This window comes from Poecilia mexicana, unplaced genomic scaffold (genome assembly GCF_051168715.1).
Source record: "Poecilia mexicana isolate PSO_F unplaced genomic scaffold, ASM5116871v1 scaffold_12, whole genome shotgun sequence".
Lineage (NCBI taxonomy): Eukaryota > Metazoa > Chordata > Actinopteri > Cyprinodontiformes > Poeciliidae > Poecilia > Poecilia mexicana.
The window spans coordinates 14212724-14346057 of record NW_028263381.1 but is presented as its reverse complement, the minus strand read 5'-3'; the positions used below and the strand labels follow the sequence as shown (position 1 = coordinate 14346057).

Here is a 133334-nt window from a genome sequence, read left to right as displayed (position 1 = left end):
TTGTTCTTGTAAAATGTGCTATTTAAGTATCTAAACATTCTAACGGACAATGCATTTATCTTATTTTCAAGTATATTATGTGTGTTTATTGTCGTTAGTGTCACAGACTAACGGGGTTCGGTTGGTTCGGGCTTTTTACTTCCGAAGCCTGACGAAGCTCAACAAGCCTCATAGCTTGACGTAGCGCAGCTCTGGTGTCAGAGATCTGGCTCAGCTGTTCAGGTTCAAAGTTGCTGCTTTTAGAAAAATATGACCGTGTTGCTTCATGTCTCCGTGTTATTTCGTTTTATTACCTTTGCATGTTTCTTGTGAAGAGCTCAGATAGGACGGTGTTTACAGCAGTATGTACAGGCGGATCAGTTGCTCGGCTGTCTGGCTCTGGTCTGCTCTCTCGTTCCCATAAACTCTTTAAGGCTGAATATAGAAGTGATTCCATGGAAATAACTCAGGGAGGCTCCTTTATTTACCATCCGTGTCCCCGGTAGTTTTAGGCTGACCCGGAGTGAAGTGAAGGCTGCAAACTTTGCTGTGCGGCGTTAGCTGGTAGCGACAGATATTTACAAGCCATCTTCTTAATTCAGAATCGCTTGGAAATTAACGAAAACTTAAAAGCCCATTATATTAGGAAGACAACAATGTTAATAGAATTGTTTATTTGCATCTGAAATACGACTTGGTCTTTTCTACCAGTCATGGTAACTCAAAGCGGAAAAAAGTGAGCCGCATTAGCTCCTGGAGATGTGACGTCAACGCCTTAGGTGCAAAGAGCCCATTTCTCAGCTTCTTTTGTGGGTGATCTACAGCCAGAAATCTCCTCCCAGCTTTTCCCACTGCCCTCACTCTCTGTTGCCCCGGCATCATGGTTTTCTGTTTTTAGACTCAGATTTCCTCTGAGATCTGAACTCTTGGGCCCCAAACGGTACATTTGCACATCTTTATACAGTGTACAAGCTGGACAGTACAGCCCGAATACAAGAACATATTGTTTTAAAAAAAAAAATGTTTTGTTATGCATTGTTTGGAGTTCTGCACTGTTTGTGGTTCTGTATGGTTTGTGGGAGCACAATAGGCAACAGCAGCAATCTGCAATACCCAAAGAAAACAATGACGCATCTGCTGACAATAATAGACAGGTAGAGTAGTGACATAAAAATCCATTTATCCTACCAGTATTAAATGTCCACGATCCGAACACTCATAGCAACCCGATGAGCACGGCGCCAGCGCTCATCTGACCTGAGAGCCAACTCAACCAACGGACCAAACAAACACACACAGATTGGCGTGCACACCCGGTGCCTATATACGCTTAATGAGCCCGACAAGGCTGTGAACGGAAGTGACGGTGGGGAACGGGGCCGAGATGTGTTCAAAGGCCCAAACCACGGTGGGAATTTACAACCACTAGATGTAAACTACGTCTTCCAATAAAACCACCCGGTTACATAGACAGAGTTTCATCTACAAAATTCCATAAGGATACAAAACGCTAATGACTGATGGGACAAACATTTATTCAAAGAATGCGATAGGGAATGAGTAAAACTGAGGCATTTTAAATGGTATTTATATGTTTATTCACATACTGTAAAAACAGGGTGAAGCACTTAAAAACTGTAGTTTAAGCAGAAAAAAACATAAATCACTCACATGAATCATCGATGAGTAATGGTGTCATTTTGTTTTAACTGCACCGTCACTCATCAGTGGTTCAAGTGACTGACTTCCCCAGGTGTGCGATGACTGGAGGCTCCTCAACAAAAGTTTGGTGAGCTGGATTTATATTTTACATACGCAGCATGCAAACAGGAGGTCTCTGAGAGAGAAAAATAGGATTTATAACCAAAGAGTTTAATAATATTATAGGTATTATAGTCTTGTTATAAAGAAACAAGTACGAAGAAAGTTTAATTAAAAGTTGAGATGCAACCGGATTAAAAAACCTCAACTTATGAAGAAAACTTTGCACGATATTATTTCTCTGCAGCTCCCTTGGTTAAATTTTTTTTTAAATATTTTTACATTAAATTTTTCTCATGTTAAAAAATGATCTTCTGGTTAGGATGTATGGTGGATCTGAAGCAAACAACAAAAACAGAAGCAAGAAATTATCTTTGTTGTACTGAACTATAACTTCATATGCATTACCTTTTGTTATTAATATGAATTATCATTTTTATTTTTAGCTTTCATAAAAGCTTCTTTTAGTTTCATGCAAAATCTGAAAAAAACAAAAAAACATCAGTGATGGTAATATCCATTCTATTATACTTTCTATTATTTTTTAAATGCATAAAGGTAATGGTGAATTTAAAATGCCTGTAACTGCATTTTTTATCTTATAAAAGTCCCTCTTTGTGCTTAAATTGTTTTGGCTGTATTCCATGTAAATATCTCTCTGAATATTACCCAGATGTGTTTATATGGAAATCAGCTCTGCTACATTCACCAGCGCCCCCCGTGCAGCTGCTGCTCACCCTCTTAATTTAAACACCTTAGCACTCATCGCTTTTTGACTTGATGATATTAGCAAATTTAAAATAGACCGTCCAATAATAGCTAAACTGTATTTCTGAACACCAACCCTGACAAATCTAACCGGGCCTGTTTGCAGGATTGGTTCTCCGGGTTTGTTTTGCATGAAAACCTTGCTTTCTGGATCCATTTTTCTTCTTATCACAGAACCGGGATGAAAACGCAAAAATATCATGATACCAGCTCGTTTAATCATGTCTTTCATCTGGCTTGAAAGATTACAAAATAAAGGCTCGCCTCCAGTATTTTATATTCTTTTCACAGGACATTTTCATACCTGAGTCGTTACTTCCTCCACAAGCCAACTCTTATATATTCTGCTTACATAATCAGCGATTGAGCTTCACAAAGATCGCAATTTCTAGACTGAGTTTATTAACTTGGTGAGGAGAGAACATGCAGACCTGCTAAGTCAAACGGAGGTGGGATTTGCCAGAGAGGAACAGTGCTGTGATTATCAAGTCTCCACATTAATGAGAAATTCCCGAGGGTTTAGAGCTCCCCACTGTACAAGAGTTAAAAAACAGAGAAGAGCTCAAAAAGTCCAACGCGGTGGCCCATTCATTAACGCTGCATTACCTTGGCCAAAGCTATGAGCAGTGGCGCAGCTACACATTATTCAGGTGGATGCGAAAACATAAATCAGAGCCCCCCCAACCCCCTCTCTCCCAAAGGAAGGTTGAAGGAGTGTGGAAAACATACGGTCGCTCAGCCTTTAAATCTTGGTCCAAATGTGTATTTTTGACCAATTGTAACAGATTACCTTTATTATTTTAGGTTCATAAGGGTAGCAGACCCACGTCAGCTCAAAACATGCAACAAGTTGACCTTTTTCTGAGCTGTTTTCCATGTGACTGGTTTAATTTAATATGCTGGGTCTCCTCCTTTCCTTTTTTTAAGATAAATGTTACACTAACAGGGAGAAAACATTTCCAATTAATGATCATTTTGCCTAGAAGAACACAATGTCTGGTCAATGAACGGGTAAATGAAAAGTTAATTGTATGTAAATATGATGCATCGGGTGCAAAACTTCGCTGTTATTAGCAACACATCATTGTCGGGACGTTAATATCAAGTCAATGAGTCATTATACCAGAGGAAAATGTTTCACATATATTTTTAAATATAGGAGCTACATGAGTTGAATAGATAAACTGGTTGCTTACAGTAGTTTATTACATTTGCATTGGGTCTCAGTCTAAAAGTAGTTTTCAATTCTCCCCTCATTTGTCTTCTAATCCATCAAGCCCTGTGACAGGCATGTGGCATTTTTTAGATTTAAATGTTATTTGAGTCTGACTCACAAAGTGGCTAACATTTTCTTTATCATGATTATTTTGTGACTAACAATGAATGTTGTTCATTATCAGTGATGACACAAGTGTGGATTCGCAGAGAGACAGACAAACAATGACTGAAACTCAGAACCAAGCAGCCACTGTCACATGTAACTATCAGAACTGGTGTCCAACAACGGAAAGAAAACAATGACCTTCAGACAACGACCCCTAAAGGTCACATCTGAACCCATTCAGATGATATGCTTAATGAGATCTTCTGCCAATTAGGCATAATTATTCCTCACCATTCATTCAAGTTTTCTAGGTCTGATGCCTCTGTTAGATGTAAGGTAAAGTAAGGTAATTTTATTTATGCAACACATTTTCAGCAACAAGGCACTTCTAAGTGAATTAGAAGGAAATACAAACAAAACAACAAAACCAAAAGAAAGACACTTAAGGTAAAAGCATAAATGCTAAATGTTGGTTCTCCATGTTTGATTCTTGTTGATTCTTGTTCTGGGTTGTTAAGTAGAGTTTTATCACCTGAAACTAGTTATTTATTTATAGTGATAGAGGAAGCACACAAACAGCTTCTCATATTTGAAATCATTATGTTTATCATCACTCGAGTACGAGGAACCTTGTAAAATTGCACTTTTTTTGGGACTCATCTCCATATGTGGCGACCTGCAGCTCAGGAATGTGAGCACATCGCACATTTCTCATAGCTCACTGCCAGCACAACGGCTCTCAGCTGAGACGTGTTACTTGAGACTGAGGGAGACATTTAAAGTTTCTGTGTGAAGTGTGTTAGGACATGTAGCAGCTTTGGGGGAGGGAATGTTCTTTGACTATACCATGTAGGGAGATAAGACCTGGACTGGAGAATGAATTTTCTTTGCTGTTTCTGTGAGTCTATGGGGGAGGAGGTATGAAGAGAACATTCCTGAACTGAGTTTCAGAGACACAAGGAGCTGTTGTAGTGTTTGTCTCTCCCAATTGCAATTGGTAATACATTACATAGAATTGGACGGTGTTTTCTCATTGTTTTATTGACCTCAATAAACACATAACCTGTTTTCAGACAGTCATCCAATGCCTAGCAAAGAAATCCAATAAGAAAACACCACTCAGATTCAGACAGGTGAGACCATTCCTCCAAAATACAACTCAAACACTCAGCATAAGAAGAGTGATTTGGGTATCAGCTAATAGAGATGCTAGGCTAGCATATTCAGCTTAAATCAGAAGTACGACTGTGTAGCTGTGGTAAAAGTGAAACAAAACAGCAGTTTATTACTTCCAGGTATGCCCTATATATTGCATGTGGACTTGTGGGTGTAAACAGTCCACAAATGTGTCCAGGAGAAGAAAATTAGCAGGAGAACCTGTTTCAAGCAAGTCAGCTCTAAAGATTCTGCTGTCTTCAAGCACGTCCCGTCTCTGTCAACTGCCTGCTTCCTCGGCAGCTGACCATGCAGATTATTCTCCATCATGTTTCATATCACTGAAGGTTATTATGGAAAACCACAAGAGTCAAAAACTAGTTTCTTTTTTCTGGAGCAAGAGTGGCTGCTGCAAACTTGCGCGCAACCTTTCTCAAACCTTCAACCTCAACTTTGAAGATAAAATTTTAATCTGCATTATCTGGTTTCAGTTTATTGTGTTATGTGTTCTGAGGTACAAAACTATTCTTTCTTATATTTTGCATTTAAATATAACTTCAGTCATACTTTGTATACATAAAAACTTCATTTTAGAGCAACTAGTCAGTGGTTTCTAAAACAAAAAATGTATTACATCCTCCAGAGGCCATAAAAGGAAATATCGATTAAACTTTAGGTCTACATTTTGATATCAAGTAGTCAAATGTCTTTAATAATTGAAAAAGAGGTCATCCTTTGGCCATTGCATTCAAATTGATTTTTATTTCACACTGGAAACAGTTGCTACATCATTTCATTGACATGATGACCTCATAATTATGATGCTTTTGTGCAAGATTTTCTGCAGTATTTATTAATTTCTCCAGCCACAGCTTCTCCGGTTCCAGATGAAAATAATAAGAAACCAGATTAACTAAAAGTAAGTCACAGGATTTTCTTCTGGACCCCTGAGGATAAAAATAGTGATTTTTCATTTACAAACTTGAAAATATCAATACCAGCAGCAGACAACATAATTACTAAAACATATTGTCCTGTACCTTTTATTTTCTCAAAGTTCAGTTATTTTTTTAAAATTAGAAATAACAACAGTGCATTGTGTGTGTGTTTTGTGTGTATTGAGTTTGGGTTCCTTGTCCAAATTAGTCACATAATCACAGAATATTTACCCATTGTTTTATGAGTTTATCTGACATTTTCTGCAAGTTGTTCAATGTGTCCCATAAAATTAGAACAAATTAAAGATTGCAATAAGTGATGTGAATTATTATTTAGATTGTTTAGCCTCAGCCTATGATAAAAAGGTCATTTTCTAATTGTTTACCGAAGGGGTTTTAATATCTGTGACTGTCGTTTGGAGCTCAAAAACACTCAGAAGTGAATAATTGTGTAATTTAAAACCTTTTACAGATGGACACTCTGTCAATAGCAGAATTATTTATTCTCACCAGGCAACAATCCTCTAAAAGGGAGGTATTTACAAAACCTTTTTGTTTTTTATGTAGATATAAAAGCTGTCCGTTGCACCTTCAATTACAGGAGTGAAAAAAGAACAAAGTTATGTAACGATTGTGGGAAGTTTTTTGCAGTGGAACGGATGTACAGTACATAACAGCATGTTTTATTGAGCTTGAACACAACTAAATTTGTACCTTTGCAGATGTGTAAAAGAAAAATAATTAGACATGTGATCATCACACATGAATCTGGTCATTTTACTTTTCTCATTTCTTATTCTTGTAGTTTTGGTTTGCAGAGTTTCAAGAACAGAAACTATTGCAGAACAGAGTTTATTTAATGATGAAAATAAAAGGAAAACTTACAGGAGGAATCACAGGTCATGGAGTAAAGCAGAGGTTCCCAAACTGTGGGGCGCGCCCCCTTGAGGGGGCGCCGTGTCATTGCAGGGGGGGGGCGCGGGAAGCCGTCTGGATGAAAAAACAAAACAAAACATGAACACTGTATGCGCTGGGTTTTTACCTTAGAATGGCCAACTCTCTGTTATTCCTATGTCAATTTGATACAGTAGAGGCTTCCACACTTCCCATATTTGTGTCCTCTGTCACTTTTATCAGCAATTAAAACTGTTTAATCCGTTGTTAACATGTTGTAACCTTTTTTTCCGAGCCGCCTTTAAACGCAACATGAGCGCTACGATGCTCGCGCTGGGTTTACACCTGTGAAGGAGACCTGCTGCTGCTGTGTGGAGCTACGTAGGTTTGTGTTAGAATCACGGCAGCAAACCAGCAAAACGCAAAGAACTTTTCACAGTTTTTCCCTCCAAACTAACCGACTGAGTTGAGTAAAGCTGTTGGATGCAGGTAATGTTAGCTAAAAGATGACTAGCTAACATCAATACAGAACCTTAAGCTTAACAAGTACCTTGTAGGCTACCGATGTTGGTGTCTATTTTCAGCTACATACATTCATTTTGCCCCCCAAAAAAGTCGATCCCCTCCCACCCACCCCCTGTCACACGCATCGTTTCAACCAGACAGCCATTTGTAATCCATAGGGGGGGCACAGAAAATGTTTGGAAACCACTGGGGGGGCGCAGAAGAAAAAGTTTGGGAACCACTGGAGTAAAGGGACATGAACAGGCAGATGAACAGGGATAGCAGGAGGACCCAGTGGATGCAGTAAATGAGGGGAAAAGAACAACTCAAAACCTAAATGCACAAAAAAAAAAAAACAAGCTAAAAGAATAAATATAGAAAGTGAACATAAAAGAATTAAATAAGATTGCTATGCTCGACTCAGAGGAGCGAACAGAATATGGGCAAGACCTGCAAAAATGGATAAAAGATCAAAGCACCCAATGATCGTAGCTTGGTTGTTTTTGCACCAAAGTGCCATCTGCCACTTTCCATTTTATACCAACCATTTGGCAGTTTCTGTCCAATCTTTTTAATTTTGAATTTATTCACAAATCAGACATGAAATAGGTTTTTTTCTTTCAAAAATTGGATGTATGAAAGGCTCTCTGGGGAGGCTATTTAACTGCAGCTAATTTTAAAATAATGGTTCCTCTTATGGTTGAGGACGGTCAAATTAAAAACCATTGGAAAAACAGTAATATAAGATCTTCAGAAACTAATAATGTTTTAAAAATAAATTGTGAGGCTTGAGCATTTTTGAACTATTTAACTTCTAACAGAAATATAAACTGATAGTTTAATGTTCTGTTTTCAAGTATAATGGAAGATGATTGGGAGTTGAAATCGGTACGAACTGATGATCCTGGATTCATGTGTTTTCAGCTACGCAGCAGAACCAGAAACATTTAACACACTGACAAACAAAACCACTCATTTTTAGAAAAACAAATAAACAACTATAATTATAAAAAGTGAAAAACACATCATCTTTAAAGAACATTATGGTTCGCACTTTGTGAAAGATATTTACATTTTAAAAGTTGTACATCTGCAAGATTTTATTTTTAAGGTTTTATGTTTTTTATTTATTTTGTGTAATTAAAAAAAAATTATAGGGGTTTATGGTTATTTCTAGGTTATAGCAAGCTGTCATGTGATTTCAGACCAGAGTCAAAATATCCACTGGAGAATCAACAAATTTTGTTTTAAAGCTGAAGAACAAGCAGCTCATTGATACAGAGCTGTAAAAAATCTGCCTGCTTACATTAGCATGTAATTTTAAAACGACACAATAAATCTTCCCTGCACATTCCTGTGAGCAGATAAATAATCCTGCTTCACACCGAACTGCCTCTCTGACCTGACCACTAACTAATCAAACGTCATCACCAAGTCCAACCCAGACATCAATCTTTGTTGGTTTCTCTGCCGTCTAATTGGCTCCCCATCATTTCCACAGACATCTCAGATATATCTCCTCTCCCTCTGTGCTCCGCATGCCTCCCACCTTCTTTCTCTCCATTTAAAACAGCAGCAGCTTCAGCTGCCTCACTGAGGAAAAGCACACTGTCAAGGTCCATTGGTACCAGTCCTCACTTCTCTTCGAACAGAGGAATATCAGACCAGGTAAGTTAGGCTCTATCATTGAAAAGCATTGCTTTGGCTCATTTTATGTAACAAGAGGGACTAACTGTGCATTGATTTATTTATAAGTAATTTTTTTTTTTTTTGCTAAAAGCACTGCAAGAAATGATTAGCTTTAAGATGAAGGATTTGTATTGATGTATTGTAGGAGTGCAATGACAATGGTGTGCTTCAGATTCTGGTGTTTTTCAAGTGATAGATTAAAATCAATCAGTTTCAAAAGAGAAAACTTACATATCTGTTTTAAAAACTTAAGTCTTATTTCTTTAAAAAAAAAAGGGGGAAATGTTATGCATTTGGAGTTCTGTTTTGCTGTTACATTTTGAATTTCTGTGATTTTATGTGCAAAATTCAGATAATTTCCCCCTCCCCAAGCACTGAAAAACATAATTTTAAATTTGTTGCTATAAACCAAGACAACAAATATTGTCTTGAGAAAACAAGAGGAAAAGACTGAGGACAATAACAGTTTCCTATGAAAATATTATTCTGCAGAAAGGTTGGCAACAAAGCATGAGGAGGTCACATTGCTACACTGGATTCCCTCTGGCAGGTTTCTGCAGCACCGGTCTGAAGCATCCTTTGGGGCACAGATAAATGGGCAGGGCTGATTATGTGATGATGTGGAGCGCAGCAGATAGGATGCGAGTGCGACTGCCTTTCAGGAGAGAAGCATCAAATCATTTGTTGAATTTAAATTAAGTTTAACTTTGCCGCTAACTCGTACTGGACATACGTCAGGAAAATGCCACCTTATTTCTGCTCGACCTTATGCTTGGAAACAACAGAACTGGAGGAAAAAAGCTGCCTGTGTTCATGTCCTCGATGCTTTCAAGAGCCATCAGAACCGTGACAGGTTTTTTAAAAATGTTTTGCTCACCCTATAGAGTACCAAGAAAAATACACTGACAGTTTTTAAAATCCAGAGGACAACAGCTGACAACAACTTTTCTTTGACCTTTTTTTGAAACACCATTTCAGAGATCATTGTCAGGCAGGCAAAAATAAACAGTTTTACTTAAAAGCTATGAAGGATTGGAACTTGCTGGGGTGAGTAACAGGATATGTTGACCAAGAGCTTCCTACTTGAGAGATACGTTGGGAGAGTTTGATTACTGAACAAAAAGCAGGTGGTTAATTGGAAACGACGTGCAGCGGTGAGGGATGGGAAGAGACTGAAGATAAACTGAGAAAACAGGAAATATGTCCGATAGGGAACAAGTGATAAGAAAATAGGAAATAACACAAAACAATCAGCATACTTTAAATTAGCCTTAACATTTTTTTTCTTCGCCAGTGGAGACTTGTGTAGTGAGCGCCTAACTTATTGGATTCATTAAAATAAAGGTACCTGGTATTTCCAGGTATTTCTTGAGCTTTCTCCACGAGATCCCTGTAAAATTCTTCTGCTTATTATTCTGAGTCCTTGGTTACAAATTGTGTGAGGAACATTTGGTACTGGCTAGTTTATGGTGAAATTATTCTATTTCCCTTCCTGGATAAAGTCTCCAAATGGGCTAACTGGAACATTCAGATAAAAGTATCTGAAACTAGTAATACCTAGCAACAACAAACCAGCTAATGTCATTTTACTGAGATACTGGAATTGGTCACTTGGATTTTTGCAGTCTCTGTCTTGCTGAATACTTGTTCCTGGTGACATTCCACTCATTTGTAGAATTTAATAGATCAGTTTTTCTTATTTATTTGTATTTGTAGATTGCTTGGGATGCTTGTCTATTTAAATACATTTACATGTTTAGTTTAAATTCAGGCTTTGGACAGTATTTTTATTGCATGACATTTTGGAGCATAAAAAAGTTCTCAGAGTAACACAGATATCGTTAAAATCGTCAACAGCACTCAAAGCAAAAGACAAAACCTCACATCACATTGTAATTGAAATCCCTGTTCAATACATTCATTGATAGAATAACTGGCTGTGAAAAGTAAGAGGGCTTTGCTTCAACTGTTGCAAAGATTAATTCCCCAGTCTGCACCACAGCTAATTAGCAGAGGACAGATGTGAAAAGACAGCAGGACCATAAAGTCTCACTATCAGGGCTGCAGGTGATAATAATTCAGTGGACAAAAACTGTAGTATGCAGACTGATGAGTAATCTGGCAAAAAAAAGATCATTATTTTATTTTTTAATTTGTTTTGATTTGAAAAAAAACAAAAAAACAATACAAATGCCATAAAACTGAAAATGCCATTTTATACTTTTCTATTTACTCCCAATAATGCATAAAAACAGAAAAGCCTTTTTCTCAGATAGATCAATTTCTGCTTCTCACAGATCAGAATCCCTTCTCTTTAAACCCCCTCAAGCTCTGATTTCTCTGATCTTTTGAGCTGAAGGAGCAGCGTCCTCTCTTCTAGAAGTTACCAAAGGATGAATGCCTGTAGCTCCTGAACTCTGAAAGCTCCCACATTGCTGTGCTCAGGCACAAAGGCCAGTTCCTGTCAACAATGCACAACTGCTTGTCATCCTTAGATTATATATTCCTCAGAAGAAGAGTGCTCTCTTTTAATTTAGAGGTCCAGCAAGGTCGAACTTAGAGATGACTTCCTGACTTTGACAAAGTAACTCCAGAGTTTGCTTTGTCAGGTATAAAAAGCTAAATCTCAGAAATTGCATCAGCCAGTATTTGTTCAAGTGGTTTTAAGATTTATTTAGAGATATAATTCTGGTGGCTCCTGTGAGTAAAGCACATTTCAGTTTCAGTTTTGAAAGCTGCCAGGGCTTGGCACGCTCAGAGACCCACAAAACTGAAATTGCATATGAGATTTATTTTCTGCATTTATTCTGCCTTTTGTTTATGGGACACTTCCAACACTACCCCTGCTTACAGGGGAGCTCCTATCTTACTTTCAAGACTAATGCTCATAGACTTAAACTGCTACTGTTCTAACTTCCTTGCAGCATCAAGCTGTGCTGTAACGCTGACGTTAGCCTCACATGAATGAATGATATTTCTGTTTCAACTATGCTATTTTTTTATGTTCCTTTCAGTGCAACATTTTGTTTTTTGCTGAAAAGTCTGTTTGAGCCACAATTAACCCAAAAGTATTAACACCCATGTCATTTGTAGCATTAGGATGATTTTGATTCAACTGAGTGTTCTTCTGATAGGAAATGAGACAGGAATCTCAGATAATACAATAAAACAATGTAAAAGTAGAGATGTTGAAAACATAATTTTATTAAGAAAAGAAAAATAAGTGTTGCTTTAACATTCAAAATCTTCTCATAATTACTGACACGTTTTTTTTCATGTGATTTTAGGACATTTTGACTTGGGCAATTAGCTTTGAGGTTGGAAGGCCTCTTTGCCATCATCCTAATCTTTAATCTGCTCTTTTAGACTCTCTATCAGATTCAAATTCAACATTTGACAGGCTAAAATAATACCGCTTCCTGTCAGAAGAAACATTTTGGCAAAAGTTAACTTTACATCTTAATTTGCCCGGTGTACAAAGCTCTTGTCTTTGAGGGAAAATGCTGTGACTCCGTCTGCATAAAGTTGCTAAAGTTTGGAATAAAAATTTCTTTCAGCTGCCAGTTACCAGCCTGAATTGAATATTTATTATCAGCAGGGAGAGCTCCACTCGGTTCAGGGTCATCAAAGACCTTCATTATGTCAAACGTTTTTCAAAAGGTTAAAGCCAGTGGTGAAGTCATTTGAATGCATTCATGCACAGCCTCGTGTGACAGTCACCACAAGATGAGGGCACAACCCCGAACTTCCTGCGGTTTGTCAGCGGAAGATTTCCAGAGCTCATTAATTAAAATGTTAATGACGATGTGATGAAGGTAAACTGATACAGCTCTATTACAACTTGCCTGGAGGATCTCCAGGCCTGATATGGGGAGTTTTTTGTTTTTAAATTTCTGAAAAACACTTCTGGTGGCACTGGGATGCATGTGTCCAGTTCTGCCTCACAGCTGGGGAGCAGAAATTGATGGAATTTCATTATTTCTGTCAGGCTTCAAAGGAATAATGCCTAAGGCTCGAAATAATATTTTAAAGATGTATTGGTGTTTAAATATTTTAATACATGTGTCCTAATTGAATTTTCAGTTAATTTATTCTTGATCAGCTGAGATGATGATGGGCAGCAGGGGGAAGTCATGTTTGAACGAGTTCACCTAGAAGGAAAACTTAAAAACGATGCATCGCAGCCATGCTTAGTTATTGTGCGTATGCTAAACAGGCCAAACAGAGCAAGTTGATTAATAATGACATTTTTCTCCTGCTCTCGGCATGTAAATTAGGACCTAATGTGTCTTATGGTGTTTCTAAAATACATTTCATTGGTGGATGGAAGTACTCGCTCTCTGCATTTATAATGAGATTCCTTCACAGCCATCTGCATCATTATACCTTCCTCTTTACCTCTGAACGAGTGAATGTGTTGCTGCTTGTAAAAGCATGCTTTTTCTACCAGGAGTCTTCCATTTATTAAATGTCATGATCTTTTTCCCCTCCCTGTTTATATTTTTCAAGTACCTGATAGTCTGACCTTTTAGAGGTGTTGGTGATGTTTGACTATGAACCTGCCCTCGATTTTGTTGCAGTGCACACATGGAGGCTAACCGCAGTAGTCCAACAGGAAGCACGCCACCTTCCTCATCTGCAGAGCAACCTGAGGGGCGCATTTATGAGGTAGCAGTGCAGAGCAACTCCACCAACCACAGCTCCCAGTTTGCAGATGTGGCCCTGCTGCAGACGTTCAAGCCTCTCATCATCCCTTGTTATGTGCTCGTGGTTGTCGTGGGCGTCGTCGGGAACTACCTGCTTCTCTACGTCATCTGCCGAACCCGCAAGATGCACAACGTCACCAACTTCTTCATCGGGAACCTGGCCTTCTCGGACATGCTCATGTGTGTGACGTGCGTCCCCTTCACTCTCGCCTACGCCTTCAATCCACACGGTTGGGTCTTCGGCCGCTCCATGTGCTACTTGGTCTTTCTCATCCAACCCGTCACTGTGTACGTCTCCGTCTTCACGCTCACAGCCATCGCTGTGGACAGGTGGGTGGAAATGCCTGCAGGCAATCACAACTTTGTGGCCACCACCGTGGCCACAGAAATGTTCATTTTTTTCTTATATTACTTAGATTTATTTGCAGTGTTGTGCTCTCTTGTTTTAAATATGCATGTCTTACAAAAGTATTCATGCCACTTGAAACATTTCCACAGTTTTTCATGCTACAACCACAAACTTCAGTGTATCCAATTAGGAATTTTGTCATATAAAGCAGTGGATGATTATGATGTTTTTACTGTTTTTATTTAACTGTTTTTTTTTTTTTTTTTACCAGGAAGTTCTTTGGCATAACAACTCTTTTCTGAGACAAACCAAACCAAGAGGCTCACCAGTGTAGAGCATTCAAAACAAAACAGTTTGAATTTGAAGTTGTAATGTATATTGCTAATTAGGTGCAGTATAAGAAAAAAGCTTTCTTTTTTTTTTTTTACCAACTTCTGAGCAAAGTTTGGGGACCCTGAGGAAGAGTTGGTGTGATGGATGGGTATTATATCCACTTATGACTGGAAACATGGGAGTAGGTTTGCCCAAGGCAACTTTATAAAAAAATATGTCAGTGTTGTTTGTTTTACTGAAGGCCATAGGAACAAAGTATGAAGTTCACAGTGGTGCATCTTGAAGGCAGCGTTTGTAAAGCGCTGTGAAATATTGTATCCAGGCAACGGAGAACTGAGGAACCTGCATTCCTGTTTGTCTCCATAACCCAACACATTCAGGGAAGTTGTGTGTAGAAACTTTTTTTTCAGCTTCTGACAGGATTTGTGTCAATATCTATCCATATGCTCAAGTATTTGTTAGCATTTCAGCATTGTTTTTTCCATGCCACGCTTTCAGATTTAGAGTGTAAAAACCAATAGTCATCTGGTTGACAGATTCTGTTTAATTTTCTTATTTACATTTTTAGATGATCTACAGCTCAATAAAGCCCAGGAAAGTACATAGAAATGTGTGGTGTATTGGTTTTACAAGGTATAAATCACTAAGAAAAATTTGGCACAAACAAAAATAAAATACACTTTTCTAAATAAGAGTGGATTACAATATTAACCTGGGAATTCACAAGCCAATGAATGCAATCATGTTGTATTCTTTGAAAATTAGGTAAATGAAGGGAGGTATTGATTTGCATGTACAAAAGAATTAATCTGCTCTCCTTGATCAATGATAACGTCTTTATTTGGCAAGCAGTTGCTCAATAAGTGAATTTTCCTAATCAGTAAGCTTTTCATAAGAGCCAACATGGTGTGAAATATATAGCTAGATTAGTAAAATTCTTGAAAATGTCATTATTCTTAATTGAACATGCAAAAGAATAAAATCAAATAAGCAAGTGTGAGCTTCAAATAAATACTTTTTATTTGGTTTTCTAAATATCAAGCCTTCCTTTATCTTTAGATTGGATCACTTTTTGTTCTTTGACACACCTGAGCTCGGTGCTAAAATGCATTCTTTGCCTGTCTTTGCCACTTCGACCTTACAGGTCACAGACAGCTCAGCACAAAGCTAGCTGTCTGATTGAAAAGCACGTCAGCATTCCTCATTAGATGCACAGAAACAGCTTTAGGCCTAATTAAGCCATTTAGGATTTCTCCACTATCTGATTGCTGGTACTTGAACTTTCAGTTTAATCATACATCCGGAGACGTCACAGTGGCATTAACTCATCAATCTGGTCCTGATGAGCCATCCATTAATTCTGTTAAGGTTTATAAAGCACCACTCTCTCCCTCCGTTGCAGATATTATGCCACGGTTCATCCGCTGAAGAAGCGAACCACTGTGGCCACTTGTGCCTACGTCCTCATCGGGATCTGGCTGCTGTCCTGCGGCCTGGTGGCTCCGGCGGTGACTCACACCTACCATGTCGAGTTCAAAGAAGAAGGCTTCACCATCTGCGAGGAGTTCTGGTTGGGCCAGGAGAAGGAAAGACGGGCCTACGCCTATAGCACGCTGCTGATCACATACGTCCTCCCCCTTTCGGCAGTCTTTGTCTCCTACCTCTGCATCACCGTCAAGCTGAAAAAGTGCATCGTCCCCGGAAACAGGTCGCAAGACCAGGTGTGCGTTCACCAGGCCCGAAAGAGGAAGATCTTCCGCCTCGTCGCTCTGCTGGTGTCTGCCTTTGCCGTTTGCTGGCTTCCCATCCACGTGTTCAACGTTCTGAGAGACATTGACATCCACCTGATAAACAAGCGATACTTCCTACTCATCCAGCTGCTGTGCCACCTCTGCGCCATGAGCTCCTCCTGCTGCAACCCCTTCCTCTACGCGTGGCTTCATGATCGCTTCCGCTCGGAGCTGAGGAAGATGATGAAGTGCAACCGTCGCATCGGAGTCCCCGCCAGCCACTGCGCAGCTGGAGTGGTTTTGTAACCTGCTTATTTGTATTTTGTGCAGATGGGAACTTGACCAACGCTATCCATCAACATGAAGTATAGGTGCAACTCAGCCATTGTCAAGCAGTAAATAATCTCCTATGCACAAGCCAAAATCAAGCAATTCGCTGCTGTTCCATCCGTCTGACACGCTTCAGAAAACTGCCTCTAAAAACTCAGTAAAGCATTAAAAAAAGACCTTAAAAACAGTGGAAAAGATGTGATCGTGTCACTAATCTTCAAGATTTGTATATATTTGATGAAACTTAAGTTATTTACTTGAAAGCAATCATTTTTATTGTTCATATAAAAACAGTAAGAAGGATTCACTTGTTGATGAAACAAACTGTGTTTTAAATTCAGGTGTACTATGGTTGTGGTGGAACTCAATTAAAATGTTTTATTGAGTTAATTTCAGGGTCTCTAATGAATGAATCGCATTTTAATTGAAAACTATATACTGAGAAAATAAGCAACATTTTCAATTCAAAACCCCTTTTTGTTGTAAAGTATTGAATAAATAGGCATATGAGATCAAAAATAAAGATATTTATTGTTTTTAGTCTATTATTCAACCATCTGATAGTTGCAAAGTCTCCATTTAGCTTTCAAGTGTTTCAGTGTCTCGTTTATGTAACAACTTTGATGTGTTAAAGTCACGTCCTCAAACCTAATACGAATAATTTATGTGCAAAATTGAAGAAATCTTGACTGTTTTGTACAATGTCAAGAGTTTACAGAGGAATTGTAATGACTAAATGGATTCTGATTTATAATTTTGTTTATTAAAGATGATGCTCTTCAAGCTCACAGTCCTTCAATATCTGATGCATAAATTGCAAATGCAGGCAGAAAGCTCAGTATTTGCAAACGTATTGTTTGCAGGAAGGGACTACCTGGAAAAACGTGAGACGCTGAATGTCACCGTTAAACGAGAGGATCACGACCGAGACAAGATTGAAATTGAGGAAAAAAAAGGTTTAGGTGGAAAGGAAATGAAAGGAAAATTAAACTATCAATTCAATTCACTTTTTAGAAACGGTCACTACATGTGACCATTTTTATTTGATTGGTTCTAGTGAGGCTCTCGCGTCAGATTGGATCTTCGCTTCCTTCTTGAAGCAGTGTGAGGTTAAACTTATGAGGCTGCGCCCTGAGGCTTTCATCGTCTTTATGCCAGCAGCAGACGAATGCAAACCTACATCGAAGTCATCGTCTTATTTGTGATCATTTGAAATTGCCTGTATATAAAACAATCTGATGATCAGTATTGTGTTGTGCTGCGTATGCTCTGTTCCTCATGGCTTTGAAGTTGGTATGAATGTCATATTTATCTGTACCAGAGGCTATTAGCTGTCAAACTGGCCTAACTACCCACTTTTACTACTATGTTTCTTGCAGAGCTACTATGTCATGTTATTGACATGCTTCTGTATGAACTTATCTGTCTCAGTGATGATTATTTATAGATACATGGAGGAAAATGACTGTTGCATGCATTGATTTTTTTTTTCTTCGTTAATAAGGGATTGAATTGGTTTTAAGTAAGACAATACAGCAAACCACACTCAGTTTGGTTTAGATAAATAAATTAAAGCTGATATAATGGGCCAAGCCAGTTCCGCAATATAAATCTACCATAATTTCCGTACTATAAGCCGCAAATTTTTTTCTTAAGAGTTAAAAACTCACACTCACTTCCTCCGTTTCTCTTAGTTGCTGGACTCAGCATCACTTTCGTCTCAAGACAAATTCACTTGTGGCAGTCCAGCTTTTTAAAACTCCTTGGTTAAAAGCTGATAAGGCTCTTCGTGATCAATTACTTTTCCTCGTCAGCTATTGAATTATTATTATTATTTTTTTTTTACAAGCAATGTACGGAAAAAAAGCATTTACAGTACATATTTGTGTGTAAATCTTTCTACTCTTGCGGCTTAAAGAAAAGTATGGCCTACAAAGTATGACCTTTTTTTGTGGGTGCGGATTATATTCTGGTGCGTTTATTAGTCCAGAAATTATGGTAATTGAAAATCTCCCAGAAGCTTCAAGATTTAAAAAAAGGTTTGTGCAGAGAAACATTGTTACTATCATCCTTGCTGCGTAATGGATGAGACCAGTTTCTTCAAACAGGAGGCGTCCTAAAGCTGGTATTTTTAACTTTGTTTTTTTGTATGTCAAATAGTTTTCAATAAGGGTTTTCAGGTCTTATTTTCTGTGATATTTCACTTTCTTACATTCCATTTATGGTCTAATTTATTTCTATTTTGCTACATGTGTGGTTGGTGGTCACCTACAGCTGCTATTTCAAATCAGATTCATTTTAAAAGTATTCACTGAGAAAATGTTGATGTTCTTCTCAATACTAATGTTTCATTGTCTGTAAATGTACTTTTCTTTCTTCTTCTTATTTGTTACTCATTCATTCTGTTTGATCAAACAATGTGTTTGCTGATGTTTTGCATGTTAAATACATGTAAATAAATGAAATGAAAGTCTAAATTAAAATGCTTAAAATCAAAAAAAAAAAAAAAAAAAAATCTGAAACAACCCTGGCTTCAGATTGGTGTGAGTGGACTGTGGTGAAAGTGGAAAATCAATTGGAGTAACGGGTCAATTTGCAGATGCATGGCTAAATTTGCTAATTAGATGCAGAGAAGGCTAAAATGTCTGCATGTGAATTAGACCTGCTCAGAACAGGGAAATGTGATAATTTATTGATCCCGTAAATCTTGTCAGCGTTATCTGGGGCTTGCTAACGGGCTTCCTGCAGATGGATGAGGTTCAGTCTGAAGCAGTAACCCCAATGCTCTCGGTGAAATAAAAGATTACCATTTGCTATTCTGTTTGATAAAATGAAACAAAGCCTGCAGGGAAAAAAAAAAAAGATCTTTGCAAGATTTACCTGCAAAAATGATGTTTGTTTCTTTTAGTGTAATCCCACGAAGAACAACATCAAACTTTAAACCTTAAAATGACTAAATTCATGAAGGACACAGTGGGTATCTTCCAGATAAACAAAATCATAAAATAACACTCTTTATTAACTTCTTCTAGATCTCATTTGGATATCCTAACATGGATTAAGCCCTGGTGTCTGAGAAACATTAATAAAAGTGTTGCTGCAATCTGGTGTCCCTCCAAGCCCTGTTATAATATGACACATCCATTAGTGAGGAGGACGTAAATGGAATTTAGCCATAATTTTATATTATAATGACATTTTTCAGATGACATGTCAATATGCATCAAGATGTGAGACTCTGAGGACACTGTTGCTAACAATCATTACTTATTTTTGCTTTTCAGACTCGGACTAAAGTCTGTTTGCCTCAGATCCGTAAGCTTGTTTTCGAAAATAATTTATAAACATCTTTATCGTGTCACTGTGAGCTCGGTTTCTCTTCAGGTCAACTCAGACTGTTAGCGCTAATTGTAATTCATAAAGCTTCATGCATCATAAACAAAGACGATGTGTTTCTCCACATTATTGTTATAATTCTAAATCTAGATGGTGTAGCATTTCCTATTATTATAAACCTCTTCTACTACCAATTAGTGTTACACTTTTAAATTAATATGTTTTTTTCTGGAACAATTAGGAATTCTTCTTAGAACGTGTGTGGAAATATTTCTGTCTTTGATAAAGTTGGTTGAGGGTTTGTGCCAGTCTGTTGCCAGTAGATTATACAGGATTAGACCTGATGAAAAACTAATTTCTCTCTCTTTCCCCTGAGAGAGAAAAAACCCCCACTTACCTATGATGGTGTTCTTTTTTCAGTGTCTCTGAGCTCAAATCTTATCTCTTTAAACACCACCATTATGAAAGCTTTATTAGCACTTCAGTTCTCTTGTGATTTTATCATCAACTTTCAGTAAAATGTAGGAAGTTTGTCTACTTGGTGCAATGATGCACTAAAAAGAAGCATGATGTCTTCTTTTGGGTGCTTTTATAGGTAGAAGTTATAAAACATTTGCAGATGGAACTGAATTTTTATAGAAACTGCAAAAAAAATCTCTGTCTTACATTCAGTCAAAAATAATAATTTTCTATTTTAAACTCTCCAGGAAATAACTTGTTAATTTTCAGAGACATGTTCAGAGATCTGATGAAGCTGAAATGTAAGTGTTTGACCATAAGGATCTTTGTTACATTTGGAGGAAGAATGAGGTTTAAATGCTGGCGGACTTCACACCACAGATTCAATTCAATTCAAAAGTGCTTTATTATTCCTAAAGGGAGATGAAATGTTGTTGTAACTCATATTATCCAAGCTTCAAGATGAAGTTATTGAAATTAAATTGCGACCAAAATATTTCAGCACCAACCCATTGTCACATATAAAAAAAACAGACTTAAACTAAACTTCAAAATTGAACCTATTAAACCCGAAAACCATTCAGAATTCATTTCAGTCGCAGGAAAAGGTGAGACTAGTTATTTGTAACTACTAACATTCAATTCTAGTGAAAATATTTCCTGGGTGTGAAGAAATAATTTTCATTTTAAGTTGCAGGAGGAAATGAACAGGCCTTTCTGTATCATTTAATATTTTTGCTGATTATAGTTACTGAAAATTTATTTGAAAAATGACTAATTAAATTAAAATATGCTGTCAAATTTAAAACTTACCATGATGAAAGAACAATATCTGGAAATACTGAAGCGACTCATCAAACATTAGGAAAGAAGTTCAAACTCGAGCTCCAATGGGTTTCCAAAGTGGAAACTGATTATTTGTTAGTTATTGTGGTCGTCCAAAAAGTTACAGAGTTGCTTACGGACAATAAAGTCAATATTTTGGAGTGGCCATCACAAAGTTCTGATCCCAGTCTGATAGAAAAACTGGGGTCAGAGTTGAAAAGGTTGAGTTGGAGGACACCAGAAATGTTTGACCCAGAATGCGAAGTAAAAGAAAAGCATTTCCACTAAATTTTAAAGAAATGTACGCAGACTTCTGAATTCAAAGAAATTTAAAGAAAAACAGTAAAACAGCAAACAATGAACTCTGTAACGCTGCTTTTCCTCCATTATTCTTGAACACTCATCCTTCACCTTGAAATGTCCCCATTCAGGCTGATATAGTCCAGCTTTCCCTCATCGCTTTGGACTTCATTATTACTTGAGGTTGTCAGGAATTAATGTGCTGATTATTAACTCAATCCTCTGTGGTTTTATATGCCTCAGTTTGGCTTTGAGCAGTAGGAGTTTCTAAAGAAATGTTCAATATCCTGTGGCAGATGAAGAGAAAATGAAATAATTACTCCCAAATGCACTAAAGAACTGTGCGCTTGTAAAATCAGATTTTTGTGGGTCACCCTGAAGGCATCTTAAGATCACAGCCAATAAATAAAAGAAGCTTTAGATTCCCTGAAAAGAACCTAGTTTTTGTATGAGAGTTCAAAAATAACTTTCCAAAACATGATTCTGAAAGCAAATTGCAAGCAAATTATTATAGAACCAGAGGTTATGTTTGGGGCTCATCTTGTTCTTTCTTCTTGTCCAACATAAAAGATCAGGTTTCTTTAGAGTCAGGAACCGCAGAACGTCCACAATGCCAGAATCCTCCGACTCCAAGGCTCTGCTGCTTCAAACCCAGCTCTGTTATTTTACGAAGCGCAGAGTTGGAACTCGCTTCAAACTGAGGAAAACTGTGACTGATGGTATTCAAATCACTACCCTGCTTCATTTAGACTGAATCAGCTGAATGGTTTGGTTCCCTCAGCGGAGTTATGAAACGGTGCAGAAAGACAAATGAATTCAGATGGAGGAAACGGCACTCTGCCAGACTTGTCAATTTTTGTTGTGGTTGCTGTGAATTTAAATTTAGCGAACGCAAAAAGAATACGTCCTCCTTCTTCCTTCTCCTGACATTTCTGTGTATCGCTAAATAATTATTCTGATTCATATTTCAGTTTCCAGGAAGGTCCTGATGAGGGACATATGGACTTTATGAGAAGATTTCAACTGTGTTGTTTGACTTGATTTTTGTGTATTTGCAGCTAAATGTTATTTTACATACATTATACTGCAATATTAACAACAGTCACAGCCTCAAACACTGTAAATATGCCCTCTAATCAGTGTGCAATACGGTATCAATCATTTTAAATTCGCAATTCTTATAAATTCTTGAGAGGAAAAGCTTGCTTAAGTTAAAACTCTTACTGTGTTGCATAATAATTGTAGGAAATATACATTTTATGGAGTAAAATTCTTGTGCAGACAAATCATAAGTCGCCCGGATAGTAAAAAGTATAAATTAAGGCTCACATATACGTGAAAGTTTCTTTTCAACTATTAATTTGTGCAATAAATTGCTTCATTGTTGCAACAATAAAATAATGTTAAGCAACATAAATTTTAAGTAAAATAGTCAAAAAAAAAACTATCTCAGACTCTGCAACAAGCAGGAAAACGGCATGTTCAGTAGTAATGAATCAGAATTGCAAAAACAGTTTTTCTAAAATCTTTTAACAATTAAATATCCTTCAAAAAAAAAAAAACAAACAAACAAAAGGTTAACTCTTAATTAAACAAGTATAAGTTAGCTAGGAGTTCCCACTGCCAGAGGAGGACACCGCCTTCTGCATCAGGGCAAAGGCTCGAGCTTCTTGTGGAGTGCGGATGTACGAATCGATCTCGCTGTCGGAGATTTCCTCGTCGCCAGTAACGTTCTGCACAGGCGGCGGCTCCACTCTCCTCCTCTTGGCATGAACCACACAGGGAGGAGCAAACAGGACCCTTACACCCCAGTTTGGTTCTGGGTCTTCAGTCTGGTGAGAGTCGTCTCCCTCTTGGTTTTCCGTTCTGTCAGTGGGACAGAGTTGCAGCGCAGAGGAAGCGTCTGCAGTCTGATCCCTGCTCTCAGAGCGTTGGGACGGCGTCACCTCCTCTGTTGGAGAGTTCAAAGCGCTGGCCTGAGGGCAATCGGCTTGCATCGCCGTCTCATGGGTTCTCAGAGCCCGAGTAAGCAGTGTGTGCCGGTGCTCTAGAATATCCCCCACCAGCCGAACAACGTTGTCCTGAGTCACCTTTTCCCTGACCCAGGGAAGTTCCCGTCCGAGCTTACATAGCACTTCCTTCAGCTCTGTTATTCTCATTACAGCTGGTTTGCGCTTTTGCACTTTGGCCAGGTGACAGAATTTGTCGAGGGAGAGCTTGAGGCGATGTTTGTTGGGGTTCAAAGACTGCCAGGCCAAATACGTTGCCGCCATCATGATGGGTAGGGGCCGTCGTCCGGTCACGATCCAGGAATCTCCTGCCAACTCCACCAACGCCACGGCTCGTTTGGTCAACACCTTGGAGTCCTCCGCCAGCTCTTCAGTAACGTGTTGTGCACTTATTTTGTATCTGTCAAACAAAAAATATACATTTAATCAGATTTGATTGAAAAGTTTTGTGAATTGTATCTAAAGGTGCAGTATTCTGTGTTTTTCCAACCACATGGTGTCATTTTGTAGCACAATAAAGTAACGTTGTCACCGTCAGTTGTTATAAAAATGCTGCATACATCAAACATGGCTCAAAAGAAATTTGACTTCGCAATTTAACGCCTTGAAATTGGGCCTCTGTCTCGTTAAGAAGTTCCTGCTCTTTCCAACACATTGCTTTCAGCATGTCATCACATCAACTGTCCTCTATTAAGCGTTTACAAACGTTCGCCGGAGCGTTGGACTGAGAAATAGTTCAGAAAATAAGCTCAGCACCAAGTGTTTGCTCATTTCTGCTGCTGCTACTTTGAAGCAGAAGTGAAGTTTACTAGTCCTTATGCACAATGGTTAAGGACTGTCCAACAGACTAAAAAAAAACATATGGAAACGTAAATGCACATCAAAAAGATGGAAAAGCTCATTGTATGTTGCTGCTAATGTCTTTATACAGCAGTTAATGGTTGAGATGCAGGAAAACAACATAGAAAGGACACCAGGTGTGTCATTTCTTTGCATGACGATGGTCGATAGGTCAGAGCACACGAGTATGAAGCCATCCTCCTCCCCCACACCACACTTAGGACCCCGATTTACTGATGATCCACTCGACGGTCTCATTGAAAGTTTTATGCATGCTCATTCATAGAGCTCTTGCAGTGACTCCTGTACAATTATTTCAAATAACCAAACATAAAAGGAGCTTCCACACACACTTACTCCTGAACATGAGCTTCTATGACATCTGCGATACTGACAAAAGGAGCCTGGATGTTCAGGATCTTGATCATTTCCTGGTAAACGCCTCCCACCAGCGTCGGGTCGGCGTCCAGGAGGCTGCTGATGGTTCCCAAAGTGACCGGCCAGTCCCGCTGTCTGCAGCTCACGTACACGCAGCAGCCAGCAAGCACCTCCTTCCTCTGGAGGGTCACGTTGATGAAGCTCTCCTGCTGGTAGGCCTGCCTGAAATACGTCAATGCCAGATCCTCTATTTCACTGTTGAGCCGGAGAATCCGACACATTTCTTTCACGCGCTCCAGACCTTAATGTAGATGTAACAAAAGGACAAAAAAAAAAAAGAGTAGCTTTGTATGAATATTCCAGACACAATATTTTTTCTTCTTTTAAATGTGATATTTTCCTGCAGTGATCTTAAGCTAGAGTTGAACAGGATTTCTGAAAGTCTTTAAAAAAATTCTGGCTTGTTTCTTTTTATTATTATTATTATTATTATTATTATTATTATTATTATTTATTTTTTTTAATTTTGTTTTGCTGACCAGTGAACATTCAGGTAGTGGTTCATTTAAGATAGAAAAATTATTCGCAAATCATGGCAGAATCAATTGCAGTACAGCGATAGCAAAAGATTGCTTAGATGCAGGTTTTTGCATTTTGTTTTATATTTAAAACACTATGGATGCAGGTTTTACAAAAAATAATAGGTCTAGCTGGTTGGAGTGACTTCTACTGCCCTCTGTTCTCACATTTGATGTGTATTTTCAGCTAAAGCTAAGGGGTAAGAGAGGTTAAGAGGTATAGGGATTAAAGAAAAGGGTCTAAAAAGGATGACAATAACATATTTTCCCAATAAGCACAGGTATAAATAAATGCAAGACATAAACTAGTCAAGTAGTTTATTTTTCTTGAGAATATAACACAGTGTGTCATCTTGTTCAAAGAAAATCTGTCTTAAATTGTATCTTTGGTAGCTTTATTAGAACCAGCTTGTGTCAAAAGCACAAGTTTTTTTTTTTTTTTTTTTTGCAGCTAACAGACATACATAAAAAATTAATCTGATCTAATAAGTAGCTTTTAAAGCAACTTTTAGAAGAGAACCTGCTTTTTGCTTTTTTCACCGAGGTTTTCATCATTCTTTAGGTCTTACTGAGAAAACTGGATTAAAAGAAGGACTAACAAGCCTCAGGCCTAAAAACTATCCCAACAACACTTCATGTTGAAAAGAAAATGGAAAAAAAAAATACATCTTGCAAAAAGATGACAGCACATCAGAGGTGAATCATTCTTCAGTCTATCAACTTTGTGCTGGAAAAAAAAAGGTTTGAAAAGCCTTCAGAAAGTCTAAAAAAGTCCTGCACAGGTCACTTTAAAAGATTAAAAGAAGGTCTGGCTCCTTTGGGGGAAAATCATCTTGTAGCGGCTGAAGGCTTTTACGCAGTAAGAAGTGTACACACATAACGAGCACAAGCTGCTTTGGGACAGAAGAGCTCACCTTTTATCAGATTGAGGCAGGGCTTTTTTGTCACTGCTGTGGTCCTGCTGTAGCTGACATCTATAGAGAAATAAAAAAAAAAATACACGTCAACAATAAATTGAACCAAATGACCTGGATTTTACCTGGTAATCCATTGAAAATTCACCCATTTACATGTTTGATCATGCTTCTTTTAGTCAACATCAACTTCTAACGCTGGAACAAACTTCTTACTTTGTTCCAGGCTGATATGTGGAACCGATTTCCCTCACGTTTTAGCAGCATGAAAGCTGAATATATCAACTCAGACATGAAGCCTGAAGAGTATTCCCTCTCCTGACACCTTCTACGTAAATTTGATAAAAAGCAAGTCAGGTGCTCCAACACCTGACTTGCTTTGAGGTACTATTTAGTTAATCTTTCACGGTGTGTTTCTGTTTTCACTTCTCATAGATTAAGCATTCAAGTCATGAAGAGTATAGAATGCATTTTACAGATCTGTGTCTCTCAAGGCAAGGTAAGTTAAATGTTTTATCTGGCACATACATTTCAGAAACAAATGCAATTCAATATTGGTTTCATAGCAGGAAGAAAAAAAGCAGGAAATTATGTTTATGACAGCAAACATAAATATTATCACACAAAAAGCAATTTAATGTAAATTTCATGAGATGGAGAAAATAAATTAAAAAATGCTTGACTTTTAAAGACAATGAATTAAGGGAAAGGACTTGAAAGATTTTTATTTAAGCCAAACTGTATTTTAACTTTTTATTTAAACATGGTGGCACTTCTAATTTTCTTTCTTTCTTTTTATTTTTGATATACTGAATTTAGTAAGCACTTTGGTCACCAATATTGTGGTTGTGTTAATAATATAGTTACCTGATCAATGGCTAATCTTTCTTAGTGATAATCTGCGGACTATAATCTGAGTAAATGCACATATAGATGAAACTAGGGTTGTTTATTGACATTTCCTATGAACGAGGGGGTGTTGGTGTCCTGTTCCTACCTGTACCCCCCACCGGGTCATCGGCCAGGGTCCCCTCAGACACCACCGAGCCGCAGTCCACGCACACCAGCTGGGCTTGGCAGTAGAGATCATCGTCCACTATGTTGGAGGAGCCGCAGCCGGGACACTTCAAACCCGCTGCGAACATTTTCCAATCATAAACATCCACTTGTTTAACCTGGACTACACTTTATGACAACAACAGGAAGCGCGCTAGCGGTGTACTATCAACAAACGTAATCGGTGGGAAGCTTAGATGTCTCCGGGTAGAAATAACCGAACTAACAACAGTTCCGTTTGTGAAATTACACTTGAAGGGGCGTTCATGGATAATCCGATTGCGCTTCAGTAAGCATATTATGCAACCTTAGTTTTCCCTCTGCAATAAACAATGAAATGTGATAGCAAGAAACGCTGTAATAACAAAAGACCTAAGCTGTGAATATTAAAAATATAAGAGTGAGGTAAAAAGTTAGCATTCTGAATTCATTACATAAATATGAGCTGCGCTCCAAATTAATTGTAATTAGCGTTGGTGATTTAGAAAATACATAGACAACCTTATGTTAATATTCAATTTTACGTATGCCAATTTCTATTTTCCATTGATGTTCTGCGGATTACTGTAATAAAAATACCTCTAAGGGCATTTGTTTTTCTTCTTTAAGCTAAACTATCAAACCAAGATTTTTTTTTTTTTAATAAAAAAGTACAAGCTTCTTTTAGACCTTAAACCTGTATTTAATCACGGAGGTTTCCCAACCATTTTTTCTTTTTGCAAAAAAGGGGACAAATTGTATTTAAAACCATTTCACAAATGTTCACTAATTTGTGACATGCAGCCAGAAGATGATTTATTAAATGCAATATAACCACTGTGCATGTAATGTAAATGAGTTGTTCAAGTCCAGTACATGTTGGTATATTCCGTGTTGTTTTCCTTATTCGTGTCATTTCATAACACTAACATACTACTGAATGAATGAAACAAGAAATAGATTTATACATTTTTAATTTTATTTTGCAAATATACAAAAACAGCTCACCCAGTTCCAAAGACAGTGTATATTTTTCAGTGTTTAACATTCAAAGATAAAGTGCTCTTGGTTTGCAGAATGCAAAGAAAAAAAAGAGAAGAAAATATAATTACAGCACATAAGGCTCTTTTGGACCAGGCAGGGGAAAAAATGTTTTCATTTAACCAGGCAGTATAGCAAGTCTTTTAAGCTTGAACTTTAAGCAATGAACATATATGAATGCCCTTTTACACTTGACTGAAAGACAGAATTTTCTTGTATAAAAAAGATTTAATTGAAACTGCTACAGTCATCACAGTAATATTTCATCTCTTCTCTTTGATTTCTCTTGATATATTGACCTTAAGGTTTATCCTACTACAAAAGAGCCAGTAGTATTCAGTGATGAACACATCGTGGGAAGCCAGGTTTCTCATGTAGTCGTGAAATGAATAAAGTCAGACATCAGGGATCTGATCTGATTCAGTATCAGCTATAAATCCACTTAGGCAGGCTTCTTTAAAGAGCTCATGGACATGAGGATACCTGGACTCTCTTCAATGACTCGCACCAGCAAGTTGTCAATGTACTGCTCCAGCTCTGATATCTTTTTATCTCTCTCAGAGAGCTGGCTCTCCTGTTTCAACAACAGAGCGATCAGTTCCTCTCGAGTCAGCTGGGAGTACGGACCTGATCTCCCTGTGCCAACCTGTGGGAGGGACGTGAAGTAAAAAGACAACGATAATCTTTGATCATGAAAACATCACAGCAATCTCTAGATTTGCATTAAACTAAAATTGAAAAATAAAAATATAATACCTACATTTGTTTTGTGCTGAACTCCATTACAGTCTAATCCTGTGGCTTTGTTATCATTTCCAACTTTACCAACTGAGTCAGACTGCTGCTCCAGAGGATTAAGGGGTTTTACAGGCTGAAGTCTGCAATGACAAAAGGGTTGAGAATGAAACATGTAAAGAGAATGGCAAGATGAAGCAAAATGTAGTAAAAGCAAGGGAATTTGAATGTATAACTTCTTTAAAAAGAAAAAAAAAAATCACAAATCTCAATGAAAGCTAGCTGTTTGATAAAAAAAAAAAGTAACTGAAACCCTTTTTTTGCATGTTATTTGTAGGAACGCTCAAACTCCCTCAGATTGCGTCGCATCTAAATGATTCCTAAATCTTTCAAGCATATTCTTAATTAAAGATCTGGACATTGCACCGTTCCAACATATGGAGAGGTCATGGTTCTGCTGGAAGGTAAAACACCGCCTCACTCAAGTCTTTCTGTTGCCTCCCACAGATTTTCATACACTCTTCATTTTTTAATGATTAAGTGATCAATGATCCCTGAGATGCGCAAAGCTTACAATACTGTTTAACATCCCGATCATGCTTTAAACCTCTCCACAGCTTTATCCCTAACCCTGTCCCGTCTGCTGTAATCCTTGTTCTTTTTATGATGCAGTTTGTTTGCTAATGTTACTTTCTCAGAGGCTCTACTTCAAAATGCTGCAATTCTAAGTGCTCGTCTATCACATAAAATCCCAATGATGGTTCCAATGTGACAAAGTGTGAACAATGATATTCTGCAAGGTACTGCAGACATACCAAAGATTAAATTGGACAAACTAATGCTGAGGACTAAAGCGTCTTACCTGCGTGAAATTACCGGAGGCCCCTCCTCTCTTGCACCAGCCGTGGTCACAACCTTCTTGGACTCTTTGTTTGGACTCTCTTGGACCTGTACATGACTTTTGACCTCTTGTTGTGTGTTGCATGCCTTGTTTGGAGCAGTCGCTCCACTGTCATCTAAAACATCAGTTTCGTCGTGGTTTCGACTGATGGTGGAGCTTGAAGGAGTGTCATTTGGATCAGGAGGTAGAGGAGCTCGAGCTACTTTTGAGGATTTGACTTTAGCAGAATCTTTGTCAGCAGCTTGAGGCCAAACTACTGGATCAGTTTTAACAAAGGTTGTTGCATCCTTACGAACCGTGAGCTCATTTTCCTCCTCCTCCTCGTCCTCAAACGGGTTTAAACCACAAACGGCGCCGTCTTTAATCTCCCCCGCAGCTCTGTGAAGCTCATCTTCTGCAGCGCACGGTATGGATGGAGCAGGACGTTTATTGTGTTTGCCTGTCGCTTCTTTGGCAGAATCGTGCTCCGTCGTGCTCTGGGTGTTTCTCAAATCTTTGGAAGATCTGTTTAGAGGAGCGATCATCTGCACCGAGCGCTGGGGAGCAACGCTGACAGTTTTGACATCTTTGTCTTTACTCTGCTTGTTAATTTGTGGCAGATGTTGTGTCGCCGTCTCCTCCTCCTTCTGTTTCTGTCTCTCCTGCTGATTCCTTCCCGGAGGCTTAGGAGCCGCTCTTTTTTCCCGCTGAATGTTAGTTGGGTCCTTTTCGCTGGTGGAAGCTGCCCCGCTTTCCGCTGATGACTGACATCTGAAAATGACAGACACACAAGGTGTGGGCAAAAGTCGGCTGTCAATTAATCAGACTTTTCACAGTGAAGCAAAAATACTGAGTCAAGAAAACGCATTCGAACACAAATGTTTCCAATCTTATTCAGTGTCATCTTTAACAGACTGCAAATAGTCTGTGTTTTTTTAGAGTTTAATACACATGGACATTATTTAAATTGGTCATCCAATTCAGCTGCACATCTTTGGATTAAACCACAAACGGTGTACAAGAAAGAAATGTTTCATGATATTTCTAGTCTGACCACTGTATGGTATTTTATTGTGGCTATTAATTTTGTTAATCTTGTTTTTATACATTTTTTTAACACTTCTGGAACTCTAAATGTGAACTTGTATATCCAATATTGCTGCTACCCCTAAATTTCCACTCTTTAGGGTAATAAAGGCCATTTCTATTTGATTCTTCTTTCGGCTAAATAGACTCTCAAAAACATTTAGATCCCTTGACCATCTCACGCACAGTCCAACGTCGATTATCAATATTTCATGTGATAAGCAAACACAAAGTAGCGATGGAGATCAAATGGAAGGAAAATAATGATCTGGCTTTTATGGAAGAGTAGCAAGAAGAACAACATCGCTCAAAGACTGTCATAAGAAGTCCTATTGAAAGTTTCCAACATAGTAAATATGGCAAGCATCGGAAAATTACGCTATGAAACCATTACATCTTTCCTGTAGTGAATCAAAAAGGGAATGATTTTGTTTAGCACAGACAGAGAAGATGTTCAGAGTTGATGAGAGGATGATTGAAAGAAAAGCACAGGGCAATCCTGGAAGAAAATCTTAGCATAGCAGCCAGAAAAGACACAGACTCACCCACCCTAGAAATATATCTAGAGCTAAAGTAAGAGTTTAGATTGAAGTGTTTTCATGTGTTGGAATGGCCTAGTCAAAGTTAAGACCTAAATCCCATTTAGAATGTGAGATTTGAAAACTAACGTTTACAGATGCTTTCCATCCAATAAGAGTTTCAGCTGCTAAAAAAAAAAAAGATTAATCTGTTGATTGACAAAGCAATCAGATTAAATTGTAGTTAAATATTGGCTTGGATAGGTGTCAATGCAAATGCCAACTAAACTTTGGAGGTCTTGAGCTTTTTAAAAATTTCCTTCCACTTCCCTTAAACCAACAAAAAATAAAATGCATATTTCACAATATCCCAAATAGACACAGATATTTGTCACTGCAACGTGATGAAATGTTAAAACTCTCAAGAAGGACAAATACTCCAGCAGTGAACTGTAAACAGCTTCTTCACATAATACTTGATACAATGAGGCAACACTGTGAAATGCTCTTTGTCCTTCAGCCCAGGCTGCTCTCTCCTTCAAACCAACACATGAGCTCAAAGCCATGCAATTTTTATGCAGGCATCAGCCGGCTGTTGCATTTAGAAGAGAAGTGTTGAGACGATCGGTCACAGAGCTCCAACAGACTGAGAAACAGGACATGGGAAACGCTCAGATGAACATTGTCATCAAGTATTCACTGCCTCTTTTATTGTTCTGCTGACGCTAAGGCAGGCTAATGTCAGCTACGTCTTAATCCATCAACCACAATGTAACCATTTAAATAATTAATACTTACTCCAATACATTTAAAACTACTTTTATCAATCGATTTTAAGTTTTGTTCACCGTTTCCAAATATTTAATCCTACTGTCCTTTAAAATCAATCTTTCAAATTTACATTGGTTGATGCAAATTCCTGAAATGTTTTTTAAATATCTCCTTTAACCCTTTCAAGTAAGCTGGTCTCTCTTCCTGTTGTCCCATGATCCTACACAAGTTTTCCCCTTAAATTGAGTCCAATCCTTAGTGTTTACGTTACAATCTTAATCAAAACTTCACTGTAAAGTTACAGCAAATATGTAATCTGCAAAAGCAAGAGGGCTGCAAAAAGGAGGAGGTGAGCGAGAAGCGAGTAAGGACATCTGGATGTAGCGTTAGAAGAACACAAGACAGAAAAGAAGACGGACACAGACAGGAAAAGGAGGACACATTTCAGACAATGAGAGAGAACTATAGTCTAGAAATCCTCTTATTCTGCTTTCTATGAGTTCCCACATCCGGAAAAAGGTGAAATCAAGCTCTATAAATTTCACGACTGAGCAGGAATCCTAGTTGCCAAACTGGCAAATTATTTTGTGTCGGCATTGATGTCGCTCAAAAACGAAACACAAATAAAAAGCGATGATTTTCCCTTCGCTGAATTAAATTTAGGAGTCCAGTGATAGCAACTAGTGTGAGCCGCTGTGTGTGGAGTTTGCATGTTGTTGCCCACCATCCATAAAGCAACATGTTGGACTAATTGGTCACAGCGTCCGCCTCACCGACCACTGGAGACAGAAGTATCTTTTGAATTTAAGCATGCTTTTACATTTCTGTTTTTAGTGGTGCATCATAATATTATTCTAATTTTAAACGTCATTTTTATTAACTTTAAGTGGAAAATTACTACAACAGAAATAAACCCTTTCAGATGTGAGTGTAATTAATCTATGTATATTTTTCACAGTGATAACTTTTCTGAAATAAATTGACTTTTCAATAATATTCCAATTTATTGAATTGGTCTGTGCTTTGATCCATTTACTTCAGCTTGGGATGCAGATATTTTGACAGACTGAATGAATTACAGATTATTTAGTTTTTCTGGTTCAGGAAACTTTAAATCCAGTTACTGTCACACGCCGCTTGCTGCAATAAATCCAGTCATCCTGCATTTTTGTTTGTTGTTCTCAAGACTTTCAAGAACAAGGACTCAAAAGTTGCTGATAGCTCGAAGAAAATATATCCCAGACGTCCGCCAGGAGCGGAAAGGTTACATGTAGACTGATACAGTTTCAATTTTGTATGTGGAATCCTTGCGAGCAAAATTTATGAGCAAGACATGCTGACAAAGTCAAGATGGAGGTGAAGGTGGAGCGCTTCTCTGACGTGTGGATGCAGGAACATGTTCCTGAATTCAACATCTCTCCAGGAAAAGTAGTGAGTAAAAATACAATTGATTGGTTCAGTTGGCAGATATTACAGTGGAGAAACGCCTAAAGCGGACCAGTGAATACAAGCTGCAAGTTTTCATTTGTCATCCACACAGCAGGTTATTTTTGTAGCTGTGCATGTTACCCAAACTTCATCCTGCTGCAAGCGAAGTCATCATTTACAGATGCTTAACAGGACAAGAGCAAAAAAAATTAGAACCATTGTTTTGTTTCCTTCGCGGAGGATCCCATGAAATATTTTCCCTCTGAGGATTATTAAAGTAGAAAATGATAAACTGCTGAGCCTTTCCTAGAAATGGTTCACTCTGCAAATTTAAACAGAATACTGCTAAATCGCATCCTTCATATTGATGCCATATGCAGAATTGATTATTCTTAAAGGAATAAGTAAAAGGGAAACATCCACATACAATGGATGAGGTGAGGGACATATTTTTAAAGATTTAAGGTGAGAAAAGATTTGTCATTTGACCTGATTTTGCTGAATCATCAGTGAAAGTTGAATATTGATCCACCAACCTTTGATCATCAGGTTTTGCTTTAGACGATTTGGGAGTTTCCTCAGGTGGAGTGAAGTTTTCATCAAAAGGATTAGTGGAAGTGATTTCTACAGGAACTCTCAGTTTGAGTTTTGTTCCAACACCTTTCTCTTCTTCTTTTATTTTGTTTTCCTTCTTTTCTTTTGCCAACTTCTCCTGCTTCCTCATTTCCTCCTCCCTTCTTTCCTTGTTATTCCTCTCCTCCCTCCTGATTCTCTCCTCTTCAAGCCTCATTTTCTCCAGTTCCTCTTCTCTTTGTTTCTCTGCTTTTATTCTCTCTTCTGCTCTTTTTCTTTTTTCCTCCTCCTCTTGCATTTTTGTTTGCTCTTCTTTCATTCTCTCTTCTTCTTTTCTCTTTGCTTCTCTCATTTCGTCTTCCAACCTTTGTTTCTCAGCCTTCTCCTCTTCCTCTCTTCTTATTTTCTCTTTCTGGGTCCGTTCTTCTTCAACCTTTCTTCTCTCCTCTTCCTCTTGTCTCAGCTTTTCTTTAGCCAGCTTCTCCAGTTCTTCTTGCCTTCTTTTACACTCCTCTTCCTCCTTTTTTTTCTTCCTCTCTTCCTCCTCTCTTCTGATTTTCTCTTTCTGGATCCTATCCTCCTCCTCCCTTCTTGCTTGCTCTTCTTCGGCCTTTCTTCTTTCCTCTTCCTCTTGTCTCAGTTTTTCTTTAGCCAACCTCTCTTCTTCCTCCTCTTGTTTCCTCCTCTCCTCTTCCTCTCTTCTTGTTTTCTCTTTCTGGATCCGTTCTTCCTCCTCCTCCCTTCTTGCTCGCTCTTCTTCAACCTTTCTTCTCTCCTCTTCCTCTTGTCTCAGCTTTTCTTTAGCCAGCTTCTCCAGTTCTTCTTGCCTTCTTTTACACTCCTCTTCCTCCTCTTTTTTCTTCCTCTCTTCCTCCTCTCTTCTGATTTTCTCTTTCTGGATCCTATCCTCTTCCTCCTCCCTTCTTGCTCGCTCTTCTTCGGCCTTTCTTCTTTCCTCTTCCTCTTGTCTCAGTTTTTCTTTAGCCAACTTCTCTTCTTCCTCCTCTTGTTTCCTCCTCTCCTCTTCCTCCCTTTGCATCTTTTCTTGCTCTTCTCTTGCTCTCCTTTCCTGTTCCTCTAGTTCTTTCCTCTTAGCTAACATTTCTTCATGTTCTTTCCTTCTCATCTCTTCCATCTTAATCCTTTCCTCTTCCTCTTTTCTGAACTTCTCTTCAGCCTCAATCCTTTCTTCCTCTCTTCTCTTCTCTGCCATTAGCCTAGCTTCCTCCTTTTCTCGACGAGCCTCCTCTTCCTCCTCTATTCTCATCTTTTCCTTCCTAAGCGTCTCTTCTTCCTCCCTCCGCTTCTTTTCGTCTTGCTCCCTTTTCCTTCTCTCCTCTTCAGCTCTCTCTTGTTCCCTTCTGACTTTCTCTTCTTCCTCCTTCAGTCTCCTTTTTGCTTCAGCTAATTTATGCTCCTCTTCCTGCCTCCTCTCTCGGGCCCTTTTCTCTTCCTCGATTATTTCTTCTTCCTCTCTGCGCCTCTTTTCTTGTTCCTCTAGTCTCCTTTTTTCTTCTGCCAGTTTTTGTCGCTCTTCCTCCTCTTTCCTGACCTTTTCCTCTTCTTGTCTCAACTTTTCTTCAGCCAACCTCTCCAGCTCCTTTTGTTGTTTCCTGATGGCCTCCTCTTCCTCTTCTCTCATATCCTTTTCCAACTTGGTCTTTTCTTCTTCTTCTTTTCTTAAATCCTTAATATTTTCATCTTCCTCCTCCTCCTCCTCTTCTTCTTCCATCCAGGGTGAATACTCCCTCACTGCTTTAAGCGAATCCACAGATGGAGACGGGTTTTCCAGGACATCCTCCATTGATCCACGTCCTGAACTTGACAGGCTGAAGCTGGATCCGGAGCGAGACGTCCGAGGCGGCGGCTCCTCGCAGTAAACATGGCTGCCGTTGATGCACAAATTGCTCTGCTCCTGTTTTTGTTGGCCAGAGGACGAGTCTTTGCTGTCAGAGCTGCTGGAGTGCTTATGCATCTTGAACTTGAACTTCTTTTTGCCTGAAAACACACAAGGAAAATTAACATGCATGCAGAAAGTTAATGGAGGCATTATATGAAAAAGTGCTGACCCTCGGAGGAGTCCACGTTCAGCCCAGACGACTGGCTCCCGCTCAGCGAGGAGTTCTTCGCAGGCAGGACGGACATGGACTGAGACAAGTTCTTCTGCAGGTTGGATTTCGGCGAAAACAAAGACATCCTTTTGCTTTGCTTCGATTTTCCTCTCTCTCCGCCTCCATTAGCATCCTCTTCTTCGCTGTCCGTCAGAACCTGAGTGGGCGAAGGCACCACACCTGATGAGGAGTCCAGCTCCTTTTTCTTTCCACGGACTTTATCCTTAAGCTTTCCCAGCCGGGAGCGGGACTTCCCTGCAGCGGAGAGGTCGAACATGCTGGCGGTCATGTTGTTTCTCATGAACTGGACGTCCAGAAGGACCTCTCCGCGGTCTTTGTCCGGCTTACCGGTTTTGTCCAGCAACTTAAACCACCTGGAAATGAAATGCACAAAATTTGGAATCCATCTTTAAGTTGTTGTTTTATGCACAGATTATTCTGAAGAAATAAATAAAGAGATAAAAAAATGTCTATTCAAATTCCTGACTACAGCTGCAAAAGTATTGAAACCAACTCAAATTTTTCATGTTTTAACCACAAACCTCAGGGGGTTTAATGGGATTTTATGTGGCAGACCAGCACAAACCAGTGTGTACTTGCAAAGTGAAAGACAAATAATTTGTGGTCTCAAACTTTCGTTTATTTTTTAAACACAAATGAAGATTTGGAAATTGAGGTGCTGATTTCAATCAATAAAACCAAGGAGAATTATTAAATAGAGGGGAATAAATTTAACATTTTGAAACTTTTTCTTCTTAATAATAAAAAGGGTTTGCAGCTTTAAGCTTAAATCACTTCCTGTTTGAGACACAAACATCCCTTCATGCTCCAGACATTTAAATCCACTGAAAATTAACAAGCTCTTGAATTAGTCCTGTTCTCAAACCAACCAGATTAGAATTTGCTTCCCTCATAATTTACAAGCAACAAATCTCCTGTTAATCCCATTTTTACCTTTTGAACAATTGGTGTAAAACAAAAAGAAGTAAAACGGCATTACAAGGAAATTCTAAATAAACGGATTTGTGTCAATTGAAAGGTTCCCCAGCTTCATGAAACAATTGATGTTTGGAGGTCGGCAGCACAATTTTTACAAAGAAAACCAGAAGAGCCCAGTCAGCATTAAATAAATGCCTATCGGGCAAAAAGCTGAGGTCAGCTCACCACTGAGAAAACGGCTTCGGCTGAAATCTGGACTCCAAAGGAAATGAGGAAATCAGGAAGGGGCATTGTGAGTGTAAGCAGAAATATGCTGAGCTGTAGCTTCAGGCTTTTCTTTGTTTTAAGAACACGACTGTCTGGGCATGTTTTCATACTTTTGAGTTTATATGTGACACAATATTTACTCCCTGAATTTACAGGCTTCCCAGGAGGCAGCAGACATAAAAAACCTCAGAGGATTGCTCTCCTCTCATTGTCCTGCACAAGTTATGTTGCTTAGATTCACTGCTCTCCTCCTTCCTCAGGAATGCTTCAGATGTGTGGCGCAAACAAAATTAAGGAGGGAAGCCGCCTTTTCCTGGAATTTGATACACGGTTCAGTCACTGCTGTCACAGCCGTCCCCTCCACCCCGGCTCCTGCTCACTGATGGGAAAACTAGAAATTATCTGCAAATTTCAGGCCTTGATATTGTAAATAATCTGTGCATCCAGCTTGATTTATTCAAAGAACATCCTTCAGATATGAATTGCTAAATAGATATTGGATTTATCATGTGGAGGTGAGAGGGAAGAAGATAAATAGATAAAAAAATAAATAAAAATCTACCCACGCCTAAGAGATTTGAGCTCTCATTGTATTTGTAAAAATTTGCAAGTTGTTCTGTTTAATAAGCTCAGCCTTCAGGAGTGGATTTATTAAGCAGCTTTGGGCTCCACCAAGCACCAGCACAGCCAGGAAAAGGCTTGAATAATCAACGCCTAGACCGCAGAAGAAGACCTTCGAAGAGAATCGGCGCACGCTCCGCGACATCTCCAACCTTGGTGGCATCTCCATGTTCAACACTCGGCTGAATGTGAATTCGGCAAACAAATTTCCAAACGGGGTCTCGTGAAATTTTACACAAGGTCTGCAAACATGGTGCAGATTTACATTTTGGACCGAATTTTTAAATAAGTAAACATTTCCTCTAATAATTTTCCATCTTTGCTAAACCTTTATTATCCTTGATTCATCAACTGAATACAGTCATATTCAATAAATCAGAATATGAAGTCCACCGAGGCTTGATTGATTAAAAAGTACCTTTAGAAGATCATTTTTAAGCAGGCAATAAATATACTTTTTATTAAGGTCACATTTGTGTATTGAAATGGTTTTTATTGGTCTGATATTATAATTTTTAATGTGTTTTTTATTAACTGTAAGCAGAAAATCACAATTAACAGAAATAAAGGTTTGAAGACAACAGCTACATTTAGTCACACCTTCATTCCTTTGCTTATTTCTGCCACTTACACCAATGATATTATTTTCAGAGAAGAATCTGGACACATCGGTGAATTGAGAAGTAAAATTTTTGACAGCTATTTTCCCCTTAAACCAGGGAGACGTACCTGTGGCATATTCTGCTCTAAACAACCTTCAGCCATGGAAAAATATTCAAGATATTCCATCGAGATCATCCCTGACTTCAAGGACGGGAGAGTAACTCTTAATCATAGTAATCAATATTTACTTCAGGATTTTTGGATGTTTTTAAATCAAGCCTAAAAATGTATTGTGGGCATTTTACCGTTTGTTTAGTATTGTACAACAATAGAGCATCACGGGTCACAAAGTCAGACACAGACTACAAATCAGCCAAAAAGAGAAGAAGCAAGTTCCTCAAGTGAAATCAGAGGGGAAGTTGCAAAAGCATTTGGGTGGAGCCCAACACACTCTGCATGAGGTGGAATTAAACTGGTGTTTGCTCTACAGATGGTTTTAAAGCTCTCTGAGCTGGTGCAAAGTTTGCTACTTTCCTGGACAGATGGTACCAGAGGAGGATAACAGATGACTTAACATTTTTTTTTTCCTTTTTCTTGCAGATATCCATCATACTTTCTCTGGACACATCCTTCCTGGGGCGCTGATAACACAACGGCCCTGAGTGACTCAAGAATTTCTTATCACAGAGCACAGCTGGGAGCCGGAGAACAGCTGAATAAGTAACAATGTAGCAATGATAAAGTCCAAGGACTAAAACTGTCCGAGTCATGTTCCTGGATCAGAAAGGCCAAAAAGGAAGATGAGAAGAGTTTTAATGGTGCGTTTAGAATCGTTCTTTCAAAAGGGGCTTATAAAACAACTTTATTTAAAATAAATAAATAAGTTGTGAACAAGTACAGCAAGTTTTACTGCCGTTATTCAGATTCACAGAGGGTCTAAATTATCCTGAAGGAACCGTCAGCAAGATCACGGCCTAAATCTGGCTGGAGGATTGACCACAAGCTGACTGGTTTCCTGGCAGAGTCTTGGCTTTCAAACAGTCCATAAATGTTCAATGTGGCTGATGTTCAGGATATCCCAAAAGCTCCACGTTAGCCTGATTTATCCATTAGAAAACCAGGCCTAAAGTGCCGTGCTGTTTGCTGCCGAGTTGAAATGAAAATTTTGAGCTAATACTTTATTTCGCCAAGGCTTTGCAATGCACCAATACCACAGATAATGAGATAAACACTCGAAGTAATGATGACGACTCCTTTGACAACATATGATCTGTAGTCTGGCTGTACAGGCACAGCCATCGTCTAGCTGGAAGACCAATTTGTGCCCAAGCCTCTAGTTCCTGGCTTCAATTTTTAGTTTAAGCATACCACAGGATACTCCAAAACTGTTTTAATGTACCTGCTGCTCACAGTCGCTGTACTTTAATCAATGACTGCAGATTGTTCTAATACCTAAAAAAAGCTGAAATTTGATGATGTGCCACTTTCACCAAGACAGACAGTCTCACATTTTACAGAAGCCACAGATGGAGAATGATGAAACAGGATAAAAATTAGGTTGATTCGACCTGCTTCATGTTTTATTTTATGACTTCCTGGTGCTCTTATAAAAAAAAAAAACAGGAATGGAGGGACAAGTTGTACGAAGCGTTGACAATTCTTTCCCTGCCATCCTGACCTAATCTTTACCAAACTTTAAAACTTTATTCTAAATTAATAATCATAGTTCATGAGCCATGCTGTGGTGAAACAAGGCCTTCCTATTTCACATTTAAACCTCAGCGGTTCAGCTGTGAAAAACTGGCCTTGCTTGACTTTCACTGTTGCCGTCAATGTTTGTTTTCTCATTGATAAAATGGTCAGGAATGCGAGGCCAAAGCTGGAGGGAGTCACTGAGCTCACAGAAAGATCAACACAGATGAGCCGTGTCTGAATTCACTGCAAAAGAAACGCGCAGAGATCCTCGAGTGTTAAAGACGACCGCTGAGTTTCATATGGCTAGTTACAAATGGAGAGAACAAAGCAGATGATTTTTTTTTTTACATATCTTAGTGTGCTAATAAATCCACGGCACCTGAGATTAAACTTTTAAAACAACTAGCAAGGTCTTGTCGGCTATTATCATCTAGTTTAGAGGGGAAAAACATGATTCTTTAAAATCAGGTTGGTTTTACTGAACTGGGTTATGTTGCCGTTTGCGTTTCCATAGCAAGGCTGAAAAAGCACACGGTGGACGCGGAGAAACCTCCAATCTAATGGGAAGCAGAATAGAAAAAAAGAGAACTATTGTTCATAGGAGCGTTTGTGACCTCTGCTCACTGATTTGAGGCTTTGCTATAAAGCTAACGGTGCGTGAAAAATCGTGAAGGTCGTAGAGACTGTTTGGTCGACTTAATCCATCATGAAGGGGCCTGTTGTAGAGGCAAAAACTTGATCATTTTAATAATTAGATAAGAGGTAGAAATCAATTTGTGCCCAATAAAAAGGTTCCTTCTTTATTTAATTCAATTAACATTTGGTGTATAGAAAAATGTTCAAGTTCAATAAAATATCTGAACTCTGGATATTCTTCTCCTACAAAGTTTATATTGTCTTTCCTTCTGTATAGAGGGAAATGAATAAGCTCAGTCAATGAAAATTAATCTCTGAACCAACTGCATTCATTTGCTTGAGTAAGTAATGCTGCTTGGCATCCGCCAAGGCTGCAACCAGGGAAACAAATCCTCTAAGCTGCAACGTTGCAAGTGGGCAACAATCGGAAACCAAACCCACGTAAATGGGCCTGTGCAGTGATGCATGGCCGAGTGTGTGCGATCTCAAAGGGCTGGAAGGTGCAGAGATCACGGATTCGTCAGAAGTAAACACACAGGACAACTTTTTCCACAAATGCTGCTGCTGCTGGTTTGGTCGTCTGCAATTTAAAAATCGAGACTTTACAAAGGGATTATGGGAGTTTGGAGCTCTGAGACCACAAAGGTTCAGCATGACTGACAGCAGAACCAAAGAAAAAACACACACACACATTAAGTTATGTCTCTGTGGCGCAGGTGGAAGGCAATTACTTTTACCTGCCAATATTTAGTAATAAGGAAATGCAAACTCACTAAAACTTTCTGCTCAATGTTTATTCAGGAAAACCAGAAGGCCAGTAGTTAAATCTGTTTGCATAACAACTTTAAACTATTGAGTTGTACTTTGCACTTTTATATTTCTTTTTAATCCGGCGTTAGCATTTCTAATTTAAATTCAGTGTGATTTTTTTTCTTTCCACAGTGAACTTACTCTGTCTTGTTGCGGGTTTTGTCCTCACTGAGCTGCAGCAGGTTGATGACAGCCTGGCCCAGCAGCTTGTCAGGTCCCACCAGAGCGCGGTGCAGGACCTGGACGTGCAGCGTGCTGCGGTCCTTCCCTCCACCTCCTCCTCCTGCCTGAAGCAGCAGCGGCGGCAGGTCAAAGGAGGCTTCCTCTTTCCACACCGGAGCCACGCTTTTCTCCGCCACCGACGTCTGGTACTTGTCCTTGCCCACTTGCATAACCGCATACGCGTCATTGGTGCCGCTTTTCCCCTTTATCCTGAGGCCTCTGGCTTGGAGCACCGTTACCTGGACGCTTGTGGGACTCCACTGCTGATCCGCTAAAGACATGCTGACAACACCTGCTGCTGGCGCCGTTACAGAGAGAAACACCAAAACAAAACGCAGCGGGGCCAACACGCCACCTGGCTCGCCGCGAAACTGAGGAGGAGGACGGAAAAGTTAGTTGAAGAGCCCAGCGGGACTTCAGGAACCAGCTGATTGGGCGTGGTCACATCAAGAGGGGGGGCCTCGGTTTGGAGAAGCCACGCCCACTTCAAACTAACAGGTGGCTGGATCAATGAGCCTCACTATGAATGAGCCACACCTGTCAGTGCGGTCAGAATCAATACATTAGAGGTTCCGTTCCTTTGAGGCTCGTTTATCAGATTAGAAGTACCCTTAGAAAACAACAATCTTTAAGCAGGTTTAGTTAAACCCACATTTGAACCAAGATAATATAATGGTGTGGACTTTTTCAAGCTCTATGGTAAAAAAAACAACAACAACAAAAAACATTTTGTTGCTCTGCTCCATCAACGCTGAGCACACTGCAGCAGGATATGAAACTTTCCACTTTGATTATTTTGGGACTATTCAAAATTAAGATAAAACGAGAAATCTTCTTATGAAACTTGCTCTTGTTTGTGGCTCACATTTTAATTGTTTTAATCAAAACTCTTGGATCTTGGATCTCAGTGAGACAAGCTGTATAAATAAAGGGGGGGCAGGGGGGGAAATGATACTGTAATTTTAAATGCCGTGTTTCCATTAGCTGTAAGAGAAAAATCCACATTATTAACAAAATGAAGGGGTATGGATTTGAAGGAAGTGTCTCATTTAGTAAAAGTTATTGAAATTTATTAAATAATAACAATTCAATGATGATTTTGATTATTCAGTTGACATATATGCACTTAATATATAATAAAAGTCAAAACTGTAAGAATATGCTACCTACTTGATACCATCTCTGAATGTTCAACCTGTCAAACAATGACATGTAGATGCACATTCTTTTTTCTTTTTTTTTTTCTTAGCATTTTTACATATATTCTGTGTTTTTGCCTCTTGCCCAATAAGGCGAGTGCAGAACCCTGAGTCCTAATGAGCAGCGAGGTTTCACCTGTGTCTCCATGTTTTTCATTTTGGACCTCCACGCTCGTTACAGAACTGATTTTCTGCTTCTTCTTTTGCATCCACCAGGCCTCCTGATCCTCAAAATGTCATACCTAGAAAATGTGTTAAATTCAGATGAAGATTTGCTGTTTTTGTACAAACAGTGACTCCTGCTGTCAGAGGAGGCAAATAAGATAAAAACACGTTTATTGAAATTTGATAATTCAGTTCAGTTTTTATATATGTAGTGGTCACAGCTCAAGGCACTTTACAAAAAAAATATTAAAAAATTAGTCTAATCATACAGACAAATTTAAAGTCAAGTACATAATTTCCTTACAATACAATGAGACTCGGTTAAAATAAACCAGAAATGTCCAGTGAAATAATAAGCCAACAGCTGTCAAACTAACAATGTGTTTCACCTTCATTAAAGATTAAAGCTGCAGACAAACATAGAGCCTTGAGCCAATTAGTAAACTGACTTACAAATGCTGGCAGCTCTGTAGTCTCAGTTATGTAACGTCTGCAGTCACTGCATCTGTAAGGTTCTGCAAAATTAGGATTTTACTGGATCACAGAACGTGATTTCATAATAAATCAACAGAGAGATTTGGGAACCAAACAGACTTACTCTGTGTTTGGTTCCCAAACACAGAGTAACTTTAAAGTTTAAAGTTCAAACTTTAAAGTTTGAACTTTAAAGTTAGCAACTCTTCCAATTTTCTGACCTGGAACCAATTTTATGTGAACAACTTAAAGACACAATCTTAATTGTTTGTTAAAGAGTCTTACCACCATGTGTTGTATTACTAAACAAAAGACAATAGCCTGTAATTATGCTAGTTTTCTTCTTTGTCTCCTGTCTGGATATCAGCTTTCCGGATGGTTTTGGTATTCATGGTCACCCAGAAGTATTTTGCTGTAAAGCTGCTGCTGTTCTTCTTTAAAAGTATCCTTCACTTTGGTTCGTTTCAGTCCGGCATCCCTGGGTGAGCATATATGAATAGAAAATGCACTGTCACTCAGAAAATCAATGTTAACGCTAATGTTTCCCACTGACCCTGAAGGGAGCAATTAGAGTTTGAGCCTCTGATTTAGCTCCGGGGTTTAATACTGTCAAAGATGAAATCCCCAGTAATGTGTTTCATGAACCAAGGCCGGTGTTCTGGACTATTATTACTGTCCCCATAAAAATGTGAAATGAAAATGATAAATAAACTAAATGACATTTAAATAAAACAATGACTCACCATATGAGGTCCACCAGCCCTCCCTGGGCAGCTATGGCAGCTTTTACTCGATTGGCGAACTGCATGGCATCCTCTCCTTCCTACAAATTAATTTTTAAAAGAAATGAAAATAAAAAAGACATCCTCTTTTCTTAATGTAACTTTACATACTTTGAATAATGTATACAGTCATATTAAAGGTGATGTCTTCCTGTCTTTATGTGCTGAGACATATTGGGTTTTTAGTTTATACAAGTCATTTTAAGCTCGGGAAAAATGCAAATGGGAAGAGATATCTTTGATTTTATTGCCTATTCAAATGGGCTTATTTTGATTATTCATTATGCCATTAAAATAACTGTTTGAGGTACCATATTTTCAGCACTATAAGGCTCACCGGATTATAAGGTGCACCTTCACTGAATGGCCTATTTTAAAACTTTTTTCATATATAAGGCGGACCACATTATAAGGCGCATAGAATAGGTTACAGCAGAGGCTGGAGTTACGTTATGCATCCACTAGATGGAGCTGCACTAAAGGGAATGTCAACAAAACAGTCCGACATCAGTCGGTGAGGAGAGCCTTCCACGACTGGGCCGGGGCGTGGCCGGACAATGGTCACCCTTCTCCGTTCGCGCACAGCATGTTGGTGGAGACAACCTGATTATAGACGTCGGTAGGTAGATAAATCAGTCAAACTTTATTAATAGATTACAAACCAGCTTCTGACAGCTACCCCAGCATGCACCGCGCACTTCTTCTTCTACGGGCGAAAATGAAGTCGGCGGCTGCTTACCGTAGTTGCTAGACCTGTTGTGACTCAATATTGGTCCATATATAAGGCGCACTGTCGGCTTTTGAGGAAATTGAAGGTTTATAGGTGCGCCTTATAGTGCGAAAAATACAGTATTTTAAATACCTCACCTTCCTGTTCATCGGTGGCAAGTACCAAACGCTGCAGACGATGGCCCAGCTGCTCATCATCCTCAGAAGATATCCCACCAAACCAAATTTACTGCTGTTCCAAAAAGCATCTCCAAAGCGAGGATCATACTGAAAAAAATTAAAAAATAAATCTTGTCTCAGTGGCTGCTATGAGCAACATGAGCGCAGCAGAGAGCGCAAACACCCAGCGCTACCTTAATGGCAGCAGGATAGACGGTGCAGCCGATTTCGAAGCTCCCCTTCCTAAACATCATCACTGATGTGTTGTTGACACAAGTACCTGCAAATGAAATAATGTGAGGATTTTAAAACAAATGTTTGCAAATGTAGCAAAATATATTTGTTGTTTGTCTTTAAGACATTTTTTGCAGCTTGACTGAAGGAACTTTTTAAATTACTCTGAAACATTTCCGTATGTGCTCTACTACTTTATCATAGGTACATCCTGACAGTACAGTTAGATCTTGTTTTTGCTTTCAGATGACAGATTTGGCATCTGGTCAGACTAATTTCTGCTATTGTAGATAATCTGTTTAAAACGTGTTTTTGTTGAGCTTTTTTTTTTTTTTTGCCTAATGGACATTTTCTCCTGTTTCGTCAATTCCCCTTAAACCTGAAAAAAATTACATTATTACACTTATTATTTTTGAGATTAAAGTCAGAACTGTTTTATTTTATTTTTTTCCAGTGGCCCTAATCCTCTTCCGTAGAATTGTGCTGAAATTAATTTAATATTTCATACAGTCAAACTCCTCTGATTCTGTATCTAGTTATGTAGGATTTCCATACTCACCTTCAGGGAAGATGAGGACAGGATGTTTGTTTTCATCTGCAACATGATCCCTGAGCCTGAAATAACACCAAAATAACTGAATTAGAGGACTTTTTTTAGTGTTATGCTACTCATTTTTAAGTTTTTTTTTAACTGTATTTATTTATTTTCACTTATACATAACAATTTTGAACTATTTTCACTGTAGTAGAAGTGGGCAGCTTATATTATTGAATTGAAAATCATTTGGTGAGTCACAAGTTCATATATACTTCTCTCCTTTTAAAAGTGAATAAGGCCATGAACTCAGAGACTAAAAAATAAATAGGTACAATTATTTAAATGAACCAAATCAGTTTTAAGACATTCTTTCTTACACAACGCTGTAATGTCTGTAATGCTACCTTTTGGCCACTAGGCGTCTGTCTTTCACTTCAGCTCGCTCAAACCACATATGAGGAGAGGACTTCACCATGGCTCTCTGGATCAATCCCAGCAAGCCTCCGTGTAGCTGCCCAACCTGTGAGAAGATTTCACTTTGAATTTACTTCATCCCCGAGCCTTTAAAAATACTCTACTTATAACTGACACACTAAAAATAAAACACACACACTTAAAATTTCATACCAAAGAGTAGCAATGGTCATTGGCCAGGACGATCCCATCTATTGGTGTCGTGTGATTGGCCACGCAGATGCCGTCATTCTTTGGTTTGTTTTCCCTGCAGATACACAAGGCACAGACAGAAGTTATCTTGCTGAAAATTTGAGTCCAGCTAGGAAATCACTTTAAATAAACTCTACTGATTCTGATTAAGCAGTGTGGTCAGCAGATATCCTGCTAGATGGAAAGAAAAAGAAAGCGATCAAAAAATGTTTTGCCATGAAAGTAGACATGCCTACGTTGAATGTAGATCTTCCTCCCACTGCAAATGTGGCATTACCATTGTTGACTCTGTACAGCAGTATTGCTCTGCAGTGTTTTCAGTAAGGCAGATTTGTTTCAGAACATTAATTATCCCATACCTGTTGTGATAGGTGATGATTCCAGTCAGAGATCTAACACAGAGGCGATATCCCATCAGATGCACTTTGTCACTAAGGTAGGTTCTCAACCTAGGGTCACACACAATGATCAGTTTAGATGGAACCAGACACATGGCTAAGATTGTCAGGTTTGTAACTTAGCATCTATCAACGTAAACCTCACTTATATTCATGTTTGAGGCATTAGTAGAACTCACTTTGTGCAGGGTATTAATCCCACCACGGTACTTAAAACAACAAACAGAAAAATACCTGTGACGGCCACAGTTACTCTGCAAAACACAGAATAAAATGGTTATTTAAGACAGCTAAAAAATGTATCCTAAACCTACTTCTTTGCCTCTCTGACCTGAAAGGCAGCAGTACACCATAGCGGATTAAAACTCCCAGAATCCACAGGGCTAAAAGTTTTAGATTTATGTAGCGGAAGTTATGGTTGCTCCTGGTGAGTAAGTTCCAGTTTTCCAACTTCTGGGCCGAGAAGCGCTTGGTCACGTCATCGTCTATGATGTTCTCCAAGGCTTTCCGACAGAAGACGAAAACATCAGCCAGTTCAAGCCGCGGATCCAGACTCAGACAACCAGCACTACATCGTAGATCTTGAATTTCCTGCTTCAAAGTTGAATCTGGGACTTTGACTATGATACCTTAGCAGAAAAATATGATTGTAAAGCTTTATAGAGAAAGATGAGTCAGTACATAATTGGTTTGTGACTGAAATGACAATGCTTTACCACTGGTGTAGTGTTTGTAGAGTTGATTATTCTTCTCTTTTGCCTTTAGCTCCATTTGTAATGTTGTCCACTAAATAAAGACAAATAAACAGACAAAAGCCTCTCCAGGTCAGTAGACAGGAATCATAGTTGGATATTTAAGGAGAAAATGTGCAGCAGAACGTAATGGTGTGATCAAAGCAATGACATCAGACAGCAAGTTTTCTCTGGAGCTCCACAGAAGATTGGGAGCACATGTGCTCTGCAGATGATAAACTCTGTTATGGGCCAATTTTAGCTTCAAACTCTCACTAGCCAGCTTGTCAATTGGAAAAGTGGGTCATAAATTTGAGGGAGGAAAGTTCTGCATCAGATATAAGAGGGAGAAATATACAGAGTCACTGTGGAGTTGTGGAACAAACACAAATGAATAGATGTAATACTTATATTAAATATAACTATCTGGAATTTAAAATGTCCTAAACATTATGCATAAAAATGGGAAGTACAGCATTTTGTAAGACTTAAGGACATTACTGGCCAGAAAATGACATGTATTACATACAGAAAAGTTTCATTCTGAGGTCTGGTTTCAAAAAGTGCCAATTTAAGAAACTCCAGCCACCAGAATCGTGTAAGCGAACGGCTGGATAGGAACAAAAATGTTCCCATTCAAGTGGCTCCATGTAGAATGACTCAAAATATCCAAATCAACTCGTGGTGTCTCCCAATCTCCCAAGATTAACAGAATGTGTGTAGCTTCCACATGTGTAGGTAAACCACTGGGACTAAGCTTGTTCAAGAAACTGCATTGGATGAACAACTTCTCAGGGATCTGAGATTGATACAATATCAACACCAACTCAGATGGTGGTCCTGAGGCTACAAGCTTTTCTCTCAGTGGGGAGGGTGTTAAGATAAGTCTTTTTAAATACAATTCTGTCACTCAAAAAGAGCCTTTAAAACCTCCGTGGAAAAAACAACCAATGATACCAAGTCATCTAGGCACACGGAGTAGAACTGCACATTGCTGCAAAGTGTTATTTTAGAACAGATAATATAAAATTTCATGTCACTTGGGCATGATAATTTGTTTTTAACTTTTTCCTTTTTTCTTGATTTTACTTTTGTCTGTTCAAAATAAATAAATAAATAAATAAATAAAACAGAGTTTTTTCATAAATTTTTCAGCTCAAATGCAACACAGTAAACAGGAGGAGGAGTGAGGAATCTTAGCAGGAAAAATGGGTACATTTTGTGAAAGCAATTAAATGTAGAACATGAATTTTTCTTCTTTACTCAATATTTGGGGGATTAGAATTGGATTTTTGGCTGAGTGATAAGAACTCAATTCATCTGCTGTCAAAGTGATCAAAAATAGCTCTAAAGGAGTCAGAGGTGAGATTACTGAAGTAGTTGGACATGATTGTTTTCCCAAATAATTTTGTGCACCTCTTATCAACTCAAAACTTTTTAAAAATTAAATAAATAAGTCCAAAGTAATTCTTTTTTTTTTTTCTCTTTCATTCGTGCAAGAGGAATAATTGGTAAAAATGATGATGCAGTGGACCACCTATTTGTGGTTCATTATTTGCTGATTTTTTTTTTGTTTTTTGTGGAACATAACTGCAATTTATTTGTGGAAATTTGCCTATTTGGGAAAATATTCCAAAGAAAAGTTAGCTTGTAGCTAGGCTACTTTCCTTGGCACTGATTGGCTGAGACCACTAGCTTTTATAATAGTGCAAAGACAGTTTCAACCTTGGTACTAATGCATATTAAGGTATAGTTAGTGGTATAATTAGTGTTCAGGCCATTAAAATATAGACTGCTATAAGCACTGATAGAGGAGGTCTCAAGTATTTATGGTTTTTATGTGACACTTAAAAAAAGTCAAAATGAAGAATCTTTATTCCAGTAAAGTCAAACCAGAGACACTTCAAACTCACCTCAAATATACTGAGAAGTATCTTGATGTAGTATTTATGGATCCCGAAAGGAACTCCAAATACAGCCGGCACAATTAGGAAGCCAAACACCAGAGTCAGCCACACATCGGTGAATAGGCCAAGATATTTGGAGAGCAGGTCAACAGGCAACGTCAACCAAGACATGATTTTAGTGTAGAAGGAGACATTAAGTGTGAAGAGATGGAAACCTCCAGTGTTACGAAAAGACCTGCTGCTCTGTTTAAACCCACGATGACTGGGTCAGACGTCAGGATTTAACAATGTAGATCTGATTAAAAAAAGAGAGAAAATTAAGATAAGAAACACACAAAAACAAACTTTATGAGCTCAAGCTCTTGTTTCTAGATGAGTAATAAATTAAATTGTCTGGGAATTTTTCTTTTTGTATCTTTCTGGGCAATTCAACCTTTTTATAATAAGCTCACAGCAACACAAAGTAACCCACAATTGTCTCCTACCGTCTGTCGGATATTAATTTGGACCTGAGAGGATGACAGATGATTAGTCGGTGCTCCATCTACGAGAACAAGGGACTCTGTGCTGTTTGCTTTTCAGACAAGCAGCAACAAGTCGCTGCAGAAACACTTGGCAACAGGTGGCCAATGAGAGCTGCAGTCACTGCGCTGTGGACTGGGAATAAACCTTAAATCTGATTATGGTGGATTTGCTGTGCACTGCAGCAAAGCTTTTTGTTAGGGCAGAAAAATTAGAAAATTACCTACATTTTTGTTTTTAATCTTTTTTTGATTAAAAGAAATTTTATGATTATTTTGTAGAAGAATTTTTTTGTTGAAAAATATTAAAATGATAAAATCAAAGTGTCAGGGATGAGAATAAAGTCAAAAGATTTTTTTTCACATGGTTTGTGGCCTTAAATTTCCATTTTCTTTGCATTTTTAAAAATACTTCTGTTAGTGGTACATCTCTGGCAAATTCATGTTGTGATATTTAGCAAATTAAAATCATTTGGATAGTTCTCTGACCCAAAACAATAAAAGATTGGTCTGATTTAAATTCAGTGAGAACAAAAAAGTGGATCTGTCTTTCTATAAGGATTTATAAGGCTATTTACACAGTTTAAACTGTTTGACACTTCTTTTTCTAGCCACATTATGGTTCAAACTTCAAAGGTTTACAATATTTATGATTAGTACGTTCAGCTTCTGTTTAAAAATGGTGTAATTTCAATATCAAATAAAAATAAAATGCAAATTATACGTCCCATAAACACACATTTTCCAATTGAAATATCTTTATTTTTAAATATTCTGCTACAAATTGCAGTAGTTTTGCCATGCATAGTTTCACACAGTTAAGACACATAAAAACCACAAAGTTGGATTTCCCTATTCAAATATATCTCAAGATCAACAAACATGCATATTCTCTCATGTTCATTCTTGAACAGGCAAAGCTGTACCAGCTTTATTTATTAAACTAAATCAGGTTTTGTAAACGTTCTTTGGCTTTTTGCATAAGAAGCTCACCTTGCTTCCTTACATTTACTGATAATAAAGTAGTAACACAGGTTTCAGAGACTGGAATGTGTTTAGGGAGGAGAATGGACGACATTTATGTTTCAGCTCACTTTGAGGTATATAATGCTGACAAACGTTGCACCAAAAGGGAACATTTTGGCTTTTGAAATAAGAAAACTTACAAAGTCCCCAAAATTAAACATTTTTATGACACCTAAAAAAAAACATCTCTTATTAACTAATCTGCTGACTTCCTCAGTGACAGATTAGTGACGACGTTCTGATCACACACTTCATTGCTATTCATGCAAGTAATAACCAAACAGAGAAATAATCAAAAGCTTATTCTGGTACTAATGATGTTTTTCTTACAGGATTGCAGCTAAATGAATGTCGTCTGCACACTAGAAATTGCACATGTATGTCACAGAAAAGTCAGTGCTACGTTACACATACTTACCAAACAAATATCGGTTTGTCTTAAGCTGATTTTTCTGTAGTCGGTATCGACGTTAAACATCAACAATACACAAAACGCGCACGCAGACATGACGAGATGACATGGAATGTTTCTATATTGCTTTTTGCGTTTGTGCTTCATATAACCTCTGCATTGAAAACAGATTTCGTTGCGCTTTGTGTCGCTTTGCTTCGCACTGCTGTATTAATTACTCTTAATTGCTACAGTCAGTAATAAGAGGCTGTTGGTGTTTGCAGAAAATATCTCAAACATCACATCCGCCATTACCCATCGGGTCGGCAAACACGTAGAAATGTTGCAGTTATTAAAAGAAATCGTGTTTTAAAAATGTACTCTGGAAAAGTCACGAGTGCAGCCGTCGGTTTTGTTTATGCTCGGAGGAACAGCAGCAGTGTGTTATTAACAGTGAGGCTCCCGGCTGGACTCGTCAGCCGCTCAGGCGAGGCAGTTTTGGGGCAAGGTTGATATGTTTTTGCCGTTTTCACAGTTCAGAGAAATTCGGTTTTCTTCGCCAGACTTTCTCCGCACTCCTCCAGCTGAGGATCCACGTCCGATGCAACGTCGCAGCCGAACTCATCGGGACATCATTCGAACAAATTCTGGGAGTTAAGGAGAAAAGGATTTATTGTTAGCACAGCTTAATGCGAAGCTTTAATTTTGTTTTAAATAAATAAGACTAATAGTACCAGAATTTCAAAACTTCACTATTTGTCGAATTATTATTTTTTTTTACCTTCCATGTTGAACGTAAATAGCAATCTGATTATTTCATTCATTTAATTATTTAAACTATTTTATGGCTTTAATTTCAACACTTTGAAGGCTTGCAGTAGCTTGATGTAACCTCTTAAGTTAATTATTACACTTAACATTTCACCTTCAAAGTCCACATGTCCATCTCCGTTTAGGTCAATGTCACGTAGAATTTCCTCCAGATCTCTGTGTCCAACCTGGTAAAGTCGAGAGGGAAGAGTCAACTTCTGTGGCACACACTCAGACTAAATTTGCACGTGAAAAGAGACGGGCAGAAATCAGTCGGACACTGATTGATGGAGAGACGCTGAGAGGAGGGCAGTCTCTCGGAGCGGCTCCGTACCTGCTGTCCCAACAGTTTTTTCATTGCTTCTCGGAGTTCGGCTGTGCTGATCTGGCCGTCACCATTGGTGTCAAACTGAAAATAAGGAAATAGATTGTTAAAATAAGCAGCTGGTGTAACTTCTTGGGTGTAGTTTTTTTTTCTTTTTGTAGCCTTTCTTCTGTTTTTTTTATATATTTTAAGTGTGAACCAAGATGAGACCCTTTAATGCAAATATAATGCGTTTCATAAAGAGTAGGAACTTCCTCTGCTACAAATATGAAAGCAACTTGGTTTTACTCTTTTCATTTTACAAGATGACACGAATATTTTTCAGCAATTTATGCACACAGATGTTATGTCAATTAGTCCTGAGTTAAGTGTCAAACAGCAGTGGCATCTTCCTCACCTCCTTGAAGGCGTCTCTCAGCTCCTTTACTCCGATCATGTCGGCTGTTTCAGCCAGAAGTTTGGGCCCCATAAGTTCAACAAAGTCCTCAAAGTCAACATGTCCTCCCACTGTAGGAAAACAAGAGTTAACCTCAAATCCACGTCACATGCAAAAAAAATAAAATAAAATAAAATAAAATAATCCACAAAGCTACGACGTAAAGCAGAAGATAAGCCAGTGTTGGACTTTACGTCAGGAGGAAATATAACGAGACAAAACAGTTACGGTTCATGTTGATCTGCTGGCTCAGTTCTATCAGCTCCATCTCTGTTGGCATGTATCCCATCGTCCGCATGCAGTTCCCCAGGTCTTTGCAGCCAATGAATCCGTCTTTATCTTTGTCAAACTCCTTGAATGCTTCACGCAACTCTGGGGACAAAAAAATACATCATAAAATTACATGAAAATATTTCAGAAATTGCTCACTTGGATTGTTTATTCTGCTATAAATAAAGCTTTGTTCACAATTATCGACAACTCTGGTAAACGTGTGTAGAAAAGCCTTTTAAAAAGTCTTTAAATAATGTGCATTATTAGTTTTGCTGTGGTTCTCATGGCTGTCATGTAGTGGGAAAATAAACTTGAATTGTCCAGAATTTGAAGTTGAAGTCAGTATCTAAAAATCCATACGTGACTGGTATGTTTTCTAATCTTTCCCATTTATGGAGAGTCCCAAACAGAAACAGACCATTGCTTCACATTTATAAGAAATTCTTGGGCAAGCTGATAAGTTTATGTGGTAAAATATACCTAAATTTACATTTATTATTCATGAATTATTAGGATTTTTCTTTTTATTACTTTTCTTGGTTAAGACGGAAAGTACTAAAATAAGAAACTGGATTCCTCCAAAATGTAAGATGCGAGATTGTAGCACAGCAGTAAAAAGCGGCAGCTTTATTTTAAAGCACATCTTTAAACTTGATTGACGCCGTCGTCTGACATACCATCCAGCTCTTCTGGCCTCAGCTCTCGGTCCTGTAAAGAAATCACAACGCAAGGTTATCACCCAAACTGTGGCTGACATGTTTAAGCTCTTGCCAACTTTCCTCATTCCTCACACAATATGACACTGTAAAAAAATAAATAAATAAATAAATAATAAAAAAAAAACAAAAACAGGGACTTTTGGACGTGTGCCAGTATTTTTCGGTTTTGCTTCCAACTGGACAGGAGGAGCTCATCCGTAAGATCACAAAGAGATGAAAACACGCTGAGAGTCTCTTGGCAGTCGGGTAAAATTTGGCATGTGGAACAAAAGAAATTAGACAAACATCAGAAATATGGAATTTGTAACATTTCATTTTCACTGTGTGAGGAATAAATGTTTTGTTTTTCAGCTGGTATAATGTATACGTACAGTGGCTCTCATAAGTGTACACTCCTGTTAAAATGCCTGTTTTTTCTTCTTTTTTTTGTTAAAGCAGCTTTTTAATCTTTTTCATTAGGAATCTGTCAGCATCTTAAATCGTAACTAATAGTTGGCCTCTTCATCTTACAAATGTTCTCTAAATCTATTAGACTGTAATATAATAATTTAACAGTCTATCTCCTGTACAAATCCCTCTTCAGGTCAGATTCTGTCAGATTGGATCTTGGATTCTGGTTAGATCATTCAAAACTTTAGTTTCTATTGATGCTGATGCTAACTTGGATTAATTATAAGCTTTCTAAGCAGAGAGATGATCGTTTCTGGTTAAAATTGACTGGTAGTTAGACTTGTTCATAAATTAATTCACAAAAAAAATATGTTAACTTCTATTGATAGTTGTTGAATTTGATTTTGTGCAACTTTCTCATTTGCTCTAAGTTCATTTAGCCTAGCTTGTCCATTTGTTAGCGCTGTCACACGAGTGACAAGTGTGAAGAAGATTAAAAACCCTGCCCTTTTAACAAGAGTATGTAAGCTTTTGAGAGCCTCTGAGTTCTACGCAAAATATATTTATTTTATTGACTCACTCAGAATGCTATCTGACAATTTGTTCACTAAAATCCTAAAAAAAACTAAACATATTTTTCTGCATTTCTGCAGGAACATGAAAAGAAATAATGACCAGAAAAGGTGTATTTCAATTATTACCATAGCCCCTCCTTGTATTTTTCCATTTTTTACTCAAGTATCCAGCTTGTTATACTCAAATACACACCACGCAGACACACACACTGTTCTGTCTTGTTTCCAACAACCAAGAACACTCCGTCCATGTGAGACTTTCAAGTCCCCCAAGCGCCATCCTCTGAGCAACACCACATTTGTCAAATGCTTATGACAGTGTATTGTGATCATGAAATCTTCTGCTGGTGGTTATTGTGCATAAGCTGCATTTTGTGCTAATCTCCTTTGGATTGCATGCACTTTATATGTTCTGGACTTACGTACAGCCAGCCGGCTCTCAGCGAAGCCCTTGCGTAGAAAGATGCATGCAGGCCCCAGCACGTTGTGCATGTTGGCTCCGTTCTGGGCCAGGGCTACTAGTGGCTCAAGATGGCCCCCCCCAGATCCCCCCTCCTCACTGGACTGCACTGCTTTGTAGTTCTTCTTCTTGTCCTGGAGCAGCATCCAGGGTGAGGGGCCAGAAATGGGAGCAGAGGTAAAGACAGGGGTAGAGACTGTGACTCATTTTGTTGAGGTGTGGTGTCAACAAGGAGTCGGGTGGAAGTGGAACGGGGTGACGGGTTCAAAGGGCGTGCAGGTGGGAGTGGGGGGGTGAGGGGGTGACTGTGGACTGACACATGGGTGTCAAATCAGGAAAGTGTGATATGATGGATGAAAGAACCCAGTCAAACAAAACAGGGTGTAACATATTATGACAAGGCAACTGATGCCATAAATGAATCTGACTTGTACATTACCATCCTGCTTTTGGGTTAAAACTGTTGTCTCGTGCTTTTAAAACATTTGAGGTATTGTATGTTCATAGTTGTGAACTGCAACGATGAAAAATGCCTCTAACAGGATTGAAAAAATGTCAATTTTATCTTTTGAATGTTGGACCAAGCTCTTTGTAGATGCTTTATTTCAAAATGTCTGCACTGAATTCAGCTTCTTGGAAACGTATTTATACGTTTGAGCTTTTTGTCAGCTCAGCTGGATTCGACAGGTAACGTCTAAATAGAAATTTTAATGGCTTGCCACCGATTCTGACTTTGACTGGGCCACTCTCACGCATAAACATGCTTTGATCTAAGCCATTTCATCAAGGCATTATTGTCTAAAATCTCACATTAACATATTAATGTGAGATAATATGTTCAATTTGCAATTTAATCTTCTTGTCTTGTTTCCTTTTTGTAAACCAATCCTGTTTGTCCTAAACGATGAAGTAAAATTTCACTTAGCCATGAAATTATAATTACCAATTAGTCAATCAACCAGCGGGCAGAGGTTGTTCTCTCAGCGGCCGTCTCAATTAGTGTGAGAGCTGCAGGCTAATTAATAACAATCACTGCCTCTCAGAGTGGAAGATTCCTGTAGATTAAATCAAAAACGCTCCTACCATCATTATACTGGAGCATAAAGGCAACATTTCACATCTTTTATTAAATTCAGAACATTAAATGTGGGGGTTCTGCTATAAAAGCCACAAAAGAGGATCGACGAGAAACTGTAAAAGCAACCGACTCAACATCTTAGAGAATAACCGAGCATCCATTTATCCACTCCTTAAACTCTCTCTGACATGAGCTCACAACCACAGGCAGATGAAACATTCCTTCACTTGTATGACATCCTACAAACAACCTTCACACTCCATCTGCCACCATGCCAGTCCTAATGCCAATTTGTGCATTCCTACAGTTCTCGCCACAGGAACGGATGCCCACTGGGTAATCTGAGCAAGCGATGCATGGAGCAGGGCTACATTCTGCCAGAAAAGTACCATGAAGCCTCGTGCCAGTTATATAATCTAACAAGAAGAGTAAAAAAAAACAAAAAAAAAAAAACACACTCATCTACACATACACACATTAGAGAAGAAAGTGAGGAGAAACTCTGCAGCGCTCCTCGAACAGATGGCATCAACAGTTGCTTGTCATATTGTGCTTTCTCAAGGATGTGCAGCTGCAGATATGAAGGCGGTCGCTGCTATGATGAGAGTGCATTCAAGCATAAGGATGACACAACCAGAGCAGCAAGTAATGAGATGAATTTGTTAGGTTTGATGGTTTTTTTTGGGCGGGGGGGGGGACACTGTGATTCAATTCTGGTCATAGATTTTTATCTGACAGACTCTGATAGTAATAAGAAGCTGCTTTCAACACAAGAGGAATTTAAGACTTTTTAGGTCTGATGACATGATCCTAATCATGAAAAAGATCTCAAGCGCTAAGCAACGCTGCAGGACAAATACTCCGAAACAACCCTGTGTCAACTATCCTGACTAAAAGTCACGGCGTTAACAAGCTGTGACGCTAATTCTACACCAATCCCCTGTTTGATTTGACTTTACAGCTACAGCTGGGGACTAAAGTATCGAAATGAACAGAGGGATCAGTCAGGAGGGGACTGAGTCAAATATTACAGCCACTGATCCAGTTGGTGACACACCATTACACAAACATGCACTGAGGGTCAGGGGGAGTCAAGGGAGACGACCACAGGGTGAAAAACCTCAGAGCGAAGCTTACCTTCTTGGTGAAATTTTTTAGTGACTTTACAGAGTTTCCCATTGCAAAAAGAAAACAACAACAAAAAAAAGGCAACCAAATCTCCCTGTCCTTTATGTTTTACCTCTAACTGTGCTACTGTGTCTGTTTGTGAGTGCACTTGTCTGCATGCATGTTTGGATGGGTGTCAAGGCATGCATTGGAGTAGAAGGATCAGAAAGGGGAAAAAGGTTCAGTGGGTTACTGACTGACATAAAGGGACATTTGGGGAAAGACAGAGGAAATACGAGGAGAAGGACAAAGGAGGACCTGCTGGACGGTACGAGGAGACGGAGGCTGAGACAAAATAAAGGACAGGTTAGGAGAACAAAGATTATCAGGGAGAGGAAGCATGCATGTGATCTGTGGAAGATGCGAGTGCCTGAAGTGGAAAAGCAGGATTGCTTATTCATTCCATCCTCTCCTCTCCTACAGTGTCTTCCTCCCTCCCCTCTACCCTCGCTGTCTCTCGTTGTGTGTCCGTCAGTCTTGCTCTTTTTTCCCCGCACACCCCCCCATCCGCGTCCCAAACTCCTGCTAACTCCACACTTTTACACCATCTTTGTACAAATGTGCCTGACAAAGTTCTTTCGGACAAGCATATTACCTTCTTCTGACCAAGAGGCTAAAGACACTAATCCAAACACACACACACACCAACACACACTTGATTAAACACACTTGGATGTGGGGCTACGAAGCTAAAAATAAAACTCCCTCTCTCTGTGTGTGTCTCTTTTCTCCACCCCTTTTCCGACTCTACCCCCAGCATCCATCCCCGACTACACGGAGGCAACACAAAGTCATGATAAGCTTCAGGGCTCGGATTCAGATCAAAGCCAAAATGGTAAAGAAATTACACACGGATGCCGAATTACCCTGACGGAGAGAGGAGCGGAGCAGCACGTGCAAACGCAAACACACACAGACAGGGAAAGAAATGCTCGCCGGCAGTTTGTCTTTCACACATTCACACACACGCACGCACACACACACACACACACACACACACACACACGCACACACACACACACACACACACCCACACACACACACACACACACACACACGCACACATTTGCCACAGAGGAGAAATGTTGAATATATAGAGCATCTCTAAAACCAGCAGTTGAAAGGAGTAAATATAAAAACAGAATATTTATTCCAATGCAACTTTGAATAGAAAAATAAATTACAGTTTTGATGACAAAATTGACATTGTTGTTTTAGTTGCCAGAATGTCTTTAACTTACACAGCATAACTTATGTATTATGAGCCAAAAATAATTTCCTTTTATTCAGTGATTAGGATGCAAGACTTTCTTGAAAGGTTTAAAGTTTTTCAGGCTCCAGAAGGTCTTTCAAAGGTTTTGTTTCTACTGTGGCGTCTATTTCAGTTCCTTCACGTAAACCTTTAAATTATTTTAGGGATTTAGTCCTCATTTGACTCATTTGATCCCCCCTCACACACACACACACACGCACACACACACACACATCACACACACATATTTTAGTATTTAATTTTGATGGTTTGTCTGTAAAAAATTCCTGCTCCCAGAATATTGTTATGTTGCACAGGAAATGTGTTATTGACTGCTTCATGTCTGTGAATTTGGATAATTTGCACACAAGATGGCAGCATATCGCCAGAAGCAAGAGGTGGGGTTATCTATAGAGGAAGGTTTGATCAGTCTGCCAGACACCTGCTTGCTTTCCATTTTCTTGCTGTGTTTGGCAGCAGCAGAAATACTTCTGTTAAGCATGTTCTACATACTTCTTCCAAGAGAAAACATTTCCTTCTCTCTCTTCAAGTAAATGGGAATTTCAAGCATCTTTAATCTTTTTTCTCAGGTCTTCCTACAATTTTGAGAAGTCTGATTTCACTCCGTTCATTGAGTCAAGGAGAAAAAGGTTCAAGCCTAATTCTTCTACAGCTTGTCAAAAGGTTTTGTTAAATATAAATATTACCAGCTGTACCTGAGGCCTTCTTCTTCTTCTTCTTCTGCTCTTCTGAGTAAATAGTGTGTAAACCAGCACAATATCGCCCCCTGGGACGCTTCAGTGAAAAACTACAGATCTGAGTGGAGCATGCCTGGTTTTGCTGCGCTAAAAATAGTATAAGTATGGACACAACAAAGACGGACAACAGAGATGGAGACATCTCTTTATCAGCATCATGCTGAATAACAGTATAATGATGTTCAAAAAGGCCTTTTTTATTAGTAAAAAGAAAGGGGACAAGTTTAATGACACATTTGGAGAAACCTCAGGAAAATCTGTCTTAAGTTCAGCCAAAAGCTCAGTAACTTTGAAATTAGGTTTAAATTATAATTCTGTCAGCATTGCTATGTGTGTGCATCTGTAAAGAGTAATACCAATGCTGATTCTTTTTCAGGTGATGTCCTAAGAATCACCACATCTTTATTAATTATTTTAATAATCATTAACAACTTTCTTTAAATGCTTCTGAGTATTTATTGACAAGCCTAATTCCTATCAAATAGCAAATATCTGCCTTACAAAGATCCCTGTTCTCTTTATTTCTGCTTGAAACATAAAACGGACCCCTGTCTGCTTGTATATGTAATTAGAAGTTGTGGATTACTGTTGAAATGCTCAACTTAAAAAAAAGTAATAAAAGTGATACGTTTTACAGGAGATGTTTTGAGTGACAAACTGTGGCAAAGTAAAACATTTAGTTAGATTATGCTGCTGCTTAAAGGTTGATTTGACTTTGAACATCTCTGCAGGGTTCACCCATTAATGCATTGTATTTCATGCACTCACTATGTGATTTCAAGTTTCACATGTGAGTTGAAATTATGACTAGATTGAGTTTTGAATTAACTTTTAGATTTAAAGAAAATCATGCTCCTATGTAATTTTATTTTTCACTGATCTTAAATCAGCTCTCTAGTTTCAAACTTGTTGACTTATTTTAGAAGGTCCAAACTCCTCTTCTGCCTTCTGCTGTGCCACATGCAGTAAAAGCATCCTCTCTTTATAAAGCCGTCCCCCACAGTCTCAACTCTGCAGGTAACGCCAGCGTCAGCCACTGCAGCCGCCTAATATTCTCTCCTCCTGCTCGACCTTGTCTGTTCGCTCCTGTTCTAATAAACACATTCACGCCGGAGTCATTTCAGATCTAAGCTCCCATTCAGCGTCCTCTTTGTTGCTCTGCAGATGATTCATCCAGCCTCTCACCGGAGGCTCATTGTGAACTTCAGAACACATCAGACGTCAGATACAGGAGCCGTCAGCTCTTATAATGTCACACCACAGCGTGCACGGGCTTCATTTCCATCTCTCTCTCTCTCTTTATTTCTTTTTTGTGGGGTTTTTTTCCTTCTCCTTGGTGGATTTTCCTCACTCACTAACTCAGAAAATCATTATTGCTATCTTACATAACTGTTTGGACACAGCATGGTAGCAGCGTCCTGCAAAAAGCAGTGATTCTAGGATCTAACTTAGAAGCTGCTTGTAATAGACTTCATTAAATGTTCCAGGCGCATCAGAAAGTAAACAATAGGTCACTCACTATAAGAAGAAATATTTGAAATCTTGTTCTGCCAAAATATTTGCCAGTCTGCCTTCAAACCTAGATGATCTTGAGTTAATTAATACGGTTCACTGTGATGTTATCCCACTCCTTTCGGTAATAACAGATTCAAGTCCTCTGGGGGGAAAAAAAATTCTACAAGGTTTGGAAGTGAGCTCATGGGAACTTTTCACCATGTTACATTTTTGAGGTCAAACGCTGGTGTTGGTCAAGAAGGCTTGACTGATAGTCTCCACTTCAATTCATCCCAAAGGGGTTTTGTTGAAATGGGGTCAGGACTCTGTGGAGGCCAGTCAAATTCTTGTGCACCAAACTGGCTAATCAATGGTTTTATGGACCTTGTTTTGTGTAACGAGGTCTTGTTGAAATATTAAGACATAAAGCCCAAACTGTTCCAACAAGGCTGCTATGCTGCAGCATTAGGAGTTCCCTTACAGTGGAACCAAGGGGTCAAGTTCATAAAAAACCCACAAAATCATTCCCAGACATCAAAATTTACCCCTGACAAAGAGGGAAGATTTGCCACTCCACGTTTCTACTCTTCCCACTGGTTTAGTGCTTCACATCTGACTTTTGACTCTTTGTGCTGCATCTGGTGATGTAAGGTTTGGATGCAGCTGCAAACCCATTCCATGAAACTATCTACACAATGTTGTTGAGCTGCATGATGTTTTAAGTCCTTCAGCCACTGACTCTGCTGAAAGTTGCCTTTCGTCTAATCTTGGATTTTATCTACCACTTGGTTGATTTTCTTGTAATAACCAGTAGCACCTCATTTGAATGTGGAGTACTTAAAAAAGAGGACATTTATGACTGCACCACCCTGGAAAAGCAACCCATTCTTTTACAAATGTTTGTAGAGGCAGTCTGCATGCCCAGGTGTTAGATTTTACACACTTGTGGTCATGGAAGTGACACCGAAATTCAATTGGATGGATGAAGAAATTCTTAAGGCAAATATAGTTATGGCTTTGATTTAGGTCTGAACTCTGACTGAGCTATTGTAGCATGTGAATTTTTCTTAATCTAAACCATCCATTGTATTTCTGCTTGTATATTTGAGGTCATTGTCCTACTGGAAGATGAACCCCCATTGTAGTCCTAATTTAACTTGCTAGGTGGTTGATTAAAAAGCAGAAAATCTCAATAAAATTCATTTTATTGCATGGTACTGGCTGGCTGTTAAATTTGTGTTATAAAGGAGAAAGAAAAAAAATATTTTGTACCTTACATTGTGTATTTTAGGTCTATTTGTCCTCCTAGGAAGGCAATTACATTTCTCTGTGCATCTAGGAGCTGAGACGAAATAATGTGACCATGAGATTCCTTCTCTCTGTGCATTTCCGTCGTCAGAAACAGCATTTGAAGAAAAAAAAACACATTTGCGTCACATCCTCATGCTTGGGCTGAGACGTCACACTTTCATCCAAATGATCCACTAAAGTCACATTTGACCAAAACATCAGACTTCATCCTAGATGTGGTTTTCATCTAGTGTGTCTCTATTTCTGTCCTCGTTTTTTTTCGTAAATCTATGTCTTTTTTTGTTTCTTATTTTAGATTCAGATTGCCACAAACATTCATTAATTAAACAAAGCAGAAGTTCAGACTGTATATTGTGTGTGCTTGGGATCTGATCCTAATTTTGTGGATTTCACCGAAGGGTAAATTTTCTGCCTCCATCTTTGGCAGCACAGATATAAAAATACCCAACTGTGTCTAAAAATAGCCCGTTACACTCCAGACAAACTGAGAACATATGCAATGGTGAGATTAAGCCTCTCGCTCTCTCTTTTAATTTCCATCCTCTGTGTGGTAAAGATGGATTTTTATTTCTTTTAGTGGATTCTTTGACGTCATCAAGGTCAGGGTGACCCAAGCGACCGAGGAAAAAAATGATGGAAAGGATGCTTTGGAAGGAGCGAAAAAATAGAAGAGGTTAAAAAAAATAAAAAATAAAAAATAACGCCATCCCTTGGAAATGCAGAAGGACTAACTGTAGAAGTGAGGAATTGAGAAAATACTCTTTAGTCTGACTTCTTTCATTGTGGGCAGGCATATATTTCTACCTGGTTTATCCAATTTTCGTGTTTTCTTCAGTTCCTTCTACCATGAAGCGTTTCTGAGTTCACTCGTGGGACACAGAGGACGGCGAGTCTCTCTGTTGCACTCCGAAATATATTCTGCAAGCTTTATCTTATAGGTGCTTGCACCCTCTGCTGGATAACACATGCTTTCTTCCGCATTTTTATTTTACACAACTCTGACTCCTTGACAGCATGCAAGGTTTCCAAAGATCTAAGCATTTATATATAAAAGATTTTCAGGAGAACAAACAGATTGTTACCTCAATAATTTAAAAAATCTGAAGCTTTTTTATATGTTTTATCTGCTTTGAATACAGAATCTGGCATTAAAAAGAAGGACATTGCTAGTTTATTATAGTCTGGAAATACCTTCACTGTCCTGTAATGGTGATTGTTTCTGCACATATATGTAGGACAGGAGCTTGGAGCAACATCACAGCTGATGCTTAAAGGATTTGTTTGAATTACTAATCAGCTCTGTCAATTATCAAGTTGACTCAATTTCTTCAAGTAAGACAAGTAAGAAACTCTGGCAGAACATGATTCCTGTTTGGGATGGAATAGAGACCTTCATGTTACATGAATTATGAGACAGTTTGCAGAATTTGATTAGCTGGAAAGATAGATATTTGTCCTACCTTTCCAAAAGTAATTTCACTAAACGCTACAGTTCCGTTCTCTGTACATCGGGATGGAGTTCTCTATGTCTGAGTTCAATTCTGCCATTCATTACTGCAGCCCATAATCTTCTCTTTGTGTTTTTTCTCCTTGTAAGTTCTCCTTATTTCATTAATTTGCTCTATGTTAGATCCGTTCAAATCTGAAACATGATAGCTTTGGCTAGATGAGACAGCAATTTAGCTGTACACCAAAACATCATGTAGTTCTGGTTTGAATAAAGGACAAATATCTCAAACAAAAAAAATCTCATGGTCATTATTCATTGCAGTGATAGTGTGAGCTTTTGCTTCTCCTCCAAAAGAACATTGTTACCAGGACTTTAAAAAACTAAAATTGTATAAGGTATAGGTTATTTTACATGCAAATTAGCTAAAATATTTCACCCCATTGCACTTAAAATGCTACAATGACCCCTTCATGACTGCATCTTAAGGTGTGGATTGTAAACTTGTTTCTGGGGAGCCACAGGAAAGGTACTTGATTCACTAATCTGCTGTGTAAGCTTAAGTGTTTCCCCTCTTTTTTTATTTTTTTTATTTTGGTAATACCCAAAAGAAAACACTGCTGTCCTCCAGTCTCATAATCAGGTCTTGATGGGCTATTTTTAGCTTCTTGTACTTCCTGCAAGTGAGTTCTGCTGAGATTGCATGGAGATCTGGATGTTGCATAACAAAATGTGAAATGAAAGAGTTTGCAGAGTTTGACATCTCACCCCGGATTTTGAGTGATGCTGCTGCATCTCTGCAAGGAGAAAGCATCTTATTGTTTTTCAGTTTTATTCCCATATGAGCGTCATTCTCAGAGTCCTTCACATAATTCATGCTGATTGTGTTTGATGCCTCACAATGCAATGAGTGCACAAAGCAAATAATCTGCTCTTTTAATCCTGAGGTTAAAATCTGCTTTAACACTTTAAAGGAATAGTTAAAAATTTATAGGAAGTTAATATCTTACCTAAAGTAGATGATTCTCTTTGTGTCTGGATTTAGCATTTACTTAGAATCTGATTACTGGTGAGCTAAGTGGTGCTGCGCTTACAATGGTCTTTCTTTTTCAAACAACTTACATGTTTTATAAATCTCTGGTAGTGAAATAAACTTTGGCTTTGACAGTAAATAATTTTCACTTATTTCAAACTTTCAGTATGTATTTATCTTGATCTCTGAGATCATGTTTCATCTTGTAAGATTGAGGATTTTATTGTGGAATGTAACTCAATTACTTATAAAATATTTTCCAAAGCATATCTGAGATATGCAAAAAAAAAAAAAAAAGAAAATGCAGATTGCAGGAAATTGAAATACCTATGCGTAATGGTACTTGACATATTAGCTGGCGTTTGCAAATCCAAGTGTGGTATTTATTTCACTTTATGCTGATTGGCTGCTGTAGGTATTTGTTTCTGCAGTATAGTGTTTGTATTAATGAATATTAAGATACATCACACTATTCATAGCTTGCTGTGATCCATAACCTCAATACTTCAGATCCACTGCAGTATAAATAACTGCAATATCAATAACTGATGCAAAATTGGCAATGGATTCATGACATGTTAATTGTACATACCACTAGGATGGCGTTGTTTCAAAATGGTGGAAGTCTTAGACGCTTTCGCACTACAAGTTGGCTTCAAATTAATCTGGAAGTCAAGAAATGTATATGTTTCTTCTACTGCAGGTTGATAAGCAAGTCCATCCACTGATGCATCTGGATAAATCCAGAAACATCAGTGACGTTTCTGGAATCACTGGGTGTTTCGGGTCTTTCAGCATCACACACCCTCTTCCAGGAGTCCCAGCCGGGGATGTTCAGTCCTCAGCTTGTGTCCAGATGGCACAAGCTGGGGACTGTGCCTAGTTGGCTGCAACTAGCTACATTGTTGCAGCCATCTTGTCTCCTGCCTGCAATTGGATGCTAATGAGCATGCTAATGAGACATGACCCAATCTCAAATGTTACAAAGAGCTAGGAAATGTAGACTTTATGAATCTTTTAAATTGTTGACAGTAGCTTACCGCAGACACTCTACATTGAATCATTTCATGAGGCAACATTTCTCCTTGCTACCAAAAATCAAAGTTTTTCAGTCGCGCTTCATTTAGCACACCAATTAAAGACTCACACACTGATTTATAGACGTGATCAAATAAATGCCCAATTAGCTCTTCTTTCCTCAGACATCAGCAGTTTTGGAGGCCTTATGTAGCACACTGTGGCATGGATTTTTCCTCTGAGGAACCACCTAAGACTGATTGAAGCTTTGGCCTGGATTTAGAGGAGTTATTTCGGGAACACATCAGCGCATGGGGAGGTAATTGTCTCCTCTCAAGCTTTTTATCATCGGCCAAAAAAAGACAGATTTTAATGAGGCAAGAAAAAGATTGGGAAGGATATTAGAGGCGAGGGAGGAGATTAGGGTGGGACTGGAAGGGGAGAGACTGGAAAACTCACTGTACAGCTGCATGATCTTTCAGAGCAACAAGGGAAATATCTCGGTATGGTATGTTTTATGAATGTGCAGATGAATTGCTTTTATCCCTTATTGTTTTTCTGCTCTGGTCTATGCAAACATTTTCCACAGAGCAGGTAAGGTGACCCCTGCTCGCTGCTCAGGTGACAGTCTTGATGAAAGGCGCTGCATTCATATTGGAGGATATGAAAAAGGAACGGACACCAGACACGTGTTGCACCCAGATTCACATTCATTTTTAATCCGCCTCGACCCGCTGGCTGAACCTTTACTGGTTCCAGCTTCATCTGCGTCTCACCTGAGAGCCTTTTACCCTCTGCAGAGCAATCAACACTTTCACTACCCTTCCCTTCTGGGCTGCAGGGAACTTCAGTGGGACGTTGGATTCGTCCAAATATAGCAAAACGTTAATGTTACTACTTGTATTACTACTTTTTTCCTTGCAGAATTATTTTTTAAATATTAGCATAACACCTTGAGCTGTTCCTGAAAGTGTTTTTGCGTAAATCTAAGATGATCTGTGAAGCTTAGGGATGATGCGATAATCATTGTTTTTATTACTTATTTACTTACCAGGTCAGATTGGATAGATTGAGAGCATATCTGAATTTCTAAGCGTGTTTTGGAGAGCCAAAGTCTTATGTTGTCTCCTCAAGTAAACATGAAATGTTTTACTATTTTTTCTAAAACAGAAGGAAAAGCACAACCTTGTTAAGTTTATGTTTTAAATGATGAGCCTTACATAAACTTTAAAGCTTAGACAAGTTCTCTTGGGGCGCCAAAGTCCATAATGGATTGGCCATGACTGTCAGGAACAGTGGGATTACATTGCACTCATTCTGACAGGAGACCATCTTTCTTCTGCATGGAGTGATCCCTATTTCCATGAATTAAATGTCATCTAAAACGGCCAATTAAAAATTTATGTCTTTTTGTTAATTCTGAGTCTATTTCCCCCTAAAACCTGGTCCTTCAAGTTGTTCTTCAGGTTCCAACTAATAAAATTTGTACTATTCCTTGAACAAACTCCAACACATCCGTGTGTTTTCTGTGAGATGGACTTTAGAGCAAACTTTGAAGTAATTAAAGATTTTATTTACCTGCCCAAACACCGACTTCACTATGGGATGAAGGCTGGAGTCGCACTCTGACGCCGAGCCCAGTCTTTTGGCTTTGCGGCGGGATGTCGGTCGGACAGGCGCGTCCGAACTGAGAGTGGAAGTGGATCCACTCACGGCTCTTTCGCTCTGTTCGAAGAGAAAATCCGCCTCGTCGGGGGGTTTTGGAAGAGAAGGAGTCGGCGAGGTCCTCCTGTCCTGCCGGGAGTCGTCGTGGTGGACGAGGCGCTCTGCGGGAGGCGAATCGCGGTGCTGATGATGCTGATGGTGATGCGGTTTGGATCTGGAGGACTTGCTGCGCTCTTTCTGGTGAAGCCGGCTCGCCCTGTGCCTCGCATCCTCCTCCTGAGCGTAATCATCCTCCAGGTGGCTCGGCTGCCGCTGAGAGTAACTCCTCTGCACCCGGTGATGCTCAACTAAATGCCGAGACTCAGCGTGTCGCGGCTGGCAGAGAGGTCTCCGCGCACTCGTCTCACACTCATCCGACCAGGGCGCATCCTCGCTGCTTCCAGCTCTGGAAGGGCGGTGATGCTGATGATGGTGAGTGCGGTGGTGGACCCGGTGAGCGGCGGCGGGTTCAGGGTGCGCAGCCCTGCGGCTGAGCCCCGACGACCGCAGCAGAGAGGTGGTCGACTCGCTTTTGGGAAGAGAGGAGCTCATCTTTCCCTCTCTCCTTCCGAATGAGCGACGCGCGGCTGGAGAGGGATGCGAGTGGAGAAAATGAAAAGGCGACGGTCCGCAGTGTCCTTGCAGGTGCTCAGCCGCATCCAAAAGGTCTCTCTTTATCCCAGAGTCACACACCGGACGGCCCCTGAAGGCGCACCTGATCGGGGGGCGGCGGGGGCGCAGCTCAGTGTGAAGTGTCGCCTGATGTGGCAGCAGGCGCTCAGCCAGGAGCTCCGCAGGGAGCTCCACCAAGTTTGGACTGCAGCAGCAGCGTGTTGAGCTGCGGCGTGGCCCACAAAAGTTCATTAAGACCCACGTCACAAGCCTACAGATAATTTTCACGCACAACGAGCTGCTGAGATAACTTGTTTCCCCTTTTTTGTGCTTGATTAGATGGTGATGGAGGGAGGGCGCATGCTGAACTCCAGGAGATTGATGGAAAATGTCACACTAGAGGGCACACAGACGCCAAAGTGGTCACAGTGACATTAATTCCAGTGAGCAGAGGTGACTCCTGAGGGCGAGTTGTTTCTTTTGGGCCTTTGTTTTATGTTTTTACTTAAGTTGAAAAGTGCTTTTTGGAACATTTCAAATTTGCTGAGGTTTCTTTGGTCTAAAGATGAAGATGTTGAATCTAAAGGCTCCAATAAACCTATACATAAGGCCATATAGTCTTTTCATTGCAAATTGTTTATGTCCATCATATTTAAGACTGCCTTAAAAAAAATCAAACTTTCAGTATCATGTCTTTAAAGCCCAAATTTGAATTAAAGTATTTAAGATTCTGCCAAAGGGCTTTCAGTTATCTTGAAAGACACGCTGCACTTTGATCAAGAAATCAGATAGAGCTGTCGCAGCACATTCCTCTAGTTTATCTCATCTGTTACTGTCTAAACATCGGTCTAAACTTCACCTATTTACAAATCCTAAAAGATTAAACTCCCCAATCAGCTTTCCAGAAACACCATATTGTCAAAAACAGAATAGGGAATTTTGACAAACAGCCAAGAAAGAATATAAACACAACTCAAACAAATACATCTGGGTCTACATCTGTACACCCACGGTCATAATTCTCTCAGCAGAAGGTAGATAACGACGTTAATGCGTTCAGCCAATTAGACAGAATTGTTTTTCTCAGAGTAAGTGGAGAAAATGAGCAGATTTTGCGCGTCTCTCTCAGGGGAGTTTGTGTTCTCTGACATCTGTGTCTCTTCTGCTCCAGGGACAGACAGAGTATCCCTAACCCTAACCCTCTTCAGCAGTGGCCTGCTTCAACTACGCTGCTGTTTTCATTCATCTCGAACATTATCATCAAGTGTTTTGATCTTACGGCTTAATCTTTATGACTATTTTTAATAATAATAATAATAATAATAATAATAATAATAATAATAATAATAATAATAATAATAATAATAATAAGTATGTCCACAGAAATGCTGTTCAAATTAATCCCCTCCATTTTTTCCTCTTCTTATTATGTTATATGTACCTCTCCATGTTGGTCTGGCACTTGCCTTTTGGAGACACTGGGCTGCAGCAGGAACATTCAAGCCTCGAGGTGCAAAATTGCCCATTTATTGTCCTCAGAGACAGAGAGACAACAGGAGAAGGTGGACAGCAAAAATACAAACAAAAACACGTTCAAAAGAAAAATGTACAATGGTTCAAAAGTGGAAAGCCAAAATTTAATTTTGGTTCATTGCCACACTCAAGGGTCAGATTATCAAAATTTTAAATGCTGCAGTGCACACAGCTGTGGCTCTGTATTCACAAACAGCAAATAATGGTAAATAATTGCAACCTATTTTAGGCACCCACCTATTGCGGATATCTTCAAAATTCTCAACCTATCTGTTTAATAGCATTTGCGGTTTTTCTATGTATTTTTATTTGCTGCTATTTGGACTTGATCCAGCTGCAAATATCCAGTCAAGAACAACACAGAGAGAAAAAAGAAAAAAATCTAAATGTTTCTAAAAATGATCTGGTATCCAAAATAATTTTATGTATGACTTTAAGTTCTAGTCACATCTGCTGTGTACTCCACTCACTCGCTTTGCACAATTTAATGTCACTGAAACATTTAACAGGATTAATGATTAATGACAGAGTGGACTGGGTCCCCCGATGAAGAATCGGCTTTCTCAGGTGAGTCGTTGCTCTCTCGGATGAGCAGCTGGTTCTGCAGGATGTGACATCACTGGAACAGTTGAAGCAGGAGCGCTCAGTAGCTGAATGAGATTAATTATCAAGTTAGAAACTGATACCTTGAGACAGTGAAAGGGTAATATAATAACAGAGCATAACAAATTGATCACACAGTGTGTTTATTCCTTTAAAGTTCCTCTGTGGCTTTTAGTTCCGTGGTTTTGATAAATTGATCATCGATTATTGCTGCGGAATCTTCCCTTCATTTATCAATTTCAACAAACACAAAGAGAGGGACTTTCAGTGGATCTAAAATGAATTTACATGTGATTAAAAGAATAACATGTATGACAAATTTGTAATGAGAGACTAAAAATGTTAATAGTTTGTTTAGTGTGAGGATTTTTGTCCAATTTGGAAAAACTAAGAATATTTCCCACCATAATATCTGACCAACAAGTGTTTAGTTTTTATTTACATGAACAAGCTTATTCCACTTTTAAAGCACTCTTCTTGTCTTGGTTACCACTCTATCAGCTTTTATGTTACCAATTACATTCATGAATTTACAAATTACCTCTTTAGCTTTTGTTTTTGTTGCATCTTATGAATACAAAGTACTTGCACAAGTTTTAATGTTGTGGTCAAAGACACCTTGACAGAGCTTCGGCTTCAGCAGTGTTCAAGCTGAGTTGCAGCGTCATGACTTTATTCATTCAGTCCGTCTTTAAGCCTTATTTCTTCTAAAATACCCAATTTTATTCCCAGGTCAGCTGTCTGAAATGCAGCCGCTCAGGTTATTTCATCCACCTTCCCTCTCAGTCAGCCTGAATGTTTGTTTATTTCCTGGTCTGTCGGCTGCAGGCCTCCACTTCCAGCCCCAGTTCTCTGCAGATCCCGCTTAAAGCATGCCTTTACATGCCTCACTGGCTCACATTTTCTGTAGCCAACGTTGAAAGCGGTTGAAAGTCACATGAGGAGGCATGCTAAGAAACAACAAAATAATCTGGTAAGTCAGCTTTGTGAATGGGAGTGAGTGGCTGCAGTAACATATCAGATCCCTGCCAATAAAACAATCGCACAAGAAAACATTTGATAGATATCTCAGATAGGAATCATGTTTGCTGATCATTTCACAGCTCTTTCAAAAACCAATACATAATCTCAGAAAAAAAAAATGCCTGAGCATTTAGTGAAGCAGGATTATTACTATTTTTATTTGTTTCAGTTACTTCAGGGTTTATCAATGTTAATTTAAAAAGTATAAATAAATAAGCAAAAAAATGAATTTAGCGCCTTTTTCATACCTGCATCATGTTTCTTTAATTTCGATGACTGAATAAGATTTCAGATTTTTAACAAGAAATTTTTTAATTTTGTTGTAAAATTCTTACATTTTTCAATCAATTAATCAACATATTTATCTATATTTTCCTTTCCTTTGTACAATTTATAAAATATATTTTTTAAATCACAAATTTAATTTATTTTTCTGTTCTGTAATTTATTTTCAACACAAAATAAGAGTTTTTTGGGTTGTTGTTTTTTTTTTTTGCTAAAAGTCCTAGTTACAGGACACCATTATCAAATATCGTTGTCATTTCATTGTTTAATTATATGCTACAAAGCATGTAGCGTTTCTCTTCTGCATCTTCAGGAACAAAATAACATTAAAGAAATAAAACAAGAAACATATAAACATATGAAAAAGTGAATTTATGTATAACCTGTCAAATCATTCTTATAATTTTGTGGAAAGTCAGTTTGAAAAGTTCATATAGAGGGTCTGAGGAGCCTCTGACATCGTTCAGGATTGTTTTATTGAAACATTCCCAGAACAAATCCTGCACAGAGCATAAAGATACTACAAAAGTCCTTTCCATGTTGTCAGCCATATTGCAGCTAAAGAGCGCAGGCTGCATGTTTTAGTTATGGCAGGTACTGGATTGACAGGAAATACAGTGTCAATATAATGGCAGCCATTGTATTGTAAGACAAGACCTGACTACCCTTTGTCCAGGTGTAAATGCTGAAATGTAATTCTGAGATTTGAAGATACTGCAAGAATTTGTAGAGTAGGAGGATAATTAGTCGCAGTTGGTCCCACCTCTCTTCCCAGTTGCATCATCTGAAGGGAAACACAGAAGAAGAAAATATGTTGTGTGCCTGTGGGATGATTAAAAGGAAAACACTGAAACCTCTTCTTTTGTGGTGTGGCTCCCACCTTAGATACTCCAAGTACATTTCTGTTTAACGTCTTCACGGAGATCAAACAGCCTATTCAGCTCAAGAGTTGGCTTTTTCAGTGTTGTGTGTCAAAGTTCAACTTGTTTTAACTTTGATCATGTGAAGAGAAAAACAAACTTTTACGTCCCACTTGTAGTCTGATTCTCTCTCATATCAGAAACATTTTAATTTATTAGGAAATCAGTTGTGTAGTAATTTGCAAGGATTTATAAATCAATTAATATCCTGTTTTATATTGTTATGCCTGTCATGTTTTATTCTGACAGGGTGTCTTTGACAAGACATTGCAAATACGCAAGAGTTCAGACTTGCTTTATACCAAAACCAAACCTGGAGAAATTCCCTCATGCGTTGTTTTGTAGTGATGCAGGAAACAATAAATCAAATTTCAGAACTCTAGTCCACTGTGCTATTAATAATAGGCATTAATAGCAACCTTTAGAAATGTCCAGTGGAGCTGAAACAACCCAACATCTGTTTGTCTTAACCAAGATTTCATGAAGCAAAAAACATGAACAGTTCTGACAGAGGGAGGTCAGCAACCTCCCTCTGTCTGTAATCATCTGGATACTGAGGAGACTCATGAGGTCCCTTGTCAAAGATCAGTCGGACTGAATAACGGCAAAGTGGAACAAAATGTAAATGTGTCTCAGTCTGTTCTGCACAGTTATGACTGCAGGCTTAATCCACTCAAAGAGAAACTCCAGACAAACCAAATTTCACATAATCCCATCATAGCAAAAAGTTGAAGTTTCTTGGAATTTTGTTGTTTTTTTTTATTTGACAAGCAAAAGTATTCATACCCTTTGACCTTTTTCCACGTTTTTGTCTAGTTTTAGAGACATAATTAGGATTATATAAGACAGACCGGATAGTGCATAATTGTAAAATTAAAGGAAAAGAACATGTACATTTTTCTTTTTTGTAAATGGAAATATGAAAAAATGGTGGCATGCATTTGTAGTTAGCTTTAGGGAGAAAAATAAAACTTTTCTGCTTCCAACTTTGCAAATCTGGTGACTGAACTCCATAAACTGGATTTAAACCATAACACTGGTGCTCTTAGCAGAAAGAGAATCTACCTGTTAAGGGGACTGAGATTTTTGGAGTGCAGGGAAACCTTTATTGACTTTATTGATGGTTATCTACACCAATTAATTAACCTCATCAGAAAGGCCAGCTCCTTGACCCAGTGTAGATGGTAGGAAACAAAAAAATCTAAAGCTACAAGTAACATCACTATTGGGCAATGTCTCCCAGTCCATGGATGAAGCTGTTGCTGAACTTCATTGACAGACTGCGGCATCCAGGTGCACAAAAGAGCCGTACCTCAGATCCTTCCTGCCAGCTGCTGCAAGACTTTGTAACCATTACCAAAAAAAGTTGTTATATGTTCTGTAATTAGCAGTTTTTCTCATTTTAAATAACATATGTTTTATATGCAAAGACAGGGATGCATACGTACATCTATGTGTCTATGTTTGCAATGTTACTGTTTTTCCACAAACAACAGTGTTTACAATAAACTACAGGTGCACTCCAACCATTAGGTGGTTTCTGGATTTTGTTCAGGAGTATCAGGGATTGAATACAAATGTACACCACACTTTTATGAGCAATAAGATCTGAAAGCCATGTGTCCTTTTCCTTCAAATTTACAATTGTGTTCTATGTTACACGCACTTGTCAAGCAAGTCCTTAATAAAATACACCGAAGTTTGTCGTTCCAATTTAACCAAAGGTGACACGTTTTGTGTTTGCTTGTTTCAAAGCTTCAAATATTTTTCCATCAAAACATGAAGCACAAAGCTGGCTCTGGGAATGCTCCAGTTTTTCATTGTTTTATCTATCCTGTCCTTTGATGTCCATTTCAAATTCCGTGAAAAGGTGAAGCTTACAGAAAATACAAAAAAAAAAAAAAAGAAAACATGCTTGTTGCTGTTGGCACTGGTTTCAGAGAAGCCATCTGTTGACTTTTTTTATGACACAGTTTGAAATTCACTCCCCATGGACGCCTCTGTTGAAGCAGGGAAAGTATTTTCTCTCTAACTGACACAACGCTGGCTGCAAAACTGAAAAAAAAAGAAAAAGAACAGGAAAAGCTGCAGCTTCGGTGTGGTCAGTGAAAGGATACTTGCACAAGTTAATGACATGTTAGCATGACAAATTGCTAAGCTAACATCTTTGAGCGGTTATTCACACACAAACCATAAATAATATTTTTTTCCCCCATTTGTTTACTCAACCCAAGGCATGGGGAGGCCACTGAACTGTAACAAGACAAGCAAATTGAAAACCAACCAATTAAAATTGTCATGACATGTTTCTTAAAGCCAAAGCTTTGACTTGATAGTTTCATTGATCTATCTGTTTTAGCTCGGCTGCCTGCCAATAAACTTGGGTTTGTGCCACGGTGATTGCTTAAAACCCCATTTGGCATCATGAAGACATCCTGCAGCCTCAAGGGGAAACAGATCCAGACATGATGGCTGAATATTCAGCAACGTAGGAGTCTCCGAACTCTATCTCTCTTTGTGTCAGTGAGCTATGTGGCTTCTGACAACCAGTCAATGTGAGTATTATATTCTTAAAGGGTAAATATGATACCTGAGGCTAAACGCACATCAGACACATCAGCTCTTTGGAGGCTGATTGCACCCTGGACATGTTGTCAGTCCATCAAAACTTTAGAGTCACTTCAGCACCTTAAATCATTTAATTAATTGAGTGAAGTTTATTCAACTTCACTCATAATTTAAAAATGAACTTCTGTACATAGGAAAAGGAAATTACATGATAGCCCTGTACACCATTCAGACTCTGTAGTGTGACATAAACATTTATGATAATAAAATTAAATCGTAAAACAAGCAACGCTTAACATTTCAATTCACGTTTGACTAATTCACATAATGTGAGTTTCATGCTTCTGTTGTAATCTTTGAGACTTTTCTTTCCTATTTTGTTCTGTTTTTTTCGGTCTTTGGGATTTAATCCAAGTTATTTCATCTCCCACTGCCATTAACACATTAATTCACAACCTGTGACAGAAAAGGGGATGCAAGGTTTTTTTGAACACATAGAAGAAATAAGCACAAACATACCAGATGTGATTACGGGGACAAATAATATTAATGATTATAAGTATAGTCATACAAATTACATCCTATGATTCATTAATTTGCAAAGCCATCGTCAGCGACAACTTAAAGTTGTTTTCTTTATGACTTCATCAGCTGTACAGGAATGTTGGTTCTCTGCTTTGCATCAATTCGGTTCACTGAGGTTTGTGAACATTTGTTTAAAAAAATCCAGTTGAAAGTTTAGAGATGCCAAATTGCCAGAGATCACTCACTTTTCCTCTTTAAGTTGTAAAGATGATTATTCACCATTTTAATGTTGCTAATGTCGAAAACTACTTAAAGAATTGTAAGGGGGGAAAAAAACAACATATTTTTCAGATGTATTAAGTTTAACAATTGATTTTATTGGCAAAACTCCTCAGGAACATTGATTGCTGCCCTTGAGTTGCACTTCAATCAGTTTGGAGTGTTTGCACTTTGAACAAGATGGAGAAAATGAGCTAAATTACTTCATTAAACTGTTAAAAAATATATAACACTTTAGGTCATGAAATATTTTGTATTAGAAAAAAATCTGGTGTGCTGAACCACATAGTCTTTCAAATTCTAAAATTTGATTTGGAATACAATTGTTTCTAAATATGTGGCTGAGAAAAATGCATGATTCGTTACATCAAGCTCAGACAGATTAGTAAAAAAAACTATATATTTTCTAGCAGTGCATGATTGAGCAATGAGTTGTGAGGGACGAGGCAGTGATTACTCTCCATCATTCCTGCCTTTTCCTGTTGCATGTCATTCCCTTTTTTTTCAGGTGAATCAGACGGGTAAAAATAGTTCTGGGACTATTTATTCAGAAATTCAGAATTATTCTGGTGCCTCATCTGTGAGCCTCCGAGAGTTTTTCCCAAAAATTATATAATCCAAAATACACAAAGACACGACACAGTTCAGGAGGACCCCCCTGAAGCATGAAAATGTAAAACAAAAGTGCAGAAAGATGCAAATAAGAAAGGAAGGACTGGTATGAATGAGCGGGCTCAGAGCTGTACAAGCTCAGCGCGGTGACAGGATGCTGGATTTGAGTGAACAGGGGCTGGCATTGGTGAGTAGGGGGGCTGCTGGTATGACGCAGGGAGTGCAGAATAAAGGGATGCTCTATTTATAGCAACGCAGCGACCTACAGTATGATATTCTTGCTGAATCTTCTCCTACACCTTCTCTCTCTGCTTACATTGACTCAAATTGTGGCACACGGCTTGTAATTTATTCAGACTAATTAGGGGGCTTTGATAGCTGAGGATGAACTAATCCTCTCACAGCTCAGGGCAGACCCATTCAGCAACGAGGAAAAGAAAGCCATGGCTGACAAAAAAAAAAACAAAAAAAAAAACACTGTAAATAAACATTTATAAGCACAAAATTCCTGGCTTTAGTTTTTAGAAACGTATTTTAAGTTTACGGGATTCTTTCATCCTGTAAAAAGTGATTCTGTTTGGAAAAGGTGACTTGGGAATAAGTTCCTGGATAAATACAGGTCCTATTTAGTAATAGGGACATAATTTAGAAAAGTAATATTCAGTGTGAGAATGTGTATAATTATTTTATTTCTGTCTCAGGGTGGATTTTTGCAGCTGAAAATATGCACACTATCGCCCCCTGGTGTTGAAAGGTATACTGATCACCGGCGCACTGGATAAAAATAAGTTTTTGTCTATTAGGAAAGCAAGACAATGCAATCATATTTGCTTAGCTGAATTTATACTCAGAGTGATTGACAGAAAATCAATAGAGCAGACATAAGTCACACTAAAAACATCAAATGAACCAAAAAAAAAAAAAAACAAGATACGAATGAAAAACGTGGGATCAAATAAAAACAATAACATATTTAAATGCAACCCCGAGCAAATTAAATGATAAAGCCATTTTAGACTTTGCAAACACTGGTTTCAGTCTCGACTTAAATGAGTCAACATTTTCTCTTTCTCTCTGGTATTCAGGGAATTTGTTCCAGGAAGAAGCAATGAAAACATCTGCAGTCATTGTAGATTTCGGGATAAGAGTTCAGGTGGTGACGGATAGTTAAATAAATATGATCAAAAATTTAACTGATGATGTCATACAAGTATGACTGCCTTTATCTTTTAATGAAAAATCTATAAAAGTCATAGCGACCCTGCAGAGAGATTCACTGAAATGGAGTTGGCAAAACAGTCAAGCTTTCAAGTGAAGTAGATCAGATGTGTGTAAAACACATCTAATGTTTGGGCCTCAAATATAAAGCGTCTTAATCTGATGGTTGTTGTTTGGCCAGTAGTTTGAAAGAAGTCCTGAGAAGTCAATCCCAGTTTCCCATATTCAGGATCTTGACCATGACCTTTGCATGTGACCTTAGATGTTTCTGGGAAGAGTCCGACTCTGTGTCGTTTCATCCTTTATTCAATGTCCAAAAGGCAGAAATAAACTTTGCAGGCATAATTATTGTGCCTGCAACATTTTATTTTCTTTGTTTAGTTTGGTTTGATGATCCCAAACATGTTTTTTTTCACTTGTCCTTATGCTTTGATTCTCTAATAAATAGATTTTTATTTTCCTAAAATGAATGGTGCTGATTACGTCCTGTTTGTCCTGATCTCAGAGTCACGTTCTTCGACTAGTGATCCCTCGTGATGTCCTGCCTTGCAAGCTTCGACTGGCCTTAATTGGCCTTTGTTACACACTGTTCTGATTTTTTAATGTCTTTGTTTCATGCCCGTTGGAGAAAGAGGACATCTAAAACTCCCACAGAATGAAACGTTTTCTTGATGTGGGTAGTAAAATTAACTGTTTCACTGCTACATCTGAAAAATAGAGTAAACTATTGTCATGCTTCTAGAGACTAATGAACGTATTTTGTGCTCATTTCTCACAAATTGACACATTTCCTTCAATTTTATTAAAAGGCCTTTGACATAATTTGCTTGAATGCTATGAATTACCTGACTTTTAAGTTATTTTATTTGAAAAATGTTTCCCCTCTCTTTCATGTGGCTGATATTTTAAATATTTGAGATCAATATTTAACCACTTTAAAACATCAGACAAATTAATTTAGGTACAGAAATGTCTTTTAGATATAAATTACTCTTAAAACACTGACATTTCTCTTATTTGCAAATAGGTGCTTGTTCCTATCAGTCTTTAACTTTTCCATCTCAAAGTAATTTTCAGTCCATTCTTCTTTGGTTTCTCACATTTTTACAAGCTGAACCTAAAGACATTTTGACAAGTTCTTAACATTGAAACGTTTTATTTTCATTATGCTAAATTCATTGACAAATTAATATGCTGACACTAGTTTTATTAAACACTAAAAGTGGGATATCTGCTAAAAGCTAATAGTTCAGACACCCAAATAAATGTGTGCTAACAGGCAAGAGTCAATCTAGACTAAATATTACAAATATTAGTAATATTATTTATTAAACTGGACTCATCCTGAAACACCAAACAATGACATTTTGTTATCTTTGTTATTTTCTGAATAAACAATAAAGACAAGTGTGAGAGATTACAGTGAATCACATCCAACCTTCTATTATTTTACCCTTCAGTTGTGTTTTTATTTCATTTTCAACTAAAATGCTTATGACTCAACACAGCATTTTAATGAGACAAACACGACTACTTATGACTGTGCACAAATTGATTCAGAATGACAGGAGACAGATTTTGAGAATATGACACAAACGGGTAAGAAGCAGCCTTTTGGTTGTTCATTGCTGAAAAAATGATCCATCCAGGATGTGTCTTATTGTTAGAACAAGCATCCGCTATAAAGAGGCTATTGTCCTCTGCACAGCTGTCAAGAGTTTGACCTTTGACCTCAAACCCTCTTCTCTTTTTTCCTCTTCTCTTTGCTCCTGTCTGAAAACTGAATCAAAATAATTATTTTGGTCAATTACAAAAATTGGAGAGCATATAAAAGGTTTATTTTTAAATATATAAAATGTGTACATGCATCAAATTAATTGAAATAAGCTTTAATCTGACATATGCAGTTGTTGTAGTCCAGATGATGCCAAGTTTAATTCAACTGAATAAAACTTTTTTCTCTCTCTTTTGACAGAGAAAATGACCCTTCATTTTAAATATTTTGGAAATTTAAAATAATGTTATTGTATTAAAACATATTTACTCCTTTTGAAATTTTGAAGCAGACTTGAAAACTAAGATTGTCCACATTTAAAGAATGTTGCCTATGACAAATTAGGAAACTGTCATGGTTGTTAAAAAGAAAAGTATCTTTTACTCAGCATGAGTTATGAGCGATGAGTAACAAACGCTGCACCACAGAACGATGACTGTTTACTTTTACTGCATTATAATGGAATCTGGGTTATGTTCGGTTTTTACTGTGAGAAACATCCTGACGAATGTGGATTTTCTTCTATCTGACAGAGGCAGAAATGTGTTAACATTAGCAGCCTTAAGAGGACCGTCTAACATAGAAAAGACTTAAAGAATAGTTTATACAAACCTGTAAGCAGGACAGTGTGAAATTCCCTTTTGTGGTGTTTATCCAGAATGAGGAACAAATTATAAACAGAAAGTACTTATTGAATAAAAAATGGGTCTGAAAGCAAACTGTTGCTGAGTCGACGTCATCCAACTGCAAAAATCGTACAGGAAAGATAAAATTTGTGCCTTACTAAGTACAAACATTAAGAGAGAGATGGGAGACCAACGTACACAAGAATTGATGCAGAATTGGTCTGAGTTACGTCAAAAATAACCCAATACAACTTCCAACATCAAATCTACATGTGGCATTGAAGAGGGTTCATTCCTACAGAGACACATTCTGGGACAACATCCCTGATATTAAGTCAGAACAAAAGGTTTTCCTTTCCATTAGATTCCCAAATATGAGGAGATTTTGCAAATCTGAATACACAATTAATAAAAATGAAAGTACACGGCCATTATGAGAAAGTCTGACTACAATCCAATGTTAAAATATTGTTATATTTCACAAATTGTCAGTCACCGGTGTCTTATTTTACTTTTCTGTTAGTTAGAAGAGATATTGACATGTTGCTTATACTTTATTAATGTTTCACAATCTTGCAAAGTACTTTTAAAAACACACCAGCATTCAAGGAATAGGAATTGGAATGGTGCGCTGGGTTGGTTCAAACATGTGAGGTTATGAAAGGCCTTATAGGTAAGGATTTTGATGCAAAGACATACTGTAATGGTAAGACAAAGACTCTCATGAGCTTTAAAAATCCAATAAACACTTTTGCTTTTGTTCTGTTTCCAAGATTTATTGCCACTGAACAAAGAAATCTCCTCTGACTAAGTCAAGGTAACAGAAAGTAAAAGTGAGTGCCAACTGCAGCCGGGTGGCCAGCTCGTTGCACAGTCCATCAGTAATTGTTGCATTAAACCCTTTAAGCTCAGCACAGATTTGCTTTTGAATTCCGTTGGTCCTTTTGCAAAACATGTTGCAGAAAGGAGACCTAATCCTACTTTAAAGTGTGTTGAGAAAGGAGCTGGAGAGAAGGCAAGGAGAAAAGGTAGAGCTGGATGTCATCTGCATAGCAATGAACTTTGACACTGAAATTACAGACAATAATGTAAAAAGATATATGATCAATAAAAGAGGAATGAGGACAGAACCATGAGAAAATGGCGAAAGTGTTGCCAAAGTGGTATAATTTAAATATTTAACTCATCCAGCAAATTTTATCTAAGACTGAAGTCAATGATGTTCTAAATCTGGATAGGGTTGTAGTCATGAGAAAGTAAATTAAATCAAATAAATGTACTGTTGTACTGTAATGGCCAATTTTGCCTTTTGTTTAGTGTTTTTTTTTAATTGTTTAACTTTTTATTCAGTGTTAGATCTTTTAGAATAAAGTCTAAAGTCATTTATGTTTTCAAATGGCAGTTTTAGTGCTTTAAGTGTTGGTATGTAAGGCAAACATAAGATCGTTTTAAGCATTTTTATGCTATGTTATGTCAATTTAGTCAGTGTTTCATGTGTTTTATTTGAATTTTATTGTCTGTAAGACATAATCATCAGAATTACAGGAAATAAAGGCTTGACATATTTCACTCTTTAATTCATCTAGTAAATAATGATAAAAATACAGTTTTTTTTCCTAAGTTTTGATTGAAACGTTTAAATTTGACTAAACAAGTCTTGGGTAATACCGTCAGAGCATTGTCTGTTGTTCAGATTGCTGCTCTTTGGGACATTTAAGCCTCTGGGCGATTTTATTTCCAAGACCAACAAACTTTGCTCTAACACACTGGGGTATAGAACAAAAACAAGAAATAACTTTCAAGAAGAGTGAAATGAATTGATCATCGAAAAACTAGATACGCAAGTTTTTCGGGAACAAAATATGACATCAAGGTTTTTTCCCCCAAAAGACTCATGGTTAGTAAGAGCGATCCATTCTACATCCAGTAAATGACTACTTTCGTTTCTGGAATCAGAGGGTGATAAAGGAGGAGGAGGAGGAGGAGGGGGAAGAAAAGGAGGAGGAGGAGGAGGGGTGTGAGCCAGAGTAGTTCATGCTTTGGATAATACGGATTTGATTGTGCGTCTGTGCGCACTTCATCGAACGCAGGCGAACTTGTCTGTGAAAGTTTTACCCACTCACACACAAAGCGCAATGGCCAAACGTAAGCCCTGGCTGACGGCATGTTGCGTCCTCCTTATTGTGATTTGCGCTGTTGCTCTTGTGAGCCTGTGCATCTCCACGCTTCTTGGTGCGGGTTGCTCCGGCGGCAGATTCAGACATGCGGCTGTTTCGGCAGACTCGCAACTTTGCTCCGAGATCGGAAAGTAAGTGGCCTCCCTCCTCCTTTCTTGTTAAGACTTTAACGTGATCAAACTGATGCTAAAAATTATTTTTCATTCTGAATTTTCCTACCTGAACTTATTCATTGACGGGCACCTGAATTGAATCGGGCTTCGCCTCCTGGCAGAGGGAATAAGCAGTTTAAGAGATTTGATCGGCTCTGTGAGATTATAGCGCAGCGCATCCAGGTCCTTTGATTGCTCTGAGCATTTGCCGAATCAATTCATTCAGAGTACATAAACACTGGCTCATGCAGTCGCTTATGTTGAAAGGTCTTGGCTCTGCTTTGATTATTTGTCTTACTTGCAGTTGCGAGTCAATTAATCAGTCATCACTAACTTCAAAAGTGCAAAGGTTGTTTCACCGGAATGTGTGGGGCTCTTCCTGCTTTTGTGCACAGCAGGGGATTTTTCTTTCTTTTTTTTTTTGCCCTTGTGAGAATGTTTGTGGAGAGTTCATTTTACAGTTCAAAGCAGAGACAATCAAAGGTTCAGATGTGAGTGACAAAGAGATGAACTGAGCGGAAACTCTGGGGCATTGGCTTGAAGTAAAAAGGTCAGTTTTGCACACATATAGAAAAAAATGTGCAAAAAGTACTTTATTAACAGAAGAGCAGCATGTGTCTCTGTGTGTAAAATAAACATTACTTTTGTTAATTTGCTGTGGTCTGCCTTTCCACAAAGTTTTTTAATTGCAATTTTTTTTTTTTTTTTTTTTTGTCAAGATTTGAAAGTGATGTCATCGCTCCACCTCTAACTCACAACCACATGCCAGTCTTTGGTGCACCTTGAAACTCCTGCAAAACTTTTGAGCTGGCAAGATCTAAGCATTCCCAACGTTGCCTTCTCTTGCAGCTTAGGAGGCAAAGAGCAGTCAGTGCCAGCATTCGTGAAAAGATCCTTTATGTTTCCAACACAGACCGCAGAGTTGTTTTCTCTCTTTTTTTTTCTGCTTTTCTAATGTCAGTCCAACTGAGGGGAAGAAATCCAACCGTGACCAACGAGATGTATTTTTGCAATTATTACCTGGTCACTGTCATGAAAGACAGGGGAGCACAGGGATTAACTTTGAATGTTTTTTCAGTTGTAAAACAAAGGACACCCCCCGGCCCCCAGAGTAAAAGCCATCAAATAACAGATTAGTGTTTGCCGGTGGGTGTCCAAATGAGCGCGGAGCATCGCAGTCAGATTACTGGTTTCCCGTAAATCCACCGAACATTGTTTTCCAGGAACATGCTTCTCCAGGGCGGCTCGGCAGTAGATGGCGCCATTGCAGCTCTCCTCTGCACATCTGTGGTCAACCCTCAGAGCATGGGAATAGGAGGAGGCTCCATTGTGGTTGTCAGAAATAAAACAGGTGGGTAGTCTGCATTTGATTTATTTTTCAGGACATGTTTTCGTTAGGATCGAACCTTTGAGCTATCACCACTTTTCTTTCTTTGTCAACTACGTGGTGTAGAAATGGTCATCAATGTCATATTTGATCTTTATGTCACAAGAGATTCAGACTGAATCACAAAAAATATATTTTGGGTTTGTTTATCTTCTATTTGCTCATTTATTCCCAGGCAATGTTAAAGTTTACAACTTCAGAGAGTCAACCCCCCAGTCATTCAAACCTTCTCTGTTAGAAGACTGTCCCACTAAATTCGGACTGTCCGCAGGTAAGCTGCATCTGCTACACTGTCCGATTTTTCACTTTTTTTGTTTTGTTTGTTTTCCTAATTTATTTAATGTACAGGTCATCCAGAATATTTTTCCACAGCTGTTTTTCTTTTCTTTTGCATATTTATTAAAATTAGCAAACCAAGAAATCATATTTACATAAACATTCACAACCTTCATTTCCACTGATCCTCCTTAAGATGTTTTTATAAAATAAGTGGAGACAATCTGTGGAAAATTCAGTTGACTAGATTTAATTTGAAAGACAAAGTTGACATCAGGTCAGAGGTCAAACTCCAAGCAATCAAAGGACCTTTCTGTAGACCACAGAGACAGGATTGTCCTGCAGCAGGAACTGAAAAGAATACAGGAAAATCTCTGTTAGAGCATCAAAACGAAAGTCATTCCTTAATAAAAGGCACATGACAGAAAGTCTGGAGTTTGCCAAAATTCATTTGAAGGACTCTCAGTCCACAAGAAACGAAATTCTCTGGCCTGATGATACAAAGATTGAACTCTTTGATGTGGATGCCAGGCGTCACTGCGTGAATGTGCTGCAATGGCCACACCAGAGTCAAGGCCTGAATCTCATTAAACATCTCTGGAGAGACCTGAAAATGGCTGCACAGATGTCTCCGTCCAACCTGATGGAGCAGGAGATGGACTGCGAAGAAGAATGAACCAAACGGCCCGAACATGCGCGTTCAAAGCTTGTGGCATCATATTCAAAAAGGGACTGCTGCCAAAGATGACTCAGCAAAGTTTTTACGTGAATGTGATTTCTTGGTTTTCTGTTTACAACTTTGCAAAATACTCAAAAATGTTTCCATATTGTCTTAATTGGGTATTTGTGTGTTGAATTTTGAGGAAAGCAATTAATTTTAATACGATTTGGAATAAGTCTTGCACATACGCAAATCAAGTTTATCTATATAGCAAATGGTCGATTTGCTATATAAGCAGGTAAATATGTTATATAAACAGATATATCTGTTGTTCCTGAGTAATGTCAAAAGCTTTTTGAGGAAGGAACAACTTACTAGGAGAGCTTTAGGTAAACAGGTGTGATTTGATCCGTCTAATCCTTTATTCCAATTCTTGTATTATTATCTATCCCCCCTCAAAAAGAATGGCTCAAATAAATCATTAAAAACCCCAAATTAGTATGACATTTATGTCCATGATGAATAAGCCCCTGATCAGAATTGCATGATTACAATAAGAAACCTTAAATTAAACTCAATGCAACTGAAAAATGTTTCTTTTTTACGAATATCGTCTTGTGTAAGAGCTACAGTTCATTGTTTTGTTGTTTTTAAGTAAGATGTCTTCACATTTTAAGCTTCCAAAATATTATTTTTCCTCATTTTCCTCCTCAACGTTGCAGGTAGTCAGTGGATTGGCGTTCCCGGGGAGCTGCTGGGCTACGAAGCCCTGCACAGAGAGTACGGGAAGTTGTCCTGGTCCAAACTGTTTGAGCCAACCATTAAACTGGCCAGGGAAGGAATCCCCTTGCCACCATACCTGGCTCGCTTTATGACCCACAAGATAGTGAAGGCGTATGTGGAAACGTCATCTCTGTGGTAAAATTTCACACATGCATCTCAGAGAAAGAGGTTTTAAAAAGTTTCAAGAATTTATAATTACTAGTGCAGAAGTTAAAGTAAAATTATGTGTTTCAGCAAAAGAAATACACTCATTGGAAACTCTCTTTTAAATCTCCAATTCTTTTAAATCAAAAACAATTTGCATAACCACCAGCTAAAATTGACTGATTGTTGCTCTTTACCTCTTAACCTCTATTTTCACTTAAGCCTGACTGTGAAAAGGACTGATTTAGACAAAATATGCTGCACCTTTCCTCATAAACCCCACTCAAAAACGTTATATCTTATTGCAAAATATTTTTCATTGAAGCTAAACTTCGGTGACATGCTTTGCTTTCCTGTTGGTGATGAATTTCAGCTGTTTGGAGCAGTTACTCAATGGTGTTCTGACTCGGCACAATTTTTATGTAGCAGCAGTGCTAGGAAAGAGGCCAGCAAAAGTTTTGGATTATAGTCGTCCAAAGTTTCCATGACGTTGCTCTAAGGTTATGAAGGCTGCGTCCAGAGGAGGGTTTGTTGAGACTGATGGGAAAAGGTGGGCTCAGGAGTCAGTCGCTTAGTGATTCACTCCTCTGTGCAACAAGAGATGCTTTCATCTCAGAAGCAAGGGGAGGCTTTTGTGAGGAAAGTTTTTGCCCGTTTCACACTTTAGTCTCATTTATGTGTTTCTAATCATCATGCAGAAGTAATCTGAGTAAATATCTAGTGTTCTTTCAGCCATTTATCCCTCTTTTTATGTTATTTTTTTTGTCATTAATCAGACTCCAAATTGGAGATTATTCATTTCAATGTTGTATTAGACTAAATGCAGGTCTGATGCTAAATAGCGACATTAGGTACATAGCATATAAAACCAATTCTCCAGTGTAAATTTGTAGAATCTTGTATTGATTACTCAAGCAGAACTTAGGCTTCTGAATAAGTATTGCCTTTTTAGGCTGAATACCAAAAAGCACATTGCTATGTAGTTACATTACATTTATCCTCTAATTTGAAGTCTAAAATTGTGCATTATTTCTCCCTTAATATTTATGCATTCACTATTCACAATCTAACTTAATCATTTAACTGGTAGTCTTAATTTTAGGCTTTACTGCTAAATCTTTGGAGTAAAATGACCTGAGAGAAAAGCCTTACATTTAAACACGTGATTGAAAAGCTGAAATGTGCTGAACCTTCATCACATCCAAAGTATTACGTTTAGGGTCCCTGACGGCAGAAATTGTGGCTCAAAAACTTGCATTTCTGATGTATTTTTCTGGAATGAATGAGACAAGCATGAGCTGACCTGGAATATCTCCAATAAAGATGTGCTGGGAGGAAAGCTGTAAGAGGCTTTTGCATAAAAGAACCAAAGTCAAGAATTTTTGGTTGCAAGAAATGTTAATTCTGCTCCTAGAAAAGTAAAAACAATCATTGTGAACTGAAAAAGCAAAATGCAAAAAAAAAAAAAAGAAAAAAAATCACAGATGAGATGTATTACCAGACTCAAAGGATAACAGCGTCAAAACCTCAGAGCGCAGCTGATGAAGGTTAATATTTCTTTCGTCTGGAGAGCATTGTGATGTATTTTTTCATTTCACTGCTTCATCACAGTACTCTGGTTTGAGCATGCTGGTCTTTCAGAGTTTCTCTGTGTGCTCTTTTCCTCTCACTTTCCTACAAAATGTATGAATTAGGTAATGGTAGCTGTAAGTTAGGGATAGGTGTTCTTTTTTCTTTCTTTAATTGAAGAACTTTCCAGGGTTTACCTCACCTCTTCACAAAGCCGGTGCAGGGCATGGCTCTTTGTGAATTTAAGCAAAACAAAACAATTTAAACATCAAGTCAGGTCACTTTTTGTCGGGATGTATTGTGTAACAACTATTTTCAGCTTTTATCTACTTTCGTTTTGTTCAGCGAAGTCTTTTGCAACAAGAACAAAACGATCCTGAGAATGGGCGACACCCTGCAGTTTTCTAAACTTGCAGAAACCTTGGAAATTGTTGCAAAGGAAGGAGTAAAAGCCTTTTACACTGGCAGGATTGGACTTGACTTAATCCAAGACATAAAAGACGCAGGTTGGTGCAAGATTGTCCTGGGCAAACTGAGGCTGTGTCATTTAATAATGCAAATAAAATAGAAGCACATAGACTTTACAGAAATGTGTTTTTTGTCCTTAGGTGGAACATTAACGATGGACGATCTGAAGTCTTACAGGGTGCGGGTTGACAGTCCATGGACAGTTTCTCTGGGAAATCATAAGATGCACATCGCTCCACCGCCTTCCGGGGGGCCGCTTCTAGCTTTCATTCTCAGAATCATGAAAGGTTTCACGTCTTTTGTTGTAACTCAGATGGGATTCTTTGAATGCGTTCATTTGGAGAATTAAAAACCTGAACTCTTGCTCCCAAAGGGTTCTCGTTAACGCCAGACTCTCTGGTTGGTGAAAAGAAGATCCAGATGTACCATCGTTACATAGAGGCAGCTAAATTTGCTAACGGACAAAAGAGGAACATTCGAGATCCTGTCTACAGTAGCAGCAAGGTTGGTACACTGGGATTATTTCTTCTGATAGTATTTCATATAAAAATGAGTTTTTGACTCTTTATTCAGTTAATTACTCATTCTGAAAAAAAATGGGGACATAAATCAGACATGTTTACAGAAATTACTGAAAACATAAAAGAATGCAGAAAATTGTCAGGATTAAATTGTAGATGGACAATATATATTCAATTAATTATAATATATGTCCCATTCGGTCTCTTTGGTCAGATTAAAAGTACCTTTTGAAAATAAAAAACAGCCTTTAAGGAAATATTAAACATACTTTTCATTAAGCCCAAATTTCTGTGTCTAAAAATACATATTTTTATTGTTCTGATGTAATTATATTAACTTTAAATGTCATGTTTTCATTAACTATGAGCTAATAAAGGCTTCTAAACATTCATGTAAGTGTAATTAGTATACATAAAGTGTTTAACTTATAAAAATCCTGAAATAAATTGACTTTTAAATATATTCTAACTTATTGAGCGGGTCTTTTAGATTGGAAACTAAAAGCCAGACTGAAGATGGATTTATATTTTATCTGGATTTATATAAACAAAATAAAATATATTTCACACACTATTAACCCTTTTAAAAGTTCAAAGCAATGAATTGAACAGTAAAAATAAAATAAGGACAAAAGTGTTAATTTTTTTATGTTGCTCTTTCAGGTTGCTGATCACTTAATTGATCCTTTGTTCGCTGATCGCATAGCGAGGCTGATATCCTCGAATAGCACACATGATAACTCCTATTATCTCAACCACAAGCCTTCGCCTGATAACTTTGGAACGACTCACGTTTCTGTCATTGATGCGGACGGACTCGCAGTCTCGGCCACCAGCACCATAAACCAGCTGTGAGCACAAAAATTATTTATATTTTCAAAATCTACATGAAGTGACGTCACAGTCCTAATCGCGCTGTGCGGTTCTGCAGGTTTGGAGGAGCCGTCTACTCTCCACGAACGGGGATCATCCTCAACAACGAGCTTGCCGACTTTTGTGGGAGAGTCAATTCAATAAGGGGAGGTAAAGAAACAAAACTGACCACAGAGTTAAGGACAAATCCGTCTGACGTTCACTGATCCTGAGTCGTTATCCGTCTCATGCAGGTGAACAGCCGCCGTCCTCGATGACTCCTCTTATACTGGAGAAAGAATCTGGGGGGATCCTTGTGATGGGAGGGTCAGGAGGAAGTCTCATCACCACATCAGTGGCCTTGGTAAATCACTGCTTGCTTTGTTGGTTTGTTTTTGGGCTTTTATATGATTAAATAAGTGTCTTTTTTCCTAACAGTCTCTAATAAACCGTCTCTGGCTGGGGATGAGCTTAAAAGACTCTATTGCTGCTCCTATAATCTTCGTCAATTCAAAGAACGATGTGAATTTTGAACCAGGATTTGATCAGGTGACGTATTTTCATCATGACTGTGAATTTCTGTTTCACATTGATTTCCACACTTATTAACGTCCCTGTTCAATGAGTGGAAAAAACGTACATTTATGTGTTATTGATGGAGCATCATTCAACAATGAACATTTCTGGAAAATGTTTCCTTTTAATTGAAGTGCAGATATTCACTGGGACAAAATACAATGTTAAGAAATGACTTTTTATTCATCAGAGGAATTTCTCCTAATGTATAATATTCTAATTTTTGAAGTTCATCAATGTGTGGGAACTTTTAATTAATAATCCATGACTTACTTTATATGTAAAATATAAAAATATAAATATATACAATATAAAAAATGATGTGCCACAGAGACACACTTCTCCATCCAGAGGAGCAGCCGTATTTAGCTTGGCAGGGCACAAAGTTAGGAGAGCATCAGCTGCAGCAAAACGATCTGGAGTTTCACCAACTCTCCAAAACAGAGATTAGATGTCATTTAATCTCCTTTGTAAAACTGTCACAAAGGTAAACATGCAGTTTGTTAAACTCTACTGGGACTTTATCTGGAAATGTCAGATTTGAGAAGGATTAAACTTTTGAATTAGAGGATGAAAAACGGAGGGTGATCTGTGATGCTGTGGGCCGGTTTCTCCTATAGAGTGTGGCCTCATTAATGCCTGGAAATGTAGGTTTGTAATTAAACATCTGGTGGCCTCTGCCAAAAAAAAAAAAAAAAAAAAGAAAGCGTGTAGCTGTCCAAAATATAACAAAATCAACACAGAAATGGTTCACGGCAACATCAACTTTTTTCTGTAACTATCTGAACTTCTACACTTAAAGCACGTGGAAACTTTGTGATGTAAACTGAAGATAAGTGAGCATAAAAACAAGCTTTATATCATGCAAAGAAGGACGGAAGATCCAACTTTGTGAGTGATAGTTATTACAAAAAGTGTCTTGTAATAACAGCAGGAATGCTAATAAGCGCTGCACCGCTGATTCTGTACAAAACAGGATATTTTGAAAACCGTTTCAGTATTAGATGATACTATAATATAAATTCAGTTTATTAAAAGACTAAATGTCTTTACCAGTGTGCCGATATGTGTGTAACGAGCTGTAGATAATTGACTTTCCTATGATTCATATGGAGATTTTCATATTGTATTTGTCACACTTTTGTCTCATTTAATTTTAACTCTGCTGTGTGTCGTAGTCCGTCATAAAAGGCCTTACGCATCTTGGACACAAACCTGGGAACTGGTCGTTCTTTTTAAATGTGGTCAACGCCTTGGAGAAGGAGGACGGCTGCATAGCGGCAGTGTCGGACAGCAGGAAGCTGGGAATGTCAGCTGGATACTGATCATGAGGATCAGGCGTAACCGTCCACGAACATATTTTCTTGGACTAACTGAGCCTTTAGGATTCGTACCGGTGAATGTGGTGCAGCTCTGAAAAACAGAATGTGAATGATACTGTCTTTTTATATTTTGTTTGCCTTTTAGGAAGAAATATGAATGCTCAAAAGCTGAGATCATTTAATCCACCTAGAGAGATAAAAATGCTGGTAACCAACTCCACCTTTTGATTTTAAAAAGTGACTGAATGTAGGTGCACATCCGTAAAGTATTAGTCCAATGCTATATAAAAGTAAAGAAAATGAATCACGACCATGAACATATTTTAGATGAAGACAGATACAGATAATAAATTAATACTGTATATCCATCCAACACATTCTTCTTTTTGTTTGTTTGTTTGTTTTTTACATATATGTTGCCTTGTGCAGCTACAGAACTGTGCAGAAGTTTTAAACCTATCCAATATAAGCAAATAAGAAGCAAATATTTTACACAGAATGATGTTTCATTGATGCACTTTGGGAAGCAGCTAAAGTCCGAAGAAATAAACTGAACAATCTTCACAACGTCTGAATCAAAAACAATTTTTCTCCTGGTGGTTTGAGACTTTTGCACAGTGCTGCACTAGTGTTTAGAAACAGTAATGTTGAGATGCATTTTCTAAAGAGCACTGCTACCCTTGTTCTCATGAAATGGGTATAAAAGTTTCTGAAAGACTGACTTTGCAGTCGACATTTATCACTTTGCACTGTTGACCCATATTTACTCTGTTACATGTAGCAACATAAATGTGTTTTTTTCTATCTGAACTAGTCGATTTGCTGGTCTTTGCTACTACATGTGAGCCAGTTAGCCTCTTAAAAAGACACTAAAACCTTTTACTGTGACTTTTAGCATCTTACTGTATCTGAGAGCCTTATGTTTCCAATGTTTTAGATTCAATATGCTGTAAAAGAAACTGTAAAAAAAACAACTACTTTTACTAAACCACTTTTTTACTTGTGTTTGTTTGAAGTGTTTTTATAGACTTGTTCATGACTGTTCACTGTTTATTTTTGTTTTTTCACAATAAAAGCTTTCCCTTGATTCTTTTTTATATATGTATATTTCCAGAAGCAAAATAATTCAAGAGTTTTACACATTTCGGGCAAATCTTGGGTTCTCGATTACTCCAAGACGGACAATTTTATAACTCTGTGATTTTTACACATTTGAAGCTTTAATTCTTTTTACTCTGACTCTACGTTTTACCAAAAGTGAATGGACAAATATTTTAGTCTTCAACACTTGAGGGACGATAAAGTTCAGTTTCCTTTTCTTAAAATGAAGTAGCCATATTTACAAGTGAGCAATTTAAACGTTTTGGAGATTTGAGTGAATCTACAGGATTCTGGGGAATTATCAGCAATAATACCTCATGTTTCCCAATTTGGATTTTTTGAGAGCAGAAGAGAGATTTAGAACGAAAAAATAAAGTTGTAATGAGATACGTTCTCAGTAGAGGAACTTATGAATTAGTAATGATTTCTTAAGTGGATTCTGCTCGGCTCCCCTTCGAGGCGCTCAGTGTGAGTTATGAGAACATGCAAATTTCACTCTTTGTGAAGTGTCTCTGTCTTTGTTGAATGACAAATGAGTTAATTTCGATAAGCTTTGGCTTTTACAGCTTTAGTGTCATAACACCAACTTCTTTCTGTCAGGCGTAAAAACAAACAATAGCTTTAAAATCCACAGACGATTTTCACGTTAACTGCAGGAAGTTAAATGCTCCGCTGATGACTCTGTACACTTTTACCCCCGTAGCCATTTTGATGAAGCGAATTATTCCAACAACAGCCGTTTTATGCTTTTGTACGTACTTCTTTGCACGTGTGTCGCTATTTTAATCTGCCTGGATGTAGTCCAAAGCAATGACTCAAGTTTAAATCACATATGTGGAGACTGCAGCTTTTTTTTTTTTCTTTTTTCTCTATGCCTGCAGGGTTGATAATTTGACCTATTTTAGTTGCACAACTCTGTTCATTATAACTACAGTATGTGGATGTTGAACTGCGCCTAATTGGCCCTTCAAGGAAACTTTCAGTGTGCTTTGACAAGGTCACTGATGAATTCTACGAAAAAGAAAGAAATGGAGCACGATGAAGCTGTGGGACTTGGTTTCAGCATTTTGTTTCAACATCTTGTACCTGCAACTTGATTAACTCCTGAAAAAATAAACGCAGACGAAAATAGAGTCAAACTTAGCCGTCGCTAATAGTTTTTCTCTTTGTGTGTAGACTATCGGGACAGATTTCTAGACACACATAACATCTACAGTGTTCCAGCAGCTTAAGGGAGGAAAAAAAAAACATTATAAACTCACTGAACCAAATCATTCAGGGTGATATTTTTCAACTGCAATTAAAGATTGATTTATTTTAAGGCGTATTGCATTTATTTATTGGGGGGATTACTGCAGTGAAGTTCAGGTAGTGCCTCTCAGGGGTGAGGGATTTCTCATATGACGTCTGGGGAACTGATTTCTGAGAAAAGCTCCTGTTTTCTAAAAAAAAACTCAACGTATAACTACACATCTGATTTTACGGAGTTTTATTTATTACTACATAGATGTTCTCCTTTCATAATTAAACCAATCATGTCTTCACATTTATCACATCTGAGAGTAAGAAAGTCTTCCTGTTGGGAACAGTCAGCAGTTCTGTGCAGCTTTCACTCTCTCTCTCCTGCTGCCTGTTTTCTGCTCTTGCTGGGGGCCTCATCCTGGGGTCAGCCAAGAGATATATGAGCTCCAGCTAGTCCTGGGTCTGCCCCAAATCCTCCTCCCAGTGGAACGTGTCCAGATCAGCTCTGAGAAATGTTCATGGGAATGTCTCCACATGTCTCTGAACAGTTAGCTACAGAAACCAGAGCAGCACTCGCTCCTCATGTGAGCCGACCTTGATGGTTACAAACTAGAAAACGATCCAGGGCTATTAAAAGAAACACTTTTTTTTTTTTTAGTCAAAAGATAAACAAATATTCTGAGAGTTTTGCTCTGGAGTCAAGAGAAAAAAATATTCACATAAAATGATGTCAGTGCCCCCAAAACCTTTGCCACAGCAGCAGCATTGGACAAATAGCGACAGGTCGTTACTTTCACCGTCCCCAACTATTTAGCATTTCAATATTATATCAAAGTGCAGTATTATGCATTTCCTCATAGTGTTTCCCTAATAGCATGATCAAGTAACTATGTTACCTTCAGTTGTTTTAAAAATGCCATATGTGTCAAATATTGAAATTAGGCCTCTGTCTCTTTAAGAAGCTCCTACTTCTGTTATTTTTCTTAACATGTAGAAGATTCATAAATATAGTTGCGATATATGTGTATTTCTTTTTTATCATGCCTGTCATCATGAGATATTAACTTAAATATATTTTTTGTGACTTTAGTTTGCTCAGTTGTAGCCTTGTAAAAAGATTCAGCCTGATTTAAAGCAGAACTCACAATATATATATCACGTAAAATATGTTACTCCATTTAATTTGATAAGAAAATAAATATCCAACCACTCCATATAAAATTTGTTGATTTTTAGCAACAACGATTTATTAAAAAAAAAAAAAAAACACAATTCTAGGAAATAATTTCTTCTGATAAATAGATCAGTAACCAAAAATCCCTCAAAAATAATTATAGGTTAGATTTAAATCACTCAGTTTATGTCAGCAAAAAAAAAAAAAAAACAACTCCTAAATTATTAAATGTCCAAAAACTCCCGTTCTTTTTTAATGAGAATAATGTCCGCAAAAGAGTCCCATATCCTCAAAGGACAAAACAAAGTCCTGGAAGTATTTCCCCGTTTTAATCCAAAATGAAAAATCCAAAACGTCAACCACACCCAAAGCCAGCATGATGCTGAACCAAAATCAGTTTTGAACAGTGGAAACTTCTAGTAACTTTTAACAATCACATAACAGCAACTGTTCTACAGTTTGATATATTTACTCTGTAATGTATTTATTCAGAAAAAAAACCCATAGTGGTTATGTTACAACCTGGAGTTTGAACAGACGTCTTCAGACAAAAGATGCGCAGGATAAAAATGTGTTAAAAATAGTGTTATTATATTATAATATAATATATTAAAACCTGAATACTGATAAAACCTGAATACTTTTATCAACACCAATATTTTCATTATCAGCTGCAGTAGTTGTCATTGAATTATTGCTAAATAATTTCACAGCTGTATCATTGTACCATTGGCATTAACAATGGGCAATAATGAGAAACATTCATCATTTCATCCCTTATGCAACAACTCCGCTCCTCCAGGTCTAATCCTGGTGAGCTACCAATCAAACTAATTGATACAGCTGACTGCCTGCCTCGATCAACAATCTATGTCTGAGGAACAGAGACAGTCCTGACAGTGAGAGCAGAGACAGTTAATGCCCACCAAAACAGCGTTTCATCCCACAGACGTAAACATTTTCTGACTGAGTTGTTTTAAAGTCAGCTAAAGCTTCCCATCTCCCTGAGGATGAATCACTCTTACCAGCTCAAGGCTGTGTGACGTTTTACGACAACTAGGGGAGCTCTCACTCGCAGCAACCTCCCAGAACCTCTAAAAAACGTACTGTCCCTTTAACGCACAAGAAAACATTTGGCCTGCATGTCTCTTATTTCTTTGACAGGAGGCCCATGAGAAGAAAATATTAACCTATGAACTGATATGCTGTAGTGTTCTTGTAAAATAGCTTTGTGATCTCAAGAAGCAAACAAAAGTGATAGGAGCACTTCCTAATACTCCCTAGTTCAGCCGATGAAAGACGTCGTTGTAAGAAGAAGCAGCAAATATAATGAGATGAGGTCTCTGTAGGTCGCTGCACTCTGGGTGTTAGCAAATTATTGTGAGTCATTACATTGTTTTGTCTCCTGGAAAGGCTTGTCCCTGAGGTGTTACAGTCTGAGCCCTTTGTTATTCCTTTTCTTACAATTCAACAACCAAAAGCGGCTCGATAGCAGCTCAGTGGTGCCAGTGATTTCAGAAAGAACAACACAAATAACAATTTTTAAATTACACTGGATTTAGAACAAAACTGTAAAACTACATTAAAAAAAGGGTTGATAATAAATTAAGTTGTCTATAAATAAAGAAGAGATTAGAATTAACAATAGTGCTGTTTTGTAAAGAAAAAAAAAACAAAAAAAAAAAACAACAAGCATAACTCAGTTTGTACAAAATCCGCTGAGTCAGCGATGGTCGTTTGGCTTCGTTGAGTTCCTCGTCTCTCGTCTCTAATGTTGTGTGGAAGGTGTTAAAGTTCAAACAGCTACTGCAACGTCATAATCAGTGAAGGATTTATGGCCTCAGTACCCGGCAGCATACCCCCCTTTACGAGGATCCGACTTGGCGGACAGCTTGTTGTCGCGACGCAACACCGCCTGCACTACGGCTCCTGGTGACGTGAGGAACGCCGTCACATGGTTCTTCTTTGCCAAACCATCCATGATTTCCTGTGAGGTAAAACAAGAGAGAGCATGAAAATCTGAACATTTCCCGGTAGCTTCAGTGATAAAGCAGGCCTTTTGAAAGTAAATAAAACACATTTTTACTTCATTTTGTATTTTAAAGCAAAACTCAAACCATTATTCTATTTTATACAAACCAATGATTTCATGAATTTTGAAAACAAGGACTGGGGGAAAAGTTTTAATTAATTTTGAAGCTAGACTTTGCAAATTTCTAATATATCCACCTCTGGAAAAAGTTAAGAGACCACAGAAAAATTATCAGTTTCTCTAATTTTACTTTTTATAGGTATAGGTTTGAGTAAAATTAACATTATTATTTTATTCTATGAACTACTGTCTCTGAAATTCCAGGCAAAAGTACTGTAAAATGAGAAATGGTAAAAATAATGAAAAATAATGCATGAAAACAACAATACTAATGTTTTACCTCAGAAGAGTTTTCAATAGGGTTCAATGCAGCGCTCTCTTAATTTTTTTCCAGAGCTGCATATAAAATCTCTCACCAAAATATCTTTCTCAAATTGTTTTATAACACCTTTTATCTCAGTAAAATCAAGATCTATCATTGATTACAGCTGCAAACTTTTCTAGCCTGAATAAAATGAAAATAATTAACTAACTGACCAAAACTCAACAAATCAGGAAGATAAGCTGACATGGTGTCTAATAACTATTAATTATTTCTCAACAATTACAGATTCAAACATTATATATTCGTTTTATGTAAGTGTTAATTATTTGCAATGCATACCATGTTGCCATAAACTGGAAAAGACCCAAGCGATAACCGTGTGATAAAGTTAAGGGTGTTTCCAGACATTATGGTTCAGGATACTAGATTAGATCGGGAACCAAACTTTAAACATTTGTTATGTGTTCAGTTTGCGCGTTTCTTTTTCACACCATAATGTCAGACGACCCAAACGCTTTGAAAAACTCGGGCGACATTCACAACTATGTGGTTGAAGAGCCACGGAGGGTGTAGAGGTAAACCTTGTGTTAAACCATTACATAAGAATGTTGTAAAGTCATTATGTTGTAAAGTCATTATGATTACTGTTTAACCTCACAACAGAGCTGCTTTCTCTCAGTCAGAGAGTGTAAGTGAAAACTTTTCATCCCTGAAAGGTGAAGGTAATGACTAGTGGTTAAAGCATTCTGTGTTACCCAGCTTTCGGATACTGGATCGTCTCTCTGAGCAGCACAGCTTGCTAATATTAGCTGCATAAATCAGCACTTCTTTGTGTTTTTGGCACTCACTTTGTCAAAGTCAGACTCCGCCTGAGTGGTGTTGGGACTTAGCTGGTTGTGTAACCTTGGGTCTGTGACGGCTTTATCAACATCGAAGCCGAAGAAGAGCGCTTTGAGAATCACCTTTAAAGCAGCAAACATGTCCAACATTGTAGAAAGAACAAAAAAAAAGGTAAATGGAAATGTTCACATCTTTACGGTTGAGGTGAGAACGTGTTTTACCTGAGCGATGGAAGTAGTGATTTTTGTTCCTCCTGAACCTCCGACTACCATTTTGACATTGTTGTTTTTGTCAAAAAGGATTGTTGGACACATAGACGACATCGGCCTTTTCCCTGTTAACAGAATGAAAGGGTTAATTATACTTAGATAAATAAAAACAAAGCAAATTACCTGCTATTTTTTAATTTGTCCAAGCCAAAGTAAATGTTACTTCATACAAATAAACGACATGTTGAACAGTTTTATTTTCAAAGTGTCATTTTTTGTAATACATTTTATGTAGTTAATATAAATTTGAAGGAGGATGTTGGAAAAACTGAAAAAACTAACATATTTTAAGCCTTAGTGTTTTCCCATCAAAAACTTAAATTAGAAAATAATATATTATTCCCCTCCACAGTTCTGAACTTTTATCCTTGTCAGATAAAATACTTATAAAATACACAGAAACTTTATAGTAGTGTGACAAAATGTCTCCAAGGTCAAAGGGCATGAATAATAGAAGCTGACATTTGATTAACAAGTTATAAGCTGCCTGTGATCGGATGAGCCATAAATCATTACGTGATTCAGCATTTAGAAAAGTGGTGTGAGGTTTTAATAATCAGAACCATCAATCACTGAAGTGATCAATCATTAATAAACAGAAGGAAAATAGAGCTTTGCAAAACGACATAACCTGATAACATTTAGGCTGACTTCCAAGTAAAGTTACTTAAGAATTAAGATAAAGAGCCATCCTCCTGAAACACATGCTCCACCTTGATAAATGTCAAGGTGAAAAAGTGAGCAGAAGGGAGTTAATTTAAAAATTATCTGATCTTTACAAAGCTTTATAATTGTTTCAATCTAACCTCAAGCTTTAAGTTACCAAAGTCCTCGAACGGAGCTTATTCTGGTAGAGAAGTATTAGATAAATACGGATTATTTAAGAGAATAATGTGTATTAGTTTCAACTCAACAACATCACACCCATATTCTGACTCACTAAACGTCTTTGATTTGTGCAACAAATCTGCTGTGAAGTTCATCATTGGATCAGCTAGAAGACCCAGGACATGTGAAGGAACCATGACCTTCACAATGGTGGAAAAATTCATTATGAGGCAAAACATTATGACTATCTGATGGTCATGGTCTTTACTCTTAGTGCTTTTGAACTCTCTCCAGATGAACCTTTGTGGGCTGCACTCAGGTTAGAGGTTGTTTTTCTGCAGCTGCTCAGGAACCAAACTCTCTCTCCAATGTCTAGGATTTCCTTTTATTTGATATAAAACTCATGTGTGGCTCTGTCTGTCAGAGCCAACTCACACAGATTTAGACCAACCACAATAACTTCATTTTGGATAAACAAATAAATGTGACGGTCTTTCATTCCTCTTCATTTTTACACTAATATCCTATTTAAATTTTCTAATCATTGTTTCCACTAACTTTACGTCTGTCTTGGTGTTCTTGTTGGTTCACTGTTGCTGTTTTCCAATCTATACTGTATAGATAACATTTACTGACTGTAGCAACATTTCAGAGAGTTATTATGTCATTTTGAAGCTTTGGTTTAGTTGTTCTCAAATAATTAAAATAGTTTAAATAAAAGCATTAAGCATACTTTTGCACCCTCTGATCCATTTTAGATACACAACTTACACCTGCACAAAACGTTAAACATCTACCTGGCTTGATGAAGTTGCTTGGGGAAGGAGGAACATCGAACCCATTAATGATATATGGCGAGCTGAAGTCATCCATCTCATTGTTAAGAATGATTCCTGTAGATCCTGACATGACTTTGGAGCCCAAACTGCAGGAAGACAATAACTGATCAGATATGAAGGGACAAGAGCTACAACAGATTAATTAGGAGGTCTTACTAGTGGTTGATGGTGCTGGTGGCAGCCACCGCACTCCCATCCTCTGAAACGACGGACAGGTGAGACGTCCCGTGGTTTTCAGGAAGCCAGAACTGTGGCTCGTAGTACTCCATGGGATGGGTGGTGTCATCCGTAATCTTCGCCCGCATGACGTCAGCATACGAAGTGGAGGTCATGTTCTTGATCAACTTTTGGAAGAAAACAGCTGATTAAGTTCAGAACTGTGCTAAACAAAAAGAACAACACAGAGCTATAAGGTGTTTGCTTATCTTGCTCCCTAAGTTACTGTGAGTTTGAGTCTTGTGCTTTTTGTTCATTTAGTTTTGTTTATCTTATCCTCATGTTCTCCAAACCTTGTCAGTTCATCAAACCACTGAGAAATTTCCAAACATTAAGGTCTTCGTACATTTTGGACTGAATGTCGGTAAAGAAATGATTTGGCTTTGGATAAAAAAAGAGCAATAGCAAGCTTTTGTCAGCAACTTAAATACAACCTGTGTTTGCTAGCAATGGATGATTTAGTCCTAACTAGACTGGAGTCATTTAACTGAGTTGTGTTTCTTCTCTGTTCTGTAAAAATGTAGCAGGGATACAAAGTTCTTGAGTCACCAGGTTGTGTAATCTGCAGATTGCCATGTTTCCGAGATTTCCTACTTATCTACAGCAAGCACATGTGGCTTACTTTGTTTCATTTTCTTTCTGTGTCATTTCCTAGACAGGTAAAAGGTCAACTTTAACCTCCCCCCCAGCCCCCCGCTCTATTAGTCACTGCACAACAAAAACGAACACACTTCCCGTAACTTACATCTTCAATCTGGAGAAACTTTGGATCGCCAAGCAAAGTTCTCTTTGCATAAGCGAAGCGAAAGGCCTCCACAATGCGGTGGAAAGTTAGGATCTTTTTCTCCTTGGTCGCCATGCTGTCTGTGCTGAAGTTGTATCCTGCAGACACACATAACCGCAATTAGAGCTTGATTAAAACTAAGGCTTTCGTAATCTATTTGTATACTTTTGGGTTCAAATACACAGAGAACAAATTGACTTGGCGCGCAATGTGTTTTCAGTTAGTTCCACATGTGTGTTACGCCGAGGTGAAAGCCCCAGAAGGAAGACAGTTCAGGACTTTGTCGGTCTTAGCTTCGGGACAGAAGCAGGCGTCACGGCACATCAGCGGGGCGAGAGCGCTTTATTCTACGCCGACTGAAATGTGAGTCAAGCTTGAACAAGTCATCTGTGTCCAATTAGAAGTAAATTTGTGGGATTACTGTTCGGGTGTCTGAGGCAGTGGGGTACAGTGAGTGGGCGGCCAGTCAAAGGGAAAGGGAGCGGGTTTTGATGATTAATTATTTTAGAGGAAAGTTTCTCTAATCCTCAGTGGCAGATACTGTCACTGCTCCGACACGAAGCCGAGGCAGCGTGACGGTGTCTTCACAGACCAGCAGCTTGAATGTTACGGCCCAGCCAGCGACAAGCTAAATCAGACAGATGACGTCAGCAGAACAAAGAAAAAGGTTTTCAGTTCGAAAATAAGTAGCATTTTAATAATCAGCGCTTATTCCACATCTAAGCCCATATAAGGGCAAATAGAGCGCATCCCTGTTAAAAATCAGTGTTTTTTACCAGCTCCCAGTTACATAACCCATCCTATTTCTGGTTGAATTAAGAGAAGAGACCCTTTAAAGAGAGGATTTCCTGTACACGTCCCTCAGAGCCGACTCCTTTCTGTGAGAGTGGCTGGAAGGCAGCTCACGCTGCAACACATTTTCTCCCACTCAGGATGTTTTTGGACGGCGTAACAAGGCTTACCATTCAGGATGTTTAATATCAGCGATAGCACAGGGCCGCTAGCGGGGGCATTGGGAACAACCATGGCGTACTCCCCCACATTCACCCTTAAAGGGCTTTCATCCAAGACAGGCTCATAATCCCTCAGATCTTCCTTTGTGATGATGCCGCCTAAACATGGATTGACAAACACTGTGAATACATTTCTGAGCAGAAAAGGGGGAACAAATTCTCCTTATCCTGCAAATAGGAGGCGCAACGAAGCAGAAATTAAATAAAATGCAGACTTTTATCTGAAGATGGAAACATTGGGTTGAATTTGAAACTTTTGTGGCATTAAGAGTTACTGCACAAGATCATTTGCAACAGATTCTAAGAAGGACTCGGAACAGAAATCCTTTGATTTTCCAGAATAGACAACATCTGTTGCTTGAAACTTCTTAAAAGTCAAGTCAGCTTTTATAAAAATGGTTAATTACAAATATTGCTGACTTTTTAAAGATTTTTTCTTTTTTTGCAACTACATCCACAAACTTAAATATTATTTCTTGGGTTTTTATGCGAAAGATCAAAGAAAGTATGAGATGACTTTTATCATGAAATGATTTCTGATGAGTGGCAGCATTATGCTGTGGGGACAGAGATGCCGATTAGTTGATGGAAAGGTGGATGGAGCAAAATACAGAGAAATCCTTAAAGATAAAAATCTGTTTGAGGCTGCAGAAGTCTTTAATTTATAGCAAGAAAATTATCCTAAACACACAACATGAGCTGTAATGTAATGTTTTAGCTCCAAGCATTTATTTGTGTTAAAAGTTCAAACTCAGTTGAACTTGTTTTTGAGGGGGGGGGGCAAGATTTGAAAATTGATGTTCACAGATGATCTCCATCAAATTTAAATGAGATTTTCAGCCACAAAAAAGGCAAGAAAAAGCACAATCTCCAAATGTAAAGATAGAAAGTGTTAATACAAACACATGCCACATGTTTTGTGTTTTTATAGTCTATTTGTTTTTTTGGATCAGCTTTGCTAAGACACTATATAATAACATCCTGTGTTCTCCATCCAATCTGCTAAAGCTAGAGCTGCTTTGCAAACAAGAAAAGACAGAAATTTCAGACTCTTTTTGTCTAGACGTACCCCGAAAAAGACCTTTTTATATTTTAAAAGTTCATGGAACATTTCCTTCCACATTACTTTGTCTTACAACTACTTTACTACATAAAACTCCAATAAAATCTAATTAAGTTTGAGCTTTTTAGCACAACAAAGCGAAAGCTATTTCAAGGGGAAATGAGTACTTTCGCAGGTTGCTGTGTGTAGCAACAATATAAAATGATTTAATAGTAAGAACCAACGATACCTGAAGCCTGAATATCCTTCACAAGCTCATCTGACAGTTGTCCTGTATAAAACTCCTCTGCTCCTTTCTCGGCGATTCTCCTGTATGTTCCTGCCAGCCTGGTGAATTTAATGGTGTCATTTTCTTTCAACACGCCGCCGTTTCTCGCGCAAAACACTTCACTGAAAGAGGACAAGCAAGATCATGTCAGACAGAGAACGTTATCTATGAAGCAGAGAGCTAATTAAAGGTGATGTCTCTCACCAGAGGGCTGTGTCATTCACGATGAGTTCCTTGTTTGCATTAATCGCGATCGCCATCGCCTTGCCCATTGGAAATCCTTTCTCTGCAAGCTCGATGCTTGGCTGAAACAAGTCTTTCCAGGGCAGTTTGCCGTGTCGTTTGTGGGCCATGTCGTAACCCCGAAGCTCTCCGGGAACAGCGATGGACAACGCTCCTAAAGACCAAGAAACGGTTGAAAAGTTTAGATTTTTAGGGGAGCTTTCACTCATCTTATTTGATCTTTTTGTATTTCTGAACAGAAGAAACGTCCTATAAATAAATCTGCGTGCTTTGCAGTTACAAAATGTCTAAACATGAAACAGCAATCAACAATTTATTGGGGGGCAACATCCCATATCAAGATATACAAGGAGAATAAAGGGCAGTTCCAAAGTATCGAAAGAGATTATATCACATTTTAAGGCAGGAGGACCAATAAACGTCAGCTTATTTCCATTTCTACGTTTGGACATTACCTTTCTGGGATAAATTTGTGTTGTTTTTAAACATGTCCTGCGTTGCATTGTGGGGCGCCGTCTCCCGTGCATCAATTACCTCAACCTTTCCTGCATAGAAGTCACATAATTTCCTTCAGTTTGTTTGATTTGTGGAGATGCAGAGATGTGACAAGTCTTGTGGTGAGAAATGTGTGTTGTTGTACCAGTTTTTGCATCATAGATGGTGAGGAAAAGACCTCCTCCTATGCCCATACTGTGAGCATTTATTAATCCAACACATAGCAGCGACGCTATTGAGGCATCCACTGCAGATCCTCCTTTCTGGAGAATGTCCCTACAGTGCAAACAATTAAAAAAAAACACATAGGGACAGCTTTATTCTCTGCGTAGGTGGTCACACTCATAACTCAAACAGGTTTTCATATCAATGTTGTCGAAACAAGCTCTTACCTGCCAACCTCTGAGCAGGGGCCCGCATCTGCTGCTACTGCTGCTTTCCAGGAGCCATTCGCTCTGTTGCTCTTCAGGCCAAAGAAAACACCCAGAAATATGGCGAGGCATGCTAACAGCAGCACTGCAAGGGCCACTATTATTACTTTCTTAGCCATTTTGAATCTTCGGGGAACCTAGCAATTTGTCTGGAGAGGGGAACAAAAGACAAATGTAAATGTGAAACATTTGCCTTTGTCATTTGACTTACAAAAAAAAGTTGAGTTGGTTGTTCATCTGCATATTGAGAATAATATTTTGAATTTTTGGTGAGGTTTTTATTACACCGCAAATGTTTAGGTGCCTCTGACTAATCAGCAATGAAACTGTAACAAAGAAAGCCAATTATTGGGGATATGTCTCTTTATAAAGAGTCATAATAACATAGAATCATATATTGCAGATGTTTTAAGCAACTCAACATAGAAATATAAACTCCTCCCTGATGAAAGAAGACACTCTTTCCTACTTTACAGAAAACACAGATTAAGCTGTTTAGGGATATTTCTGGTGGCAATAAAAAACAAAGTCATGATGTGAAATCAAAATATGAAGCATTACCTTCATATAGCTGTTATGAAGGTAATGCTGCATTGACAGCGACATATCTTTTGAGCAGCTTTTCTACCTTAGCAGATGGTTTGCATAAATAAGCAGCTAATATCAGCTTGTGTTACTATAAAAAGAACAAAAATGCAAAAAAAAAAAAAAAAAAAAAAAAAATATATATATATATATATATATATATATATATATATATATATATATATATATATATATATATATAACATACTGTGCATTAGACAAGTACGACTGAATTTAGCAGATGTTCATTATCTGCTTTTGCTTAAATCTTAAATATTACAACAGATACTAATCATAACGAGCTACAGAGTTTTAGCCACAGCAGGAATCAGTGTTGTGTTAATGTTCGAAACATTAACGCAACAATGTTTCCTCTGAATATTTCTACTTTCAGGAAATGAGAAGTAAGCAGCAGAGCTACTCTTATTGGAAACATCAAATCTAAATGTATTTATCTCTTTTGAACTGTGTGAACTACATTTGAAGTTTCAGTCAGTCACAGGTCTGGAGAGGAATATTTGAGATCTGGGAGTCACTGTACCATACTTGCTGTGCTTTCCAAAAGCCCAAATGACACCAAAAAATAAATAAATAAAATGTCTGGAGTGTTTCAAGTTTATCCCCTAAAACCGTCAGGCTGATTCTTTGCTCTGTCACAGAAGTGTACCCAGATTATGTAACAGGGGAGTGAGCTGATTTAGTTGAACAAGGTTTGCATGCTGCTCTACAGAAATCACTTACAGGAAGTAAGTTTCTGATTTTCACATCTGATACTATCAGGACGACTCTAATTATTCAGTTTTTAGTCTAACAAAACCATAAACAAATTGAGGGAATTGTTTACCTCTTTAAGGATAAAAAAGGGAAAATCTCTTACCCTGGTTCTCCTTGGAGCTTTTCCTGCAGGCTGTGCCTGTTTTGCCAGCAGCTTATAGGTGATGCATTTATATCACAGTCATTAAACTTTAACCCATCCCACAATAAACCCTCTAACCTGAGTCATCATTAGTGGTAAACAAGGACAGACCGAACAAGGAGAAACAACCAGAAAAACAGCCTAAAAGTTATTTTGTTCACAATGTTCACTTTGATGAACCCAGGCTGAGTTACTGCAACACCCTGAAACTTATGGAGTAACACGACCTGCAGGCAAAAGTTTTTCTTTTATCTACAGTGATACTTAAAGAGACCTGTGACAAATATTAACTTCCAGAAGCGTCACTTTGTTAGTCATTCACTTTAAATGGATGATGTAGGGAGAAAACGTTTTGCAATGGTTGTGTTGCACAACTCTACCCAGGAAAAATAGGGGGAAAATACTCAGGGGAAAAATAGGGATTTCTTTATAATAAAATGTTTCACAAGCCTTTTCATGGGGGAGTTTTAGATAAAAGTGCACACTAAATGAGAAAATAAATAAATAAATAAAAGCTTTCATGAAGGTGAGGGAAAGGATCACATCTCCTGAGTGAGGAGGGGGAAAAGATGCTAAAACTGAATTGTTTGAAGACGAAGCCTGCAGTAAATAAGCAACCAGACCAGCTGGCGTGGACACCATCAGGGACATTTGACTGTGAGCTTTGGCATCAACACTTTTCTGTCTTATCCTGTGGTAACTAACTCATTGCTCTCTCAACAACTAATGTCTAAACCTGATGATTCCTCCACAGCTTCTACTCTAAGCTCAGACGCCACGTGAAGCTTTGCCTGTCAATAGTTGAGACAAGAAGTGAGAAACATTTCATGAGCTTCACATCGGATGACCTGAAGCGGCTTAGGGGAGGAGTAGTTCAGATAAAATCACAAAGAATGTCATTTTTTTGATGTAATTTTATCCTTATATCTCATTGTAAGAGATATCATTACTCTGCCACCGTAATTCCACCTTTAGTAAGTTACAACCACATAACTTAAAGCTGTAGTAGGTAACTTTAATGAAAATGTAGTTTTATGCATCTGTTAAAACGTCCTGCCAGTAGAACAAATGAAAGAGAATCTATAAAAATAAAATAACGCTCTTCCACTTTCTTCTTGTAGTAGGAGAGTCTTAGTATGTCATTAATGCTTTTGTACACAGTCCTCACAGATTTCCCCCCTTCTACGTCAATACATTCAAGCTTAAAATTGCCGGTGTGCTGCAGCTGTATTAACGGCAGAGAAACAACAAAACTTTACTGGAAATTTCTGCCCTACGGGGCAGACCCCGCTGTGGAGGGAGAGCCGTAGCGCAGCAGAGAGCGAGAGGCGGTGACCTGTAAGGTGTGCTACTTCAGATTTTGTTTTCTTAGAACGCCCTACTGCGGCTTTTATTTATTGTTAATGGGATTATGTAACAGACAAAACATATTGTTTGTTGTTCAGTGAAAGAAAAATGGTGCAAAGTTCACTTTTTTTAATGAAAAAAATAAAATATTAAGTTCACCTTTATGTGATTTATCACACAGACCACATGTGTCAAACTCAAGTCTGGCCTCAAGACTGTATAGACCACACCAATAAAACCTCAAGATAATAGCTGCGTGTTTAGATATTACTTATCATTTCAACTCAAATCAACTTTTATTTGCACAGTACCAAATTATATTAATGAAAAAAGTCATATTCTGTAATATTTTAAGAGTTTATCAGGTAGTTTTATTAATACTTATAGCACATTCATAATTTTGATGTTAAAATGAGTTTGACACCCCTGACCAAGTCCAAGAAAAGGAAAGATCAGGAATGCAGTTGGGGAGATGTTTAAAATAAGAGATATGCTATAAAAAAAAATATGTCTAACGTTGTTCGTTTCACAGAGCAAGCATCTTCCCAAAACGGAAAGAGTGACACGACTGCAACCTCAGCAAGATCTGGGGGTCCACCTCATCTGTCAGCCCTGGTATTTAGAGACGCAGCTAATAGTGCCATGGTAACTTCTGGATGAGCTGCAGAGATACACAACCCGGGTGGAAAAAAGTTGTAAACAGGACAGCTATTAGCTGTCCACAAATCTGGCCTTTACAGAAGACTGACAGAAAGAAGGATCTTAAAAAACTAAAAACATTCAGCACATTACTGGCTACAATCCAGTTCTTAAAACTATTTTTAGAAACATTTTTTAAAGATAACTTTATGAAAAACTAGCGGCCATATAATTGCTAACAAACTGTTTATCATAGTTTTCCATTTTTCAAGTGATGCAAATTGTGAAATTTTAACTCCTTGATTGTTGCATGCAATGTGACACAACTCTGTTTCTCCTTGTTGCACAATTCAAAGCAGAAGGTGTGTTTAGGATGTTCAATGTGTGATTTTTTTTTTTTGACTCAGCATTGACTGAGCAGCAGGTAATTCAGCAAAGGGTATTTTTATGGGGAGGTAATTGTATCCCTTTTATGACACGCCATAAAGTCATCCTGACCTTGAGCAATCACTTTTTTCTAGCCGAACAGCTGAGAGTCACTGAATAAAACATAAAAACAAAAGAAGAGAAAGGTGTTCTTGCAAAACAAAAATTACATTACATTAAGCATAAAAGTTAGGTATTTAACTTTTTATGCTTAAAAAGTTAAATATGATGGGGGCAAGATGCGATTAGAAACTTGTGTACTGTTAACTAAAATAAAAACTCACAGTTTGCTCAATGCGTGAAGTTTAACGGGGAGGTATTACGCAGTTTCCAGACATATTGTCCCCTTTTATAGCACAACTAAGTAACAATGTTACCTTCAGTCAGACGAAATATGAGACAATGGGAACATTTCAAAAAGAGGATATGACTGATTATGTACTTGATGTGCTGCTGCCTCTTCTGCCCCCTCCAGCAGAACTTTGGTCTGTCGGCATGTTCAAGCGGCAGAGATGCGCTCATCAGTCATGATGCTGGCAATCGTCACGGAGTGATGAAACTGAAATTCAAACATACTTTATTGGTTTATAAAGATTTAATTAGACTTTCACACATAGCTTCAAACCAAGCAAACTTTCAGTTTTGCAGGTTTGTTTGCTTTTCAGTTGTATTGTACAGGATAAATGTCACATTAAAGGTGATGAAAGGAAGGAAATGATGTACCTCAGTCTTATTTTTACCACAATACATTCAGGTTATTTTCAACAGTGGTCCATACACTTGAGAACCAGGCAGAGAGGTGTTTTCCTCTTCTCCTTCCCCTGTGTATTTCTCCGTGTGCTTCCTTCTTAACACAGTTTACATCCTGTACACAAAGAAATCACAACATCCTGACGCATCCATCTGTGCTGCATAGGTGCAAAGGCAATCAGGAGGCTGCACTGTAAATCAGCTCCTGTGCAGGAGGCAGGTATTCACAGACACATCAATATGATGCCAGCTTTATGCTTGACAGTGCACAGAAGAGAAGCTGTGTGGGGGGCAAATTAGCTTTAGGTATTCTCACACCTGTGCCAGGATTTTCTTTTGAGTTTAAAAAATGTTTTTCGACTGAGCTAATCTGAGCAAACAACGGACGGCCGAGCCTACAGATAAAACTGGAGAGCATTAAACTTTATTTCCTTTAGAGAGCACCAGCCACATTTCTATGACTGATTGTAGAAACAAATGCATTTGCAGATGTATCCAATTCACTTTGTGCCGCCGTTATCAGGAATGACAGATGTCCCTTACAGGGGATGGTTGTCCTGTGTAAAATTTATCACAAGTACATGTTTTTCAGCTCAGAGAAGAAACCAACAGAGCGGCACAGACAAAATGTAACCTTATCAGCAGGAAAATACAACACTAATAGAATTAGAATGAGCCCTGCTCTCTTCCTGGCTCCACTGGTGGATTTATTTTCACAAAACAAAAAAAAAAAAAAATAACATTACTCAGGTTTCAAAATTTGCATTTCACAACTTTTTTAGTTTAAGGAAAAGTGTGACAGAATGAGAAGGATTTATCTGTTTATAGAGTGAACTGATACAGATCAGTTCACTCTGAGACAATGCTAAACACTGATTGTTTGCCCATTTGAAATCAACAGTTTGTGATTTTTTTGTTACATTTCTCTGATCTACTATTAGTTGAACCTCCACAACATTTAGTCCATCACAGTAGTAAACACGAAGAAGTTCATATGATGCAGGCTATCGATCTGGCAGTACAGATCGATAGCCGCTGTACATAAACTCGGCGTGAACGAATCCATGGTTCGGCGTTGAAGCGGCGGAAGTACCAGCGGCTTATATATGTACGTTTCCAGGTTTTTTGGGGTTTTTTTTTAACTTATAGTGAGGTGCACTCTATAGTCCGGAAAATACGGTATATTTAATTACCTTACATCAGTAAGAATCCACTCAAGTATCTGTTTCACTCTACGTCCCAAAAATCTTCTCTTGGCGATCGGTCTGCAGAAGTCCGCCATGTCTGTGTTGTTCTTTACCAGTTTGAATCCAAGGAAGATGAGACTGAGTGACAATAGTGGTCATTTATTGCAATATATTGTTTTAAATATAACTTTCTAATTATGTTATATTATTTTAAGTTTACTGCATTTTCTGTAATATAAAAGGTATTTCAGTCTTCAGTCGCAGTTAGACCAAAATGATCATGGAGTCAATAAAATGTGGACTAAATAGCCTTTCTGGTTCTTGACCCTGTTATTTGCAAGAAGGACAATTTGGCACCAGCCGTGTTTAAAGATGATCAACAGTACTAGCATGAAAGTGATATAATGTGTTATCTAATATGTAATAATTGGTTGGAGTAGCTCATGTTTATTTGCTTTTGTTATATATTTCAAATGTTTTTAATGGTTAGAGCCTTTTGCAAACAAAATGTGTCACTTTGACCATGAGTGTCAGTGTTTCGGCCTGCATGTTAACTGTTTTGAAAATGTGAGGTTGACGGCTTCATTAAAGCAATCGAGAAAAATTTAAACAAATGTTTGAATTTCCTCACAGACATTTATTCAGCTCTGCAGGTCTGGTAATGAGCCATTTATTTGACTCAGGAATGGACTGAAATAAGGAAAGAAAACCAACTCAGTTCATTAAATAACTTCAAAGTATGTTTTGCTTCATGTAAACAAAGAAAATCTTCTCAGTATTTGTGTTTGTATTTTTTTAATTTCAGTTAATCACAAGTTACCTGGAATACATTAGTGTTTTGGAATATAAAATTGGAGTATCTCCACAAAACGATGACATGTTTGATTACATTTCACTGTATCTTCCCTTTGCCCATCTGTCATCAATAAAACCAGATAAAAACTGCATAAAACTGGAGAATCCAGGAACAAAAGTATTTAACTTTTAGTGTTGGTGTGTTCTCTTTGTCTATTACTAATTAGATTAAATGTAACTAAAAAGAAACCAGAGTACGTGGAGAAAACTAATTCAGAGAACCTATGCATGTGTGAGAAAAAAAATATCAGAAAAACAAGTTGTATGTTGTCTTTATCATCAATTATGTTTTGATCCCTGGGATAAAGTCAGGACCAAAGCCCAACCAAAATCAAGACCAAGACTTAGAAGAAAGTAAGATCAAGCTCAGTTATTTATGATATAATCCTAATAAATCTGAAAACAACAAAGACAAATCTGGCTGTTGGAGCTCATTAGCAACTTATATAATCCCTCTGGACCAACTGGTTGCACTGGTGCACCACACTATTTGAGTGACTCTCACAACAGTTAGGTTGAACCCAAACCAGTTTTCAAACGAACCCTCAACATCACCTGTGAAGGCTGAGTGAGTGAAGGAATTTTAAAAATATATATTTTATCCAGCATGTTGCAAAGACAGAAAACAGTGATCCTTGAGAAGAGGGACAAAACAGGTCCTATGGATAAAGCACAAAATTTGAATAAAATATACACAAAATATATTTTTTTCAAATATCTGACTAAACTGACCTGAGCCATGTGAGCACAACAACATATGTTTTCCTGGTGTTTGCTGAATATCTTTTATTTTAAATTTTGTAGTAGGTGGATGGTGTCTGTAAAATCCCTTGTCCTGAAGCAGAACTTAATACATTATAAAAGTTTAAAACAAATAAAGGAATACTAAGATAATATATTATGACAATTGAATATAAGTATTCAAATAAACAACTATAAAGTATCAATAAAGTGAATTAAAAATCATTTTTATATGTTTTCCAACTCAATTGAAATTTGCTTTTGTCAACACCGTCAGACATAAAAAGAATGTAAAAAAAAAAAATCAGGCGTTATTGTGGGGCACTAGAACTTTTGAGGACCCCATGACCTCTTTCTTTCTCTTCCTTTGCTAAGAGGGCTAGTTAGCTCTGGTTAGCTTATGTTATTCTTTAGTTTTTTTTCTTCCGTTTTATTCAGTCGTTCATCACAGCCATGATGTGTCAAAACCATAACTGACTATTTACAAAACTTTGATGAAATTTAGTGAAATAAATGCTTAATTTTAGTAAACTGTAAAGATTTCATGGACTTGATGAGCTACAATATGGCCTCCTTCGGAGTAACATCGTGTAAATTGGCATTTTGTCAACTCCGTCAGAGTTTTTAACGATGTGACTCTCAGTAATTGTGTTGACAAATCTCACTTAAATGTGCAGTTAATTCATTTTAATGTATTTTAAATGGCATTACTTCTCACATTTCAAGTATTTCTTTTAACTCACTAGTTTGTCACCTTCAGTTCTGCGTCAACTCCGTCAGATGGACTTTTTGTTGTTTTTTGTTTTAAATAATATATTTTTTTGTTTCTTGAGAAGCATTTGTGTGTAAAACTAAGTAAAAATGTCACTAATAGGGTCATTAAAAATAATTTTGTATTTATTTTTGTCAGATAGTGTTGGAAGTTCTGGGTCAGGTCCATTAAAAATGTAATTTTCAAAAAAAAAAAAAAAAAAAAGAAAATGCTGCAACTAGTAGCCTGCACCTTAGCATCTTTACATTTCCAAAACATTATTTGTCATATTTGAATACATAAGATTGAGGAATAATTTTTGGAGGGGAAAATTTAAACCCATTTTGTCCTTCTTCTCAAGAATCACTGAAAAATTTTGTACTGGAATAGGTTATTGCCTTCTCATCTCCACATTTGAAAGTAAAACAGTTTTATTGGTTGCATTTGAAGACAAACATAAATTTTACACGTAAATAAAAAAAATTAAAAAAATAGCTGCACTTTTATCCTAGCATCCAAAAAAGAAACTAAGTGACCAGAATTCAGAAATGATGTTTCTGAATGTTTCTGAATTCTGATAAAGTTATTTTTTATGAGGGATTTAAAGCAATTAAAGTGTTTTCTGCTTGTTTTTTTTTTTTTTTTTTTTTTTTGCGCTTCTGTTGAGTATTCAATCACTGTGTGTTTGTCTCTAACCTGTCTGCCGTGCTTATGATGCGGGGGAAAGGTGGGAAAACGAATCTGACAACATTCAACAGTCTGCTGCATGACTCTCGCTCCCAAGCTGAGCAGCAGCTCTCCGTCTGATTGGCTGAGAAGAGCTCAAGCTCCGAGTGGAGGCAAAGGATGCCAGAGTGCTCAGGCAGTGCATGGAGAGGGATGCATGCAGGGGACGTCGGCGACACGGACAGCGCACCGTTATGTGCTTTTGCAGCGCGTTTCTAAGCAGCTTTGCAACTTTCAAGCACACGTCTGATGCGCGTCCAGTCCCGTACGGAGCAGCTAAGGTGTGATGTTTTGGCTGCGTGTTGCACAAGCCCTGCTCCCGCTCAGTTCCACCGCCGCCGACACATCCTCCCTGGAGTGATGGGCTCCAAGTTAACCCGACAAAGAAGTCTGGATTTTGAGAGCAAATTGACCAGAAGGAGACACCAGCGGAATGATCAGCCCAAAGAGGAGGAGAGAAGTGGCGGCAGGAGCGGCGGAGACTTCTTGTTTACATCCCTGATGCTCAAGTCCGACAAGCTGCCGGGGATGCTGCGGAAAACCAACCAGAGCCCGTATGTCAGACGGGTGGCCTGGGTCCGGGAGATCCAGAGGATGCTCCGGGAGCACAAGATGGAGCAAGCAGGTGAAGTGCTTAAACTACTGAGGAAGGTAGGAACTTATGATTTTTTTTTAGCTTCCCTAAATGTTATTTATTTAAAAAAAAGAAAGAAAGAAAGAAAAAAAAGAAAAGGAAAGAAAGTTTTGTCAAAACACAAACGTTTCTGATATTTTTACTTTGCTTTTGTTTTTTTATATATATAGGGTAAAATATTGTAACAATTTCCTGTTACAATCTAGAACAGCATACACTCTACAAACCATATTTAAAATATTTGCTACAAGATAAATAACAAATACAAATAATTTCATTCAGAAGACACACAAACTCCAAATGATTAGTTGTATTTAGTTGAATCTGTGTCTTTGTTGATCATTTCTGAAAGGTGAATCAATTTTAATCATTTACTGTTTGTAGCTTCTTTAAACATTGATGTCCTTGTTTACTATAAAATTAAACCTATTTCTTTTTCTTCTGCTAAATTTTTGAACACTTATGTTGTCTGGATACTGACATAAATTCAGTCAATTTTGGAAATAATTGTCAACTTTTAATGCAAAAGATTCCTTACCTGTTCATTGTGTTTAATATTGCATCCTTTAGAGGTGTGAATAAGGATCCAGGAAGAATTATGCATCAAAGTGGAGCAGTTAAAGCTCAACTGTGCTTTTAACATGGATTTATTCAAGATTTTTATGGGACCCTGTTGCATAGCACTGTAGTTGTTTTTAATGGTTCTATAGAAAGAATCCCTTTTCTTCTAACAAATGTTCGCTGACACACGCACAGAGCTGTTTGGATTTGAAATGTGGGATTTAAAAAAATACATCAAAAAGTGCTTTTAAGAAAAAGATCCTACCAATTCTGTTTTGTGTTTGAGTTGATGACAAGACTCAAACTAATCAGCTGGCATTAGTTAACACGAAGCGGCATTTGAGTTGCAGAGGGTAAAGGTCATGTCTGAGTCCCAGTTTGATTCCAGTGGCCCCCCTCCAGCAAAGATTAAACAAATTGTGGCGATCAATTATCATCGTAATTTTAACCGACTGGCTTCGATTTTTATGTCTGACTAGTTTCTGTCCATATTTGCAACCCCTACGATGAGGAACCGCAGCATCATGGTTGTTTTTACTAACGCTTGGGGTCTTTCGCTCCATTGCTGGAGTGCTTGCAAGTTTTCCATGCGTTCCTAAAACAACACACCTGAATCCATGGGCTGAACAGCTTCCTGAGCATATAACAGAGTCCTGCTAACTACTTTGTGATTTGATTCAGGTGCGTTGATGCAGAGAAACATAAAAAATGCAGGACTCTGCCCAATTACTGGAGTTTGGGAACCCGTCGTCCTTAAATGTCTTTTCATTTTTACCCAAGACACTTAAAAAAATTGCATGCTAATGGAAGTATGAGGAAAACTTTGTGAGAAATAGACCCATATATGACATTTTAAAGGCTTTCAACAGCAAATTATGTTGGATTATGGACATAAGACTTGTTGTGAACCAACTATTTTATTGAAGTAAATTAATTGGACCCTGTGGATGTAAAAAGACAGGTTTTGTTCAAGATGCCTTTGTTATGTCAATGATATGAGGCGTTGAACAGTGAGTTGAACATTACTTTTCATACATTATTGTAATCTCAGGTGATGCATTATATGTATATTGACATAGAAATGGTGTAACAAAATTAAAAACTCATAAGGTTGTAATGTCCCATCAATGGGACGCTAACGGGTAATAGCAATGTAATTTGCCAGGACAGTACTTGATGTCTGGATTTAAAGTTCTCGTATTTGTCTCAACAACTTACCTTTCTCTTTCTGAGAAATAAGACTCAAACTTCTGCTGATGTCAAAAAACTAATTGAAGCAATTTAATTTGCTCTCTGATTGTGTTTTCACACCTGAGGTGTTTAGGCGGTTTAAAACGAACTCCGGTTTCTTTCCTTCCTTCACTCGGACACAGCTACTGTCTGCTGCTCGACTGACCCAAACTCCTCCTCAGAGTTTGCTTTGTGAGAGTAAATGGACTAATAAACAATTTTTCATTAAACATAAAGCCCTTTGCAGCTTTGAAGAGATCTCAAAATCATTCTGTGTGCTTCCTGATAATAGTACCCAGAAGCAAACTAATAAAATGAATAAATTCACCTCGTTTTCTACCAGCTTAGAACATCTGCTACCTGTATTTTAGATTTGTTTATTGGTCAGATGTGCCCTTGGCAGAACAACCAGACTGAACGGTCTCACCTGGCTTCCTGTGATTGGTTTCGGTTTGCTTGGAGCTAATAATAATAATAATGATTAAAAAACACCTCAAAAATCAAACTTATCAGCTGATTTGGAACAAAGCAAATTAACTATAGGTAGGAAAAGACGCTTGAAAGTTATAATTCTGATACACTGGCTGCGTTTTTCATCTGTTTTAACTCTTATGAATTATTAATAGGTCACTTGGTCTTTTTTGTTGTTTGTTTGAGAAAACTAAATATTGATTGAGATGGACGCTGTCAAGAGCTCCACATATACTCTGACTTAAATATGCGGAGAGCACATACAAGAAATTTAAAAAATGTCAACCTATAAGTGTTGCACAGATTTTGTACAAAAATCATGCTGATATATATATATATATATATATATATATATATATATATATATATATATATATATATATATATATATATATATCTTAAAGCAGCTCTGCAATCTGTTAAATCTCAGATGGGATACCGGCTCTGCCTTCTGTTTCATACGTCTCCATATCACCACGTTTAAGATGCTCACGAAGCACGGCTGCTCCCTCCATCGCCAGGCGAGGTAAAGCCAGAGAGCTGCTACATTGTTTGGGCTGAAGCCAAGTGTCTGACTAATAACACTTCAAGATGGGGGGGGGGTGAAAAAGTGCCAGTAGATCTCCTGTTGCAACTCTCCAGCAGTAAGGCAGCTTTTCCTCCCAGGAATGGATGAATGTGGAGATAATCACCTTGAGATGACAGATGAAGGAGCTTTTTTCATTCTTTCACACACAGGAAGTCATTGCAAACAGGAACCATTAACAGTGTTAAATCTTCATCAAGCATATGACTTCTGGACCATTAAGTTAATTAGTTTAGGATTATTCTAGACATTAATTAGTAAACAAAACATCGACACGTGTTTATTGGAATAAAGCATCAGAGCAAAGAAAGTTGCGAAAAAGCTACAGTTCAAATGAAGCGAAGCTGTCACATTTTTTGTTTTGTTTTAATAAGCCTTACATCAAATTGTTTTCAAACCAGTTGATACAATTCTTTAATATTATCACCTATCAAGTTGCTTTCTGTTATACAGGAAAGCCAATACAAAATAAAAAAGCATCAATGGGTAATATTGCATTAATCTTGAATATTGTGATCCATCCAGATTACTTAATATGTCACAGACAAGCAGAGATTGAATATTGTCAAATATTCCAGCTAAGCAGTCATTTGAGATTGCGACACTGCATTGTCCAGGGTTTCCCCCAGTGTATTATAAGCCTGGCGGGCCTCCAGGCTTACCTTGTGTCCCCACCAGGCTGAGCATTGCTTATTTATTTAAGTCTTTTTAAAATGCTTTCATTTTTAAGACTTTATAGTTGGTGTTCAGGTATTAATTTCCCAATCTTTCAATAACACATAATCATCAAGTGATATTTTCAAAGTTCCTGTCAACTTAAAACATTTTTTAACTCAAAAACACAACGGGCCGCTGAATGAATGACTGCCCTGGTGCCCGACCACCGGGCTCAGCAAGTTTTCTGTGGGAAACCTCGATTCCAATTATTGTGCAGATCTATTTTCCGATACATGTGATTTTCACATGTATCGGCATTTTGCAAAATGTTTCCGTCTTGTCAGAGGGAAGAGTCGGCGTCTTCTTCCCATCAGCCTGCTGACCTGCAGTCCACAGCAACAGTTGTGGGAAGAACAGCTCTTTATCACTGACACAGCTGGGAAATGCCACTGTTGCATAAACACTTTCTGCTGTATCTTTAGTAAAAGATTTTAAACTGGAGGAGTGGCAACTTGCAACTTTATAAACGTTGGTCAATCTTGGAAGCAAAACTCACCTCATGCCTAATTTTACATATATTGATGCTGGAATGGTGATTGTTATTCCATATATTGTTCAGCTTTACATATAAACTTAATTTTTTACGTTTTTGTCATATATTTTCAATCATTGCATTATTTACAGGTGATTTAACAGCAAACTAGAGAACGTTTGTTTTATTTTGTGACATAAATAGCCTTGATAAGCTCATTTATCAACGTGACTTCAGTTCATTCGAAATATTCACATTGTGCTATTCTAGACTAAACAAGACAGTTTCTGTTTCCAGAATATTTCTTGCAGGAGCTGTTAATTCAAACTCATTTGCTTAAAGTAAGTAGTGTTGTTTAAAAGTAGTTTTTGTGTTTATACTTTGACTTTGTCTGACGTCATTTTACACTGTGACACAGTCTAAAGTTGAAGCAAATACTTTTCTAAGTTATTTTTTGTCACCTAAACATAATCAGGAAACATCACCAAAGCTGATCGATCGTCATCTGAGGCCCTCCAAACACTCCAACATTATATTTGTAGCCATTATATTGGTAAATTTATGTGTGGCAATCCACTGCAGCATTGACAGACAGGATTTTGTTTCAACAGGATTTGACACTGGTTTAGATCGTAGTTTGGATGCATGAATAAATGATCAGATATGAATTCCTTCGGTGAGTTTCAACATATAGACTGTGACCTTTAAATGGGGAAAACAGATTTTGTAAGTTTCCCGTTCTGTTTTTGTTTTTTCCAACCAGACAAAAACAGCCCTAAAAGTTGTTTGCAGTCTCATTTTTGTCCAGATTATGTCTGACTTTTCTCACAACCTCTTGAAAAGTTTAGCTGTTATGTCTTTTGACGCCGCACATGTTTTGGATTTCATGCATTTAGCCCTGATGTCATTAACAAGCGGATTGCAACAGCAAGTCATCCGGTCATGAACAATTAATCAGGTAGTTGAACCAGAGGACCATAAATCTATAAAAAATGGAGTTAAACAAACCTCTGTCTCCTGACTGCTGCTGCATATTTCTTTCATGGAAGCAGAAACCTGTGGGATGGGATTTATTACATTAGGCTTTATACGTTTCTGGATACTAATGAACCGCATGTGTGGGACGATGTTCTCCGGTTTAGAGATGCTCTCCTTATTCAAACCTGGAGGTGCAGCTTTAACGAGGAGAGTACAGAGGCTTCCTGTCGGGGACAAAGAGCAGAACATTTCATGCTTTCACAATGAGAAGTCAGTGAATGCAATCAGATCTCTCTGTGTATTTAAAAGCGTGTGTCTTTTCATCTGCGCACCAGAATGTGATGCAGCAGCGGCGCGGATCAGATGAGGCACTTACATAATCAAAAGGCGCTGTTTAAAAATCCTCAGTGCCTCAGTTTCTTCACACATGTGGTGTGTGGAGGATATTCCAGCATCAGGGAATCCCGCCGATCTCGGCTGTAATAAATCAACCGAGGAGCTGGAGGAGGAGAAACTGCTGATGGGGGTTTTTGTCTTTGTTTCCACTGTGCCCCCAAAGCGTTATGGCAGTCAGCACATATAGAAGATGTTTAGCCTCCAGCCTGCCGTTTCAAAAGCGTTCCAGTTCAAAGAACCGCTGACAACATTTATTCGGCAGCGCCGCAGCCTCCGGTTTCGCCATAGACGAGCGCGTGATGGACTGGTGGAAACGCGGCTCCTCTCTGTATGTTTGGTAAAACCAGTTATGTCCATGATGAAAGGGAGGAAAAGCCCTTTTTAGGTTTGCATGGATTAAGAAAGTAATAATTAAGCTTTACGCCTGAAAAGAAACAATTTCCTCTAAACTTTTATTCCCACAAACCTTTCAGCTAATTGTGTTGTTTCATGTTTTCTCTCTTGCTTGTTCTGTGTAAACAAGCTTCAACCTGTCTTAAAGCATCATGAGTCTTAAACTCATGCTACATACATGCTGTATTTACATTATTGGGGTAAACAGATATAGCCTGAGGAAAACATACATAAGCCTCTGGGTTTCTGGTTTTATTAAATCTTTAACTTCTTCAATCCTTGATGGTAGAAAAACACTTGAAAAGCTTTTAATTTTCTTCACCAGAGAGTAAAGCTGTATTATCTGATTAAGGTATAACAATGTCGCATCTGTTCTCACTTAAACGCAGCTCCCAAACGGCTCTCAGCCTTTGAAATTATCTTCATATATACATTGGCACTGTGTGCGATGGAGCTTTGCGGCGCTCCGATGGGGAATCCCCATCTCCTCGCATGATGATAACAAGCCGAGATGAAAGGAGAAAGTAAAAGAAAAGCTCGGAAATCTCTTTTTCGATCTGTCTTTATCTAAAAAGCGCTCAAACCGGCTGGTGACATTTGTAGCGTTCACATGTGGTTTAATCAGATGGAGGTCCGAGCTAAGTGAGAGTTTAATTTCTGTCTTTTTTTTTCCCCCTCAGGATTTGGGACTGCAGGGATCGTCGCTGAACGACATTTTGTACAAGAACGCAGCTTTTCTCAACCTGGTGGACCCCATTTCTCACGAGCTGCTGCTCAGTCTCGCCCGGGACCTGCAATGCCCAAAACGGGTACGAACTTGTGTCAGATTGTTTGAAGTGTTGAATTGATGATCACTTATTGTAAAATCAGGTTTCTTATGCAGGTTTTAAAATCAGTAGTTTAATTTTATTGTTCATCTACGTCTGGTTAACTAGAGAACTACTGGAACACAATAATCCAATCAAAGGAAAACTGCATTCTTTATTTTTTTTTTTTTTTGCTTTTCCCAAATGCATGAATCAAGTTGTACTCACTTTAAAAAATAAAGTGACAGCTAAGGATGGATAAAGGGGACAGAGAGAGCATTATATCTGGTTGTGACCCTGTTTAGTGCTCTGGTCTTTCTTTGCGCTGTGAAAAATTGGCAGCTGCTGTGCCGAAGTCAAAAAGCTTCTTGGCCACCGAGCTACTGGGTCAGAGGAGAATTGGCACCAACAGTGAGGACACTGAGGACTTTGACAAGTGGCCGGTGGAGAGACAAAACAAGAAAACTCCCCTAATTCCTGAATGCTGCCTCTGAAAGCTGGCCATCACATTCTTCAAGATTTTCCTGCAATTGTATTTCTGCAACCATCCTCATCTCAACGTGTCGGAAACTAAAATGGAACTACTGATTCTTTAATAAGTAAATTGTGTTTCGTCCAGACTGGCAGCCGAGCTCATTCACTTGCGGCGCGGCATACAAATCAGACGCGTTAAAATTCAAGATACATTTCGATCTTGGGCATGTGAACAGAGGCACAGCTGCTCAGATTGGCTGCAAAAAAGACAAAAAACAAAAATCCAGTGAAGCTATTATCTTTCTTTGTGGTGAGGTGTCATTCCTGTAAGGAAAAGATTGAGACAAGATCACAAAAGTCCAATGATAAAGTCTGTAGGAAACTCCATTTTTATTCCTGTTTGCTTCGGAAGCAGAAGCCCGGGAGTCAGGGAAGGAAAGTGAAAGACTGGCAGCGGTGAGCTCCTGACTGGCCACCGACCCGTAGCGAGATACTGTGTCAAACGTGACGAGGGTGTAGAGAGGCTGGATTCAGGGCCCTGCAGCTGCTTCTGTCACTAACATTTTCTAACAACCCAGGAGTCATATAGATTTAATATCCAAACACATCCTGCGAGTCGAGACAAACCTCATTTTTCGAGTGTGTTGTCAGACTAATTCAGCGTACGCTTCGGCTGAATTCACCCACCAGATTATTTCACACGATTGGCTGTGTGGATCCATCCAGACGTTGGATCCTTTGAAAAAAAAACTCCCGGTGACTTCATGCTTGGTCATTCAAGTGGTTGAAAAGGTTGAAGCCTGTTCAGTTTGTCAGCTGCAGGAAGAAGCAGCAGCAGGAGTGGTTAGTTTCCTCAGGGTGAATTAAACTATGTTTTTCCCCTTTTACGACATTGCCTTTCTGTCGTCATTGATTTGTAGCATTAATTAGATTCACCCTGTTCAGCTCAACCTCTTACACTTAAAGTCTGTGATGAAATGTCTGCTGGATGAAATGTTTAAAGGAGTTTTTTTATTTTATTTTTTCAATTGAGTTTATTGGAAGGCTTAAAATATCAAACATCTGAATTTGTCTTACATGTTAAGTTAATACATGGTTTTCATAATATATATTTTATGGGGGCAGAGGCTTGTCCATCAGATACAGGCCTGTCACAATAATCAATAAATCAATTAATCACATGATAAATTAAGACAAACTCAATAATTTCCATTGGCATGATTTATTGTTCTACCAAAAATTGGATGATAAAAGTCTTCAGTTTGGTGGTTTGGTCTCAACTAGCCCTGTTTTTGAAGGACAATTTTGTTTACAAAGACTTTAAAGTTAATTTAACTTTATTTTTTGTTTTGATTTATTTTAGATATTTAAAATATCTTCCAGTTTTAGTGTTAAATATTCATTAGAATTTAAAGTTTACTGATCTTTCAGAATGAGCTCTTGCATTATTATTTTCGCCATTAGCATTGTGTTACTTAAAAATGGTTTAAAAACAACATTGTTTATCGTTATTGCGATTTTTCTGGCATTTAGCCACAGGATCCTTACCGACAAAACATGAAAAATTCAGATTGATTTAGTTTTTTTTTTTTTTATAAAGTTTGAGAAAACAGTCTGTCTTTTTGCATTGTGTGTGTGGTTTCAAAGGTATTTTGTTTCTCAGGAGTATGATTCAGTTGTATTTCTGTGCTTTTGCAGGAGACTGAGTCACTCAAATCCACCAACAAGATCTGCCGCCAGCTGATTTACCACTTGACCCCTCACTCCAAGTGGACTAAACAGAGCGTGCCCAGAAGGAAGTCCCAGGCATGGTGGGTGTTTGTGCGAGCGAGCGAGTGAGTGAAAGTGACACTCTGCTGTCGTTTATAAGACGATGCACTCGCTGACTGAGTGACCACAGCGAAGTGATTCCCAGTCCGCTGCCATTTTGGAAAAGTCTCTCCGCTTGATCTCGCTTCAAGGTGATCGAGCAGCGATCGCAATTTCCAGCCACTTCTGATGGCTAAAACTTCATCAAACACAAAAGTCCCTCCCTTGAAAATAATCCCTCCAAGGTTCAAAACGGATGGATTAGCTTTGTCTTAATTAAACATCAAGCCAATTTTTTGTCTTAATTAAACATTAGCCCTGCTTTCTGACTCTTGCCTTCCCTCAAGCACTATTAGTTTTTCAACATTAGAAAACTGATACATTTTTATTTTGCATTGGCTGAAGTATTGTAAAACACTACATAAACTGATGCAACTCAAGTCCATGCACAATCATTAACTTTAAGTTGCAGTTTAAAAAAATCAGCTTCATCTCTGTCCCACGTTATATTCTACAAGAAACTTTTTTTTTGTGAGAATTAGCTGAGAAATAGTCAAAGCTGATGGGGAAGTAAAATATTTTGGGGTGTAGATCCTTAATGACATTTGGATAAAATTATGTATGGATGTATAGATTGTATTCGTAAAACGAAGCCTTGTAATGGCAGCTTTAGAGCTTATATTGAGGCGTATTTCTTCTCACACATTTTCACCCTGCTGATGCTTATATTAGTCTGTCAGGGTTACATAAGCGTGGTTTTTAATTCAGCGATGGCACCTCTCTGCTGACATAACCGAGCAATCCACTTCAAAGGTTTAAACAGACACGAATCCAGCCACGCCCTTCATTTGTTAATTAAAAATGAAATAAATCAGGCCATCCCTCCAGAGGAAGGACTGTTGATGGGAAAGAGCAAAAATCTCTTTCCTGAATGAGCTTTTCAGTCTGTAATGTGGTCCTTGCCCCCATTTCAGTCAAAACAAACAATTAAGATAAATTATTCATTCTTTGACTTGCAGAACTCGGATGACAAATTAAAGAATTAAATAAATTGAATAAAACCATGTTCCTTTTTTCTTGGTGTCCCAGTCAAAGTCCAGACCTGAATCCAGGTGGAGAATTTCTGACATGAATTGAACAAGGCTGTCCACAGATTCTTCTTGTTTTTTAGATATTTTTACAAGCATGAATAGTCAAAAATATTAGTCTATATAGGTTTGCAAAGCTGGTAGAGACAAAGAAAGCACACATTTCAGAACTTTCATTTCTTTCAACTTTGTAATTTCAATTTTTATCATCTGATCCTTGAAGCAAAATCCCAATAAACTAATATAGATAATTGCACAAGGCACTGTGCAATTTTTTTTTGAACTGTTGAGGAGCAACACCTATCAGATAAAATGAAATATCAAGTAGGAAACTGGAAAACTATTTGTGTTTTCAGTTTACGCACTTTTTTTTTTACTTTCTGTGCTTATTCATAAGTAATAAAATATGTCAGTACCCATCTACAAACTACAGATTGTGACTTTGTCAACACTAGTAACCAAGGAAATAATCAAACATGATAACTAAATAAAATAGAATTAGGAAATATTGTTTTTATACTTAGAATATTCCAATTAATTGACTTTAAAGGACAAAGTTTAAAATATGACAGAATTAGCTTCAAACGATGTGACAACATGCAATGTTTTTGGCATTGGCTCTTTTGAGCAAAATGTTGCTTATTCAGAATTGAATCAGGGATTTCAATAAGGGCTTAAAGCCTTGATTTTTTTTCCCCAATTGAGATTCACCTGATATTGTGAACTGCAGGTAGAAATTCACTCCACTGTGTGCAAGAATATCCAGTGTTTGCTAGTTATTGGTGCAATGTGAAATCTCAGGAATGAAGACTGAAAGTGGTCGTTTGTCAAAGGTATGAAGATAAGACAATGGCAATACCTTAAAAAGATAGCAGAGTAAAAAAAAATAAAAAAAATAAAAAGAGATAGTGTTATTGTCTTGAGTTTGTAAAAAAAAGTTTAAAATACCTCCCACTGGATGCAACAAATATCCCTGGAAACTCGCTTATCCAAAAAACTAAAATACAAAATGAAGTATTTTCCAGCATTATTTGCAAAATAACAAAAACAAAACAGACTGGCCTACTGGAAGATCACAGCATTCATTCATTTCTACTTTTTTGGCATGTGGGACACTGCTGAGAAAGCGGTAAATGTTTTCAGGTCAAACAGAAACTCTGTGGGAAGTAGGGCGCCACTGGAATGGCCTAAACAATACCATGTTTATATTTTGTGCTAACTAATGCGAGAATTCCAGCTTGAATGAAGCGGCATGTATATCAAGAAAGAAGAGGGGGGTGGGGGGGGAATAACATCTCCAGTGATAATGATGAGGCGTTCTCCCTGAGCAATTAACCCAGATTGAAAGATTTTTATTTTTGACAGCTCGAGTTAACTTCCCGCCTCAGCCTCTCCGTTGCAATGTTTCAAACACTCAACAAAACAACAAGGCAAGGCCTCCCAGTATGCTCATTAGCAAGTGCTGCAAACATCCAAACAGCAGCTTCGCTGTAGGATTCATATCTGCAAATACGAAAGAGACACGCAGAAAACTCAAATGTGTCTTTGCATGAAATTACACCCGGTAACACAGTGAGGGAGGCGGCACGCTTTGCTCTTGAATTCTCCGTTTCACCTTCCTAATCCTTTCTTAGCCTTTCTCCGCTCTCTTTTTATGTTTCTGGCCCTCAATTTCACCTGTTTAAAAGAAATCCCCCCCCTCCTTGCATCGATTTTCCGGCTTATTTTTATGAGAGCCCATCAACAGTTGCCGTACATAGCGGCTCTGCAGGTTGAGCCGAGGCTCTGGGGAAATGCTCTGAGGAAAGGCACTGTCAGATGAAGAGAAGAAAAAGCGAGGAGGGGGGAGGAAATCACTGCAAGGTAGCAGATCAGAAGTCGCGTATTTCCCATCGTTCCTCCAACATCACTTTGAATTGATCTTGGGGTTTTTATTTTCATATTTTGAATGGGGAATAAGTTTATGCTTAAATCTTATTTTCTCCTGACGGTGAAATTGAGAAGTCAATCTAATAAGTACAGAGCCTGCTCTCTGTTTCTTGTCTCAAATTGGATTGTTTCTCGTGACATACAAGCAAGTGGCCGCAAATGTCCCAGAGATAACTCATAAATCATAACTCGAGGTTTATTACAGAGGCCTGCTTTGCTTCTCCGATGCTGTAAGCGCAGCGCGCATTTGTCGCGCTTAAGGCGATGTTTCTGTTGTCTTCCTCTGCAGCACAAGCCAGGTTTCCCACATCCACAGAGGGAGGTTTCTATTGTTTTTTTGGGACCAGTATTGAATTTCAGATTAATGAAGATCAGATTTTTTATTAAATAAAAATTGCATCTACAGCACATTTTCAAGGTAATGGACTCCAGCTGTAGATGTGATTTCATGTTTTCTTTTCATAGCAACTCAAGTAACTAATTTTACCGCCCTGATTAGAGATTATGAGACGTTTTGATAAGTTAAAGTAGCTCCTCTCTTTCTACAGGCTTTGTACAGTCTGTATTAGTAGTGATGAAAATCTCAAACTACCCTGCCGTATCTGAGGTCACTCACCGTCAAGTCTGTAAAATCTTGATCTTTGCAATCTTTGGCGTAAAAGGAGTTGTGTCTATTTAGACCAGGTGTCATTAACTGTGGGTTAGAACTGATAGTATGTCGTGATAACTGATCTATATCTGACATTGGTCAGGCTAAAGTACTCTTCCTCCTACAGCTCACAACGTGACGGCTATCCAGCAGCCGTTTTGGTTTTCATGATGTTGATTGTGACTGTAAGCAAGGCAGAAACCAGTAACTAAAACATCTCAGTATTCTCCTGCATCATCTACTGAAATAGCATAACTTTACAATAGCCAAGTATAGATTATTCATCCTATTGGTGGTAATACTGAAGGGTTAATTAACTGCAGAGGTTTCTTTTACCTACCGTTTAACACCAGAAACATCACATATTTAGCTCTTCTTCTTCTTACAATGCTATTCCTTGCACCCTAATAGCATGTCAGCCTCTAATGTGTATAAATGATAAAAATGAAGTGATTTTGTCTTTAATAAACATGGAACATCAGCCTGATCCCAGGTGAATTTATGTTTGTTTTGGGGGGGGGGGGGATTTTCATGCCTGTCATTTTAAATTTAGCCCTTATTTATCTTCTATGTCACCTTTTTGCCACAAAACTTGATACATATTGTATTACTTCCTTGCTTTGGTTTTTATTACCTTTTTACTGCCCAAGTTTTACAAGCAAGATGGACATTAAATGCAGTATCTGTCAGTGGTCGCCCAGAAAATGAGGGTTGTTGTGGAAATTTTCTTTCATAGTTAGGAAGGCTCACAAGAAGCCAATTTGTTATGGCGCCGAAGCCAAAGGAAAACATCAAAACCACCTGCTGAAATGGAGTTAATAAAATATAGTGCAATCAGAAGCCCACACAAACCCCCGTAAATCACACGAAAGACCCGTGTGAAACCTCTCACTGCCATGTCTTTTCAAAGTCGTCCCCTGACATGCAGATACACCACAGTTATATCTGGTTGAGATATCTGATTAAAAATCTGAGGGCATTTTTTTTTTTTAGTTTTACTGCTACGTTTTAAGAGCTGTAGGTCTCTCCAATGCGTCAACGATGTTTCAGTGATCATCAATGAAGAGTCAGCTTCAGTACTTCGGGTCTCTTTTTGTCTGCTTTGCTTAATTTACTCAGATTTTGTTTCCTTCTTTTTGTTATTTTGAGCTACTCTTTCTTTGAATCTACTGTAACAAAAGTTTCTAGGATGATGGAAAAAAGAAAAACAACTTGACTTTTATTGAGTTTCAAACCTCTAAGAATCTATTTTATTTATGGGACTGTGGTGCTTTAGTTGGACGTTATATGAAAAGTTTCATCCAAGTTCAGTCAACTTATCAGGAAGATCAATCCTGGTTGACCGGGTCTGACTTCGCTCACCTGGCCCACTTCAACCGGGACTGAACCACAAATCCAAAGCAGACATTTGGACAATAGGCTGAGGTTAGCCAATTTGAGAAATGTCTTTTTCTGTGATGTCCAAACAAACTGACACTCTCTGGCATTTCCTCTTACCTAAAACAAACTGCTGAGTTTATTTGAACGTAATTTAAAACATCATTGTTTCAGAAGATTAAAGCGGTTTCCCACTCAGAACCCTGCACTGATTAATTGTGGAATATTTTATTTAAAGGAAAATAATTGGTTACCTTTCATGATTCCTTATGAGAGTCCAACGTTCTGCAGATTAATTTCAGATAAACTGAACGATACATCAAAAAGTAAATCCTCATGATGAGAGATGAGCCTATTGCTTTAAGAAAGGCGGTTTGCTCTATTCTGTCCATTAAAATTAGCTAGTTACCTAAACTGAGCAAAAGAGCTGAGGTTTTCCTAAATAAAAGGCTGCAGTGCAAAGGTTTGTTCATGCCACATAGACATAACAGTCAGTAAATTCTTTAGTTCCTCAATTAAACCTCTAATCCTGCTAAACCAAGATTACCTAAAAGTAATCTTTTAATTTTACCTTAAAGATTAGGGTGATGACAAGGAGTACTTCCAGCCTCAAACACTTGGAGCTCATTAGATAAATAATCAAAATATTATTACAAGCTTTTACAGGAAGAATTTTTTACACTAATTTATTGAGAATGGTTTAAATTTCTGATATGCTGTTTTCTTACCCATCTATTTTCCTTTCATAAACAAACTTCCTGCTGAGTAAAAATAATATAAAGATCGCTGAGAGTATGAATAATTCTGGGCTCAGATGTTTGGTAGATTATTCTGACTGCAGTCCAATCGCACCCGTTTTCTGTAAAGCAGCTGTTGGACCACCCTCAGTAATATTACGTGGGCGGATTATTATACCTTTGCACTGACTTTTTACATATCAGACAAATTTTGGAGAATCCAATTACCGTCTCTCGGCATCGTTAATCTGCCAGAATGACTGACCCAGTGGCAAAGATGGCTAAACTATGACGGTGAGGTTGAATTGAGACAATCTTAAAACTCTAATGAAAGAAAGAACCCTGCTATGATAATCACTTACAGATAAGTGGCTATTAAAATCAGTAGCAATTTGAATTAGATTAGATTTCTTCTCAGATTTGAAGCAGTTACCAGGGAGTGGGGAGCTGGGGACAGACAACCCCAGAGCCTGTTTATCAGTCAACTGCAGTGTTTGAAACAGTGCTTCTTTTTTTTTTCCACTATATTGTATTCACACAGAAAAGAATAATTTGGATTGGGGTAGCCTGATGTTTTGCATTTCAAACACCACTTGAGTACCGCTTTTCTTTATAAATATGCGATGGGTATTCCCTGTTACATGTCGCATAAATAAACGCTGGCAGCATAGATGCATGAATCTGGGCTAATGGACAGCATGATGTTGTTGCTTTGGGCTGAAATCCCATTGAAAATAGCTTATCTGACTTAATGGCACCTTCAGTTTTGACAGAAATCCAACTTTATACTTCTACGTTATACTGCGTTCAGTTACAAAAGCATCCAGAGCTTGGAGCGCGCCAGAAGAGCATTTAAGTGATTCTGAACATACTGTTGCCAGACGACCTAATCTGAGTATTTCAGAGACTCATGACCTACACAGATTTCACTTTACCTTAGGGATTGATCTAAAAAGACAAAATATCCAGGGAGTGATGGTTATACAGAGGAAAAAATGGCTTGGTGATGAATTAACAGATCGGTTCAAGAAGAAGATAGCTGTAATGGTATCTTTTTGTGAACAGTAACTTGGATTTTCTATGCCACGTCTTTTTACTGGAGTTTTACACAAAAACAACATACATGTCCACAGTCATCACTATCAAACAATGGAGGCAAACGCAATAGTGACAATTTATTTTTTAAAAATGGAAATAAAAATAAAGGAATTAAGGGGGGGGAAAGAGCTTCTACCAGAATTTTAGACGGCTGTTAATCTCGTGAAGGGTTGCCAAACTTTATCTTATTTTTTTCTTTTCTTTTTGGGATATCTCCTTCTTTGTCTCCTTTGGAAACTTTTGGCTCCTTAGTACCAGCTATGCATTATGAAAACACCATAGTGTACTAAGTATTGCTACTGATCATGCCTCTACGTACATCTATCTATCACAAGTATAGATACTTGTGATAGATATCACAAGTATCCAGGATTAAAGTTTTATTAGACCATGAACCCCAGAACCTTTCTAAATTATTAGGAAAATGCTTATATTTAAGCTGAAATAATAGGGGAAATACATAATGATACTCTTTTGATTCAGCAGCGTGATTTACTTGTTATGATGATAATTGTCTGTACCGCTAGCAAAGATAAGGAAGACTGTAGTCGGGCTGGGCAATAAAACAATAATAATACTTATCACGTGATCAATATCAATATGATATTCAGAACCGCACAGGATTCTGGGGGATGTAGTGAGAGGAAAGGTTTTAGCCACTCAACTTCTCATGGTTAGCAAAGCAAATATAGTCGCACCAACTAACTCACTCACTCTTTGGTTACCTAGCAACAACCCACTGTGTAACATGCGCAGCAGCAGCAGCAGTTTCATGTTGCCCCCGTACCGCCCATAACTTTCACTGTCTGTAGCTAAATCATCAGTAGTTAAAATTTATTGGGTTTTGTGGATTGGTGACGGTGTTCTGTGTTTTAAAGTTATGTTGTTTTCAGATTATATTATTCAGAGATTTAAGGGTAAAGAGTGTAATAGATGTTTCTGGTCTTGTTTGCTGTCAGGTGTTACCCGTCGTACTTGATTACATGTTGCATCCAGTTGGTTCAGTTTGCTTTCTGTTTGACCTCCACTTTTAATAGAGATGTAGCGATCCAGCCACCATCTTTCTCCATGAATAATTGAGGGCTTCCCACGGAACAAGCTGAGATCCTGCAGGATGAGTGGGAGGAAGGAAGAGACACTCAATATCATCTGTGGCTCCTGTCTTCAGGCCACACAGCTATAATGAAATAATTAGAATGATTCAATGCATTTGCTAGTAAATACGTGGTTCGAGACAATTTTTTAAATGAGCTGGGATTAAAAATCTTGTATTATTTCAGAACACTTCTATTGTTTGTTGAGGGATTGAGGATTTCTCTAAACTCGGGCAGAACTGCTGGGATTTTGATCTGCAAGTCTTGCTTCTTTAATTTTGATGCGCATCTCCAACAATCTTCAAACCACCTGCTTCGAGTTAAGAGAACGGCTCGTCTTAATGCTGGTTTTGTAACTGTAGCTTGACGTTCCATGTCAGACACAAGCGCAATGCTCAGTGATATACGGTTATGTAATCCAAAGAGTTGTGTCTCTACTTTCTCTTCACCTAAACATTCAGCTCGTCACATCAAATCACATCCGAGGTGAATTTATAGCTCCCCTGAGGGGTGAACGTCACATTTTACATGCTACACAGCTGCATTGTGACACTTAATGTAAAAATAAAGTTGCATAATAATTGTCAAATAATAAGCAAAAAGCAGGCTGTAGTTCTGGGATGCTCATTTCTGATGGTTATGTCACTTTGAGCATGTAGTTTCCTTTCTTTCTTCCCCTCCTTACATTTTTGCGTTTTGCTACTTTGACTTGCTTTCTGCATTTATTTGTCAAAACCCCCTGAGAATTGCATGATGGAGCAGCTGAAAGCCATGAAAGGTTTATTGCATTTGGCAGACCCTCAAGTCCATTTCTGTTTATCTTTGTCCAATTAAAGCTCCTTGCTCAATCCTACATAAAACTCTGATTTGGTCTCGACATCAGCAGTTTAAAGGTAACCTGTTTTGCTTCCTTGAACAGGTTAGGATAAGTCTATGGACTAAACAAAACATGTGCATTCCATGTTTTGTTATTGATCTTAATCTGCTGTTATACGAATGGTTCACAGCCCATTTAGGTACCTCAAAGGGTATGCACTCTCACTCGAGATCAAGAACCACCTTGGGCAACAGGGACTATCTTTTATAGTTGGTGTATGGTATGTGCGGTGTGCTCCAGGGCGCACATACAAACCAAAAGGTTTGTATGTGCTGTGTAGGCTACGTAGAAAATAGCTAGCATATTCCGGTGGGTGCAGTTGCTTCAACTGAGCTGGGCTCAAATGGAGCTTGTAGTGAATTGTTATGTTGGTGTTCAAAACCCAAAGAAGGAGGAAATGGACAGTGGAAAGAAAGACAGAGAGGAAATAAACAGAGAATGTAAAGTGATGGTCAAGGAAGAAAAAAAGGGGGGTGAGGGAGGGAAAGAGACAGGGGAGGAAAGGTTAGGTTTAGGCTAGAAAACGGTGAGGTTAGGGTTAGAGTTAAAGGTTTGATAAGGGGTTACGAAGGGGGGTGTAAGGAAAAAGGGGAAAGTGTGGAAGAATAAAAGTCCTGGGGAAGAGAGGGGAGGCAGGAATAGAAAGGTGAAAAAAATGTGTGGGGAACAAAACCTTTAAGGAAGGAGGGAGTAATAAGGAATGGGAAGAAGAGGGGAAGGTGGGAGGAGAAGTATAGGAATAATAGGAGGAATGTAGTTTTTCAATTAAGCCTAGTGGATTCGGTAAGTTGGGAGCTAAAAAAGAATTAAGTAATATAATAAAATTTAAACCAAAAAGAACCTTAAGTAACTTTTGACTTTTGAGTTTAACGTTTTCATATACTTGCTTTCTTCTATTTAAATTGGTTTAGTTTCCAAATTTTTGTTTGGAAGTAAATAGTTTTTTTTTAAATATTGTTCTATTGGGGTGGATTAAATTTAAAATGGTTTTAAATTGAGGGATAAGATTCTTTGTAATTCTCTAAAAGAGGTTTTGTTTCCATAATTCTTTTCTTTTTAGAGTATTAATTTGTTCTTTTTTAGGGGCAGGATTCAAGTTAGGGATGT

The 133334-nt window shown here is 38.1% G+C and overlaps 7 protein-coding genes across 8 annotated transcripts; 2 read left to right on the top strand and 5 right to left on the bottom strand.

Annotated features, from left to right (window-relative positions):
* Positions 1 to 13595: 13595 nt before the first annotated feature.
* prlhr2b (prolactin releasing hormone receptor 2b) lies at positions 13596 to 17798 on the top strand. The gene is made up of 2 exons (XM_014999905.2): positions 13596 to 14048; positions 15803 to 17798. Exons 1-2 carry the CDS (start codon positions 13600 to 13602, stop codon positions 16434 to 16436), a joined length of 1083 nt encoding a protein of 360 aa, XP_014855391.2. The 5' UTR covers positions 13596 to 13599; the 3' UTR covers positions 16437 to 17798.
* Positions 17799 to 22408: 4610 nt separating this feature from the next.
* Positions 22409 to 27407, bottom strand: brf2 (BRF2 general transcription factor IIIB subunit). The gene is made up of 4 exons (XM_014999906.2): positions 27097 to 27407; positions 26100 to 26159; positions 24587 to 24908; positions 22409 to 23789 (listed from the first exon to the last, which is right to left on the bottom strand). The coding sequence occupies exons 1-4, from the start codon at positions 27242 to 27244 to the stop codon at positions 22988 to 22990; spliced, it is 1332 nt and encodes a 443-aa protein (XP_014855392.2). The 5' UTR covers positions 27245 to 27407; the 3' UTR covers positions 22409 to 22987.
* A 684-nt stretch (positions 27408 to 28091) lies between these two features.
* Positions 28092 to 42458, bottom strand: LOC106925511 (uncharacterized). 2 transcript variants are annotated; one of them, XM_088010970.1, is made up of 7 exons: positions 41990 to 42458; positions 36626 to 36651; positions 36236 to 36532; positions 34130 to 36164; positions 29773 to 30561; positions 28936 to 29053; positions 28092 to 28821 (listed from the first exon to the last, which is right to left on the bottom strand). In XM_088010970.1, exons 1-7 carry the CDS (start codon positions 42349 to 42351, stop codon positions 28618 to 28620), a joined length of 3831 nt encoding a protein of 1276 aa, XP_087867096.1. In that variant the 5' UTR covers positions 42352 to 42458; the 3' UTR covers positions 28092 to 28617. The 2 variants fall into 2 exon arrangements, with proteins under 2 accessions (XP_087867096.1, XP_087867095.1); XM_088010969.1 differs by having other exon boundaries at positions 36236 to 36651.
* A 1813-nt stretch (positions 42459 to 44271) lies between these two features.
* On the bottom strand, positions 44272 to 50223 carry gpat4 (glycerol-3-phosphate acyltransferase 4). The gene is made up of 12 exons (XM_014999909.2): positions 50059 to 50223; positions 48131 to 48200; positions 47746 to 48043; positions 47594 to 47668; positions 47376 to 47465; positions 46978 to 47071; positions 46755 to 46870; positions 46372 to 46427; positions 45773 to 45858; positions 45558 to 45686; positions 44652 to 44731; positions 44272 to 44386 (listed from the first exon to the last, which is right to left on the bottom strand). Exons 1-12 carry the CDS (start codon positions 50221 to 50223, stop codon positions 44272 to 44274), a joined length of 1374 nt encoding a protein of 457 aa, XP_014855395.1.
* Positions 50224 to 51313: 1090 nt separating this feature from the next.
* Positions 51314 to 69103, bottom strand: cabp1b (calcium binding protein 1b). Its single transcript, XM_014999910.2, has 8 exons — positions 68114 to 69103; positions 55945 to 56112; positions 54512 to 54542; positions 53790 to 53933; positions 53523 to 53632; positions 53135 to 53209; positions 52916 to 52988; positions 51314 to 52637 (listed from the first exon to the last, which is right to left on the bottom strand). The coding sequence occupies exons 1-8, from the start codon at positions 69101 to 69103 to the stop codon at positions 52612 to 52614; spliced, it is 1617 nt and encodes a 538-aa protein (XP_014855396.2). The 3' UTR covers positions 51314 to 52611.
* A 13745-nt stretch (positions 69104 to 82848) lies between these two features.
* On the top strand, positions 82849 to 92792 carry ggt5b (gamma-glutamyltransferase 5b). Its single transcript, XM_014999913.2, has 12 exons — positions 82849 to 83125; positions 84370 to 84497; positions 84709 to 84804; positions 86193 to 86388; positions 88312 to 88472; positions 88575 to 88721; positions 88808 to 88938; positions 89619 to 89806; positions 89887 to 89978; positions 90062 to 90171; positions 90246 to 90356; positions 91562 to 92792. Exons 1-12 carry the CDS (start codon positions 82953 to 82955, stop codon positions 91706 to 91708), a joined length of 1680 nt encoding a protein of 559 aa, XP_014855399.2. The 5' UTR covers positions 82849 to 82952; the 3' UTR covers positions 91709 to 92792.
* A 1488-nt stretch (positions 92793 to 94280) lies between these two features.
* Positions 94281 to 106436, bottom strand: ggt1b (gamma-glutamyltransferase 1b). The gene is made up of 13 exons (XM_014999915.2): positions 106391 to 106436; positions 104890 to 105077; positions 104643 to 104773; positions 104458 to 104547; positions 103964 to 104156; positions 103721 to 103881; positions 102378 to 102527; positions 101377 to 101513; positions 100572 to 100759; positions 100374 to 100501; positions 98701 to 98813; positions 98488 to 98601; positions 94281 to 97209 (listed from the first exon to the last, which is right to left on the bottom strand). The coding sequence occupies exons 2-13, from the start codon at positions 105045 to 105047 to the stop codon at positions 97063 to 97065; spliced, it is 1710 nt and encodes a 569-aa protein (XP_014855401.1). The 5' UTR covers positions 105048 to 105077; positions 106391 to 106436; the 3' UTR covers positions 94281 to 97062.
* Between the last annotated feature and the right edge of the window lie 26898 nt (positions 106437 to 133334).

Bases quoted from the DNA above. Each gene is read 5' to 3' on its own strand.
- brf2 (XM_014999906.2), bottom strand. From the start codon at position 27,244: ATGTTCGCAGCGGGTTTGAAGTGTCCCGGCTGCGGCTCCTCCAACATA. The intron at 26,160-27,096 runs GTAGGAACAGGA...ATTTCTCTATAG, and splicing joins TGACCCGGTGGGGGGTACAG to ATGTCAGCTACAGCAGGACC. The intron at 23,790-24,586 runs GTAAGTGTGTGT...TTTGTTTGACAG, and splicing joins ATAGAAGCTCATGTTCAGGA to ATACAAAATAAGTGCACAAC.
- gpat4 (XM_014999909.2), bottom strand. From the start codon at position 50,223: ATGTCTTGGTTGACGTTGCCTGTTGACCTGCTCTCCAAATATCTTGGC. The intron at 48,044-48,130 runs GTAAAGCATTGT...TTTTCTGCTAAG, and splicing joins CTACAAACACTACACCAGTG to GTATCATAGTCAAAGTCCCA. The intron at 46,871-46,977 runs GTATGAAATTTT...ATCTTCTCACAG, and splicing joins ATGACCATTGCTACTCTTTG to GTTGGGCAGCTACACGGAGG.
- LOC106925511 (XM_088010969.1), bottom strand. From the start codon at position 42,351: ATGTCTTTAGCGGATCAGCAGTGGAGTCCCACAAGCGTCCAGGTAACG. The intron at 36,165-36,235 runs GTCAGCACTTTT...GTGTGTTTTCAG, and splicing joins GAACGTGGACTCCTCCGAGG to GCAAAAAGAAGTTCAAGTTC. The intron at 28,822-28,935 runs GTAGGTATTATA...TCCCTCCCACAG, and splicing joins GAGTTCAGCACAAAACAAAT to GTTGGCACAGGGAGATCAGG.
- ggt5b (XM_014999913.2), top strand. From the start codon at position 82,953: ATGGCCAAACGTAAGCCCTGGCTGACGGCATGTTGCGTCCTCCTTATT. The intron at 84,498-84,708 runs GTGGGTAGTCTG...ATTTATTCCCAG, and splicing joins GGTTGTCAGAAATAAAACAG to GCAATGTTAAAGTTTACAAC. The intron at 89,979-90,061 runs GTAAAGAAACAA...CGTCTCATGCAG, and splicing joins AGTCAATTCAATAAGGGGAG to GTGAACAGCCGCCGTCCTCG.
- ggt1b (XM_014999915.2), bottom strand. From the start codon at position 105,047: ATGGCTAAGAAAGTAATAATAGTGGCCCTTGCAGTGCTGCTGTTAGCA. The intron at 104,548-104,642 runs GTACAACAACAC...ACTTCTATGCAG, and splicing joins CATCTATGATGCAAAAACTG to GAAAGGTTGAGGTAATTGAT. The intron at 103,882-103,963 runs GTGAGAGACATC...GTCCTCTTTCAG, and splicing joins GTGAATGACACAGCCCTCTG to TGAAGTGTTTTGCGCGAGAA.
- prlhr2b (XM_014999905.2), top strand. From the start codon at position 13,600: ATGGAGGCTAACCGCAGTAGTCCAACAGGAAGCACGCCACCTTCCTCA. The intron at 14,049-15,802 runs GTGGGTGGAAAT...CCTCCGTTGCAG, and splicing joins ACAGCCATCGCTGTGGACAG to ATATTATGCCACGGTTCATC.
- cabp1b (XM_014999910.2), bottom strand. From the start codon at position 69,103: ATGAACTTTTGTGGGCCACGCCGCAGCTCAACACGCTGCTGCTGCAGT. The intron at 53,934-54,511 runs GTATGTCAGACG...TTTTGTCCCCAG, and splicing joins GAGGCCAGAAGAGCTGGATG to AGTTGCGTGAAGCATTCAAG. The intron at 53,633-53,789 runs GTAACTGTTTTG...GTTTTCCTACAG, and splicing joins CCAGCAGATCAACATGAACC to TGGGAGGACATGTTGACTTT.